The sequence below is a fragment of the Aquarana catesbeiana genome, linkage group LG01, assembly GCF_042186555.1.
Source record: "Aquarana catesbeiana isolate 2022-GZ linkage group LG01, ASM4218655v1, whole genome shotgun sequence".
Classification (NCBI taxonomy): Eukaryota; Metazoa; Chordata; class Amphibia; order Anura; family Ranidae; genus Aquarana; species Aquarana catesbeiana.
In genome coordinates, this window is record NC_133324.1 from 792,984,517 (window position 1) to 793,128,695 (window position 144,179).

Below are 144,179 nucleotides of genomic sequence, written 5' to 3' on the forward strand. Positions count from 1 at the left end.
GACTTGGGGCCCATTCACACCTTTGTGATGCATTATTGGGCTGGCAGTGCTCTAAAACATTAACAAAAATGAACACAACACAACACACAGTAGTGCGTTACTGTGCCTTGCAGGGTGCTACAATGCGTGTGCATTGGACAGAGCTGCTATTAGAAACCACAGGGCCCCATACAGCCAATGCTTCAGTTATGAATGAACACAGTAAGTGATCGCTGCCGATCACCCTCCCTGCCCACATCCAATTCACCCTGTTGCCTGGGCCCTCCTGCTGGCCCGGACCCCATAGAGGAGGATTGGTGGTACTCCCTCGGGCCCTAGCATTGGAGCTGCCTTGTGTTAGTACTTTAGGGTATCATGCAAGCTGAATGGAATTGCAGTGTGTATTAGAAGCTTCAGACAGAGTCCGATATCGGCCCTCTCATTTCTTGGCTGGAGGATGTCTAGCATTGTTTATCCCATTCCACCCCAGCCTAACTGTCCCTGGCCCACCCTTTTTTGTTCATTGGATTTCAGTTCTTTCAATCATAGGGTTCAGCAGCATACATGGTCATTGCCTAGGTTAGTCTGCATTCAAATACATTGTGTCTAGGAACTCTCACTCATCCATACCTCAAATCTCCCGTCAAGGTATTTTAATATTTTCATAACTTCTCAAGAGCATACATACTGCTTCTATCAGGGCTGAGGGCTGTTGAAAAGAGTACCGAGGCTGGGTGCTGTAATGTAGATAATAGGAAGATATGCACAGCACCCTTACCGGCCCCTCTACCCCAGCTATGTTATGCCTGCATTGCATAGAGAGGCAAAGAGACCAAATGATAAAGTATGTAATAAAAACAGAAATATTTTATTTAAAAATGTAATTAGCATGTTGATGCTGAACCAGGTAAGACAAAATATAAGTAGCTTAAACTTCAGCCTTAATAGATCCTGTTAGGTCACTAAAGATTACAAACCCCCATCCCTACAACAGAAGACCAACTATACTCACCTCATTGGCGGCCCATTTCTCCTACCCTTCCTCTAAAGTGGTGAAGCCTCTAAAAGCCTCTTTCAGGACTGTTAATGCCTGTGTCCCCCACTGCTGTCTGACATTCCTTCCCCTGAAGAACTTGGCAGCAATGTAGGGGTTGGGGGAAGGAACAACAGCAAAGAGGCTTCAGAGACTGCAGCAAGAGGTTAGCATACCTTTAAATCTTTGGAGATTTGACACATCTATTTAAAGTGTTGCTGCAACTTAAACACTTGTTTTGTATCTTATCCTGCTTCCTTACTCAGAGTACTTTGTGCTCTGATGGTATCACAGGATTAACTGGAAAGTTCACAGTTCATGCAGGGACCCTGACCCAGAAGATTTTGACAAACATTTGGTCTTCATCAAGTTGCACTTCCCTGTGTGGTTGGATTTTGGAACTGAATCGAACAAAGACAGTTATGGGTAGGCCTCACAAATGAAACCTTGATTTTTTTACACAATGAGAGATGTGATCCTGGGCTGGGTTGTTTATTGAAGCTGGGGTGTGGTGGGGGAGTTGTGGGGTAAGTGCAAAGGTATATTCATCATTTAACATGTATATGAGTAAGTTACAATTTTTTGTTTATAGTATGTGTTCTTAAAGCTGAACTCCAGGCAAACAATTACAAGCACAGATAAAATACATATAAGCTGCTTTTCCTAACAAAAGACTTGTATTTCTGTCCATCCAGTCCTGAGATATGCATAGCTGTCTAGTGGGGTAGGGGGACTGATCTTTTTCTGCACTTACAGTGAAAGTAGACATCTTGCATTCTTCCATTCTTCCTGTACTGCAATATACCTGTTTAGCTCCGCACTGTAAAAAATATTATGCTGGGTCTACTCAAAAAAATTGAGGCAACTATTTGCATCAGCTTTTTAAGTACTGTCGACTAAACTTATTTTTGTCTGACTCATTAGACATTTTATGTTTTAAACTTTGTTGTTTTAAGTAAAGCCAACTCAATTGTTTCAGTTTATAGACCATAGTGTTTTAAGTTAGGAATACATACATACTTGTCTGGAATTATAGTTTTAAGTAAACCCAACTCAATTTTTCCAGTTTCTAGACCATAGGTTTAAGTAAACCCAACTCAATTTTTCCAGTTTCTAGACCATAGGTTTAAGTAAAGCCAACTCAATTTTTCCAGTTTATAGACCATAGGTTTAAGTAAAGCCTACTCAATATTTTCAGTTTATAGCCCATGGGTTTAAGTTAGGAATACATACATTAACTTATTTGAAACCATAGGTTTAAGTAAATGCCTACTCAATTTTTTCAGTTTATAGACCATGTGTTTAAGTAAAGCCTAATCAATATTTTCAGTTTATAGGCCATAGGTTTAAGTAAAGCCTATTCAACTATTTCAGTTTATAGACCATAGGTTTAAGTTAGGAATACATTCATTAACTTGACTGGAACCATAGTTTTAAGTGATATTAACTTATTTTTTATCAAATGTATTTGATATATGTTTGTAGGTTTTTATATAGTAATAATAATAATATACATAATAATACAATAATGTTTTTTTTTCCAAATAATTTTTATTAATTACACAAAAAGCAATATATACATATATCCACTGTAGGTTTACAATTGAATGTACAGTAAGGCACTTACAGAACATCTAAAAGAATAAATTTCCAGCATTTTCTCGAGGAGGCTTAACTCACTGCTAACTTATTTAACGCGAGATCTGAGATATCTTTAGTACTTATTTTTACAATTTCAGTCAAAAATAAACAATCCGTAGTTTATATGTGTAAAAGTTTTACAACAAGCAATGACACATGTATACGCTATATCTATAACTTGAATAACTTGAATAAACAATGGGAATGGGAAGGGGTGCAGGAAGGGGGGGGGGGGGGAAATTATAGCCAATCAAAGATGCATAAAACTATAAAACTATGCATTTTTCTTTGCTTGGCTAAGGGAATTCCAGCTTGACCAATTGGAGTTATACTTAGTTCGTGAGCCATCTGTGTACGCCAAAATCTTTTTATATTCTGATATAATGTTAACTCTTGATATAAGTTCTCTTATGCTTGGTATTTCATTGGTTTTCCATTTGCACATCAACAGGGACCTGGCAGCAAAAATTATATGCATTGCTACTGATCTGACAGAGATTGGGTATTCTACCATGTTGATACTCAGGATAGCTTTTTCAATAGTAGGTTGTGTGATTACTCCTGAAAATCTGGGTATCAATTTGAATACTTCTTTCCAAAAGCTATGGAGGTGAGGGCACGCCCACACCATATGGACCAGATTTCCTACCTGACCACAGCCCCTCCAGCACAAATTTGAGTTGTTTTTCGAGAATTTGGCTACTATGTATGGGGTGAAGTGCCACCGTGCTGGAAACTTCACTGCCAGTTCCTCATAATTCGAGCACCTTGAGAATTGTCGGTTACACTTAATTGTCGAAAGCCATTGGGAGTTTGTGAAGTTCTTACCAATATCCTTTTCCCATTTGAGTAATGGATTGAGTTTAATAAATGCAAATTTGTCATTAATTAGGTCATATAGCAGAGAAATGCCTTTAGCCTTAGAATTATGGGAGTTTAAAAATCTCCATACTGGAGTTGGGATTGGAGTGCTTGATGTATTCAGTCGTTTATAAAGTGAAGCTATCTGCAGGTGAGTAAGAAATTCCGACGAGGGTATTTTGTATTTGGATTGTATGTCTTTAAAGGGCATTCGTTTATTCCCTTGCAGTAAATATTTCAATAGAAATATATCTCTGCTCAGCCAGTGATTTAGCGAGATATTTAGCGAGGAATTACCTACTGAAGTGCTTCCAATGGTATGGTGAATTGAGTGTATGAGCCGGACGCTTCTTGTAAATACGCCCAAGCATGTAGAGAGGATTGAATAGTTGGGTGTTCTATTGGTATTGTAGTTAGTTGTAGGTTGTGAGCTATTAGTAGGGATCTTATGCCGCGTACACACGGTCGGACTTTTTGACCGGACTTGTCCGACGGGCTTCACCGGACCTTCAGCGGACTTTTCCAGTCGCAAATCTGACGGACTATAGATTTGGAACTTGTTTCAAATCTTTACGTTGTAACTCCGCCAGACCCATAAATCCGCTCGTCTGTATGCTAGTTTGGCAGACAAAAAAAAAACGATGCATGCTCAGAATACTAAACGGAAGCACTCGGTCTAGTAAAACTAGTGTTCGTATTGTAGTAGCACATTCCTCACGCTGCAAATTCTGTGATCGTTGAATGCAGCGCATTAATTGTCTTCTTTAATAATGCTATAAGAACAAAGTTGTTTTGCTGTTGCTATTCACACAGAGTTCTCCCAAACTGATTTCTGGATTATTTCTCTTGATTTCATGAATGATATTGTATTTTTTTTTAAAGCCATATCTCCATACTAATGTTTACACATTTTTTTTTGGAGTCATCTTTTATTTTTTATTTCATCAAGATTTTTTTTTTTTATGATTATTGTCAAAATTATTTTATCTTTATCTCCATATATTTTTTTTGTTTGTAAAGTTACCACAAAGAACTATTTTTTTTGTAGTTCATAAATTTACCACAAATAAATATTTTATTTTTTTGTGTTTTTTTTGTAAAGTTACCACAAAGAACCATTACTTTTGTAAATTTTAATTTTTGTTTGTATATAAAGTTCCCACAAAGAAACTTTTTTGGTTATATATATTTTTTTTAATTTTGGTAAAGTTACCACAAGAACATTATATAATTTTTTAGTGTTTTTGCAACCTCAAGGAGGTTGTTGTCCCTTGTTAATTTGACATTGTCTCTAAATAAATGATGTTAATTAAAACACAGAGTCTTTTCATAAACTAAAATATCCATTTATTTATGTTAAAGAAAATAAAGAGGAAGTCAACGCTGGCAAAAGTCTGTGGAAAAGAAAATTGGGATCTTGAGGAGTCCATATAAGAGGGAGCACAATCTGGTCCAGGAATCCCAGAAATCAAGAACGTCAGCAGATGGCATAGATGTCCCCAGGCTGTGGTACTACACCAGCCTGCGTCTTCTGTCAGACCAGACTGAACCCAGGTCATCACTTTCTTCTCTTCGTTGCAGCCTTCCCTCCACGCTGCCCTGCACCCTTCCCTGCAGCCTTCCCTGCAGCCTTCCCTGTAGGCTGTGGCTCTGGTGGTTGAGTTGTGGCAGGAGGAGAAGGAGGAGGGGCTGCCTGATTTATTTGGGTGTTGGCAGTTAGCGCGCCCTTCAGCCCCTTGTGGATAGTGTCAGCAAAAAGTTTTTCACAAAGGAGGCGTTGGTCCCACTCCATTTGAAGCAGCCTGCTGGCTAAATAACAGCCATAGGCCTCTTCAGCTTCGGAGGGGCTCTTCAGAAAATTTGTTGCCTCTCTCATGAGGCGCAGTGATGCCTCCTGTGTCACCGTTCCCTTCCTGGCCCTTTTTGTAGGAAGGTGGAGGGGAGCCACTTGTGATTGTGTCACGCTCCTACTGGGCCCGGCCACCTCCTGGCTGACACTGGGCCCGGCCACCTCCTGGATGACACAGGGTTCGGCCTCCTCCTGGCTGTCCCTGGGCCCGGCCTCCTCCTGCCTGCCACTTTCCCCACTTTCCTCCTGGCTGACCTCATCCTGTGTATAGAAAAGGGACATAGTTTTAGTTTTTTGTTTTTGGTTCATCAATGACACACAATTTTCTTCTCATGACTTGCAAAATCAATGTTAATACATATACTAATAAGAGTAAAGAAATCTGACACCATCGTTTTTTAAAGCAGGTGACAAACATTTTTGGCCGCTACTGTCAATTGATATGTATACATCATTTTTAGGATAAAATTCTTAATCAATTATAACATGTAGTTAACATCATAAATATTTTTAAAATTAATTTACCTGACTCCAGATGATCACATTCGGTTCTTCCAGGATGGAAGACCCAGCTTGGTCCTCATCAGCCTCTGCTGGGGTGGAGGGAAGGGTGCGTGGAAGGGTGCATGGAAGGGTGGAGGAAAGGGTGGAGGGAAGGGTTGAAAGTGATGCCCTGGCTTCAGTCTGGTCATCAAGAAAACGTAGTTTATTGTAGTACCACAGCCTGGGTACATATACATCATCTGCTGATGCTCCTGATCTCAGGGAATTCTGGATCTTGTTATGCTCCCTCTTATACATATTTCTCAAGATCCCAATTTTCTGTAACAAAATCTCCATGGTTGCTTCTGGGATGAACGTCTGCACAAATGTCAGAAGTCTCTCCAGCGTTGACTTCCTTACGTGTTTTAGGTAATATTGAGGGTGTTTGACCTCCCACAGATTCCTCATCTCCCTGTACTTGTCAATAAATGCCGACAGAAATTCTGGCCCTTTAAATTTGGCATTCATGTTTTCTGTAAAAGATAAAGGCACAAGACAAAAACACGTATGTTTCAGCTAAACCCTCATCATCTTATCCCAACATAGGCCTCATCAATCTATAAGCCGTATAGGCTGCTTTCTACAAAGTAAAAAAAAAAATAATTAAAATTACCTTCGTTTATGGCATTCCGGTCCTCTATCATCTACGCACAGAACATACGTACGACACAATACGTAATAACGTTTTATACACTGCGCATGTGTGAAACTCCGCCTGCTTTGCCCGCCCCTGACGTTCTTTTTGTACGCATATTTTCAGCCCCCTTGTCTCTAAGCACAGAACGTACGTACGACACATGCGTAATAACTCTTTTTATACACTGTGCATGTGTGAAACTCCGCCTGCGTCGCCCGCTCCTGACTTTCTTTTTTACCGAATATTCTCCGCCCCTTCTCTCTACGGTGCGTAGTGGGAGGAACAATGGTGGAGACACATCAGGTGTGTACTACCTCAGGTAGAGACGAAAGCCCAGAGCCCAGAACGTCCTGATCTGGGAAGCAGAGATTTAAGGCCTCCAATATGGCCTTTAAAGGGATGGTGGAGATGGTGGCAATTTTGCGAAAAAATTACTATGATGGGAAGTATGAACCATACGCCCGGCCTAATTTTAGAAAAGCCAAAATAATGGCGAAAGTGGAGAAGACATTGCATCTTACTTTTGGTGTACGGCACTCGAAAGATCAGATTTGGAAAAGATGGTCCAACCTCAAACTCCGGGAGCCGGATCAGTACAGACGGATCCGTAAAGTGCTTAAAAAAAGTAAGTACTTGTCATGTGTTCATATTCTGTTTATTACATTGTATACTGCTCCATGTGCTTTTCTTTAACGTACGAGTTTAGATCGTTTTAAACGATCTTGCTAAACATTGTTACATATATATATATACACATACACACACCTATATCTCTATATAGATATATATATCTATCTAATATATATATATATATATATATATATATATATATATATATATATATATATATAGATATAGATATATAGATATAGATATATAGAGAGAGAGAGAGAGAATAAATATATATATATATATATATATATATATATATATATCGAGAGAGAGAGAATATATATATCCATATATATATATATATATATATATATATTTATAGAGAGAGAGAGAGAGAGAGAGAGAGAGAGAGAGAGAGAGACTAGATAGTTCAAAGTGAATTTTTATTATGTCTTCAACTAGTAACTCTGCCCAAACAGACAATTTGTACACCACTTCACTACAATGTTTCAGATTACTATTCCTGGACTCAAATATCTGTGTGCTAAGTATCTTGTTTCATTCACATAGGGGAGAAAAGACTCAGACAAGATGAACCCAGTGACCCCCGACCGCAACACCCGAATTGGAAAATCAGCCCAAGCCCCACAGAGGATGTTGAGGAAGGAGAGGTGGGTGACATGGGCACCCCACCAGGTGAGTGTCTGACACACCATCTTACGGTAATCTATGTATGGCTGCATATTTTTAAATACATTTTTTATCATCTATTTTAGGTGATCTGGTTGTGCAAGAATCAAGCACCAGCGCCACCCCCGAGGATGTTTACGAAGTGGGCGACATGGGCACCCCACCAGGTGAGTGTGTGACACACCAGCTTATGGTAGGGTAATCTATGTATGGCAGCATTTTTCTAAACACATCTTTTTTTCCTTCAATTTTAGGTCTGGTTGAACCTTTTAGCACAGACAGTGCACAACGCCTAATTGGACAGCTAATGGCCTGGAATGGGGGTATTGATTTAATGCGTAATCGGCTGGATAGTATGCAGCAGGAAATGAAGAACATGATCGATGTTTTGGGGAGAATCTAAATTCCCTTTTTCAACAAAAAAAACCATTGATCATGTTCTTCTTTTCCTTGTTTGCTGACCCCATTCTGGGCCATTTCTTTTATAGTATTAAAATGATATGCCTGTTTCCCAAAATTTAAATTAAAAAAAATGATGCCTGTTTATTTAAAAAAATAAATAAATAAAATATAGAGGCCTGTTTGTAAAAAAAAAAAAAAAAAATATAATATATATATATATATATATATATATATATATATATATATAGAGGCCTGTTTGTTTAAAAAAAAAATATTGAGGCCTGTTTGTTTAAAAAAAAAAAAATATTGAGGCCTGTTTGTATTAAAAAAAAAATATTAATATTTATTTATTTTTATTTATTTATTGAGGCCTGTTTGTTAAAACCAAAAAATATAAAATAATGTAAAAAAATAAAACATAATTATATTGTTACAAAATTAAAAATATATATATATTTTTGACAATCACCATTTTTTACAAACGCACAAGTGAATGTGCACAGATTAATAAAAAATCTGTTAGTAATGAACAAGATGTGTGGCTTCTTCTTTCAATGCTCAATATCAGTTTTGTAAGTTATTAGTTGTTTACAGTGACAATGGTGCTTAATTACTAAAGGAAAATCTACTTGGCACTACATGTGCTCTAGGATAACCTAGGAGAAAGCCAAAAAGAAAGGCAAGCAATAAATATAATTCAAGATTTGAACTGAGCAAGATTATTTATTTTAAAAATTAAATATTCTGTGGCATTGCAATGGCCCCCCTACCCATAAAATAATCTACATATTGATCCCAAACTTGACGGGCACTTTGGGGGCCAAGCCAGTACGGACAGTATCCAGACCCGTCAGAGGATTGTCACTAATAAGTCCGGCCTCAGGCCCAACTGATAAAATATAATTGTTGGAATGTTTTTTTTAAAAAGTTGTGCAGGATGCAGCACCCTAGAATAATGTAATCCAGTTTGTATTCCGCCATGTTTATAGCGGTCTGAAACAGGCGGAACCGGCTGGCCATAATCCCAAAAGCATTCTCCACAACTCTTCTCGCTCTGGCCAGCCGGAAATTAAAAACCCTCCTCTCCGGGGTGAGGGTCCTTTGGGGGAATGGCCTCATGAGGTGCTTGCTCAGACCGAAGGCTTCATCTGCTATGAAGACAAAGGGGAGTCCTTCCACGTTATCCGCATCAGGTGGCAATCCCAGGCCACCACTCTGGAGACGCTGGTAGAACTCCGTCTGGGCAAATACTCCTCCATCCAACATCCAGTCATTCTTCCCCACGTCCACATACAGAAAGTCATATTGTGCCGACACCACCGCCATTAAGACAATACTATGGAACCCCTTATAATTAAAATAGTATGACCCCGAATGGGGTGGTTGCACGATGTGGACGTGTTTCCCATCTATAGCCCCTCCACAGTTGGGAAAGTCCCAACGGGTGGCAAAATGGGATGCCACAGTCTGCCATTCCTGTGGCGTTGAAGGAAACTGGGGAATCAAACAAGAAACAAAAAAATCTTGAAAACAACATTGCAAGAACATTACACTTAAAACATTATTGCCCAGCATCAGTATAACATTAATAATTGAAATATTATTTAATAAATAATATCTAAAGGCCCACTTATCAGATTGCTCACCCCCTCTGATGGCACATTGTTAAATTTTAGGGGGGGGGGTGAAATTATAAATCAAGTTTAAAGACACGTAGGGTTTGATTTACTAAAGGCTACAAGACTGTGCACTTTGAAAAGTGCAGTTGTTGCACTCTGCAAGTGCAGTTGCTCCAGAGCTTAGTAAATGAGGTAAGGTAAAGGCTTCATGTTGCAAGGAGTACCCAATCACATGCAAGGGCAATTAATCCAAAAACTTTGTGGCTTGCACATGATTGGATGATGGAAATCAGCAGAGCTTCTGCTCATTTACTAAAGCCCTGGAGCAAATGACACACACACTATTTGGATGAATTGTAGGGGGGGGGGGGGGGGGATTGTAAATCGAGTTAATGACACACACATTATTTGGATGAATTGGGGGGGGATTGTAAATTGAGTTAATGACACACACACTATTTGGATGAATTGTAGGGGGGGGGATTGTAAATCGAGTTAATGACAAACACACTATTTGAATGAATTGTAGGGGGGGGAGGCGATTGTAAATCGAGTTAATGACACACACACTATTTGGATGAATTGTACAGGGAGGGGATTGTAAATCGAGTTAATGACAAACACACTATTTGGATGGATTTTAGGGGAAAATAACTACAATGCAGCTGACAAAATACATTCAAAGTGAGTAGACTAGGTGGATATGGGCCCAGCATTGCATTCTGGGGAGGTTAGTGAAGGCAAATATGCATGCAGGACAAAAAAGAGCATTAAAAGATTACAGCATGCATGAGGACAAAAAGGGGACATTCACACTATATTGCAATGATGGTAAGTAGTGTTTGAGTAAAGAAATACATTACATTAGCAAACATTAAATAAAATAACATGTGATGCTAATAAAGGATTACAATTCTTACCTTAATATAGTCCTTCTGCAGGACCTGAATGATGGCAGAACAGGTCTCCAGGATAATGATCCCCAGAGCCTGGGGGGAGATGCCTGTTGAGAACTTAAGGTCCTGCAGGCTTCTCCCCGTCGCCAAGTAATGCAACGTGGCGACTAGCCTCTGCTCCAGAGTGATGGCTTGCCTCATGCAGGTATCCTGCCTGCTGATATAAGGGATGAGCAAAGCCACAAATGGTCAAAAATGGGGTCTGTCATCCAGAGAAAGTTCCTGAAATCCTCAGGATTATTCTCAGGGATCTCACGGAGCAATGGCATGTGACAGAATTGGTCATGCTGGAGCAATCAATTCTTCATCCATGAACTCCTCCTCACCCTGTTCATGGACTGGTCTTGGGCTGAAGAATGAACTTCAGCACCAAGCACATACAATGCACGAGCTCTACGACGAGTACGTACATGTAACATGGCTTCAAAACGGTCGGCTGGTCAGAACGCACTTAACAGAACGCACTGAAGAACAGCAAGGCCTGTCAAGAGCGACCTGAAAATCAGCAACGAGCAGACAATAAAACACTGATTGCTCAATGAGAACTGACCACACACACTGAAAAGCAGATACAAACCTCACAAGCACAGTCTGAACAACAGTTAAAACTAACTAAAAAATATGAGTCAAGCGCGAATCATCTCTCACCAAACTTCTACTAACACGAGATAAACATGAGATTAGCAGAAGAAGCCCAAAGGGTGTCGTACGGGCTATTGAACTTCCGTTTTATAGTCTCGTCGGACTTGGTGTACGTCACCGCGTACTAGGCTGTCGGACTTTTGTGTGATCGTATGTAGGCAAGTCCGTTCGTTAGAAAGTCCGCCGCAAGTCCGCCAAAAGTCCATCGAAAGTCTGTCGGACGGGCTGTCGGACTTTTGTAGTTGTAAAGTCCGACCGTGTGTGCGCGGCATTAGGGGTTTAGGGTAAATCCAAGCTTGCTCTAGGTGGCACCATGGTTTGGTTATTTCCTGGTTGAACCAGCTTCTGGTCTGTTCTAAGATTACTGCTATGTAATAGTGCTTAAGTATCGGTATACCCAATCCACCTGCCACTTTTTGCTTCCCTTGCATTCGGGGAGGAAACCTCACCCTCTTTCCCTCCCAAACAAAATTATGGAAATGGAATTAGCTTATTAAGGGGTGGTAGCTGGCATGATATAGATTAGAAACAGATGACGTTAATTTAATGCCTAGATAAGGTATGGAATTGGGAGACCATGGATACGGGAAATCCCTATCAAGAGCTGCTTTGGTTGCTTTAGTAATTGCTATGCCTAAGATGCTGCATTTATATGCATTAACCTTGTAATAGGCCACTGTGCTAAAATGTAATAGGGTTTCATGGGCTTCCCCTAATGAGTCATAGGGGTCAGATAAGGTCAAGATGACGTCATCTGCAAAGAGTGAGATTTTATGACAACTGTCTTGGTTTGAAATACCCTGAATGAGGGGATGTGTTCTGATCTTTTCTGCTAACGGTTCCATTACCATGGCAAAAATTAGTGGTGATAATGGACACCCTTGCCTCGTTCCATTGGTTTTAGAAAAGTTCTTGGAGAACATACCCTCTATGAACACAAAGACAGAAGGGGATGAGTACAATGCCAATATGGCCTGTCGGATCGGACCTGTCAGTCCGAATTTTTCCAGAACCCTAGTCGGATATCCCCAGTGCACTCTATCAAAGGCCTTCTCTGCGTCCAAAGTTAGAAGCAGAGAAGGCCTTCCCTGTTTTTCAGTTAGCTAAAGAATGTCTATCATTCTTCTAGTCGCGTTGTTTGCCTGACGGCCTGTCACCCAATGCCATATGCCAATGTCATACCAATCCCACCTGATCGTGATTGATGAGTTTCGGCAATAAGGAGGACATTCTGCTGGCCAGTAATTTGGCATACAACTTTACATCCACATTTAAGAGGGATATTGGTCTAAAGTTTTGTGGAGCCGTTGGTTCTTTACCTTGTTTTGGCAGAGTTATAATGGTGGCTGTCAACATTTCTTTTGGAAATGAGGCAGTGGACATAGCAGCGTCAAAGACCCTTTTTAAGTACGGGGATTATTCAGTTTGGAGCATCTAATAGTACCCAGAGGAGTAACCATCTGGGCCCGGTGATTTGTTGTGTGGCATGCTTCTAATAGTCTTTTCAATTTTTGGAATAGTAAAAGGCCTATTAAGTGTGGATAAATCCTCCTGGGATACCTGATCTGATATAATTTCATCAGTGGGTTGCGCTGTCTTTGGGTCATCTTTGAGATTGTATAATGCTTCATAATAGTCGCTAAAAGTGTCAGCTATTTCTTTAGGGTTGGACACTATTTTTTTGGATTTGGGGTTTAGCATATGTTGGATTTTTTGTTTCGTTACTTTTTCCTTTAGTTGAGCTGCCAACAGTTTCCCCCGCTTTGTTGACACATCGGTAATTGTTAGCTTTCAGCTTGCGGAAGCGGTACTCCTGCTGGGAGATCAAGAGCGCACGTAATTCTTGTCTAGCATAAAAGAATGAGTCTCTAATTTTTTGCGTGGAAATACGTTTGTTGGATGTTTCTAAGTTTTGTATGGTAGTTAACAGGTCGTTAAGCCACTCTGTCCTCTGCCTTCTAAGTCTACTACTCATCTGTATGAGCAAGCCTCTGATAAAAACTTTCTGGGTGTTCCAGAGTGTGAAAGGGTCATCTACCGAGGGAGCATTGATTTAAAAAAATTCCTCCAGAACGTTCTTGATTGATTTTAAGTTTTCAGGTTGTGCAAGGGTGAAAAGGTCATTCCTCCACCTGTTTGCTCTTGTCTCGGCAGCACGATCCCCCACAACCATGGAGATGGGAGCATGATCAGACCAAGATATTACATGTATGTCAGATTTCACAATTTTTTGGAGCATAAATTTGTCTACCAAAAACAAATCTATACAAGAGTACGTATGGTGTACATTAGAAAAAAAAGTGAAGTCCTTTTCAGATGAATGTTGGCACCGCCACACATCAAAAAGGTTAGCGGATAGGAGAAATTGTGCCAGAGTTACCCTGCGGGATCTGTGGTGTGCGGGGCTGGAGACATCTATTTCCCTGTTTGGGACCGCGTTGAAGTCCCCACAAAGCACCACATATCCCTGTTTTTCAGATTCCATTTTCTTCCAAATTTTCTTTAGGAATTGTATTTGGTTTGTATTGGGTAGATACACATTAACCAATGTATATTGAACATTATAGATCTCACAGACCAAAATGATAAATCTTCCGGAGGTATCTAATTGAGTCTCAATGTCTTTGAAAGGGATGGAATCTCTTATGGCTATTCCCACTCTCCCTTTCTTTTTGGGGCCGTTGGCTATAAATACATGAGGGAACTTGCGATGATTAAAGGGAGGCGGATTGCTTGCAGAAAAATGAGTTTCCTGGAAACAAATAATGTCGCTCTTAAGCTTGTCTGCTTCTTTCCAGGCTATTTGGCACTTTTGTGGGCTATTCAAGCCTTTGACGTTCAAAGAAGATATGATGAATGTCATAATAGTAAGGTGTAATACACGTACCGTTTTGCTGTTGCTCTTTGGGTTGGAGAGGTGCGGTATTCCCAGGCTGTTTTGCTGACGATGATAGAAGTGATGTGCAATGTAGCAAGGGATTATGGATGAGGGTCGCAGGAATCTGTGCGGAAAACTACCGCTATATCTTGGGAGGTTAAAGAAAAAGATTGTGTGGTTGTCTCCTGGGCCATCCAGGGGATTAGTATTTTTGTAGCAGACCTGTAGGTTTTCAGCCTGTTTCCGTGTCAGAGCTGGCCCTGGTGGACGGAGGTGAGTGCTGTGGATCCTCGTCTGTTATATGGTTCCAAAATCCACCAAGCTTTCATAAGTCGAATACCTTCTTTGACAGTTGCAATCACATGAGATTTGCCATCCTTGATAATCAGCAACTTGGCCGGGTACAGCCATCTATACGGGATATGATGGTTGTTTAGTGGTTTGGTTATTGTAGCCAGCTGCCTACATTGCTGCATCGTAAAAGCAGAGAGATCTGCAAAGAAGGATAGATCCTGCAAGTCAGGATGTTGTTCATCACGTCGTCTAGTGGCCATCATGAACTGGTCTTTTATGTGATAGAAATGCACCCGAACTATGGTGTCCCTTGGAAGGTGATTTGGGATATTTTTGGGCCTTGGGAGGCGGTGTATCAGGTCCACAACCAACTCTTCTAATGGCGCTTCAGGAAGTGTGGCTTTCATTAGGTTGATGAAATAACCTTTCAATTCAGGTGTTTTGACCGATTCGGGGATTCCCCTTATTTTGACGTTGTTACGTCGAGATCTATCTTCCAAATCGGCCAATTTCTTTTTAATGTTCAACCATTTCATTGAAAGTGTTTGCAGACTTGGCCATTTTGCTTTCAATGTAGGAGACCCTGTTAGACACTGCTGTTACCTCTGTTTTAAATTGCTGAGTTATGGCCATTATGTCTGCATGAAGGGTGGAATGAAGGGACACCAGCATATCTTTAAGCGTAGTGTCCATGACCAGCTGGTTCAATGTTGGGAAGTCATTAATGGAGTCCTGCAGCTCCCTAGTGTCATCCAAGGATGAATTGTGACCGCTTACCTCCACAGTGTCAGACGGAGATGATGATGTCCTCTGCCTGCTTTTTGCTGGGCTGGAGGAAGCCGAGGGAGGAGGAGAGTAGGCGATCGTCTCCTGCTGCAGATCAGTATTATCTCGGCCGCCGCTTTGCTTCATGTTGAGGCCTTGCTGTGTGTTCGGGTCTCGTGTGTCTCTGCAGTGTCTGCCGGCGCCATCTTGGTCATGGCGAGGCTGGATGAGGAAATCTGTCATCTTCCCCGGTTTTGTGGGTCCTTTGCGTTTGCGGGATGACATCAGGGAGATGACCCGCTCCTCCAGCTAGCTTCAGTGGCTTTAAACGAGGCTTGTAGTCACTGTTTCCCCCCGTATAAGCCCAGACACCGACGGAGCTATTTCAATGTGCGACCATCCGCTCCGCTGGCTAGCCACGCCCCTCCATATGTTTTTTTTTAAATGAATAGTCTCATAAAACAGGCTTCGAAAACAATTAACATTTATTATTTATAGTGTTACAAATGTAATATTATTAAAGCAGCATCAAATGTAAATGTAAACATCTTTAAAAAAAAAAGCTCTTTTTCAGCCAACAAACCAAACTGAAACACACACATGTAGTATACAGTATATCTGTAAAGAACATAGAACACAGAATGTATTGACTTTTTTTTTAAGTCTTTTAGGAAAATCATTTGCACTTTAAAGTGTGAACTTTTGAAGATAGATTTCCCCACATCTAGCTCTAAAAAGATCTTCTGAAAGACCTCAAAGATATATATTTTAGGTTTTTAGGGTAGCTCAGGTTAAAAGCATAACCCAATTTACCACCTCATCTCACTTACACTCCAATTGTTTCTCACACTCTCATTTTTTTTTTTTTTTTATTTCACACATTTTTCATTTCACAATACAATTTTTCATTTGATTCCAGATATCTCCAATTTGCAGCATCACATACCCGTATTTTGGCACATGGAAACCCTCACAGGCACCCCTACATCTCCCCAAGCTAGTTGTGCACTATTACGCCGCCTCAGCTCCCGTGATGTGGTCTATGCTCCCGATTCGCCGTGTCTTGCTTGGCCCCTACTGCGCCCACTACTGTGGTTGGTGAGTGCACTGGGTTGAATTTCATAAATTTCAATTTACATTTTTCAATTTTCAACAGAGTATGTTTTACTTCAATTATTATACTTACAGGGATATGTCGCATCTGCTCCTGACGAGTGGAAATGAATCCACGAAACGCGTAGAGCTACATGATGCTACAGACACATTCATTATTGCCTATGATGTTACCCATATGAACCCAGCTATTTTTGATTTTTGTACCATGTGATCATCTATACAGGTGCCGGGCATGCTGTGTTTGGCTTGTTTAGGCCGTTTTGCTGTCGCATACTATCTATTTGATTGTTGTGAATTTATTTTATTCAGCCATGTTTTTTACACCTCTGTATTGTGCCCACATCTTGTACATATATGTAATAAACGTAATTTAATAATTTGATACCAATAAAACTTTATATTTATACCATTACCTCTGCATTTCAACCGCTTCAATTCAAAGTCCCACCTTCCTTTTGATGCATCCAAATATAGGGATGGAGGCACGTATGTGTACCTCATATAAAGTCCCACATTCCCCCCTTTTTTTCTCCAGTATATATAGGGATGGAAGCGGTTGAAAAGTTGGATTAGCAGTGTTCCCCTGCTATCCACGCATGAGATGTACTTTCAGATGTTTGTATTCCCCGCACAGGGATTTGCACTTTCTGGCCAGCCAAGCAACATTGGATACATTGGTGTATGCATTTGCCTTACCAGTGACAGCAATATTATGGCATTCCCGGCACAAATTTAATTGGTTTAAACCTTTTTCCACTCTTGTTTACGCTTATACAAGCTAATACTGTTTACGTTTATATAATTTCTGATTCTAACATCCATGTGTTCTTGCCGCACTGGCGGTGTGTGCGGGTTTGGGGTTCCTGAGCCTGTTCATGGTGTGTGTGGGGGGGGTTTCCACATTCGCGGGAGCTGCGATGCGCCTTGTGGGTCCTCCCCTTTCTCCCTGCACAGCCGTGTCTTGAGGATCGGGTGGACGCCCCTTCGCGCATCGGCGCCACGGTCCTCACGTCCAGCGCTAGGCGTCAGTCATGACGTCACCACGCTGCCGTTGAGAGCACCACCTGCGTGACGCATGTGGGGGCGTCTCGGCGCCAATCACCGAGCGTCCCGGCTTGGGTGCGGACGCTGTTTTTCGCCCCTCCCATGGGCACGCACGTGGCGTTGGCGGCGCATATACTCTGCACCTTCAGTCGGAGCCGGCTGTTCATCTGGCTGGTCTCCGCCTGGGGCCCCTGCACACCAGCCACTCCACCGCTTGGTGTTGCACGGTATGCTACTTGGGTAAGTGTCCCTTGAGTCAGGTCCACTGTTGTTCACTCCCATGTCCCTGCACGTTTGTGTTCACACATATTTCCACTACTACTTTCAGGTTTTTGTGTTTCATCCATGGTTTCAGTTTTTTCACAGTCACATTCACATCTAGGTCAGCTCACCTTATACACACACACAATCATTTTCATACACTTACCACACTCTTCTTGGCCACCACTTACACATGCGGACATATTGGGTGTATATATATATCACCCAATTTACCACCTCATCTCACTTACACTCCAATTGTTTCTCACACACTCATTTTTTTTTTTTTATTCCACACATTTTTCATTTCACAATACAATTTTTCATTTGATTCCAGATATCTCCAATTTGCAGCTTCACATACCCGTATTTTGGCACATGGAAACCCTCACAGGCACCCCTACATCTCCCCAAGCTAGTTGTGCACTATTACGCCGCCTCAGCTCCCGTGATGTGGTCTATGCTCCCGATTCGCCGTGTCTTGCTTGGCCCCTACTGCGCCCACTACTGTGGTTGGTGAGTGCACTGGGTTGAATTTCATAAATTTCAATTTACATTTTTCAATTTTCAACAGAGTATGGTTTACTTCAATTATTATACTTACAGGGATATGTCGCATCTGCTCCTGACGAGTGGAAATGAATCCACGAAACGCGTAGAGCTACATGATGCTACAGACACATTCATTATTGCCTATGATGTTACCCATATGAACCCAGCTATTTTTGATTTTGTACCATGTGATCATCTATACAGGTGCCGGGCATGCTGTGTTTGGCTTGTTTAGGCCGTTTTGCTGTCGCATACTATCTATTTGATTGTTGTGAATTTATTTTATTCAGCCATGTTTTTTACACCTCTGTATTATTGTGCCCACATCTTGTACATATATGTAATAAACGTAATTTAATAATTTGATACCAATAAAACTTTATATTTATACCATTACCTCTGCATTTCAACCGCTTCAATTCAAAGTCCCACCTTCCTTTTGATGCATCCAAATATAGGGATGGAGGCACGTATGTGTACCTCATATAAAGTCCCACATTCTCCCCTTTTTTTCTCCAATTTAATAGAATTATTTAATAAAATCCCAAAGTTAGTTAAATAAATAATCATGACATTCTTATAGCATATAATTTCTTTAATATATATTTATATATATAAATATTTAGCAAAATGCATTTCTAAGACATCCAATTCTGTGAATTCAGGGGGATTAAAATGCAGGGTACAACTGCCATTCCCAAAAGAAAGATTAAAAAAACTAGGGGAAATATTTATGTGATATGGTAATAAAAATATACCATTTCTTTGTGCTGCATTTGTGTTGAGTTGTGCCGCAAAAATGAACTTTTCTGATGGTTTTGAAATTTTTGCACATTCAATTTGATATTATGTGACCTCAAACCCCGCCCACTTTGCACCCCATGTTATTACATTTTAAAAACAAATATACAATTTGTGCTGTGTTTCTGCCACTAAAACATGTCGGTTTCATTTCAGATATTATAGTTGATAAAAACCCTGCCCACTTTGGACCCCATGTTATTAAATTTCAATAACAATTATACCATATGTTTCTGCTGAGTTTGTGCTTCAATAACTGGTATTGGCATAGTGTAAATCATGAGCCAGGGCATTGGTGCCCAAATAAATGCCTTATGACATGCTAACCATTTCTCCTACACACAGAATGAACAGCCCATAATCATTCATTCTGATCCAAAATGAGAGTGCTATGTGAAAAAATACACCATACCAATATGCTTGTTTTTGCTGCACAAATGCAGCACAAACTTATGATATATTTGTTTTTGAAATGTAATAACATAGTGCAAAGTGGGCGGGGCTTTAGGTTATATAATCTAAAGTTGAATGTCCAATATTTTAAAAACCAAACAAACAGAAAGTTTGCTTTGTGCTACAAATCATCACAAATGCAGCACAAACAAATGGTATTGTCACGATCAAGTGGTCAGGCTTGAAGACCAGTTGCTATAGCAGTGGAAGCTCACACAGAAACCTGCAGGATAGGAACACAGGCAGGTCACCCTGGCAGATGTCACAGGCTCACTTGAGGTGCAGAATCTAAATACTAACTGGTGTTCACCAGAGCTCCTGATGGTGGAAATGGATTTTGCTGCGTATTAGTACCAGGTCGTGGTCCTCAGGATCGCCCCACCAGGAGGTGAGAAAGCCAGGGCCCAGTAGCAGATATAGCAGATTGGGATAAAGCAGAAGGGTAGTCGAGGAACAAGCTATAGGTCAGTAATGAATAGTTGCGGGTTGGGATTAGGCAGAAGCGTAGTCAAGGAGCAAGCCAAATGTTGGTACCGAATAGTAGCGAAGATACAGACAGCAGCAGGAGAGACAAAAGTGAGATATTGGCTGTAGAAGGCACAATATTCTGGCAACCAGGAAGTGCAGAGACATGGCTTAAATCAGGAAGTTCATGGCAGGAGCAAAGAGTTCAAGGTTTAAGGCAAATAAGATTGCAGCAGGATCATTCAAGGAACTGTCCAGGGAACTGTCCAGCATTCCAGATGGCTCAGCAAGCAGAGTCATTGCCCAACACAGCTGAGGTCCCAGGTTTACTCCTATTCAATATTTTAGTCATTTGGTATTATTATTATTAATCATATTTTCTTGGCTTATGCTTTTTACATAATATATACAGTATACTGTGTAAGTAATGTTTTCATTTCTAATTTTTTCTGTTTCCTGACAGTTTTCTATCTTTCTTAGTTTTCATATTCCAGTTTCTATTATGTTGTATCTTTTTTGTGCATTTCTTTTTTAATTACATTTAGACAGGAAAGGTGGAGATGTGTTCTTTGGCCTTCAGTGCTGCTTCAGTGATGTGGGGTTTTAAGAATTGTTTGTCATTTGTGCAAATAATATAAATTAAGCTTATCTATGCATGATGCTTATGAACTTTTTTCAGGAAATTGTTAAAACTGGAACATAACCAGGAACCGAGGGTTAATCTTAGGGGTTAATGTAAGAAAGTCAGTCCAGTGATAGAGGGAATTATTCAAAAGATGGAGTCAGCCACTAAATTATGCTCATGTTCCAGATGGATTCAGCCCATCTTGAGTTGCATCTAATACTATAGGCTAGATTAGATGTGTGTCCTACTAAAGTTGTAATTAAAGTAAAATGTATTTAAAAAATAAAAACATTTACAATCACTTTAATTGCAACTTTAGTAGGACACACATCTAATGTAGCCTATAGTATGAGATGCAACTCAAAACAAGCTGAATCCATCTGGAACATGAGCATAATTTAGTGGCTGGCTCCATCTTTTAAATAATTCCCTGTATCCCTGGACTGACTTTGTTACATTAAACCCTAAGATTAACCCTCGGTTCCTGGTTATGTTCCAGGACTGTGTTAATATTACAACTAAGGGGAAATGCTGAACACAGAAGGTTTTTACCCTAATCCAGATAATGCATTCAGGCAAAAAAAAAATTACCTTTACAACCTTTTTAACCTCCCTGGCGGTATGATTATTTCGGATTTTAGGTGCTGAAAGCGGTACAATTATTTTGCATGGAAATTTGGCGTTTCATATTGTAGGTCTGTAATTCTTAACAATAACACACTTAAATCTGTCCAAACAAGAGTCTAGTAGATATCCCGGGTATGATAAAGTTTGAAACACAAAAACATAAATTATAATATAATAAAAACAAATAAATAATTAAAAAAAAATAAAAATAAATAGTAATAAAATTAATTTCCACACGATTCACTATCGCTCAATTCTGCAAGTGTTCTAATTTACTATCGGTGTTTTCTAGCTGGTCTAAAGCCATTTTTGACGTAAAGGGACACTTTTTGGTTGCTATGGACAATCTCCAGTTTCCAGGCAGAAAAAACAGTATATGCAATATAAAACTGCATGCAGGGCATGGGCCAAAGCACTGGGGACAAAGGGGATGTGAAATCATTTCATACAGTACTGTAATCTGTAAGATTACAGTACTGTATGTGTTTTGATTTTACACTTTTTTTGAATTTGCCGGCAGGCTCCGCCCCCGTGCGTCGCGCCGCTCGCAGGGAACGGAGCCTGGCACGGAGAGGCTTCGGAGGAGGACGGAGCCCGCAGACACAGTGGGGGACATCGCAGGATCCTGGGGACAAGGTAAGTAAGGAGGCACCAGGATCCTGCGATGTAATCCCGAGTGTGGCTCGGGGTTACCGCTAATGGTCCTGAATTTTAACCCCGAGCCACACTCGGGAAAACCGCCAGGGAGGCTACTATTGCAATAGGATAGGACCTAATTTACAACTGGGAATAAGAAAAAAATGAGTTGTTACCCAGTTAGATACTTGTCTTGATCTTTCAACCTGTACTAGAAAAAGAACAGCTAAAACCTATTGGGCAGCTTTTTTCCCTCTCGTTTTTAATAAAGCCCATCTTAATTCAAAAAATTCAGGTTTCACCCAAATTGGAACCAAACATTAATTTGTCTAGTGCTGACCCCACACATTCATTTTGTATCATGTTTTGTGATCAGATCCAAATATATAATTTTAGCTGCTTTATGGATATTTGGCATGTTTTATAGAAAAACATTTGATTGTACCACCCAGGCCAACCTGGCTTGTCATTCTCTCACTGCAAAAGCAATTGAAAATTGCGTACGCAATATGATACAGTTGCAATCTTAACACAGTCACATTACCTAATGATCAGACTATGGATTGGTTAGATTACAACTGACAAATATCGACAGAAAAATAGATCTGCAGAACTGGAATTTTTGAGATTTATAACTGTTGTATGTAAATAAACTAATATAGCAAGTTACAAGAATAATATGTGATTTAGGCAAAATTCAGCAAAGGCAGAGGAATAATACAGAGTAAATTACACATCTACTATGCATGTGTCTGGCAGTGTACTCTGGAGAGTAAATGATTTAATTAGTGTTAGCTGAGCAGTTTGCCAGCAGAACAGTGGCCAAATAAATGGCAGTTTTGCCTTTTGTCTGGGTCCAAGCAAGAAGACTAATGGTGACCATACACTAGACAAAAAATCATTTGAAAATCTGTCATTTGGACAGTTCGTTCATTTATCGTCCAGTTAATGGGCAGTTGGGCATGCATCGAAAATGGGTTGTGACATTTTTGAGCCGAAAAATCGATTTGAATCGTTTGAAAAACTTCAGCCGAATGGATGATAAATTGAAAGGTTAATGTGTTTCTCGCCCAAACAATTTGCACTGGGCTTATGTGACAAAACAAACAAAAAATTGAAAAAAAAAAAAGTTATGTCAGTTGAACGATTTTTTGATCAAATTTCGTCGATTTTTTGATAGGTATATGGCTAGCATAAGACCCCATACACACTATTAGATTTTTGTCTTCAAATTTACCGAAACCATGTAGTGCAAGGGCCTGCCGGATTGCATACAAATTGAAACTCTTATGCCGCGTACACACGGTCGGACTTTTCGTCTACAAAAGTCCAACGGACGCTGACGGACTAAAGCTGGCTGGTAATCCGATCGTGTGTGGGCTTCTCCGGACTTTCAACGGACTTTTTTAGCCTCAAATCCGACGGACTTTAGATTTGAAACATGCTTCAAATCTTTACGTCGTAAGTACGACGGACCCCGAAATCCGCTCGTCTGTGTGCTAGTCCGACGGACAAAAACCCATGCTAGGGCAGCTATTGGCTACTGGCTATGAACTTCCTTATTTTAGTCCGGTGTACGTCATCACGTACGAATCCGTCGGACTTTTGTGTGGTCGTGTGTAGGCAAGTCCGTTCGTAAGAAAGTCTGCCGCAAGTCCGCCGAAGGTACGTCGGAAGTCTGTCGGACAGGCTGTCGGACTTTTGTAGACGAAAAGTCCGACCGTGTGTACGCGGCATTAAGGTTTGACCTCATATTACATGGTTTTGGAAAATCTGAAGACAAAAATCTTCAGAAAATCTAATAGTGTGTATGAGGTCTTAGACACAATAAAGCTTATTCAGGTACTGCATGGTGCATGGAGCAGTGTCTAAATTCAATGTGCAATAACATTACCCATACCAATACAAATGATCGATTCACATGGTTGACACCACAGGTTTCATTCAGATGATGGTCAGTGTGTGCAAAGATCAGATCAGAGGTTTTAAAAATTAGATAGTTCATCATATCATCTGGATAAGTATAGAGCACTTTCACACTCATGCAGTATAATGCTCAAACGCTCATGACATGCATTTTTGTTCATTCGGTGGGGTTGATTTACCAAAGGAGTAGAGTACTTTCACTTTCAACGTGAATATACACTTTTTAAATAGATTTTAGTCATGGAGGTGAATTTGTGCTTACTTCAATTATCCAATCATGCGCAAGCAAAAATCCTGTTTTGTTAATTTTTCTTGCATATGTTTGGGTATTCTTTGCAATGTGACATTTCACCTTATTTACTAAGCTAAGGTCAAATCCACTTAGCGAGTACATTTGCTTTACTACTTTAGTATAGCAGGGTCATTATGTTGATTTTTTTTTTGGGTGGGGGGGATAAAGTGAGGAATGGGTATTGTTGTCCTTGTCCTCTCTTTGGTTAATTCCCCTTAATCCTGTTCCAGAGTTCCAGAAGGACGAGAAGTGAGCAGAAGTATCTTCACTGGCGACAGCGAAAACAACAAAACATTTCTTTCAGTTTTGAAGAAGGAATTTTTTATTGTTGTCTTCATGTCCCAGTGATCCTCATTTTCGTCCCAGTGTCCCAGGGATCAAATGGAATTATAGGCAGGTATAAAAACTTGAAAGAAATTCTAACTTTAGAATCAACAAAGATTTTTTATTTTAGCTACCTAAAAAAAAAAAAAAAAAAAAAAAGAAAAATGTTTGGGAATTATGTATGTCTTCTTTTTTCTTTTTATCATAGCATTTGCATTATGTTTATATTTTTCCTTTTTTTAATTAACATTTTAATGGGATTTAAAAATTACAATAAATGTAGAGAATGACAAAAGAGTGAGCAAGTCTTCACGGTATACAGCAATTATATTGAGGTACATTATTATACAAAGCACAGGGACATACTGTAGATCTACTTAAAGACTAGATACGCCACAGAATGACTTGGTCTCACGATATGAGCCAAACGCCGCAGGAATGTTTTTCGACAAGGTATTTTTCATATTCCATTTGCATAGCAGTAGAATTCCTTTTGACACACAATATATTTATGTTTGATGAACGATACTATATATACAGAGTCGAGGAGCGTCCATGGGGGCAACATTTTCTCCCTCCCTGGCGAACCTTTATATGGGCTGGTGGGAAGAATTATTTTTATTTACCCATAGTAATCCATTTAAAACCAACATTGCCTGGTATGGACGCTACATTGATGATCTGATTGTAGTATGGCATGGATCCGGTGATGCCATAGGTGAATTCATGAAATATCTAAACAACAATTCTTTAAATTTAGAGTTCATCTGTGTGCACCATCCGACCCAAGTAGACTATTTGGACTTGACTCTGATGGGGCCAGAAGGAACTGTTCGACAGAGGAGGATTTTCTGCAAGAATGTACAGTAATCCAAAAGCGACTCAGAGAAAGGGGCTATAGTATACAAACCATAGCTAGAAGCAAAAAAACAAAGTTACTTACTGGTAACGTTCTTTCCTGGAGTCTTTCAGGACAGCCACCTGAGAGACCTTGGCTCCTCCCCTCTGCAGGAAACACCACACTAGCCATCTTTAAATTTCCTCCTCTCCTACTGGTTCCTCAGTTTTCTTAGAGCACCCCCAGTCTGCTGAGGAGACACAAGAACATGTGATACACATAGTCAACAAAATACCACAGTTCCCGTTTCAGGAAATCTCAAGTAATTTATACATTCGGGTGGGTACCGATGCTGTCCTGAAAGATTCCAGGAAAGAACGTTACCAGTAAGTAACTTTGTTTTTCCCTTAATCGTCTTTCAGGACAGCCACCTGAGAGGATAAACGAGCACTTACCCCTAGCGCAGGACTACAGCTTGTAAGACCTTGCGTCCAAAGGCTTGAGCCTTTGTCTACAAAAGATCCTTTCTGTAGTGTTTGACAAAGGTATTGAAACTGGACCATGTTGCCACTTTGCAGATCTGCTCTGGCGTTGCTCCAGCCCTCTCTGCCTGTGACATTGCCGTTGACCTTGTCGAATGTGCCCTAATACCATCCGGGTCTGCATAGCTCCCAAAGTATAGGCCTGGCAATAACCTCTCTAAGCCACCTGGCTATAGTGCGTTTTGAGGCTCTCTGGCCTTTTTTAGCCCCTGAAAATAAAACAAAGATGGAATCTGACTTCCTGAAAGGCTTGGTTTCTTTAAATAATGGAGGACGCACCTCCTTACATCTAACATATGGAACCTAACCTCCTGTTCTCCAGAAGGATTTGTACAAAAGGAAGGTAAAATAATATCTTGGCCTCTATGGAATTTTGAGGCAACTTTGGGTAGAATACATTTTAAAACCTATACAATCCGGGGAAATGTGAAAAAAAGGAGGTCTGGTTGATAAGGCTTCTATTTTGCAAACTCTCCTGACGTTGTGACCGCCACCAAAAAACTGCTTTAATTGTCAGCAATTTTATTGAACAAGTTTCTTGTGGTTCAAATGGGTCTCCTGTCAGGGTTTGTAGCACCAAAGACAGGTCCCATTTGGAAAAAGGTGGTCTCTGTACTGGTCTGCTCAAGGCCTTAAAAAATCTAACTAACTATCCATGGACTGGAAGCTAGTTTATTTTCCTGATAAACAGAGATTGCCGATACTTGGCTTTTTAATGTGCTGAGGCTCAAGCCCTTGTCTGCTCTGCACTGTAGATATTCTAGGACCGCCTCTGAGCTCTGTGACTCACAGGAGTTCTCTGTACACCAGCTGTTGAACCGTGTCCATACTTTTTTATATATGGTGTGAGTCTCTAATTTTCTACCATTCAGCAGTGTATTGATCAGGCAGTTTCAGAAACCCTTAGCTTTCAACAACTGCTCCTCAGAAACCAAGCAGCGAGGTTCCACCTTCCTTTTTTTTTCTGGAAAAAAACAACTTTATTGCTATAAAGCACATTTTACAAGCCATTCGGGTACATATAGCCATAGAAGGTTAGTTACATATTATGACAGCGATATTAAATATGCAAGAATGTTACAGGGTGTGCATACACATTCACAGGTGCAGTGAATCAGGTGGCAATTTAATCCAACCTATAAACAAAGTGGTGTGCCACAGGTACAGGGGAACTCTGGGTATGGAACAATTATACACAGGTTTCCCCGTCCTCCAACCATCTGTCTCAGATCTTGGAATATTTTTGTGTACATCCCCTGTGTGCGTAGATCAGTTTCTTGAATGGCAGGGTGTCATTAACTGCTTTTTTTCCACAACTGTAGTGTGGGGGGGCAGGTTCTGTATCCATCTCTAAGTTATCACTTTACGTGCTAGGAATAATGTTTCAAAAATGAATATTGTGTGATATTTGTCCAGCTCTACGTCTGGCAGTAGCCCCAAAATACATAACTTAGGGTCCAGCACCACAGGGGATCCCATATTATCATGGAGGAAACGGACAACCTGCGTCCAATACGTCTGGACATGTGGGCAGCTCCATATGAGATGGTAAAACAAGCCTGGGTCATCCCTGCACAAGTGACACGTCGGATCTGGCGTGTGCTGGAACTTTGCCAATCTCACCGGCGTCAAGTAGGCTTTGTGTACTATATACAGTTGTGTCAGTCTATCGGACAGCTTGGGAGACACGGTCTTGGTTCCCTCTAAAACCACCTCCCAGTCAGGTCCTTCTATGGGTCCTGCAGCCTGTTCCCAAACCGTTTTGGCCTTATGTGAAATAGCAGCTGCACCCCATTGTCTGATTGTGTAATACAGGTGTGATATAAGCTTGGAGGGGTAATCTCCCGAAACTATATTCAGCACGGGGGGCTCCATCCCTACATCTAGGCCCGGTAGCTGGGTTCTAAGTGCATGACGGAGCTGCAGATATTTAAACGCTAGTTGGTGCGGGAGGGAAAACTCCTCTTTAAGGGTCTGGAACTGCATGAGCCCGGAGGTGGACAAGACCTGATGGAGATACAATATTCCAATATTCCATTAAGCCACAATGGGGTGTGAGAATGAAATTTCCCCACATTCTGCTTTTGAAGAGATATTTCCCATATCCTTTGGTGGTGTATCAACATGCCCGAGTTGTACCATGCAGTGGGACCTGGTGCTTTTTTTCCGCGAAGGATAGCCTGAACGGGTGTGTACGCCGGGTGTCCCGGTTTGTCACAAACCAAGGATCTGTAGCATTTCAACGTGTGGAAGTGGTACATGTGGGATAGTTGCGAGGCTAGGTAATAATCTTGTAGGTCCGGGAGGGATACACCCCCCATATCTGTGGGGTTTTTTAAGATATGCCAAGCTAGTTTGTGTCTACTATTACCCCAGACAAATGAATTTAAAATAGCTTCCATATGCTGAAAGAGTTTTAAGAGAATGTATAGGGGGGCATGCCACACCAGGTATAGAATCTTGGGCAGTATGTTCATTTTTATTAAATTTACGCGCCGCATCAACCGCAATGGCAATCTAGACCACGGCTGCATTTTGCTTTTTAGTAAGTCAAACAAAGGAGCTACATTCAGGGGTGTGTAGTCAACCAGGTCCCTAGTTACCTCCACACCCAAGTATTTAATCTTGGATACCCTAGCGAGTTGTAGCGGAGGGGTTGTGAAAGAGGGAGGAAACGCATCGATTGGAAGATTCTGGGACTTGTCCCAATTTATACGCAGGCCCGAGTAGCCCCCACTTGTTCATTAAGCCTTAACGCGGCTTGGAGTGATGGTCCCTGGTATAATATGGTGTCATCGGCATACATTCCTATTTTGTCGACTGTGGGGCCTCAGCGCAGACCCTGAATATCAGGGTGTGCTCTGATGGCCAGTGGCTCAGCAGCCAGCGCATACAGTAAGGGGGGAGTGGGAACACCCTTGTCTGGTACCCCTCTCTAATGGAAACTGCTCTGAGAGCCATCCATTCACAAAAATTCTTGCCCCGGGTGTCTGATATAGGAGCTGTACCCATTTTATGAAGCATGACCCAAAACCATAGTTATGCAGACATTCCCCCAAATATGGCCATTCTACGGAATCGAAGGCCTTAGCTGTATCTAACACCACCACCACCCTCGTTCCTGAGTTATCGTGTCTGGCTTGGATAGTCATCTACAGTGGCCTGATGTTCATGGCTGTGTTTTTCCCCGGCATAAAGCCTGTTTGGTCCGCATGAATTAAGATAGCAGTGTTTAACCTAGAGGCCAGGATTTTAGCTAAGATTTTGATATCTACCTGCAGAAGTGAGATAGGCCTGTAGGATTCAGGGTAGTACAGGTCTTTTCCCTTTTTGGGGAGAACTATAATTTGGGCTTCCTGCATAGACTCTAGGAGTGAGTTCTGATAAAAAATAGACTGGCATAAGGCTTTCAACTTGGGGACCAAAATATCTGAGTAAGTTGTATAAAATTCCAGAGGCAGTCCCGTCCATCCCTGGAGCTTTAGATTTGGCTAGCTGTGCGATCGCTTCTGCAATGTCATGTTCTGTAATGGGTGCATCAAGAAGCTCAACTTGCTCTCGATTCAGCTGGGGGAACTGTATGGAAGATAAATACGAGTGAATCTCCCTTCGCGTGTACGTGTTCTGGGAATTGTATAGGCTTCCATAGAATTGCCTAAATTGAGCTGCCACCAGTCCTGGGTCTGTTATACTACGTCCGTCTGAGTCAGTAAGTGATACCACGACTGGGGGTTTAATCGTCTATGTGAGCCAGAAAGGCCAACACTCTCCCAGCCCTTTCTCCCTGTTCATACACCCTTCGCTCGCAAAAATAAAAGAACACGATGTTTAGCCTTCTATGTGTGCAGTTGTGTGACTAGGCGGGTCTGCAGTTTCACTCTGTCCAGGTTTTCAAGGCTGGAACTATAGGCCTCTTCTAAGTCCCACAGTTTGTCCGATGTGAGTTGAAGTATAGTGGTAGACTCTCGTTTTAGCCTATTTATTCTGGAGGACAATATTTCCTTCCCTTACCCAGTGTGTGGTAAGGGCAGGGGGTTCCTGTATCCCTTCCAAAAAGAGGAGCAACTCCCTGCAATGGAGTCATGGTCCGTAACAGGGGATAGCCAGTGAGGGTTTAGTCGCCAACACCTGGTGGGAGAAGCTACCCACAAGGACGCCGTCAGCCAGCATAGAGAGTGGTCCGACAGGATCCTGGGAGCAAATCCTGAGCCCATGACCTTTGGTCCGACAGGATCCTGGGAGCAAATCCTGAGCCCGTGACCTTTGGCAGAAGGGCCCTGGAAACGAGTATGTAGTCTATCCTGGACATGGTATTATGGCTTACTGAGTGGCAAGTGTGTACTCTAGTAGTGGGGTTAGCATGTCTCCAGACGTCAATCAGGGCAAATTCAGTCAGTGTACGGTACAGCCTAGTATGCAGTGGTTCACCAAGTCTGGGTTCAGCCTGTGCTTGGCGGTCCAGGGATGAAGTCATCGTGTGATTAAAATTCCGCCTCCACACTACTGGTATGGACAGGTACAGCGCTATAAATGCAAGACCCTCTGCAACCACTTCCGACCTGTATGGAGGGGGATGTAACTAGCCAATATCAACAAGGGGTTTCCCCCCCACAATTGCATGCAGAAAGAGGCACCTACCCTGCCGATCCGATACCACAGAGACCAACTCAAAAGGTGTAGATTTCGCTATTAGCACCGTTACCCCTCTAGACATATTTGTGTGGGTACTGTGGTAGGCCCACCCCACCCAAGGACGCTTCAGGTCCGCCTCTAGGTGGCCTGTGACATGAGTTTCCGAGGTTCCACCTTTTTACTTGGGGACAACACACTGGGCCCTGAAAGAGGAGATCCTCTCATATTGGTAGTAACCATGGGGGTTCTACAGCAAGTTCTTTCAGAATAGAGAACCATGGTCTTCTGGGCCAGTGTGGTGTAAAAAGAATCAAGTTATTGTTAGAAACTATGAATCAGACTGAGACAGAAGTACAGTTAAATAATAAAAAGGTAAACAGAGTAAACATAGTCAAAACATAGCCAGAGTTCAGGAACCGGAATGGATAGTCAGACAAACCAAAAATGTCAGGTTGCCTCAGATGAGCGTAGTAGAACAGCAAGCAGGATCTGGAGCCAGAAGGAATGTCAGCCAAGCAAGTCTTTAACAGGAACACAAGAGAGTGTCTCTAGAGATGTGACTAAGACGAAGGCAGCGATCATCTGGACTGGACGGCTTAAGTAGGCAGGACTGATGAGCAGGATATCATCAACAGGTGAGTCACTGTGGAGAGAAAGGAGCTGCCAATTAGTCGACAGCTGAGCAGCCAGCTTTGAGAAGGAAGGCCCAGCCCTGAGCCCAGCCCTGACAGTACCCCCTCCTCAATGACCTCTTCCCCTTGGAGGACCACCAAGCTTGAGGGGAAAACATCTATGGAAATCAAAGAGAAGGACAGGGGCATGTATGTCCGAGGATGAGACCCAAGAGCGTTCCTCCGGATCGTACCCTTTCCAATGCACCAGGTACTGTATGCGCCCACGGAACCTACAGGAGTCAACAATGGACTGTACTTCATACTCCTCATGGTTCTCAACCTGTACAGGGTGAGGACGAGGCATGAGGTGGTAAAGCGGTTGCAGACCAAAGGTTTTAATAAGACATAAAATACATTCGAGATACGCATATTAGAAGGAAGGTCTAATGCGTAAGCCACTGGGTTAATCCTGCAAAGAATACAGAAAGCCCAATAAACCGAGGTGCGAACTTCAGAGAGGGAACACGAAGTCGGAAGTTGCGAGATGACAGCCAGACCCTGTTCCCAACCTAGTAGGAAGGCGCAGGCAGGCGTCTGCGGTCAGCATGGAGTCTGTACCTATCATTAGCATGTCGCAAAGCCTCCTGGACTTGTGCCCAAGTGGAACGAAGACCAGGGAGATGCTCCTCTAACTCAGGAATACTCTGCGGAACAAACGAGTCAGGCAACATGGAAGGTTGGAAACAATAGTTCGCCATAAACAGGGACAATCAGGAAGCAGAATTCAAGGCACTATACTGAGCAAACTCTACCCATGGTAAGAGGTCTGACCAGTTGTTATGATGGTCAGAAATATAGCAACGTAGGAATTGCCCCAAGGACTGATTGCCTCTTTCTGCGGCCCCATTAGACTGCGGATGATACGCAGAGGAGAAAGCAAGCTGAATTCCCAACTGTGCACAAAAGGCTCGCCAGAAACGAGGCACAAACTGACTACCCCTGTCCGAGACAATCACCTTGGATAGCCCATGTAAGCGAAAGATCTCCCGAGCAAAAATGGAAACCAGTTTCTTAGAAGAGGGCAACTTCTTAAGTGGAATACAATGGGACATTTTCGAGAACCGGTCAATCACCATAAGGATAACTGTGTTACGCTGGGAGTTGGGTAACTCCACAATGAAATCCATAGATGGGTGGGTCCAGGGCCTCTCTCCATTAGGTATGGGTTGTAGGAGGCCCACTGGAATGTGTTGTGGTGTCTTACTCTGAGCACACACGGAACAGGCAGCTATGAAGGTGGTTACATCAGCACGTAGACTAGGCCACCAGAATTGTTGGGAAATGGCCCAAAAGAGTTGATTCCTCCCAGGGTGGCCAGCAGCCTTGGAAGAATGGTAAGTCTGGAGCACGGCAGTACGGAGACTCTCTGGGACAAAGCAGTGGTCACAAGGTTTCTCAGGAGGAGCATGGACCTGAGCAGCAAGAATTTTGTCACCCAAATTTTGTCACCCAAAAGAGGAGTAAGACTGGTGCGAACTGTAGCCAGAATATGATCAGGAGGAATCACAGGAACCTGAATCTTGGAAGTGGAGGAAAATTGTTGTGACAAAGCGTCAGCCCTTACATTCTTAGTACCGGGTAAGAATGAGACAGTGTAGTTGAAACTAGACAAGAAAAGAGCCCATCGCGCCCTTTTGGGAGAGAGGCGTTTAGCCTTAGACAAGAATGTGAGATTTTTATGGTCAGTAAGATTGAGAACTGGCACAGTGGTACCTTCGAGGAGATGTCTCCATTCTTTCAGGGCTAAAATGATCGCCAACAGCTCTCTGTCTCATAATTGCACTCCGCAAGTGACAATTTCTTGGAAAACTAGCCACAAGGATGCCTAGCGCTCTCAGAGGTAGGACGTTGAGAGAGAAGGGTGCCAACTCCAGTCTCAGAAGCATCAGAAGCATCAACCTCAAGGATAAAACATAGGATCAGGATGTGCCAACACAGAAGCAGAACCAAAGGCAGCCTTGAGACTCTCAAAGGACTTAATGGACTCCAGGGACCAACTCTGTGGGTTACCGTCCTTTATGGTCATATCAGTCAGGGGCTTGACCACAGACGAGAAGTTACGAATAAACTTCCGATAGTATTTGGCAAAGCCAAGAAAACACTGCAGGGGATGTAAACGCATGGGTCGGGACCACTGTAGGATTGCTGAAAGTTTCTCTGGGTCCATCGAAAAACCAGCAGTGGAAATGACATAACCCAGGAATTTAACCTGTTCATGATGGAATTCGCACTTCTACAATTTACAATAGAGATTGTTCTCTCTTAGTTTCTGAAGCACATGACAGTAATCTGTGTGGTGGCTCTCCAGGAACTTGGAAAATAGGAGGATATCGTCGAGATAAACCACCACACATTACTGCAACAAATCTCGGAGAACATTGTTAATAAATTCCTGGAAAACTGCCGGGTCATTACAAAGGTCAAAAGGCATTATAAGGTACTCATAATGGCCTGTTCTGGTATTGAACACAGTTTTCCACTCGTTGCCCTCTTTAATACTCATTAGATTTGATGCCCCTCTCAAATAAAGCTTTGTGAAAAACGTTGCTCCCTTGAGGCGGTCAAATAACTCCGTAATCAGCGGAATTGGATAGACATTCTTAATCGTGAAATGATCGAGGCCCCTATAATCAATACAAGGTCTCAGTTCACCACTCTTCTTCTTCACAAAGCACGAGCGTCTGCAACATACTCCTCCATGGCCTTATCCTTCAAGACCGACAAAGGGTAAACCCTGCCACGAGGGGGTATGGCACCAGGTTGAAGGTCAATTGCGCAATCATACGACCGATGGAGGCAAACTACCGGCTTGACCTTTGTCAAAGACATTGCTAAAATCGCGGTACTCCTCCGGCAGGGAGGAGAGTGAAGAGTTGCACAGGACCTTGGCTACCTTCTGGAATCATGTCTTACTGCATTGTGGCAACCAGGATAGAACCTCAGCACGGGGCCAATCAAAAGAGGGATTGTGCCTCTGTAACCAAGAAAACCAATAAACCAGCGGAAACTTAGGTGAGGAAATAACTTGGAATTGGATTATCCCATGGTGAAGAGCTCCTACGGCCATGGATAACGGAACAGTCTCATGAGTCACATGGGCAGGCTGTAGAGGTCTTCCATCAAGATCCTCAATTGCAAGTGGAGCGTCACGCAGCTGCAGCGGAATCGAGTGCTTCAATACCAAGGCAGCATAAATGAACAGGCCTGCAGCCCCAGAGTCGATAAGAGCCTGTATCTCGACGGACGACTCAGCCCAAGAAAGTGTAACCGAAACCAGGGGCTTATCCTTCTGGATAACTGGGGACGAAACAAAGCCACCTAAGGTCTGTCTGTGACAGGACCTCAAGGTTCAGGCATTCCCTGGACGAGTAGGACAAGACTTCAAAAAGTGACCTACCTGGCCATAATAAAAGCGCAATCTCTCCCTCCTTCTAAGGGTTCTCTCATCCGCAGAGAGACGCGTGAAGCCCAAGTGTATGGGTTCATCTTCACAGACCGACTTGGTACCAGGAGGCATGGGAGGTGAGGGAGGCAAGGGTGGTACTGCAAAGTTCAGAGACAAATGTACAGGAGGCCTCCGCAAGCGCTCCTTAAGAGTCTTTCTCTGAGTCTGGAGTCAATGATGATGGCAAACGTGATCAACTTCTCCAGCTCAGTGGGTATATCTCGGGCTGCTATCTCATCCTTGAAGGTATCTGAGAGACCATGAGTAAAAGCAGCCATGAAGGCCTCATTGTTCCAAGCAACCTCTGCTGCCAGAGTACGGAATTCAATGGCATAGTCGGCAACAGTTCTCGTACTCTGTATGGACATGAGGCACTTAGCAGCAGAAGTGGAACGTGCGGGAGCATCAAATACCGTTTCAAAAGAAGCCACAAACTCAGGGTAACTCAAGACAACAGGTTTTTGCGTCTCCCATAGAGGGTTTGCCCAGACCAAGGCTCTCTCAGAAAGCAAAGATATCACAAAACCTACTTTGCTTTTGTCTGTGGGAAACGCCTGGGGCAGCATCTCATAGTATATCTCAACCTGGTTGAGAAACCCTCTGCATTGGACTGGATCGCCCCCAAATCACTGGGGAACCATACACTTATAGAGGTAATACTCTAGGCAGGTGCCTGCACAGAGACTGGAGCAGCATCAGGGACAGCCTGCAACACCGGTTGTACAGGATTCATAAGTTTCCCATAGTGTACTGTGAGGCACATCTAGGCATATATGTTTTTCTTTAAATAGTCATGAAGGGCTGATTCCAGTCCAATTTTAGAAGGCTCACACTAATGCCCTGTACACACAATAGGATTTTCCGACAACAAAATCCATGTTTTTTTTCCGACAGATGTTGGTTCAAACTTGTCTTGCATATACACGGTCACACAAAGTTGGTCGGAAATTCCGAACGTCAAGAACGCGGTGACGTACAACATGTATGACGAGCCAAGAAAAATGAAGTTCAATAGCGAGTGCGGCTCTTCTGCTTGATTCCGAGCATGCGTGGCACTTGTGTGTCGGAATTGTGTACACACGATCGGAATTTCTGACAACGGATTTTGTTGTCGAAAAATTTGAGAACCAGCTCTCAAATTTTGTGTGACGGAAATTTCTATGGAAAATATGTGATGAAGTCTACACGCGGTCGGAATTTCCGACAAAAAGGTCCTATCACACATTTTCTATGGGGAAATCCTATCGTGTGTACGGGGCATAACAGTGATTGTAAAGGTTTGTTTTTTTTGTAAAATAATAAACATATCATACTTACCTGGTCTGTGCAAGGGTTTTGCACAGAGCAGCCCCGATCCTCCTTTTCTGAGGTGTCCCTGCGGCACTCCCGGCTCCTCCTCTACGGCGGGTACCTCCACCTTCCATGGAGGACACATACGGGCGCGCTCCCGAGTCCTGCTGATGCATTCATTGACACAGATAGCAGGACTTGGCCCCGCCCGATACCCGTGTCACTGGATTTGAGCCAATGGCTCCCGCTGCTATCAGTCTATCCAATGAGGACCCGAGACAGCGGCTGGAGCTGATGGGCTCGTGCTCGTTGCTGGAACGATCGGGTTCATGGTAAGAAATAGAATGCATTAAGGTGAAAAACCTTGAGGTTTACAACTCCTTAAAAGTGGAGCAAATGCTGTTTTTTAATTAGTACCTACAGCGAATCCCATAATAAGGCTTACCTATTGTAGCTGGCCAGCTAAGACCTGTCCTAGGTTGCTAATGTGACTTACATGCATATACAGCTAGACCTGCTAATAACCTTAATACAGTTTATATGCTCACATGTGAGAGATAAAAGCAGAGTTATTTACTGTGACTTTATATATGGATGTCATATAACAGTTGTATATTGTGTTCACAGAAGCAAACCAGAAAGAATAGAGTTAAGCCTTTGTGACTCTCAGGAGTTTTGGCCAATCACAGCCAATCTCACACTGAGCAAGAGTTTTGGCCAATCACAGCCAGCCTTACACCTATTATTTTGTCTGGAAATTACCCAGCACATTGTTAGATCTCATTATATCAGAGAGTGGACCTGAACAGATTGCAGATCCAGTCAGAGTTCAGTTTTATGAAAGCAAGTGGCCAAAATAGGTATTTAATACAGTTATATATGTTACTATTGTTATATAATGTGATTAGAACTGTATACTGAACTAGTTATGTGTTCACTTGTAGTTCCACCAAACCAAACAAACGTTCAAACAGCATAGCAAACGTTTAAACCAAACAAACAAATGTTCAAAGAAGCGAGCAAACAGCAAATTGCAATATCAAACAAGTAAAACTATTTCTTAAGCCTCCGATATACCTCTCAGAGAGATCTGAGAGGTATTTTAAAGTGAAAGTACAGATACTGAAGAGAGAAATACATCTACCATTTTCTGTAAAATGACAAGATTGAACAGTTGAATCGCCATTTTGTTATACTTTATTCAACACATGTTTGTACATGCACTCCCTGCTGCTAAATTGTCAGTGTTATATATGAAGAAAAGCTGAAGTTAATAAAGAAGATATCATAGAGGTTTGGTGTGCTCTTTAAACCTACTGCTTCCATAGAACGGCGCTAGAGGAATTATAGCGTAAGAGATAGTCTTGTTTGGACTAAAAGGTCAGAAATTAAAATTCTTCTAATGCCACAGCGCATAAGGCACTTCATAGTGCTGCGCCTGCCACAGTGGAACTATTAGTTGCCATTGAGGGCAAGGCGATAGTGCTCCTCAACTTGCACAGAAAAGAGCGCATTTGAGCAGCGGAGCTACCATAGAGGCCATAAAACGTGTGTTTTAGTTAATCTGCAGCCGACTCTTAAAGTGGCAGAACGGCAAAGGCAAGAAAGAGTGCAAACCCTCCTGCGATCCCTAGAGAGAAAGAGACGCATGGTGGGAGACCAAAGTCCAGAGCTAGAACGCCTACATTGCTACGCACGAAGAGGTCACGTACTGCAGCCAGCTAGTTTCCCACCACTAGGTCCAAAGCCTGCAGCACAAAGCATCTCAAGTCAGCACAAAGCATCGCAAGTCAGCACAAAGCATCGCAAGTCAGCACAAAGCATCGCAAGTCAGAACAAAGCATCACAAGTCAGAACAAAGCATCACAAGTCAGAACAAAGCATCGCAAGTCAGCACAAAGCATCGCAATTCAGAATAGAGCATCAGATTAAGAAAGACAAGTCTCCTTTAAGACTATCCTGCTCTTCCGAATAAGGTCAGAACTTTCCTTTATTACTATCATTGCACATAGGCTTGACAAGAAAGAGACATTTTCGTGTTCAGAAATAAAAGGACTGTAAGTAAAAAAAAAAAAAAAAACAACAAGGGACAGTTTGTAGTGCAAGGACTCTAAAGTATTTAAAGTGAAAGTCATTTTACTGCCTGTACCTATTGCTATTGCATTTAAAGTGAAAGTCATTTTTTACTGCCTGCACCTATTGCTTTTGCATTTAAAGTGAAAGTCTTCTTAATAGTCGTATTGATTGTTATAGCACTTAAAGTAAAATGTCTAAGTCTAGTATTGTTATGCCATTGTTAGAGGATACAAAGATAGATGAGATAGAAGGTGAAGAGCAAGTGAACCTGTCTGAGGTAGAAGAGTCCGATGCAGCATTAGCCATGGCCCAAACAAATGTATCTCAAACAAATGAACTAAGATGCTCGGAATGTATCAGAAAACCGACCCTAAAGATGCTGGAAAATTTGGAGCAAGAAGCAGCATTAAAAGGAAAAAAAATCACCAGAATGTATGATAAGTGGAAATCTTACATTAAAGATGTTCGTAGAAAGCTAAAGCAAGAAAGTATAAAAGGAAACTTTAGTGACATTATAGAGACGGTAGAAGAATCTGAATCACACCTTATGGCAGCATATGTCAACCTGCTGTCATCTACGACACCTTCCCAGGATATTGTAAGGAACATGGACACATGTACTGCAGTCACTAAAGATTTAGTAAAGCTCATGAGAGAACTATCATCTGAAGCTAAATATGATGAAGTTAAGGCAAGAAAGAGAATGAACAAGCTTTTTATGAGAGACAATGCTAGGTCTTTAGGAGGAACCACAATCACAATTAGGACTTCTTCCACTAGCAGAAGTACCAGTAACATATCAGAGTCCTCAAGTACTTTAATAGCAAAAAGAAAGGAACTTGTTGAACAACTTGCTGTCAAGAAAGCAGACATTCGCAATCAAGGCGCAGCGTATACGAATAGCAGAAATGGAAAGGTTGAAGGAAGTTAAGATTATAGAAGCCAGACTCCGAGTACACGAAGAGGACATGAATAGTAATCATAAGTCCAAATCTGTACTAAGTGAAGATGCAGACTCCTACTTCCTTTCATACGCCCAGGAGAATGGAAGGAAATCACCAGTATGTAATGAAGAAAAAAGTAATTGCCCTTCCATTCCTGCTCAGAAAAACGAAAAGAGAGACACACCCAATTCAGAACTAAGTGAAAAAATAAAACAGGATAATTCTGTTCCTAGATGTCACTGCAATGATCAGGAGAATGTTGCGACTATTGTCCCAGCAAGACGACAGAGAACAGTCCCAGCAAGACTTCCTGTTCCAGAACCTACTGTATTTTCAGGAGACATACTGAAGTTCATAGAGTGGAAGGCAAGTTTTGAAATGATCATTGATCATTATTGCTCCAGGCCAATTGACAAGTTATTCTACCTTCAGAAATATGTTGGTGGAGAAGCAAAGAAAGTTCTCGAAGGTAACTTCTATAGAACAGACGAAGAAGCCTACAAGCAAGCTTGGGAAAAGTTAAATGCAAGATATGGTCATCCTTTCTTAGTACAAAGAGCCTTTAGGGAGAAATTGAATAACTGCCCTAAAATAGGTCCTAAAGAACATTTCAAACTCCAAGAGTATGGTGACTTCCTGCAAGCATGCAGCAATGCCATCCCACATGTACGAAGACTAGAAGTACTGAATGACTATCTAGAAAATCACAGGATGCTAACTAAACTACCTGAAGAAGTGGCTTCTAGATGGAATCGCTATGTGACTGAACAGTTAGATCTAAGTAAGAACTTGACAAGTTTTGAAAAGTTCTCTGAGTTCGTTAATAAGGAAGCACGGATAGCATGTAATCCAGTAACAGCATCTTACGCCCTAAAATCCTTAGAAGAAAGGCCTGAGAGAGATATAAGACATGCAAGAGCAACTAGCTTTACAACCAACACAACAGCTAAAGGTACCTACGATAGCAAGTTCAAAGTCACTACTGGGATCAGTAGAGAGACAGAACCGACAAATCCTCAGACTACCTTTAAGTGTATATTCTGTGGAGAGAGCCACTCTATACACAAGTGCCAACAATTGAAGGAGAAATCCCCAAATGAAAAGAAAAAGTTTGTACTTGATAACCAACTGTGTTTTGGGTGCCTAAGAAAAGGCCATATTACTAAGGAGTGTAAAAAAGGGCCACATGCAGCTTGTGCAAAGGACGCCATCCTACACCACTACATGAAGAACATCCAAAGAAGGATAAATCCTCAATACCTAAAGATGCTGAGGAAGAAAAGAAAGCATCGGTATTCTCTTGCAGAGTGAGGGAAAGCAACGGCACATTAATGGTTGTACCAGTGTGCATTTCAAATCCTAAAAGGAAGAATAAGAAGGTATACGCCTATGCACTACTGGATGCCCAAAGCGACGTCACCTTCATTGATCAAGAAATCTGCAAGAAATTACAAGCGGCTACAGAACCAGTGAAGCTCAAACTCACCACAATGACGGGGAGAGACACATTAGTGAACAGTCAAAGGGTCAAAAGATTGAGAGTTAGAAGACTTCATTCAAACCTCACATTGGATCTACCTGCAGCTTGTACGAAAGACGATATACCTCTAGATCGAGATCACATACCTACCTGTGAAACAGCCAATAAGTGGGAACACTTATCTGTTGTATCCCATGAAATGTCCCCGCTGAAGGAGTTTAGTGTTGGACTGTTGAAAGGTTATGATTGTCCCGAAGCTTTGGTGCCACGAAGGGTAATCACAGGAGGAAAGGCTGAACCCTACGCTGTTCAAACTGATCTAGGATGGGGCGTTGTTGGAGGAAAACAGCAGATTGCAAACTCAAGACAGGTGACAGGATTGTGTCATCGAATATCTGTCCAAGAGTTACCAGCTGTAAGTCCAGCGGCAGTAATCAAGATCCTTGAAGCTGAATTGCAGACATAAGTTCTAAAGAAAAGAGTGTATCCCAAGAAGACATAAAGTTTGTACACATTCTAGAAGAAAGTAACCCAGCAGATCATGCTTCAAGAGGCCTGAATGTAACAGAATTGAAAAATTCAAACTGGTTCACCGGTCCAGAGTTCCTTTGGGAAAAGGAAATCATACCCAGTAAAAGTCACACAGAGTTGTCTATGGGTGATCCAGAAGTAAAAATTGTACAAACATTGAGCACTGCCGCCAAGTGTCAAGATGACATACTTGAAAGACTAGCCAGATGTTCAAAATGGAATACAGTCATAAACGTAGTAGCTTGAATTCAACGTTTGGCAAAGGGAATCAGAAAGAAGGAATCATTGAATGTAGAGGAAAGGATGAAAGCCGAAGAAACAGTAATAAGACTCATTCAACAGAGATTCTATAGTGAAGAGTTAAAGAAACTTAGTCAAGAACCCAAAAGGCTTCCCAACAACCACCCATTGTACAAGCTTAATCTTGTTCTACAGGATGGTATACTGAAGGTGGGAGGGAGACTGGAAAATGCATCGTTACCCAGCAGAGTGAAGCATCCAGCAATTCTACCCAAAAATTCTACCTTCACAAGATTGATTATCGATCAGTACCACAACAAATCCTTGCATCAAGGAAGAAGCTTTACCCAGAACTGTTTGAGAGAAGGTGGTTACTGGATAGTAAAGGGAAGCAAAGTTATAGCAAAGTATATAAGTAAGTGCGTAACCTATAGAAAGGTACATAGACTTACCGAAGAACAAAGAATGGCAGATTTACCGGTAGATCGTGTAAATCCATCACCACGATTTCTTTATAGTGGAATGGATTGTTTCGGCCCATTCATCACCAAGCAAAACCGCAAGGAGTACAAGAGATATGGACTAATATTTACATGTCTAAGCTCCAGAGCAATTCATCTGGAAATGTTAGAAAATATGTCAACTGACGCATTCATTAATGCCTTGAGATGTTTCATATCCATTAGAGGTGCTGTCAAAAAGCTTAGATCTGACCAAGGATCTAATTTTGTCGGAGCAAAGAATGAATTGAAGAAAGCTCTAAAAGAGTTCAATAAAGAAAAGGTAACTGAGTATTTGTCACAGAATCAATGTGATTTTTATATGAATGCTCCGCATGCAAGCCACACAGGAGGAGTTTGGGAAAGACAAATCAGAACTGTAATGCCGCGTACACACGGTCGGACTTTTCGTCTACAAAAGTCCAACGGACGCTGACGGACTAAAGCTGGCTGGTAATCCGATCGTGTGTGGGCTTCTCCGGACTTTCAACTGACTTTTTTAGCCTCAAATCCGACGGACTTTAGATTTGAAACATGCTTCAAATCTTTACGTCGTAAGTACGACGGACCCCGAAATCCGCTCGTCTGTGTGCTAGTCCGACGGACAAAAACCCATGCTAGGGCAGCTATTGGCTACTGGCTATGAACTTCCTTATTTTAGTCCGGTGTACGTCATCACGTACGAATCCGTCGGACTTTTGTGTAGTCGTGTGTAGGCAAGTCCGTTCGTAAGAAAGTCTGCCGCAAGTCCGCCGAAGGTACGTCGGAAGTCTGTCGGACAGGCTGTCGGACTTTTGTAGACGAAAAGTCCGACCGTGTGTACGCGGCATAAGAAATGTGTTAAGTTCAGTGTTGAGAAAGAGCTCCGGAAGAATAGATGATGCTTCACTTAGGACCCTATTTTATGAAGTAATGTCTATGGTTAACAGTCGTCCACTTACAGTTGACAACATCAATGATCCAACAAGTTTGGAACCTTTAACTCCCAACCGTCTACTTCACCTTAAGTCTGATTACATCGAACCACCACCTGGCAAGTTTACCAAAGAGGATTTATATGCCAAAGAGAGATGGCGAAGAATTCAAAATCTATCAGAACAGTTTTGGAATAGATGGAGGAAAGAGTACTTAGCCAATCTTACGTTAAGAAATAAATGACAAACACCCAGAAGAAATGTACAGGTTGGTGACATAGTATTAGTGAAAGAAGAAGATTTACCTAGAAGTCAATGGAAATTGGTCAGAGTTCTAGAAGTTCAAAAGGATAAGGATAAACTAATAAGAAGAGCATTGTTACAAATAGAAGACTCAAAACTTGACAAAGAGGGAAAATGTCTCACTATTCCACTCAAGTTGGAACGTCCTATACAGAAGTTAGTTTTTCTACTTGAAAGTGATAAAAGACACTTGGAAGTTGAGAATCTGATGGAAAATTCTCTAAATTCATGTCTAAGATCTGTCCTAGGTTGCTAATGTGACTTATATGCATATACAGCTAGACCTGCTAATAACCTTAATACAGTTTCTATGCTCACATGTGGGAGATAAAAGCAGAGTTATTTACTGTGACTTTATATATGGATGTCATATAACAGTTGTATATTGTGTTCACAGAAGCAAACCAGAAAGAATAGAGTTAAGCCTTTGTGACTCTCAGGAGTTTTGGCCAATCACAGCTAATCTTACACTGAGAAAGAGTTTTGGCCAATCACAGCCAGCCTTACCAGCTATTTATTTTTTCTGGAAATTACCCAGCACATTGTTAGATCTCATTATATCAGAGAGTGGACTTGAACAGATTGCAGATCCAGTCAGAGTTCAGTTTTATGGAAGCAAGTGGCCAAAATAGGTATTTAATACAGTTATATATATGTTACTATTGTTATATAATGTGATTAGAACTGTATACTGAACTAGTTATGTGTTCACTTGTAGTTTCACCAAGCCAAACAAACGTTCAAACAGCATAGCAAACGTTCAAACCAAACAAACAAATGTTTAAAGAAGCGAGCAAACAGCAAATTGCAATATCAAACAAGTAAAACTATTTCTTAAGCCTCAGATATACCTCTCAGAGAGATCATAAAGTGTCTAAGGTATTTTAAAGTGAAAGTACAGATACTGAAGAGAGAAATACATCTACCATTTTCTGTAAAATGACAAGATTGAACAGTTGAATCGCCATTTTGTTATACTTTATTCAACACATGTTTGTACATGTACTCCCTGCTGCTAAATTGTCAGTGTTATATATGAAGAAAAGCTGAAGTTAATAAAGAAGATATCATAGAGGTTTGGTGTGCTCTTTAACCACTTCACATCCAGGCCATTTCTGACACTTCGCTCCTACATGTCAAAAATCATCATTTCTTTGCTATAAAATTAGATAGAACCCCCAAACATTATATATGTTTTTTTAGCAGAGACCCTAGAGAATACAATGGCGGTCATTGCAACTTTTTATCTTGCACGGTATTTGCGCAGCAATTTTTGAAACGCGTTTTTTTTGAAAAAAAAACAGTTTCATGCTTTAAAAAAAAACAAAACAGCAAAGTTAGCCAAATTTTTTTGCATTGTGTGAAAGATGAAGTTACGCCGAGTAAATAGATACCTAACATGTCACGCTTCAAAATTGCACACGCTCGTGGAATGGCGCCAAACTTTGGTACTTAAAAATCCCCATAGGCGACGCTTTAACATTTTTTACTGGTTACATGTTTTGAGTTACAGAGGAGGTCTAGGGCCAAAATTATTGCTCTCGCTCTAACGTTCGCGGCGATACCTCACATGTGTGGTTTGAACACCGTTTTCATATGTGGGCGGGACTTACGTATGCGTTCGCTTCTGCGTGCGAGCTCACGGGGACAGGGGCGCTTTAAAAATTTTTTTTTTTTTTTTTATTGTTAATTTTACTTAAAAATTTTTATTTTTACACTTTAAAAAAATTTTTTTTTTTTTGATCACTTTTATTCCTATTACAAGGAATGTAAACATCCCTTGTAATAGGAATATGAGACGATCAGTCCTCTTTACAGTGAGATATGGGGTCAATAAGACCCCACATCTCACCTCTAGGCTGGGAAGCCTAAAATCAAAAAAAAAAATAAAACGATCGCCGCTTCACAGCTGAAGCGGCGCCGTTTTTTTGAATGCAGAGGCCGGGCGTGACGTCATAACATCGCGCCCGGCCTCCGAACGATCATAGAGACTCCGGCGACCATCTGGTCCGCCGGAAATCTCTATGGTGAACATCCGGCGCCGGCGGATCCGCTATCCGACTCACCGATCGCTGAGGTGAGTCGGTAGTAGCACCGGAGGGCGGCGGGAGGGGGGGGACGTCCCCTCCCGCCGCCCGTAAGAACGATCAAGCGGCGGAACAGCCGCTATGATCATTCTTATGGTGTACGGAATCGCCAGCTGAAAATGCCGGTATCTGAATGATGTCTGTAGCCTCAGACATCATTCAGATATAAGCCCCGAAAGTCGAGGACGTCATACTGCTTCCATAGAACGGCGCTAGAGGAATTATAGAGTAAGAGATATGCCGCGTACACACGGTCGGACTTTTCAGCTACAAAAGTCCAACGGACGCTGACGGACTAAAGCTGGCTGGTAATCCGATCGTGTGTGGGCTTCTCCGGACTTTCAACGTACTTTTTTAGCCTCAAATCCGACGGACTTTAGATTTGAAACATGCTTCAAATCTTTACGTCGTAACTACGACGGACCCCGAAGTCCGCTCGTCTGTATGCTAGTCCTACGGACAAAAAAACGACGCATGCTCATAAGCAAAAACTAAACGGAAGCACTCGGTCTAGTAAAACTAGTGTTCGTATTGTAGGTAGCACATTCATCACGCTGCAAAATCTGTGATCGTTGAATGCAGCGCATTTTATTTCTTCTTTACGAATGCTCTAAAGAACGAAGGTGTTTTGCTGTTCATATTCAGAGTTCTCCCAAACTGATTTCTGGATTCTTTTTCTCTTTTTGATCTCATGAATGATATAGTATGCTTTTTAAAAACAATGTTTCCATACTAATAATACTTTTTACCTTTTATTTATTTATTTTTTTTAGGTTTGTAAAGTTACCACAAAGAACCCATTATTCTAGTTTTGTTTTTCTAGTGCTTATTTTTTAGTTTTTAGATAAAGTTAACCCAAAGCACCGTTTTTGGTTATGTAGATTTTTTTATTTTCAAGACTTACCACTTGAACATTATTAACATTAGTAATGTATTTTTGGTGTGTTTTTTCAAACTCAATGAGATTGTTGTCCCTTGTTAATTTAACATTGTGTGTAAAATCAATGATTTAAAAGAAAACACATAAAGTCTTTTGCTAAACTCAAAAAAGATCCATTTGTTCATGGTCAAAATAAAATAAAGAGGAAGTCAACGCTGGAAAAAGTCGGTGTACAAGAAAATTGGGATCTTGAGGAGTCCATATAAGAGGGAGCACAATCTGGTCCAAGAATCCCAGAGATCAACAGCACCAGCAGATGATCTAGATGTCCCCAGACTGTGGTCCTACAACAGCCTGCGTCTTCTGTCAGACCAGACTGAACCCAGGTCATCACTTTCTTCTCTTCCCTGCAGCCTTTCCTCCACGCTGCCCTGCAGCCTTCCCTGCAGCCTTCCCTGTAGCCTTCTTTGGAGGCTGTGGCTGTGGTGTTTCAGTTGTGGCAGGAGGAGGAGGAGGAGGAGGGGGGCTGCCTCATGTAGTTGTGTGTTTTGGGTTAGCGTGCCCTGCAGCCCCTTCTGGATAGTTTCCCCAAATAGGCGCTCGCAAATGAGACGCTGCTCCCAATCCATTTGAAGAAGCCTGCTGGCTAAGTAGCAGCCATAGGACTCTTCTGCTTCGGGGGGGCTTCTCAAAAAACGGGTGGCCTCTTGCATGAGGCGCAGGGATGCCTCCTGTGTGACCGTCCCCTTCCTGGCCCTTTTTTTGGGAAGGTGGAGGGGAAGCACTTGTGATTGGGTCATGCTCCTACTGGGCCCAGCCACCCCACTTGGCCCAGCCACGTCACTTGGCCCAGCCACCTCACTGGGACCAGCCACCTCCTGCCTGACACTGGGCCCAGCCTCCTCCAGGATGATGGAGAATCCGCCCTCCTCCAGGCTGTCCATGGGCCCGGTCTCCTCCTGCCTGCCACTTTCCACACATTCCTCCTGGATGGACTCATCCTGTGTATAAAAAAAGGACATAGTTTTATTTATTTATTTGGGGTTCATCAATGACACACAATTTGCTTCTCATGACTAGCAAATTCAATGTGAATACATCTCTTTAATAAAAGAGTCTAATCAGACACCCTAATTTTTTATAGCAGGTGCCAAACATATTTAGCCACTCCTGTCAATTGATATGTATACACAATTTTGAGGCCAAAATTATTTTAGACAATTATAACATCCAGTTAACATCATTAATATTAGTACAGTAAATATTTGTTAATATAATTTACCTGACTCCAGATGGTCATATCCGGTTCATCCAGGATGGAAGACTCAGCTTGCTCCTCATCAGCCTCTGCTGGGGTGGAGGGAAGGGTGGAGGGAAGGGTGGAGGGAAGGGTTGAAAGTGATGCCCTAGCTTCATTCTGGTCATCAAGAAAACAGAGTTGATTGTAGTACCACAGCCTGGGTACATAAACATCATCTGCTGATGCTCCTGATCTCATTGATTCCTGGATCTTCTTATGCTCCCTCTTATACATATTCCTCAAGACCCCAATTTTCTTGAGCAATGTCTCCATTGTTGCTTCCGGGATGGTCGCCTGGACAAAGGACAGAAGTCTCTCCAGCGTTGACTTCCTCACATGCTTTGCATAATACTGAGGGTGTTTCACCTCCCACAAATTCCTCATCTCTCGATATTTAGATATGAAAGCTGTAAGGAACTCTGGATCCTTAAATAGGGGATTCATTATATCTGGAAAAGATAAAGTCACAAGACAAAAAACACTTATTATTAGGTTTCTGCTAACCCCTCATCATCTTCTCCCTATGTAGGCCTCATCAATCTATCAAGCCATATAGGCCGCTTGCTACAAAGTCATGACCTAAAACCAAAAAAAAAAAATTATTTAAAATTACCTTCGTTTTGTAAGGTCCTGGTCCACTATCACCTACGCACAGAACGTACGTACGACACGTGCGCAAGGCCCCTCTTTATACACTACGCATGTGTGAAACTCCGCCTGCGTCGCCCGCCCCTGACGTTCGAAATTAACTCATGTTCTCCGCCCCCTAATTCGACGCACAGAACGTACGTACGACACGTGCGCAAGGCCCCTCTTTATACACTACGCATGTGTGAAACTCCGCCTGCGTCGCCCGCCCCTGACGTTCGATTTTAACTCATGTTCTCCGCCCATTTTTAGTTACGGCGCGTAGTGGGGTAAATAATGGCGGAGACACCTGACATGTTGACTACCTCAGGTAGCGAAAAAAGCCCGGAGGCTGGAACGTCAACCAGATCTGTGAGGCCTAGATTTAAGGCCTCCAATATGAGTTTTGAAGAGATGGTGGAGATGGTGGAGATGGTGGCCATTCTTCAAAAAAAGGACTATGATGGGAAGTATGGGCCGTACGCACGGCCAAATTTGCGCAAGGCCAAAATAATGGCAAAGGTGGTGGACACTTTACAGGCTTCTTTTGGGGTCCAGCGCTCCAAGGATCAACTTCGCAAAAGATGGTCTGACCTCAAGCTCAGGGAGTCGGATCAATACAGACGGATCCGTAAAGTGCTTAAAAAAAGTAAGTACTTGTCGTGTTTTTCTCTTGTGTTTATTACCTTGTATACTGCTCCATGTGCTTTTCCTTCCTATACGATTTTTTTGCTCATCGTTTCAAACGATCTTTTAATAAACCTCGTTACATATCTATAGATATATCTATCTATATATATGTGTGTATATATAGATAGATATATATATATATATATATATATATATATATATATATATAGAGAGAGAGAGAGAGAGAGAGAGAGAGAGAGAGAGAGAGAGAGAGAGAGAGAGAGAGAGAGAGAGAGAGAGAGAGAGAGAGATAGGTAGATAGATAGATAGATATAGAAATGTAAAACATTCTTTTGGAATATTTTAAGTTATCTTTTTTTTTTCTTTACATTTAGTTATATATTTAGATTTTGTTCCAGATATAGAGAGAGAGAGAGAGAGAGAGAGAGAGAGAGAGAGAGATCAAAAGATTATTAACTATATTTCAAGATATTGATATCTAGATATCTATCTATCCGATATGTCTTTATAATTTTAAATATTGAGGTAAAATAGGAACTCTACACAAACCACTTCACTCCAAATGTTTGAAAATTACTATGTACTAAAATATCTGTGTGCTAAGTAGATTACTAATTTTTTGTTTCACATAGGGGAAAATTCACTCAGCCAACAAGAAGACAGTCCACCCCAAGCCAAACAACATGATTGGGAAATCAGCCCAAGCCCCACTGAGGATGTGGAGGAAGGAGAGGTGGGCGACATGGGCACCCCACCAGGTGAGTGTCTGACACACCAGCTTACGGTAATCTATGCATGGCTGTCTTTTCTTTAATGTAATTTTTCTACTCTATTTTAGGGGATCTGGTTGTGCTTGATTCAAGCAACAGTGCCACCCCCGAGGATGTGGAGGAATTATGCTACATGGGCACCCCACCAGGTCAGTGTCTGAGACAACAGCTTTATTATGGTAAGGTAAACTATGTATGTGTGCATATTTCTAAACACATTTTTTGGTTTCATTCCACTTTAGGTACAAGAAGTGACTATTTCACCTCAGACAGTGCCCAACGGCTAATTGGTCAAATAATGGCCTGGAATAAGGAGATCGATGAAATGCGTAATCGGCTGGATCGTATGCAGCAGGAAATGAAGGACATGATTGATGTTTTGGGTAGAATCTAAATGCCCTTTTTGAAACCCCAAAACATCGATCATGTCCTTCATTTCCTGTTTTGCTGACCCCATTCTGGGCCTTCTCTTTTTTTTTTTGGCTGAACATATATGGCTGTTTAACATAATTTAAAAAAGGAGGGCTGTTTCTAGAAAATACATAAAAAATCCACAAAAAAAAAAAACTTGATTTAAAAAAACCAAAAAAAAAAAAAAAAACTTGATTTTCCAAAAAACCAAAAAAACCAAAAAAAAAAAAAACTTGATTTTATAAAAACCAAAAAAAAAATAAACTTGATTTAAAAAAACAAAACAAAAAAAAAAACTTGATTTAAAAAAACCAAAAAAAAAAACTTGATTTTCCAAAAAACCAAAAAAAAAAAAAAAAAAAAAAACTTGATTTTATAAAAACAAAAAAAAAAAAAAAACTTGATTTTATAAAAACCAAAAAAAAAAAAAACTTGATTTAAAAAAACAAAAAAAAAAAAAACTTGATTTTATAAAAACAAAAAAAAAAACTTGATTTAAAAAAACAAAAAAAAAAAAACTTGATTTTCCAAAAAACCAAAAAAAAAAAAAAAAAAAACTTGATTTTATAAAAACCAAAAAAAAAATAAACTTGATTTAAAAAAACAAAAAAAAACAAAAAACTTGATTTTATAAAAACAAAAAAAAACAAAAAACTTGATTTTATAAAAACCAAAAAAGAAAATATAACTTGATTTAAAAAAACAAAAAAATATAAATAAAAAAAAAGGATTTTAAAAAACCAAAAAAATAAACAAAAAAGGATTTCAAAAAAAAAAAAAAAGCCTGTTTGCGAAAATCAAAAAGGCAAAAAAAATTTTTTGAATAAATGTGTGGTTTGTTATTTCAATGCTCAGTATCAGTTTGGTTATAATTGTAAAAAAGTTGTTTACAGTGGCAATGGAGCTTATTTAGACATTTAAAAGGAAAATACAGTTGGCACTACAACTGCTCGACCATAACCTAGGAGAAAGCCCAAAAGAAAGGCAAGCAATAAATATAATTCCAGATTTCATCAATATTTTTTTTATTTAAAAAAATTAAATATCCTGGCCCATTGCAATGGCCCCCCTACCCATAAAATAATTAACATATTGCTGTCTAACTTGACGGGCACTTTGGGGGGCCAAGCCAGTACGGACAGTATCCAGGCCCGTAAGGTTGTCATCTATAAGTCCGGCCTCAGGCCCAACTGTTCCTATATAATTTAGAGAATGTTTGTGTAAAAAGTTGTGCAGAATGCAGCACGATAAAATGATAAAATTAAGTTTGTATTCCGCCAAATTAATGGATGTTTGAAACAGGCGGAACCGGCTGGCCAGAATTCCAAACGCATTCTCAACCACTCTTCTAGCTCTGGCCAGCCGGAAATTAAAAACCCTCCTCTCCGGGGTGAGGGTTCTTTGGGGGAATGGCCTCATGAGGTGCTTGCTCAGAGCGAAGGCTTCATCGGCAATGAAGACAAAGGGGAGTCCTTCCACGTTATCCGCATCAGGTGGCAATCCCAGGCCACCACTCTGGAGACGCTGGCAGAACTCCGTCTGGGCAAATACTCCTCCATCCGACATCCGGCCATTCTTCCCCACATCCACATATAAAAATTCATAGTGTGCCGACACCACCGCCATTAAAATAATACTGTGGAACCCCTTATAATTAAAATAGTATGACCCCGAATGGGGTGGTGGCACGATGTGGACATGTTTCCCATCTATAGCCCCTCCACAATTGGGAAAGTCCCAACGGCTGGCAAAATGGGATGCCACAGTCTGCCATTCCTGTGGCGTTGAAGGAAACTGGGGAATCAAACAAGAAAACCAAAATCAATTAATTTGGAAGCTAACATTGCAAGAAAATTATACAATTAAAAACATTATTCCCCAGCATCAGTATAACATTAAATAATTTAATTCTTCTGGAATAACTAATATGGAAAGGCACACTTATCAGATTGCTCACCCCCTCTGATGGAACATTGATTACATTTTAGGGGGTTGTGAAATCCCTAAAAAAGATTACTTTTAGGACACGCAGGAATTTAGGGACTAAAAAGGCTACAAGACTGCAGTTGTCGCACTCTGCAGGTGCAGTTGCTAACCAGCTTACAATAAATGAGGTAAGGTAAAAAGGCATTCATGTTGCAAGGAGTACACAATCACATGCAAGGGCAATTAATGAAAACACTTTGTGGCTTGCATATGATTTGATGATGGAAATCATCAGAGCTTCTGCTCATTTACTAAAGCACTGGAACAAATGCACTTGTAGAGTGCACATGCATTTTGCAAAGTGCAACATATATTTGCTTTAGACAAATCAACACCACAGAACATTCAAGCAAATTTTTACGAGGGTGGGGGGGGGGGGGGTTGGGAAATCAAGCTAATTGCTAATTATAAGCACACTAAATACACTCAAACAAAATACATTCAAAATGAGTAGACTAGGTGGATATGTTCCCATCATTGCATGCTGGGGAGGTTATTGAAGGAAAATATACATGCATGACAAAAAATAACAGGAAAAAAATCTAGCATGTGTGAGGATAAAAAGGGGACATTCACACTATATTGCAATGATGGTAAGTAGTGTTTGAAGCAAGAAATACATTACATTATCAAAGATTACATAAAAGAACATGTGATGCTAATAAAAGAAAAATATCTTACCTTAATATAGTCCTTCTGCAGGACCTGGATGATGGCAGAACAGGTCTCTGGGATAATGATCCCCAGAGCCTGCGGGGAGATGCCTGTCGAGAACTTGAGGTCCTGCAGGCTTCTCCCTGTCGCCAAGTACCGCAACGTGGCAACTAGCCTCTGCTCCGGAGTGATGGCTTGCCTCATGCAGGTATCCTGCCTGCTGATATAGGGGGTCAGCAAAGCCAACAAACGGTCAAAAACGGGGTCCGTCATCCGGAGAAAGTTCCTGAAATCCTCAGGATTATTCTCACGGATCTCACGGAGCAATGGCATGTGACAGAACTGGTCACGCTGGAGCAACCAATTCTTGGTCCATGAACTCCTGCTCGCCCTGTTCATGGACTGGTCTTGGTCTGAAGAATAAACTACAGCACCAAACACATACAATGCACGAGCTCGACGACGAGTACGTACAGGTAACATGGTTTCAAAACGGTCGGCTGGTCAGAACGCACTAAACAGAACGCACTGAAGAACAGCAAGGCCTGTGAAGAGCGACCTGAAAATCAGGAACGAGCGGACAATAAAACAAAGATTTCTCAATGCCAACTGACCAAACGCACTGAAAAGCAGATACAAACCTCACAAGCACAGACTGAACAACAGTTAAAACGAACTGAAAAATACGAGTCTCACAAGCACGAATCGTCTCTCACCAAACTTCTACTAACACGAGATAAACACGAGATTAGCAGAAGGAGCCCAAAGGGTGTCGTACGGGCTATTGAACTTCCGTTTTATAGTCTCGTCGGACTTGGTGTACGTCACCGCGTACTAGGCTGTCATACTTTTGTGTGGTCGTGTGTAGGCAAGTCTGTTCATTAGAAAGTCTGCCGCAAGTCCGCCGAAGGTACGCCGGAAGTATGTCGGACAGGCTGTCGGACTTTTGTAGCTGAAAAGTCCGGCCGTGTGTACGCGGCAATAGTCTTGTTTGGACTAAAAGGTCAGAAATTAAAATTCTTCTAATGCCACAGCGCATAAGGCACTTCATAGTGCTGCGCCTGCCACACCTATAGGTGCAGTGAATGTGATGTTTAAGAGCTATTCACACTTAAAAGCAGTGACAGCAGAGGGTTTTGTTTTAAGGTAAGTCTGTCGTAATGTGCTAGTATTCAGTGCTTATACTAGCACATTATAGCTTAAACCACCCAGGGGCCCACATATTTTTTTTTTCATCCAGCAGTTTACTACAGCTTTAAGCAAAAATTCATTCAGCTTCCAAGGCACATTTAAATATAGGGAACATTTCTTTTTATATGTGCAAGGCATACAATCAATATGCAACATTAGTCCATTGGCACCGGCTTTTAGGACCCATTCACACCAGCTTGGTCTGCTGTGGTGCGTTGTGTTAGGGCAATCTCCTCCTTTAAATAGGCCACAACATGCCTATTATCACAAACAATAGTGTGAATGGGCCCTTAGTCATTTGTCTAGTGCTTATTTACACTGACTTCAGTATATTGGCAGCAGCCATATAATTGGTAGGCTTGCTGAAATTGGATGCACCAGCTGTGGAAGTCTCACATTACAATACATTTATTGATATTCAGGTTTCGTGTGAGCAGAAATATTTTGTATCAACGTGGATTATAAATTCCTATTCCAGAACAGAACCATAGTGGAAGTCTGGATTACCTTTGTATAGGTCATTTTGAGATCCAGTATTGGTCTGGACTGTATTCATATTTGGATGGCCAAATATGGCCCGTACACACGATCCGAATATCGTACGAAAACGGTCATCCGAGGAAGGATCGTACGATTTTCGGAACGTGTGTACACTACTTTTGACAGCCGATCACGACCGTTCATCCGATCTTATTCGATCGGGCATGCACGAAAATTTTCCTCGTACGATTCCAGATTGGACGATTTTCGGTTAGTCAGTATAGTTGTCGTCCGAAAATTCAATACAAATACATTACAACACATGACATCACGTCCGATTTTTTTTTTCTGTCGTACAAGAATTTTTGTGACTTTATTTAGCTATTCAATTTCTACTTGTGACTATTAAGCAAAAACGATCGTACAATCAGTCGCACGATATTCGGATCGTGTGTATGGGCCATTAGATTGGGGATTTTTTACTAAAACGGGACAGTGCAAAATCTGCTGCAGCTGTGCACAGAAACCAATCAGCTTCCAAATTTGTTTGCCAAAGCTTAATTGAACAAGCTGAAGTTAGAAGCTGATTGGCCACCATGCACAGCTGCACCAGGTGTTGCACTCTCCAGTTTTAGTAAATCAACCCCATTGCGTTTGATACATAACTGTGAACATAAGATTAAGGAGTAATTTATGTAATTGGGTGGACCCAACAGATGCTAGGCTTTGTCTTTGTTATTTTTTTACAAATAAAGCATTAATATGTTGTGTAAATTAATTTATTGTATATATTGATGACCTAATCCAGTCAGTATATATAGACATATTATAATTGCCGGTTTTATTGGGACAGGTTATCTCTTTATATCTACCAAGGTGGATAGTACCAATTTAGTTTTTTGGATACATATTTTTTTTTTTTAATCCAATTTTTTCAGTAGATTCTGAATACAGCTGCTACTTTACAACACAAGTTCAGGGAAGGTGTGTATTATGACCAAGAACGAGAAAAAGGTGCTTCAGTAGAGTAGCAACAACTGTTGTGTATTTTAGTACAGGATGACTTTCTGAAGCTACATCATGATTAAATTATACTCACTTACGTATATGAAGAGGATTTGAGTTTCATGCTAGTAAGCATATGAATTGTTCTGGTAACAATTTGCAATGTTTGATTCAGTTTATTAAAGTATTCAGCACATTAGTTATGGTAGATATCTGATGTCTGAAGATAAGGCAGAACGAATGTGCAGTTTATTCACCTGGGCATTAGTGAGGTTTGCTTTGACTGGACCTTTGTGCTTAAAGTCAGCCTCCCCACATCTGACACCGACACGCTTAGTTCCAACTGTCTGTTAGTAATTTTGCAAATTACTTGTGCAAACTTTAACTCCAACTACATACCTACTTTACTTTAACTACATACCTTTGGCTGATACTCAAACTTTCTTACTCGTAAACACTGGGGCATATTAGAAACCAATAACATCCAACAAAAAAGTAAATTGAATCTGCACATTACAAGGCACATATAAAAAATGTACTGTAGACTTGACCCAACTTTCCCTGCATCTTCCTATTGAAAGATCCAATATTCATATTCCTGTGCTGCTTGGGTTGGGATATAATACATAAGGGAAGTAAACACATTAAGGGAGAGCCTACCCAAAACTGATTAACAATTTATAGCTGGTTTCTGATGGCTTTGATGGTGGATCAATCATCAGTTTGTTAAAAACTTAGTGGATTCCTGTGGAGAGATTTCCTGCTTTATTTTAACCTTCCACATTATAAACAGCAATATAATTCTGACAGAACCTCACAATCTTCTGCAATTCAAAAATTCTAAAACAAAGCCATACTTCCAAGGATAGTGGAACTTTACTCTCCCAATGAACTTTGATTATTTTTAATACTTGTGTTGCTAGCATTAATAAATAGATAGGAAAGTAGATCGTATTTACTTGTTTTAATCATTTTTTTTACATTACTTCAATTAGTTCCTGGTTTCCTGCCTAGGCACATGATGTCATACATCCCAAGAGTCTTCAGGAGGGAAGGAGAGGAGGAGGGTTTTTCTCAGCTAAGCACACATTCCTGCATGCATAATCGCGCTAAGGGCAGGAAGTAAATGCTACATGAATTATTTCCCCTTACTCAAGATGGCCACAGCCAGAAATGATAGGGGGAGATTTCTCACCAAAATAAAGCATGGAGACATGGTTGGATGGGGGATTATGCTTTGAATATTAAAAATGAATTAAATAGCGTTTTTTGGTTTGTGGTGCTCAGATGCAGTGAAGTTATGCTTTAAAGCTGAACTTAACTGTATCTGAGCACCACAAACCTTAAATGCTTTTTAAAGTGGAACTACACTGCATTTAGCACCACAATCCAAAACTTCTATTTGATTAATGTTTAATATTAAAAGCAAACTAACCCATACATCCATGTCTTCATGCTTTATTTTGCCGAGAAATCACTTTGAAAAACACCCCCTAGCATTTCTAGCTGTTGCCATCTTGAATAAAGGCATATGGTTCATGTAGCATTTACTTCCTGGAATCCATCTGCCCTTAATTCAGGCATTTAAGTAGGATGGTGTGCTTAGCTGCAAAAAACCCTCTTGAAGAGTCCTAGGATGTGTGACTAATTTTGCCTAGGTCTGGAAACTAGGTAACCGACAAAATGTAAAAAAAGATTTAAAACAAATAAATATGATATACATCCCTATCTAATTACGAATGCTAGTAGCATAAGGATTAAAAATAGTTAATATTGATTAAGAGAATAAAGTTCCGCTTTAGCTCATTTGTAATATTCAAAGCAAACTCGCCCATCCATCTGTGACTTCATGCTTCATTATATTGAGAAATCACTATGAAAACCCACTTTGAAAACATTCCCTAGCATTTCCAGCTATGGCCATCCTAAGTAGTGGCAGATGATTCATGTAGCATTGAGTTTCTGGAATCTATCTGCCTTTAGCTCAGACATGCAAGCAGAAAGGTGTGCTTAGCTAAGAAAGAGAAAAAATGTCCATTAAGACTACTGCAATGCATGACATCTTTTTGGTCTTGGTCAGTGACTAAAGAAACGTAAAAAACAAGTAAATATAATACAGCTTCCTATTTATTTACTAGGGCTACAAGCATAAGGACTAAAAATAGTTCATGTTTAATAAGAGAGTATAGTTCTGCTTTAAAGTAAAATGAACTGAACTACACTGTGTGAGTAACAAACTGCCTAATAATTACTTCCATCACATAATGTATTTATAATACGTAACTCATTTTTGTTTAACAGCTTCTTATATGGTATACTTTATTCAGTAACAAACATTACCAGGATCATTAAGTTAAAAAAAAGAAGCAATGTCACAATATCTATTCAAGTGCTTTAACTAAACATGCACTGTAGTTATGAAACCACATAAAAGTAATGTAATAGTCGAAAGAATGTGAGGGTGCAATTTCCCTGAAAAGACAGTTCTTGGAGAATAGCATGGACCAGTGAAATATTGTAGTTGCCAACGGAAAAACCATAGTTGCCAACGGCAATATAGCTTATATAAAGCTTAATTCCTGGGCAACATTGTGGCAACTTCCAATTTTTGGTTATACTGCTGTCAAATATATTGGCCACCAGTGACAGCCCCCCCCCCCCCCCCCCCCCCCTAGCTACTCATCAAAAAAATAAAAATAAAAATGTAAAAAAATAATCATGCCTTTACATGTTTGTGGGAAGCCGGACACACAGGTGTATGGGAAGCATGACGTGATGCAATCACTGAAAAAAAAAAAAATGGCCCTTTAGGAGTGTGCAGGCTGCCGGACACACACCTGCTATGGGAAACATGACGTGTTTGCAATCACGTGATTGCAAACAATAAGCTCTATTGGCTTCCGTTAGAAAGTCCTCAGGGCGCAAAGCTCTACTCCCAGAACATTCCTTCTATAGCATTGTTCCCTGCTGTGATTAGTGATTGGCGGGCCCCATGCTGTCACTTCCAGTTTCTCTGACTCATCCCGGCCGTTCCGAAGATGGATGGAAGGCGACTTGCTGTGAGAGCTGTGAGTACGAGGAAGGGGGGAGAGGGGAGACATCTGCTGCAAAGGAGGACTCTGATGGGGACATCTGATGTAAAGGGGGATTCTGATGGGGACATCTGATGTGAAGAATGACTCTGCTGGGGACATCTGATGTGAAGGAGGACTTTGATTGGGACATCTAATGTAAAGGAGGACTCTGATGGGGACATCTGATGTGAAGGAGGACTCTGATGGGGACATCTGATGTGAAGGAGGACTCTGATGGGGACATCTGATGTGAAGGAGGACTCTGATGGGGACATCTGATGTGAAGGAGGACTCTGATGGGGACATCTGATATAAAGAGAGATTCTGATGGGGACATCTGATGTAAAGCAGGACTTTGATTGGGACATCTAATGTAAAGGGGGACATCTGATTTAAAGGAGGACTCTGATGGGGACATCTGATTTGAAGGAGGACTCTGATGGGGACATCTGATGTGAAAGGGGACTCTGATGGGGACATCTAATGTAAAGGGGGACTCTGATGGGGACATCTAATGTAAGGGGGGACTCTGATGGGGACATCTAATGTAAAGGGGGACTCTGATGGGGACATCTAATGTAAAGGGGGACTCTGATGGGGACATCTAATGTAAAGGGGGACTCTGATGGGGACATCTAATGTAAAGGGGGACTCTGATGAAGACATCTAATGTAAAGGGGGACTCTGATGGGGACATCTAATGTAAAGGGGGACTCTGATGGGGACATCTGATATAAAGGGGGATTCTAATGGGGACATCTGATTTATATGGGGACTCTGATGGGGACATCTAATGTAAAGGGGGACTCTGATGGGGACATCTGATGTGAAGGAGGACTTTGATTGGGACATCTAATGTAAAGGGGGACTCTGATGGGGACATCTGATGTGAAGGAGGACTCTGATGGGGACATCTGATGTGAAGGAGGACTCTGATGGGGACATCTGATGTGAAGGAGGACTCTGATGGGGACATCTGATATAAAGGGGGATTCTAATGGGGACATCTGATTTATATGGGGACTCTGATGGGGACATCTAATGTAAAGGGGGACTCTGATGGGGACACCTGATGTGAAGGGGGACACCTGATGTGAAGGGGGACTCTGATGAGGACATCTAATGTAAAGAGGGACTCTGATGGAGACATCTAATGTAAAGGGGGACTCTGATGGGGACATCTAATGTAAAGGACTCTGACGGGGACATCTAATGTAAAGAGGGACTCTGATGGGGACATCTAATGTAAAGGGGGACTCTGATGGGGACATCTAATGTAAAGGGGGACTCTGATGGGGACATCTAATGTAAAGGGGGACTCTGATGGGGACATCTAATGTAAAGGACTCTGACGGGGACATCTAATGTAAAGAGGGACTCTGATGGGGACATCTAATGTAAAGGGGGACTCTGGTGGGGACATCTAATGTAAAAGTTGACTCTAAAGTGGACATCTGATGTGAAGGAGGACTCTGATGGTGACATCTAATGTAAAGGGGGATTCTAATGGGAACATCCGATGTGAAGGAGGACTTTGATTGGGACATCTAATGTAAACAGGGACTCTGATGGGGACATCTGATGTGAAGGAGGACTCTGATGGTGACATCCAATGTAAAGGGGGACTCTGATGGGGACATCTGATGTAAAGAGGGACTCTGATGGGGACATCTGATGTAAAGGGGGATTCTAATGGGGACATCTGATTTATATGGGGACTCTGATGGGGACAACTGATGTAAAGGGGGACTCTAATTGGGACATCTAATGTAAAGGGGGACTCTGATGGGGACATCTGATGTGAAGGAGGACTTTGATTGGGACATCTAATGTAAAGGGGTACTCTGATGGGGACATCTAATGTAAAGGGGGACTCTGATGGGGACATCTAATGTAAAGGGGGACTCTGATGGGGACATCTAATGTAAAGGGGGACTCTGATGGGGACATCTGATTTATATGGGGATGCTGATGGGGACACCTGTTGTAAAGGGGGACTCTGATGGGGACAACTGATGTAAAGGGGGACTCTGATGGGGACATCTGATGTAAAGGGGGACTCTGATGGGGACATCTGATGTAAAGGGGGACTCTGATGGGGACATCTGATGTCTAGTCTTTGGTTCACCTTGAAAAGCTTGCAAAACCCTTAACATCCCCTTTCTCCCAGCACCATGTATCAAACTCAGTTGGGGTCATCAGAAGAGGATGAATATACAATATAGTAAAACATTTGAAGAGGGTTCGGATAATATCAAATTATGGCTGCATCTCAGACACAGCCTGGTGATATTTTCAGTTTCCCCTGGCAATTGTTTTCATTGTTCAGTCATGAAAAGGTACAATCCTTTTAAAAAAATGGGGGGAATTTATAAAGAGTGTCATAGACACCCTTTAGAATTCTGTTGGGTCACTGCACTAAAATTGTTGGTGCTTGCTTGGGCCTATTTTGAATCTGTCGAAGACCACCACTGAGGGAGGAGTGCTCACACTGGGCATAAGAGACTAGTTGTTGTTGACTGACAGTGCACGGCATTGGCAGTATCCATCGATAGCCGCTATTCAGTCCAATGGAGGCTTTCCAACTATCATACTGCTGTGCACTGTCATTCAAATGCAAGATGTACCTGATGGGGTACTACTCTGATGGGAAAGTAGTAGACTAGTGCAGCCATGGGGACTAGTTCCTCATTAGGGCCGCCTCCCCCCTGAGCTTGTGATTTCCCATATCTGGGTAATGAAGTCACCACTCTCTCCAGCCAGCTCAGGTTGATCTCTCTACCCCTCGGCCTCCCCACGCATCACTAATTTACCAACAGACATATCAGCCTGGATGTCACATACCCTTCCTCAGACTCAATCTATCCAAAACCAAGCTCATAACTTTTCCTCCCCCACGGGCCACTTCCCCTGATTTATCAGTCAAGATCAGTAGTACTACTATCAGCCCATCCCCACGTGCCAGGTTCTAGGTGTAATCCTGGACTCTGAACTATCCTTTTGGACCCATGTCACCACAAAGCTCCTAGTTCATTCCCTAGTCATCTTATATACATATTTGATGTTCTATAAAGATTTACAGGGAGCTGTAAGATTGTTTAACATGTATAATTTAATTTGAATATCTCTTCTGAAACTGTTTTCCTATCCTCTCTCTACTTTCTTCACTTTTACTTTCTAACTTCTCATGCTCTCTGATTTGCTGTTTTGTGCATCTACCAGTTGCCTGTTTGCACTGCCTTCAGGATCTAGTCCAGATACACTAAAATATGTCTCTCACTGATGCCTATAATGTGAATGATTAAAGTGGTTGTAAAGTCAGAAGGTTTTTTATCTTAAAGCGGTGTTCCGCCCACTCCTGCACAAATTAAAAGCCAGCAGCTACACATACTGCAGCTGCTGGCTTTTAATAATAGGACACTTACCTGTCCAGAAATCCAGCAATGCCAGCACCGCAGCTAATGTTTCCATCAGCTGTCGGGTGCTGCCGCCGCCATTGCGAGTAAGGGAACCCAGCAGTGTAGCGTTACGGCTTCACGCCGTGAACCCTAGTGCGCATGCGGCTCCGCTCCTCTCTCCTACTGGCCCGGCGGCAGGGGGAGCTGAGCGGTGACATCATGGGCCGTGGCCTGGACTCCCGGAAGTGGGAACAGCATACCTGTATCCGATCCCCCCCGAAAGGTGCCAAATCTGGCACCAGAGGGGGGAGGAGACAAATCAGCGGAAGTGGAACTACGCTTTAATGCATTAAGATAAAAAGTATTCGGTGTGCAGCAGCCCCCCTCGCCCCCCCCCCCTAATAATTACCTGAGCCCCATCTCTGTCCAGGGATGTCCATGAGTGTCTCTGCCGTCCAAGACTTTCCATCCTGATTGGCTGAGACACAGCTCAACAGAGCTATTGGCTCCCGCTGCTGTCAATCAAAATCAGTTAGCCAATCAGGAGAGAGAGGGGGCAGGGCTGGGCCATGGCCCTGTGTCTGAATGGACACAGGGAGCTGTGACTCAGATTGGGTGCCCCCATAGCAAGCTGCTTGCTGTGGGGGCACTCGGCAGGAGGGAGGGGCCAGTATCACAGAAGAGGGACCCAAGAAGAGGAGGATCTGGGCTGCTCTGTGCAAATCCACTTCACAGAGCAGGTAAGTATAACATGTTTGTTATTTTTATAGAAAAAAAAAACACGAGACTTTGCAATCACTTTAAGGGTCCATGTACACACTCACTATGTTACGCAATTAACAAAGAGTCTGGACAAAATAATACCTGTAGATAATGAAAACATTAACTTCACTGGAAGCTTTATGAGTCTAAATATACTGCCCACTAAGGAAATTCAATGTCATTTGATTACACTAATTATATCAATGAAAGAAAGTGGGAGGAAGCACTGAACCATGTGTCCCCTGTACTCAGTGGCACTATATTCAGAAATAAAAAAAAAATAATAACCATTAAGGAAGCAAGTAAATGCATGTAAATAACCATTAATTAGACAACAAAATGTCTGAAATTTATGTCAAAAGAGTCATCTGACAAAACTGAACATTACCAAAATATGTATTTATATTAAATATAAGCAACACTTACATATGAAGAAACCGTCCCTCACACAGTTCAATATTTTGCAGTGAATGATATAATGCACTTTTTTATCCATGAATGCGTAAAAGAGGCCAACACATACATAGTTGGTAAGGTTGAAAAAAGACACAAGTCCATCAAGTCCAACCTGTTTGTGTGTGCGTGCTTTTATATCAATATTACAATGTATATCCCCATAGGTGTGCGCAGCCTCTTGCATTAGGGTGTGCACCCCAAAGCTCAAATACATATGCATGTGTATATGTACTGATGGTGTCAGTAGGGCAGTGGACAGTGTCAGTAGTTTTATTTTTATTCTTTTTAAAGTATTTTATTTTGTAACATTTTTTTAGGGATGAAATATCAGTGGTCTAAACAGGGGGGAATATGCACCACACAAGGCGATTAGGGTGTACCCAGGCACACCTGGCACACCCTGTGCGCACGCCTATGTATATCCCTGTATGTTGTGGTAGTTTAGGTGCCTATCTAATAGTTTTTTTTAATTATCTATGCTCCCTGCTGAAACCACTGCTTGTTGAAGAGAATTCCACATTCTTACGCTCTTACCGTAAAGAACCCTCTGCGCACTTTCCGTTTAAATCGATTTTCCTCCAATTTTAGTGAATGACTGCGTGTCTTTTTAAATTTCCTTTTGCAGAAAAGTTTTATCCCTATTGTGGGGTCACCAGAACCAAATTTGTACATTGAAATCATATCCCCTCTCAAGCGTCTCTTCTCCAGAGAGAATAAGTTCAGTGCTTGCAATCTTTCTTCATACAATAAATATTAAATCCTATATGTCAACACCTCGCACAATCCTCCTATAGACACACAGGATAAAATAAGAGGCGCTCTAAACATATATAGTGCCAAGGTTCCTCAGTGTAATCGATTCTCCTCTCCTTCAGTGTGGCTTCCAGCCCTTGGGGGCGTGGCTGTGATACGTGACGCATAGCGCTGGAAGCCACACTGAAGGAGAGGAGAATCGATTACACGGAGGAACGGAGGGCAGTCAAGGGAGGGGTGAGATTGGGAGCTCGGCACCAGCACAGCTCGGGTCCGCCGTGACCATTAGTTACATTTGGTATCCACTGAGTTTGAAGTTGATGTGAACTGCACTTGATTTTGGCTGGTTTTCATTTTTTAAAATGTGAGTGTATTGGCATAAGATTGCAGTGATTTTAAATAAATGTGTTATATTGGTTTACACTATTGGAGCACTTTATTTTTTTCATGTGGACCTCATTCACTGTGGGACATCGATTGATCCAATTACCCTGGAGTGTGGTAAAAAAGCAATTACTGCCTTGCATGAAAGTGCTGGCAATTTAAATCGGTGAGTGCATTTCTTGAGGGAGTGGATTCACTGATCACGGGGGTGAGGTGGAAGACACACGGAGTCTCCCTGTCTTGTTCATCAAGATTTCAAGCACATTTTTTTGGACACTATATTTATATTTTGTCACAAATTTTTGGACTGATTTTTTTGTCAAAATATATGGACTTACATTTTGCACTATGGAACTGTTTTTTTTACAGCATGGAGTGAAGTGATTGCACATACTATTATTTCACCAGATTAATATATCTCTTTGAGTTATTGGTTTGTGGTAACACCAGATCTTACGTTGGTGCACAGAGCACATCAAGAGGTTCACACCACTATTGTGTTAGGGACACCTTGGCACTATATATGTTTAGAGCGCCTCTTATTTTATCCTGTGTGTCTATAGGAGGATTGTGCGAGGTGTTGACATATAGGATTTAATATTTATTGCATGTATTATTTAATTAAAGGGGCGGCTCAGCACTGATTATTATAATATTAATTTACAGGTATTCAATTACACATTAGTCGTAATAGTTTTTAAATTTGTAGTTTTGGGGGGGCGCGGTGGAGGTATTTTTCTGTTTGAAGGGCGGTTTATCATTCGGGATACCTTAATATATTTATAATCTTTCTTCATAACTAAGATCCCTTAGTCCAGTGGCGGTGCGTCCATAAGGGCGCTCGTGCGCCACCCCCTCTCTCCAGTCACCCCCTCTATCACCAATAGATGGATTCATGCATTGCAAGAATCTATTCATGGCCACCAGTGCCACCCTCTATTCAGGCGCCTGGCCCCTCTACGGGCGATTGGAGCCTGAATTACAGCGGTGGGGGGTCTTTTTGAAGCACCTGATTAGAGCCATAGGCTCTAATAGGTGTCAAAAAAGGTAAACAGCGAGCGCCATGCTTGGCGCTCGCAGTTCACCAGGTGTGTTAGAAAAGCGAATGAATATTTGCTTTCCTAACACTGAACCGCCTCTCCGCCAATCAGGTGCTCGGGTCTGTTGCACGTCACCTAAATGGATGAAACGACAGGCATCCAATCATAGGAGAGGACGCGAGAAGACATCGAGGACATGGAGGAGCATGGAGGACACCTGAGACAGGGTAAGTGCCGAGCAGACGGAGGATGGGCGGGCACAGTGGCAGCATTCGATGGGCACAGTGGCTGCATTCGATGGGCACAGTGGCAGCGTTTGATGGGCACAGTGAGGCTGCAATTGATTGGGTTTTTTTCAAAATTTTTCAGTTTGTATGCGCCCACCCAAAAATCTTGAGCACTAGCCACCACTGCTCCAGTCCCTTTATTAGCTTTGTTGCCCTTCTCTGTACTCACTCCATTTCCAGCACATCCTTCCTGAGAACTGGAGCCTAGAACTGGATGACATACTCCAGGTGAGGCCGGACCAAAGTCTTGTAGAGTGGAAGAATTATCGTTTTATCTCTGGAGTTAATTCCCTTTTTAATGCATGCCAATATTCTATTGGCTTTGCTTGCAGCAGCTTGGCATTGCATGGTCCTTTTCCATCCTAGATTCCCCCAGAGGTTCTCCCCCTAGTGAGTAGATTGCATTCATGTTTTTGCCATCTAAATGCAATATTTTACATTTTTATACTTTGAACCTCATTTGCCATGTAGTTGCCCACCCCATTCATTTTTTCAGATCTTCTTGCAAGGTTTCCACATCCTGCGGAGAAGCTATTGCCCTGCTTAGCTTAGTATCATCCACAAATGCTGAGATTGAGCTGTTTATCCCATCCTCCAGATCATTTATGAATAAATTAAATAGGATTGGTCCCAGGACAGAACCCTGAGTGACCCCCACTTTCCACATTGGACCATTCCGAGTACTCCCCATTTATCACTACCCTCTGAACCCGCCCTTGTAGCCAGGTTTCAATCCAGGTACTCACCCTTTGGTCCATGCCGACAGACCTTAGCTTGTATAGTAAGCGTTTGTCGGGAACTGTATCAAATGCCTTTGCAAAATCCAGATACACTATGTCTACTGGCCTTCCTTCATCTAGATGGCAGCTCACCTCCTCATAGATGGTTAATAGATTTGTTTAGCAAGAACAATTTTTCATGAATCCATGATGATTACTGCTAATGATACCGTTTTCATTACTGAAATCTTGTATATAATCCCTTATCATCCCTTCCAAGAGCTTGTATGCTATTGATGTTAGGCTAAATGGTCTGTAGTTCCCAGTGATATATCTTGGTCCTTTTTTAAAGATTGGTGCTACATTGACTTTTCCCCAATCAGCTGGTATCATACCAGTCAGTGGACTGTTTTTATAAAAATTAGGAACAACGGTCTGGCAATTACTTGACTGAGCTCCTAAGGACCCTCGGGTGCAAGCCACCTGGTCCTGGTGACTTATTTATGTTTGTCATGGTTATGCAATAGGTTTTCTCTGTCAGCTTACCTGTCTCCATGTGTTCATCTCTAAAGACCAGCTGCCTCTCACCTGACTGGTTTTATAACCTCTCCTCTAAGCATGGCCCCACCCCAGGCCCTATCAGGGAACCCTATATCAACCTGTGCACTGCAAGCCAGCAGTGCTGATCAACTATTGTGTGTTAGCCTCCGTGTGTACTTGCTGTGTTTCCTACGTCTGGTTCCTGTTTCTGACTTTGGGCTGTTCTAGACTCTCCCTGTCTGCTTGTTACCCTGACCTTTGGCGTGTTATGTTTATCCTTGTCTGCTAGTCGCCCTAACCTTTGGCTTATCCCTTACTTCCCTGTCATTCCAGCCTGCTGCCTCCTTCCTCTTCTCCTGTAGTCTACCGTGAGCGTGAGCTGTGAGACCCTGGGGGCCACGACCTGGAGCCAGACTGCAGCACAGTCCATCCTCACCACTAGAGGCTCTAGTGAACACCCGCTGGATTAGACTCCACGCCCTGGGGAATCTATGCTCTAGCTCCCACTGGGATCCTTGTTAATTATCCTGTAGACCTGCTTCCTGAACCTTCCAGGGTTCAATCCGCAGCAGTCAGTCCTAGGGTCCACTACCTTAGCGGTGCACCTGTCACCTGGATACAGGTGACCTGACAATGTTAAGTTTTTCAAGTCTGTTTTCTGATTTTATCCTCTGTTAACCATGGAGGTGGTGGTGCTTCCTGTGATGTGTCATGAGGATAAACATTGCAGTTTTGGTTACTGAAGCCCCCGGTTCCCTTGTGAAGACTGAGGAGAAGAATATATTCAAAACCATACTTTACATAAGACCAGATACACAGTTTGTGGGCTTGCTGAGTAAGATGATATAAACAGGCCCAGATTTACTCCCTTTGCCTCCCAAAGGCCGGGTCCTTCAATGCCGCCGCCCCCCCCCCCCCCCTCCACACACACACACACACACACACACACACACACACACACACACACACCACCATTCTCGTCCTTTATCGATGACTGCTACAATAGATCAATTAAAAACATATCTCCACACATGAGAACACTGAAAATAACTGGCTTTAATTGTACAGACTGAAAATACTTCAGGGTAAGCGCGCAAGGGGTAAGGATTTTTTGCAGGCAGTTTTTCAAGGCAATGGCTGGTGTTAGTGCTTCAATCATCCCTGGCACCATGGTTGGTAAGGTATCAGGATGATTGAAACGCATTGTTTATATCATTACATTGTAATATAAAATTAAATGGTTTAACTCACCATAATGCAGAATCATTGGGAGCCCTGAGCCTGTCACTTGCCACCATCGCTTGTCACTTTCCACTATGCCTGCCACCAGATGGAGATGTCACTTGCCACTATGCCTGCCACCAGATGGGGATGTCACTTGCCACACTGCCTGCCACCAGATGGGGATGTCACTTGCCACGCTGCCTGCCACCAGATGGGGATGTCACTTACCACTATGCCTGCCACCAGATGGAGATGTCACTTGCCACTATGCCTGCCACCAGATGGAGATGTCACTTGCCACTATGCCTGCCACCAGATGGAGATGTCACTTGTCATGCTGCCTGCCATCAGATGGAAATGTCACTTGCCACGCTGCCTGCCACCACATGAGGATGTCACTTGCCACGCTGCCTGCCACTAGATGGGGATGTCACTTCCCACGCTGCCTGCCACCAGATGGGGATGTCCCTTGCTACTATGCCTGCCACCAGATGGAGATGTCACTTGCCACTATGCCTGCCACCACATGGGGATGTCACTTGCCACGCTGCCTGCCACCAGATGGAGGAGGACGGAACAGCGGTGTGGACAATAAGAGATGTCATCTCTCTCCCCCGCCGCCGCACCGCTGACATTACTTGTCTCCTCCGCGGCCCCGGCAGCAGAGGCGCCGCGGCCCACAGGTTGGAGACCTATTCTTGGTCTTTTAAAAAATGGCGCCGGGCGGCGCAATCACGCTTCTGCGCATGTGCCGCCCGGTCGAGCGCGTATGAGCTTTACCCAGCCCGGACAACTTCGGAATGGCGCATGCGCAGTTGCGTGGTCGGCTCGCAGCCATCTTTTCTACGGGCACCGGTGCCCCTAATGGACTTTAATGGGCAGCCCGAAAGGGGTAGGCGGCCGCGAAGTCGCCGCAGGAGCGGCGCCACCCCTGCCCCACTGCCACCCTGAGGCCTGGCCTCGGTGGCCTTGTGGCAAATCCGGCCCTGGATATAAACCACATTAATAAAGCACAAAGTGTAAGAGCCCAAAGCAACCTGTTAGTAGACATGTGCATTAGTTTTCGTCCGAATGCATTTTCGTCCGAAATTCAGGTATTTTCGTTATCGTTTTAACAAACGATAACGAAAGTGCAGAATCCGAAAAACGAAAGATCCGACATAAACAAATGCTTTATTTTCATTTTCGTTGCTACAACAGTTCGATATAGATAGGAGATTCGACATGATGCTGACAATAACAATCTTTGTCTATCGAACCTGTGGTCGAATGTGCCTAACCTTAGCTCTATTAGTCCAAGATTATTCTACACAGAGAGAAAAGATTCAACATAGGAGAGAAAAGATCGCTGCTGGAATTGGGTGGGGGAAGTAAAATAAAAATGATGATGAATGTTATTGGCTGATTGTAACCAAAGAGGAGGAGCAGTAAAATAGCTAGAACTAAGTACACACGTAGAGCCAACTTACTATTTGCTAGCAGAGAGAGACACATACACTGAATCATTTCAGAAGACAGTCAATCTTAGCTGGTCCGTTTGTCAGAGAACCTGAATTATTTAGCAATTAAGCATAAGCACAGCAGCAGAACAATAGTGAAGTAAGCTACAGTTCAACTTAACTTTTTCATAATAATCTGCTGCTATTGTGTTAGTGTTGTGAACTTGATAGTGATACTAGTGTTGCGATAGCCTCGGGGGGGGGGGGGGGGGGGGGGATTTATTATTATAGATTCTATATTATAGATTGAGATTCTATATAGATTCTATATACTCTATCTTGTTACCTGTCTGATCAGTGATCACTATCACCAGTCCATTTTCAGTTTGAACTATATACATTCAACATGAACGACGAAGATTCGACAAAGCAGCGAAAAACATACAAATGTTGAATCTTTGGCTTATGGTGTCTGTTGAAAGTTCTAAGAAGATTCAACGGAGCAGCTAAACTATACGGCATCGTACAGTTCCGTCGAATCTTCTTTGAACATTCGACAGACACCATAAGCCTTCAATGACAGATTCGACCTTAATTAATTTGGATTTTCAGACGAATGCAATTTTTAACGAAAAACAAAATAAATAAAAATTAATTTCAGGAGTAACTAAATAAATGTATTTTTCGGACGAAAACGAAATTCCGAAACAAAATATAACATGTTATACTTACGTGCTCTGTGCAGTGGTTTTGCACAGAGCAGCCTAAATCCTCCCCTTCTCATGTCCCTCCCTGGCGCTCCTGGCCCCTCCCTCCTGCTGAGTGCCCCACAGGAAGCAGCTTGCTGTGGGGGTACATGAACCGAGCTGCTGCTCTGTGTGTCCATTCAGCCATGGAGCCGCATCTTGGCCCTGCCCTCTCATTCTCCTCATTGGCTCACTGACTTTGATTGACAGCAGCGGAAGCCAATGGCGCCCACTGTGTGTCTAAGCCAATCAGGAGGAATAGTCCCAGACAGCCGAGTCTCTCGTGCAACATCGCTGGATCAAGAGGGGGCTCAGGTAGGTATTAGGGGTCTCGGGCACACAGAAGGTTTTTTTTTACTCTTAATGCATAGAATGCATTCAACTAAAAAAACACTTGCCTTATAGACACAGGGTGACTTACACATAGGAGGGCCCGAGGGAGCTTGAAAATGGGATTCCAGAGCTCTCCAAGGTAAGCAGGGTTCCACGAGCTCCCCGCCCACAGTGACTCCCATCACAGAAGAGTCAGCAGGAGCTTGTCCTTGCACCCGCCATCCGTTGATCGTGGATGTAATAGGGTGCTCACATGTCCCGGATTGCCCGGGACAATCCCGCAATTAGCAGGTCTGTCCCGGGTCCCGGGCACCCTCATTCTGGGTCAATACAGTGTCCCAGAATGAAATTGACAGAGCGAGCAAACCCCGCCATAGCACTGGCGCTCACTCTGCCTCCAGCTCCACCTGAGACTCTGGCCCCTGGTTGCTAGAGCCGCCTGACGGATAGCAACCAGTGACTTCACAGCCGCGACTCACTCTGCCCAGCATGCAAAGCGGAACTCACAGCCTCGACTCAATCTGCCCAGCATGCAAAGTGGAGCTCACAGCCATGACTCACTCTGCCCAGCATGCAAAGCGGAACTCACAGCCTCGACTCACTCTGCCCAGCATGCAAAGCGGAGTTCACAGCCACGACTCACTCTGCCCGCATGCAAAGCGGAACTCACAGCCTCGACTCACTCTACCCAGCATGCAAAGCAGAGAAGTTAACTTTCTCCTCCTCCGCGCCGAACGCTCTCCACCATGCTGGCGAGGCTGTCAGCAGGGGCAGCCCCAAAAACACTAATCCACCGGCACTGCAGTCTGGGTTAGGATCTCCATGGACAGTGATCAGGAAAAAGGTAAAAAGCCCCCCAGCACATTCCCGACCCCCACCTCTCTACTAGCACAAGTGGAAGGGGTCAGTAGTGGGGGGGTCTGCACTGAGGGAGGGGGGTCAGTACTGTGGGGGGTCTGTATGTAGTTGGGGGTCCATAGTGAAGGAGGGGGGGTCTATAATTAGTGGGGGGGTCTATTCTTAGTCAGGGGGGTCTAAACTGATGGAGGAGGGGTCTGTATTTAGTGGGGGGTCTATACTGAGGGGGGTCCGTACTGAGGGAGGGGGTCTATACTTAGTGGAGAGGGGGGTCCGTACTGAGGGAGGGGGTGTATACTTAGTGGAGAGGGGGGTCTGTACTGAGGGAGGGGGGTCTATACATAGTGGAGAAGGGGGGTCCGTACTGAGGGGGGTCCATACTCAGGAAGGGGATCTATACTTAGTGAAGAGGGGGGTCCGTACTGAGGGAGGGGGTCTATACTTAGTGGGGTCCTTTCTGAGGGAGGGGTTCTATACTTAGTGGAGGGGGGGTCTGTACTGAGGGAGGGGGGTCTATACATAGTGGAGACGGGGGTCCGTACTGAGGGAGGGGGTCTATACATAGTGAGGAGGGGGGTCCGTACAGAGGGAGGGGGTCTATACTTAGTGGAGGGGGGTCCGTACTGAGGGAGGGGGTCTATACTTAGTGGAGAAGGGGGGTCCGTACTGAGGGGGGGTCTATACTTAGTGGAGGGGGGTCCATACTCAGGGAGGGGGTCTATACTTTGTGGAGAGGGGGGTCCGTACTGAGGGAGGGGGTTTATACTTAGTGGAGAGGGGGGTCCTTACTGAGGGAGGGGTTCTATACTTAGTGGAGAGGGGGGTCCGTACTGAGGGAGGGGGGTCTGTACATAGTGGAGAGGGGGGTCCGTACTGAGGGAGTGGGTCTATACTTGGTGGAGAGGGGGGTCCGTACTGAGGGAGGGGGTCTATACTTAGTGGAGAGGGGGGTCCGTACTGAGGGAGGGGGTCTATACTTTGTGGAGAAGGGGGGTCCGTACTGAGGGAGGGGAGTCTGTACTAAGGGAGGGGGGTCTATTGTTACAATGTATATAATATTTGTATAATGATATAAGTGCTAAAACCAGCCATTAAACCAGTGGTTCTCAACCTGGGGGTCGGGACCCCCTCGGGGGTCGATTGCTGAATTGCCAGGGGTCACCGAATCCTGGGCTTTTACTGAAGCGTGCACTGCTCTCCCAGCCTTTGTTGCGGCCTCCCAGCAGGGCTGTTCCTGGAGCTTTTGGCCACCCAGCTGGGCTGTATCTGGAGCCTGCTGCTGCCCACTCAGCCTCTTCGCAGCCACCCATTCAGTTCACGGCATGGCTGGGGGGGCAGAGACTAGAGGTCAGCTGACTGGTGAGAAATGTGAAGTGAGAGGGGCTGGGGGAGACCCTGTCTCCCGATTTCGGCATAGGTGTCACTGCTACGAGACACCACAAAGTCGGAGACACAGTGAAACCGGAGACACAGTGAGTAACACTACCTGTGATTATAGTTGCCATTAAAAGTCCCCACTACAGTTCTCAGATCAGCAGATGACCTCAATGAGAGCACCTAAGTTGGCTGGTCAGAACTCCCCACCAGCACTGCCACTGATCCCATTCCCCCACCAAGGAGTAAGAGAAGGAATAAAAACAGAGAATACATGGAAGGAAGAGGAAAAGAAGGGGAGGAACAAAAAAAAGGGAGAGAAAGAATAAGAGAAAGAACAAGAAAGATAGCTAGAGAGAGGGATGGTAAGAAGAAATAAGAAATTAGGATAGAGAGGGATAAAAGGGAAAGAAAAAGAGAAAGCGATGTACATCCTAAAATATACCATAAGGGGTTTTAATACTGTACGAGTGGAAGGGACTGGGGGAGCACTAAATGTCCATGGGTTAGGGGCGCAAATTACTTGTCTTACCTTGGGTGCTGACAACCCACACTACAAAAATAATTTTACTGTTAGGGGTCCCCACAACTTGGGAAATTTTATCAAGGGGTCATGGCGCTAGAAAGGTTGAGAACCACTGCATTAAACAAATCATTCGCCGCCGAAATCCCGTCAACCCCGAGACTACATCCAGCCCCCCCCAGTCCTTGGCAAAATTGTCCCTGAATGGCAGTTTGGAAATGTGGTCACCCTAGGATGTAATGCTTTTCAGACCCCTGTGAAAAATAAAGGTCTAAGAGGATGAATTTAAGGTATATCTATGGTCAAAACGTAGAATCATATATTCATTTCCACACTGAAATTCAATTATCTCTAGCCTACTCCTGTTATTCTGAATGATCAAGTTTGAAATTTTACTTTTTGAAGAGTCCCAAGCATTTACATCGTTAGATTCCCTGGCACGCATTCATTATGCCCTGTGAGTAGCATGCAGGGAATTAAGGAAGTTCTCAATTAACAAAAGATTTCCCAGCACACTTAACAGTCAGCCTGGAAAACAACTGACCCTGTCTAACAATTTACATTAAAAACAGAGGGTTTTGTTTGCAAACATTTGCAAATATATGCACAAGTTGCAGTGCCCATGACTAGGGACCTCTGTATATACTGCGGTCCTAACTCAAAAATTTCCAGCTTATCCATAGTAGGAGCACATATAACAACAATGAATAGGTTAGGGGCAGGTGTGCCTGGAGGGTCCCCTCCCCTCCTTAAAGGCACAGGGATGCAAGTGAGGCCCAGCAAAAGCACAATGGCAGTGAAGGCATCCCATGGGTCTCTGTACCCAATTCAACCAACTGTACAAAGAAATAGCAACCACCCCAAACTATACCTGGCCTTTACAGCAAGGTGCAAATAGAAGGGCAACGCACATCACAAACAAAAGATTTCCCAGCACTCTTATCAGCCAGCCTGCAAAACAACCAAATTAACCCTGTTTATCAGTTCACATTACATGCTTTTGCTGGGCGTCACGTGTGTCCCTTCAACCACTCAGGGACCGCCCTTGTTATACGTCGGTATTTTGAAGAGGGATATCGTTGTTATGGCAGCAGCTAGCTGCCATAACCTCGGTATCCCCTTCTTCAGCGGGCGGTCCGCTTTCAGATAAAAGTGGTCTCTGTGGCGGATTCACTGCAAGATCACTTTATTGGCAGCGGGAGAGGGCCCCCCTCCCACCGCGCTCCGATGCTCTCCGCCGCTTGCTGGATCCATCGGTAGGGGTGGAGGCGATCAGGTCCTGGGTCCTGTTAGGTATGGAGACGAGTGAGAGAAGATGTCCCCCACCCGTCTCCATACCATTGCAGGGCAGAAGCGACATCAAAACGTCTCTTCCGCCCATAGTGGAGCCGACTGGCTCACGCAGATATGCTGCGGCAGAATGGCTCTCCTGGGCGAAATCCCGTATGGGTACATCCTTCCCCTTTTCGGCCACCAGAGGTCGCGCGGGCCTACTGCACGGCGGGGGACCCCATGCGCATGCCCGGCGATCGCCACCGGCCACGCGCGATCGCATGCACGAACGCCAGCAGGCTCTTAGAGGAGACATGTTGTTTGTTCCTAGTAAGTAGGAACAGCATTATGTCTCCTCTCTTACTCAGTCCTATCCCCATACAGTTAGAACACACTGAGGGAACACAAATTTAACACCTTGATCGCCCCCTAGTGTCAACCCCTTCCTTGCCAGTGACATTTACACAGTAATCAGTGCATTTTTATAGCACTGATCGCTGTATAATAGTCAATGGTCCCAAAAATGTGTTAAAAGTGTCCGATCTGTCTGTCGCAATGCCGTGATACTGCTAAATATCGCAGATCACCGCCATTACCAGTAAAACAAAATAAAAAAATAAAAATGCCATAAATCTTTCCCATTGTTTAGACACTATAACTTTTGTGCAACCCAATCAATATACGCTTATTGAGATTTTTTTTACAAAAATATGTAGAAGAATATATATCGGCCTAAACTGATGAAGAGATTTGTTTTTTAACAAAAATTTGGGGGATATTTATTATAGCAAAATGTAAAAAATATTGTTTTTTTTTTCAAAACTGTCGTTCTTTTTTTGTCTATAGCGCAAAAAAAAAAAAAGTGACAGCACTGAAAGCTGAAAATTGGCCTGGGCATGAAGGTGCGAAAGTGCCCTGTACTGAAGTGGTTAAGTGGTTAAGGAGGGGTGGGTTCCCTCCAGGCACACCTGCCCTTAACCTATCTATTGTTATATGTGCTCCTACTATGGAGACTGGAAATTTTAAAGTTAGGACCGCAGTATATACAGAGGTACCTTGTTGTGGGCAGTGCAGCTTACGCATATATTTGCAAATGTGTGCAAACAAAACCTTGTGTTTATAACGTAAACTATTAGACAGGGTCAATTTGGTTGTTTTGTAAGCTGGCTGGTAAGTGTGCTGGAAAATCTTTTGTTTGCGATGAGCGTTGCCTTTCCATGTGCAAATTTCTGTAAAGGCCAGTTATAGGTTGGGGTGGTTGCAATTTCTTTGAATCCAGGAAGTTGTTGAAAGAGATGGCCTGCAGACAGGCAGTACTCACGACATAAAAGGAGATTTATTACAGTGATCATGTTAAAAAAAAAATAAAGTGTATGCTGCCACTATAGTACTCCTTTAGGACTTTTAGGATGAGGTAAGTTAAAAAAAAACATTACAAGGTACATGCAGAGGGAGACAGAAGATGTATATGAACAAAATTCATGAATTTACAAGTTTTGCCGTATATGGGATAAATAAGTATACTGTACATAGCGCATAATATTGCTCCATCACTGACAAGATTTCAAATGCAAAGTAGGGTTTGGTGTAAAATTCCCATTTCAGTAATGGGCCGCATAAATTTAATGAAGATGGTCTGGATGCTGCAACTCTTATGCCCTGTACACACGATCGGACATTGATCGGACATTCCGACAACAAAATCCATCGGATTTTTTCCGACGGATGTTGGCTCAAACTTGTCTTGCATACACATGGTCACACAAAGTTGTCGGAATTTCCGAACGTTAAGAACGCGGTGACGTACAACACGTACGACAGGACTATAAAAGGGCAGTTCAATACCAAGCGTGCCACCCTTTAGACTCCTTTTGCTAATCTCGTGTTAGTAAAAGTTTGGTGAAAGACAATTCGCGCTTTTCAGACTCGTGGTTTTCAGATAATTTTTCTGCCCTTCAGTTTGTGCTTGTGGGTTTGTATCTGGTCTTCGGTGCGTGCAGTGAGTTTGTATTTGATCATCAGTGTGTTCTTGTCCGCTCGTTCCTGATTTTCAGGTCACTCTTCACAGGCCTTGTGATTCAGGAACTTTCTCAGGATGACAGACCCTGTTTTTCACCGTTTGTTGGCTTTGCTGACCCCTTATGTCAGCAGGCAGGATACCTGCATGCGGCAAGCCATCACTGCTGAGCAGAGGCTAGTCGCCACATTGCGGTACTTGGCGACGGGGAGAAGCCTGCAGGACCTCAAGTTCTCGACAGGCATCACCCCCCAGGCTCTGGGGATCATTATCCAAGAGACCTGTTCTGCCATCATTCAGGTCCTGCAGAAGGACTATATTAAGGTAAGATTTCTCTTTTAAAATCTCATTATATGTATTTAATGTTTGCTAATGTATTGTATTTCTTTCATCACTCCCTAATTACCATGATTGTAATATGCTGTGAATGTCCTCTTTATCCTCATGCATGCTGGAATTTTTTAAACTTTGTTTTTTGCCCTTCATGCAGATTTGCCTTCACTAACCTCCCCAGCATTCTATGCTGGGCCTATATCCACCTAGTCTAGTCTCTTAACAATGTATTTTGTCAGCTCCATAGTAGTGCTTTACCCTAAACACCCCCTAAAATGTGTACAAATGTTATTTGTGTCCTTAAATTCAGGCAGAGTGCCAGAGGCTTTTTTGGGGGTCCCAAAAACATTTGTAACCCCCCCAACCGCTAAGTCAACCGATACCAATCCTCTATCTGCTGACTTTGCCAAATCCATACACACTATATACCTACCTCTTTTGTGGTCAGGTTTGTGGATGAATTCCCCAAAGCATGTAGTGCAAGGGCCTGCCTGAATACTTTCAAATGGTACTGTTTAAAGTTTTTGTATCCTATTATTATCTTGATAGATAATTGCAGAATGTAAAAATGTGCTCCAATTTGGACAGTGTGTATTTATACATTTGTATTATGACACTTCTTACCTGTCCAGTGGGCTGCCAATAGTGTAAGTAAGGAGGAACTGGCCAAAGTAATACACATTATTTATGCATTCATCTCTCAATGAAGTGGAGAGGGTTACCTGTCCAAAACATCCCCCCCCCCCCCCCCCATAAAATTTTTACATATATACTTTTGTCTTTAACTACTCCCTACAATAAATGTTATAGTGATTTTGGCCAAGAATGTTTGTGTCTAATTTGCTTTCAATGTTTATGTGCAAAATTACAATTTTTTTTTCTTGTTTGACTCAACAGTTTCCTTCCACGCCACAGGAATGGCAGACTGTGGCCTCCCACTTTGCCACCCATTGGGATTTTCTCAACTGTGGAGGGGCAATTGATGGGAAACACGTCCACATCATCCCACCCCCCAACTCGGGGTCATACTATTACAACTACAAGGGGTTCAATAGTATTGTGATGTTGGCGTTGGTGTAGAATGGGGAAGAATGGCCAGATGTTGGATTGTGGAGTCATGTCCCAGACCGAGTTCTACAGGCATTTCCAGAATGGTAGCTTGGGCTTGCCACCTCCAGAAGACAATGCGGAAGGACTCCCATTCGCCTTCGTTGCGGATGAAGCTTTTGTGCTGGAGAACCATCTTATGCAGCCATTCCCTATGAGGACCCTCACCCCGGACCAGAGGGTTTTTAATTACCAGCTGGCCAGAGCCAGAAGAGTGGTGGAGAACACATTTGGAATAATGGCCAGCCAGTTCAGCCTCTTTCTTACACCTATACACATGGCGGAATATAAACTGAATCACATCATCCTGTCTTGCTGTGTTCTCCACAACTTTTTAAGGAGAAATTCTGTGAACTATGCTGCCTCAGTTGGGCCTGAGGCCGGAATTCATAATGAACCAACCCTGATGGCGCTGGAAACTGGCCGTCCTGGCTTGCCCCCCCAGAGTGCCCGCGAGGTCCGTTTAAGATACCTTGAATACTTTGCGGGTAGGGGGGCCATCGATATACCAGACAATGTCTGAGACATTTTTTAAATAAAAATATATTTGAAACTGAACAAATATTTGCTTTGATTTACTGCTTGGCTTTCTTGTAGCTGTCTCCTCGGTTATCTTTTAATGGTGTTATTTTTTGGGCCTTTTTCTTCAACACTGCAAACAAAATTTCTTTGACACATGAGGTGACAATCTCTTCATTGGCTAACTATTATTATTATGTTGTGGGTCTGCTACACACACACACACACACCTTGTTTTTGTTGTTAATGTATGTAATGCATTACTCACAAAAATATTCATCATTTTCAGCACCATGACCGAAATTTGGGGAGTCATGAAAATGGCGTGATTGTGTAAAATTATAAAGCACTGTTGGGTGTTATTTACTAAAGGCAAATCCACTTTGCACTACAAGTGCACTCGAGACTGCACTGAAACTGCACTTGTAGTGCAAAGTGGATTTGCCTTTAGTAAATAACACCCAACAAAACAACTTTACTCAAAAAAGTGCTTTTGAGCATTGAAAGAAGAAGCCACACATTGCTGATTAACAACATTTTTACTTAAAGCACAATCACGTGCATTTATAAAAGGGTTTTTGAACAAACCAACATGTTTGTTGTATAACATTTTTTAGGTCACATTAAGTAGAAATCGCCTTTTAGGTAAAACAGGCATGTTTAAAACCATAAAACAGTATACAACTCTGGAACTTACAAAGTTCAACTTTGATAAAGTGAAGGCAATATCAGACATGAGTATGTATAAACTGTGTTTGATATTGCCTTCATCAGATGAGGTGAAGTCACCCCTGTAAAAGCCAAATTTTGAAGATGCACACAAATTGGGATTCAAAATGGAGATTTCCCTCCTGATCCCATGCCTAATGTCAACATGTGCTAGCTCCCATCATGGGGGATCAATGGACGTGTTTTGGGGGTGCAACCCCTTCCTCTCAGCTACTTTATTATCGAGGAAGGGGTTGCACCCACAAAACGCGTACATTGATCTCCCGTGATGGCAGATAGCACATGTTGACACACTGTGTGCATCTTCAAAATTTGGCTTTTCAAATATGTAAAATATTAGTCATAAAAAGAAAAATAAACAAGCAAAAAGTTAGGGATTTCTGGATGTTTTAGATTCTCCCTAAAACATCAGTGATGTTCTTCATTTTGTTTTGAACATCATTGATGTTTTGCTTCAGGTTTTCTAAATCCCTATTGCACCCCATTATCTCCCCGATGAGGATCTGGGCACTTTTACTGGTGAAATGACCTTCTTCCACAACATCCCCATCACCTAAAAAACAAAAACACACCATGTATTATAAACATGCAGGCATCCATCTCTTACCTGAAGCTGTGGTCGCAGACACTCACCTGTTGTGGTGACAATTTCGCCAATTTCAACAACATCTCCCTCCTCCTCTAGTTGGGTTTGGGGGATTTCCCCTTCTTCCTGAGGTGGGGAGCCCCTGGTCTCCTCTGATGAGTGGTGTCCTCCGAGTCTTTTCTCCCCTATGTGAAAAAAAAATAGGTATACTTAGCACACAGATGTTTGAGGGCAGAAATAGGAATATGAAACATTGCTTGGAAGTGTCGTACAATTGTCTGTTTTGGCAGAGTTCCAAGCTGAAGAATTTATTTTTTTACCTTTGTAAATCTGTAATACTTACCTGTTTTGTGCAAGCTTCACAGATGGAGACATCCCTATAGTATCCACTGGAGCACCTGTGTGGGACACCCTAATAAAAAGTTTGTTCTTGTGTCCCACACTAGTGCTCCTGCATCCACATGTGTAAACAGCCAGAAAAAATGCATTGAACTGCATCTGGCCAAAACATATTTTAGGGGGCGAACGAACAATGTTTCCTACGAACGATTAATGTGCCCATGAACATGAAAGTTACCATTTTAAACTGTACAACAGTATAAGAAAAGCACATGGAGCAGCACGAACGTAGTAAAAAGAAAGAATAGGAACACAGGACAACTACTTACTTTTTTGCAGCATTCTCCTGATCCTTCTATACTGATCATGCTCCCTTAATTTGAGGTCCCACCACCATTTCCTCAGTTGATCCTTGGATCGTCGTACCCCAAAATTCCGGCGCAGACTCTTCACAACTTTAGCCATGATCTTGGCCTTTCTGACATTTGGCTTGAGGTAAGGTCCATACTTCCCATCATAATCGGCCTTTTTCAATATGTCCACCATCTCCACCATCTCTACAAAGGCCAATTTTAATTTGGGCCTATACTGCTTATAGATTGAGGCCTATATTGGAGATTAGGAGAGTTTAGCCTGACATTAGGGTTTGTCTTGTGTTGTATCTTGCAGAGAAAATGGATGGCTTCAATGATCACAACTTCCTCCCTCTGTTCATAGACAAATACAGGGAGCTGTCCCATCTGTGGCAGGTCAAACACCCACATTATAATCATAAACAAAAGAGGCAGGCAGCACTGGAGAAACTGCTGGAGTTGGTGAAGCCAGTGGTCCCCATGGCAACCATCCCCTATTTAAAAGCCAAAATTGGTGGCCTGAGGAGCACTTATCTTAGGGAGCGCAAGAAGGTTCAGGATTCCCAGAGATCAGGAGCTGCAGCAGATGACGTTTATGTCCCCAGGCTGTGGTACTATGAGAGACTTTGTTTTCTGTCAGACCAGACTGAAGTCAGGGAATCCCTCTCAACCCTACCTTCCACTCTTCCTTCCACCCCAGCTGAGGCTTCCGATGTCCAACCTGGGACTTCCAGCCAGGAAGAAGTGGAGGAGCCCAGCTTGAGTCAGGTATAGCATTGTTCAACATATTTCGGGTCAAAAAATAAATGATGTTTACTAGATGTTATTATTGATCACTAATTGCTGATTTAATAAAGGAGTTTACATATCAATAGACAGTAGTGACCAAAAATTATTAGGACAATAATGAAAAATGCTGGGCTCAGAATGATAGTCTTTTCTATTTATTAACATTCAATTTGCAACAGTCATGAGCTGAAAATTGTGTATGATTGATGAACATAAAACTAAAACTATGTCCCTTTTTCATACACAGGAAGACCTCAGGCAGGAGGAGGCTGTGGGATGTGGCAGCCAGGAGGAGGCAGGGTTTAGTGGCAGCCAGGAGGAGGCCGGGGTTAGTGGCAGCCAGGAGGAGGCCGGGGTTAGTGTTAGCCAGGAGGAGGCCGGGCCCAGTAGGAGCCTCACAGAATCGCAGATGCCTCCCCTCCGCCTTCCAACCAAAAGACCCAGGAAGGGGAGTAACGTGGAGGAGTCATCGCTCAGGCTGATTCAGGAGGCTTCTGCGACCCTCAGAACCACCCCCACTCGTGAAGAGGCCTTTGCCTCCATGGCTGCCACAAAACTGCAGGACATGGAGGAGGGGCAACGCCTCATGTGTGAGGTAATCATTTTTAAAACATTAAATTTTATCTACCTCTTAGATGAATTCCTCATAAAGAAAACATGCCTCTCATAGGAAATGCATCTATTCAGATCAAATATCCAATCAGATATAGTCGGAGGGCGAGGGGAAGTCCACCTAAAGGCAATTTGTCTCCGAGCCACAAAAAGCGCTCGTGTAACAGTAAACCACCTTGGTGGCGGACTGAGCTATGAAGATAGCCCATTAAACACATTAAAGGATCCACTGAAAGATTAAACTCTAAAATCCCATTAAGTTTTCCTACAACCTCTGCCCAGTACCTCCCTGGAGTTTTGGGCATCACCATAGTAAATGTATCAATGACCATGGATTGCCACATCTGGAGCATGCCGAGTCAGTTGTTTAGCCAATATTAACAAAAATTCTGGGGTCCTATATGCCCTATGCAATATATGAAATTGTGTTAATCTAAATGAGGGTGAAAGAGATACAAGGGGAAGAGCCCGAAGAATCCTTTCCCAGACATGGTCAGATATAGATAAATGAAGGTGTGGGGTGAGTGGCGCTCCCTATACTAATGGGAATGTGCTCCCTATCCAGACACAAAAAGGTGTTACCACCTAGGTGTATATAATATGTGAGTAACTCTCTCAACCACCTAAAGTATAATCAATGGATAAATAAATATAAATGTGTAATATAAAAAATATATATATATCTCAGAAAGTGAGTGTTAATATATAGCACAGTGACCGTATAACGGTTAGTGTTGTGTAAAATATAATAATAAACATCCAATATAGCACTAGTAATGCAGTGTGTTCAATATTCCCACTGACAGCCAAAAATGGGGATAGCATCCAAAAATCCCTGCTGTCAGCAGAGATAGTAACATTCAAATATGAGACCAATGTGTCATAAAAAACACAAAAAACCGTGTGAAAAATGTCCAAAAAATGTGTAAAAGTATATAAACCGATATCAGATAAAAAATAATAATACTGAAGGTGAGGCTCTAAAATTGCAAAGTCCAGTGACTTTTCTGTGCTCCCCCTTAAGGGTCCCCACTCACCAGCTCCTGGTACCCCTACAGAGGTAATAGACATGTGTAGATAAAAGTGGATGACCTCTTGTCTTGGACCAGACCGTCCACACAAATCATCTGCTCACCACAGCCTCCAACTCCATATCCAGGAAATGGTTCACCGGCTTCTTATGATCAAGTGCTCATAGGAAAAGACATATGGATTCACCATATGGATTGGAGTTAGGACAGGGGTCGTCAACCCCCAGGCCGCGGCCCACTATCGGGCCGTAGCGTCTTCGCAGCCGGGCCGCGGCAGGCGGCATGACATTTTAAGGCACCAGTGGTTCAGTGAGGAAAGCGGGCAGGCGAATGAGAGAAGCGGCTGGCGAGCAGAGATGACATCTCTCTCTGTCCACCTAGCATCACCGCTCTTCCGCCCTCACAGCATGAGGAATGTCGGCGGTGCAGCGGGGAGCAGAGAGATGACATCATCTCTCCCTGCCCGCCTAGCATTACCACTCTTCTGCCCTCACAGCATACAGAATGCCCTCACTCAAGAACGATCACTGAACCAGTGTCACGAATGCAGTGAAAATCCTCATCTGGTGGCACTGGCAGGTGATGTGGTAAATGGCATTCCTCATCTGGTGGCACAGGCAGGTGACATGGCAAGTGGCATTCCTCATTTGATGGCAGGTGATGTGGCAAGTGGCGTTCCTCATCTGGTGGCACAGGCAGGTGACGTGGCAAATGGCATTCCTCATTTGGTGGCAGGCAGCGTGGCAAGTGGCATTCCTCATCTGGTGGCACAGGCAGGTGATGTGGCAAGTGGCATTCCTCAACTGGTGGCAAGCAAGCATGGCAAGTGGCATTCCTCAACTGGTGGCAGGTAAGCATGGCAAGTGGCATTCCTCATCTGGTGGCAGGCAGCGCGGCAAGTGGCATTCCCCATTTGGAGGCAGGCAGCGTGGCAAGTGGCATTCCTCATCTGGTGGCACAGGCAGGTGACGTGGCAAGTGGCATTCTTCATCTGGTGGCAGGCAGCGCGGCAAGTGGCATTCCTCATCTGGTGGCAAGCGACGTGGAAAGTGACACACTCAGAGCTCCAACTGATTCTGCATTATGGTGAGTTGAACTATTTCATTTATATTACAATGCGCTTCATTCATTCTGACACCATACCAACCATGGTGCCATGATGATTGAAGTACCAACAGCAGAACACCAGCTATTGCCCTGATAAATTGCCCGCAAAATCCCCCCCCCCCCCCTCGCGTGGGAGTAATCCCCCCCCTTGCCGGGCCTTGGCACAATTTTCTTCCACGCTGCCGGTCCCCGGTGCCAAAAAGGTTGGGGACCACTGAGTTAGGAGATATGACTGCCACAATATAGACGTATAGGAAGAAAATAATTTGTATTTATAGGATAAAAGGACTGTGTACTGATTTGACAATGGAAGGAGAGGGAAAAGGGGTGGGTTAAAATTTTTGTGGCTTTGTGTATGTTTTTGTGATGTTATGAATATTTGTGCTTTGATTTCAATGTTTTTTTTTGTTGTTGTTTTTTGTGTAAGTAATGTTGTGGTATAAAAAAAATGAAAATAAAATCTGATTTAAAAAAGTATACAGTACATTGAAGTCCCTAATTATAAAAACATTACAAAGAACCTTTTTATTTGGTATTTCTTATATTCAATTTAGAAACTAGTAGTATAAAAATACAGTGTTACCACTAAAATACTGGGTTGACATAAAATAATTAAAGTGATTATAAACGATAGGCATTGAATTACAAGGTAGAATTACATTTTGCAAAGCATCACTTTCCAAGGAGAATGAAGTCAGCACATTGTTCTCAAGCAGGTAATTAGTAAGCTGCTGCCGTAGACTTTGGAAATTATGTATGCTAACTATGCAACTGCCTATAGTGGCAAGGTTAAACACGGTGCATTTACGTTTCATGCGGTAAACGAATATCATGGTTGTGATGGCTTTCCACCAATCAAACTTATTAAAGTGGAAATTGTATCTGAGCACTTCAAACTGAAAATGCTATTTAATTTATTTTTGATATTCAAAACAAACTCACCCACACATCCCCAATGCTTTATTTTCTGCCCTGTAGCTGACAGCCCCCAGGAACAAGAGACTTCTGTTCTAGGCCCCAGGCTATTTATAACCCTTTCAGCCCCCTGCTGGTCACTCTCCTGATCAGGGATTGGATAAGGCTGTATTAATATTCAGGCCAGGGTCTGCATCTCCCACCCACTATATTCCAGAACGCAGTAGAATGCAGAGGAAGTAGCTGAACCTGCCCCAGCAAAACCGAGAACAGCCAAACGCAATTGAGTACTGCTCCCCTGCTACAGGGAAGCCAAAAACTAAATTTACCTCAACTTTAGCAACCTAACTAGGAGGGTGCTACATAAATGATTGTAGTTTCAATGTCAACAGGCTTAACCATCATCACTAAATAATATGTGCCTTTACTGGTCTGAAAACATGCACAAAAGAAAATGTAGAGGATACGAGATGGACAGGATATACTGTATTTGTTGAAATTATGTGAAGGAATGCACTCTGGCATGTGTTTAAATGTGCTTGCTCTGTGCCAGCTACATCTGAGCTAGTCCATGAAGCACATATATTTAAAGAGATGTCGGGGATATTTACGCTGATAAAACTATATACAAAGAGCCATGTGTCTGCATTTAACCTTATTAGAAAGCATGATGAATCTAAAATATCATACAATAGGCATACTATTGCTAACCTCAGTACAATTGTAAAAGGACACCAAAAGGAGTTATTAAAGGGGCTAACAGAGCTAAGTAATTCCATTCTGGGTGGAAAGGGGCATACATTTTTAGCCCAGCAGTCTTTTTAAGTGGCACTGAACTCAAAAAGTTTAGATATGCTATGTTATAGGGACATAAAAAATTTACCTTAAATGCATTAAATAAGAAACCTTCCAGTTGCTGTTCCTCCCCCTCCCTAATACTGTATTGATCCTGCGCTGTGTCTGACTCAGTGGTGGCCCATCCATAGAGGGTGCATGGGCGCTGCCTCCCATCCATGCATCCGGCTCCCTGATCTACATATCAGGGTGCCAGACTATGGATTCCAATGGGGAGGGGGGGGGGGGGGTTTAAGCACGTGATTAGAGCCAGGGGCTCTAATAGGCTTCAAAAAATGTTGTGTGACAATAGCAAATACATTTTTGCTATTTTAACACTAAAGTTCCTCCGTTCCAATCAGGAGGCAGGTCATGAGACCTGTTTCTCAATTGGCCAAAGCGTCAGGCGATCCTATTGGATGCCGAGCACCCAGGTGGAAGAGAGAAGAGACACACAGTGGAGGAAGCCACTGGAGGAGCAGAAACCGGAGCCACTGCCCGCACCTGGCCGCCCGCATGGCGTGCAGGCCATGCTGAAGGACACCACAGCCCACCACCTAGATCAGGTAAGTGCCAGACCGCTGACCACTCTGGGTGGGGGGGGGGTGGTAGTGCCGCACCGTCGGGCTCCCGGGGTGGGGGGTGATAGTGCCGCACTATCGGCCGCCCAGGGGGGTGGTAGTGCCGTGCCGCCGGCTGCCTGGGGGGGGGGTGGTGGTTTGCTGCCGCCCCCTCCAAAAGAAAAACCCACCAGCTGCCACTGGTCCAACTGCAGTTATTCTCTCCTCTCTCTCTGCTCTCATAAGCTTGGCTGAGAGCAGTGGGAGGCATTGGCTCCTGTTACTGTCAAAGCCTGTGGGGCGGGGGTGGGGCCAAGCCAGACTGTATGTGTCTATGGATACAAACAGCCTGGCTCGGGAGCATGCCTGCATGTGTTCCCCCATAGGGACCCAAAAAGAGGAGGTTTGGGCCGTTATGTGCAATGCCCTTACACAGAGCAGGTACGTATAACATCGTTTGTATTTTAGTTTAAAGAAAAAAGACTTTACAACTGCTTAATTGTGCTAAGTAGTGTCATGAAAAATGTACAGTACCTTTTGTCTGGAAATCCTCCTGAAAAATGTAATTTCATAATATGCAACTGTGCCTTGACACTCCTGTGCCTACCGTTAGACAGGGTCGATTGGTTTGTTACAGGTTGGCTGGTAAGTGAGCTGTAAAATTTTGTTTTTTGACATACATCGCTCTTCCATGTGCTTCTTGCTGCAAAGGCTAGTTATAGGTTGGGGTGGTTCCCATTTGTTTGTACTCCTGTGCCTACAGCCTCATATCTGTACTGTATATCTGCAGTGTGAGATCTAAAGCACTGCTGCCTCTGGCTGCTAATCTCAGGAGATTTGGGCTAGGATTTTGTGATGTCACTATGGTGCTGCTCACTGTTCTTGCTGGAGACACCAAGCCATGCCTATACCTGGATTGCCACTTTCACAAAGGGACACAGTGCAAAACAAGGCATGGTAAGTCAGTACGGATCTGAATGGAAAAATCAACTGCAGGGAGACCACAGCCGATTGGTACTAGTCCTCGGCTTCCAGAGTCCATGTCCACTTAAGGATTCTCTGGATCAATAATCCTGAAAGAAGAGCTCTAATGTTATATTCTCTATTAGTTGGTGTTGGAAAACAATGTGTATTTTGCCAACACCCTGTCAGAAAGCTCCAAACTTACATGTAGCACTACCACCTGTGAGAGCCGCTTAAATAATTTGTACCCCACTGGTTGCCCTGACCTTGCAAGTCCTCTGACACCTCTGATACCCTGGGTTCAGACATTCTTGTGATGACCAAAGGCAATTAGAGATACACACACACACAAATAAGTGAAACAGTTGAATCTTATTTACTGAGGTGTGAAGAACATTAAGATTCAGTAGCATAAACTTGCCACTTACTGAAAGTTTACTATGATAAATAACACTGGTAGAAAACAGTCAAAAAGAAACAGCAAGTAAACTATATTGACGAATTAGATATTAAAAATAGAAAGTTTTATTACAAACATTATACAGATTAAAAACAGTCCACATGGATACTGAGAATATATAAAGAGAATACAATACGACTCTATCCCAGTCCTCGAGGTGCCCTTGTTGGTGGACATCGTGCTGCGAAGAGACCCCAAAAAGCTAATCTCCTACATCTACACGTACCTCATAACACCTCCAGCCACCACTACCGCCCACCAACTTAAAACCAAATGGGAGACTGACCTGGGCACAGTGTCGGAGGAGGACTGGGACGAAGCCCTCGCCAACTGCAAATCTGTATCTCCAAAGCTCTGACTGCTCTGACCGCCTTACCCATTTATATATTCTCCACAGATCATATCTTACACCACACCGCATCTCTAAATACAGACCAGGACAGGACCCCAAATGCCCAAGATGTAGCCACCCTGAGGCCTCCTTTTTTCACTTGTTATGGACTTGCCCCTCTATAGAGGGATTCTGGACCCAAGTGGTTCAATTCCTCCACAACCGAATGGGCTCCCCACTTTCCCTATGCCCTCGCCAATGTGTGCTGGGACTCTTCTCACTTCCAGAAGGCGAGAAGTACCTCAACACATTTCTACAAGAGACATTGTTCCTTGCTAGGCTGCAGATAGCCAGGAAATGGATGAGGGAATCTCCCCCCACACTACAGCAGTGGATCAGGGAGGTTAACAATACCCTCCCATATAAAAAATTACTCTATATCCACAGGAACTGTCCCAATAAATATCATAAGGTCTGGGACCGATGGGTGGAGGACTCAAACACATGTACAGCGGAGGATTAGGTGCACATCTCTGTGATGATACCACTGACCCCATTCGGATCCCCCAGGACCCACCCCCATCACCCGCACAGTGCATTGCTACCCACTAGAAAATTTTACAAATGCTCCCCTAATAATGTACATTATGCTCATATGTAAATCAATTGGATTGATTTGTATTTGTAGTGCCTGTTGCACTGTCTACACATATGTTCAAATATTTTATATGCTCAATAAACGCCGTTTTGATTTAAAAAAATACAATACTTGAAAAAAGAGAAATTGGATTCCTCTAGACGGTTTCTACACCCCCACCAAGGGAGCCACCTCTATCAAAGAAGCCATTCGAGGAGTAGTGTGGGTGTGGGCTGTCAGGTTCTCAACATGTTTCGCAGTTAACCAGCTTCTTCAGAAGATTAAAGAAGTCCTTTGACGGTACCATGAAAATCAGTAAGAAAATCAGCTGCAGAGTGTCCCTGGTAAGGCAGGCAATATTAGCCAGCTCCTGGTTACATCCATGTATGTATACTGAGCAAAATTATAAACGCAACACTTTTGTATTGCCCCTATTCATCATGAGCTGAACGCAAAGATCTATGACTTATTCTATGTACACAAAAGGCCTATTTCTCCCAATTATTGTTTACAAATCTAAATCTGTGTTAGTGAGCACTTCTCCTTTGCCGAGGTAATCCATCCAACTCACAGGTGTGGCATATCAAGATGCTGATTATACAGCATGATTATTGCACAGGTGTGCCTTAGGCTAGCCACAATAAAAGGCCACTCCAAAATGTGCAGTCTTACTGTATTGGGGGGGGGGGGGTCCAAAAACCAGTCAGTATCTAGTGCCATCACCATTTGCCTCACACAGTGCAGCACATCTGCTTTGCATAGAGTTGATTAAGTTGTTGGTTGTGGCCTGTGGAATCTTGGTTCATTCCTCTTCAATGGTTGTGCGAAGTTGCTGGATATTGACAGGAACTGGAACAGGCTATCATATACGCCAATCCAGAGCATCCCAAACAAGCTGGTCATGCAAGAACTGGGATATTTTCAGCTTCCAGGAATTGTGTACAGATCCTGGAAGCAACCTGATCAACTCTATGCAAAAGAGATGTGCTGCACTGCGTGAGGCAAATGGTGGTCGCACTAGATACTGACTAGTTTTCGGACACCCGACCTCCCCAATACAGTACAGTAAAACTGCACATTTTAGAGTGGCCTTTTATTGTGGCCAGCCTAAGGCACACCTGTGCAATAATCATGCTGTCTAATCAGCATCTTGATATGCCACACCTGTGAGGTGGATGGATTATCTCGGTAAAGGAGAAGTGCTCACTAACACAGATTTAGACAGATTTGCGAATAATATTTGAGAGAAATAGGCCTTTTCTGTATATAGTAGTAGATCTTTGAGTTCAGCTCATGATAAATAGGGGCAAACACAAAAGTGTTGCATTTATAATTTTGCTCGGTGTATTATTACTAGTAGATGACTTTAAGGTGTACATTGAAAAAATATTTCTCAAATTTTCTGATTGTGGTTGGACAGATCCAGTTTAAGTCCATACTTTTTGCAAAAGTAACATCATTTCAGATAGCCTCCTCTCTATTTCCTATTACCTGGTATCAAAGTAAAAATGTACTGATCTGTACTTTTGATTATTCACACTTACATTGCTGAAAGATAAATTAGCTTTAAAAGCATCAGGTATACACCTTTACAAAATTTCCAGACCTGTCTGAATAGCTCTCTTTGGTACATGTATTGTTCACAATTGTAATGCAGGTCAAGCATCTTCTATGCATCAGTGCAGGCCTAATGAGGTATAGATCTGTCAGGAAATTAAAAGATAACTGAAATTCCTCTAAAGTCTGAAATTACAGACATATCCTATGTGTGGCTGAACCATTGGCTGATACATGGTTTTCACATTACTTATGCTTTAACTTCCCTTAATAACCTTCCATTTTAAAAAGCTCAGCATAGCATCATCAAAAAATAATTAAGAACGTGACCAGGGATGGCCGCTTGTCCTCAGTAACAATACATACTTTGAGAACATGGTGACAGAGGATATAATTGTATAAAAAAGAGTAAGGGGGAGGTAAATTTTCTAAATTCCTTCTGTAGCTTTCTGTGATCTATACCTTCCTAGACAGGTCGCCTATATACTTGTTAAATTATTTATTTAAAGGCTATTAAAGAGAGTACACTTTATTGTGTGCATAGCCAATACACAATGCTTAAATTTTTGTTTATCTAGTTGTTGCTAAGATGGCCTCACGCATATTAAGGTTATTTCTCATTGTTTTCACCCAAGATTCACACAATGTTACCCCAGTATTCTCACATTTTTCCAGACAAATTACAAATAAATCATGTAAAATGGGTAAAATCTTGTGTGAATCTTGGGTGAACACATTTAAATGAGACCCCTATAGGGATGGGGAAACTGAACAAAATTGCTAGACATTCACCAAACCCAGTAGGGAGTCCTCAACCCCCAAACATAATGTAGCACCCTCTAGTGTGCTGGAAGTGATAGTGTTGTTTTGTTGGTAAAGTTGGTAAATTTCCAGGCTTGGCTGGCAGCCAAGCCTGGGTGTGTTTTGATCTGGGTTGGGAGTAACTCAGAGCAGAGCTGGTGACTCACTGGCAGCATCACCAAGACCTCCCGCTTCTTTCCAGAATATTCTAGTATCTTCTGAAAAGGAAGGAGGAGAGGAAAGGTGGAGCTGTCTGGGGTATTTTGAGGAGCCCTAACCAATCCCCAACTTTAATTGGCAGGTGCCATTCCTCCTTAAATACCCAGGGTCAGCCCAGCAGGGGAGGAATTGTTCAGGTGGAAGCTGGAGATGGAGTGCCAGGCCGTCGTGGCTTTCGAGGGAGCTCTCCAGTCTGGAGGGGGTGACCTTGGGCCTGGGGCTCGGGTGCGGACAGGACCCTTTCTCACGACACACAGAGGTGTCCTAGACAGGTGGCATGGGAGCAAGGAGAGGACAGAAGGAGAGCACTGCCAAGCAAAGTCTCCAGGGAGGAACAACAGGTCGCAGCCATGAGGGGTAGTGAGTAACACACAGTCAGGAGAGGAGTGGGGAAGCACGCCTGAGAGGACTGGGAGACTGCAGTCTGGGATGAGTGCAGTGGCGTCACTAAGGTGGGGCCACAGGGGGTCCTGACCCCCCCAACATCATACTGCAACCCCCCATGTGCCCCCCAATTAAAACAATCGGCACAACAATTACAGAGTGATTCTCTGTAGGCTCTCAGCTGCTGGAGGGAGAGACACACAGAAGGCATCGCTATGTAATTGCCATGCGGATTATCCTCCGTGTCCTATTGAGTAAGCTTTGCAGTCCGGGTCTCCTGCTTGTCATAATGACAGAAGGCAGAGCCAGCTCCAGCAGCAGCGGTTCCACCTCTAAGCCCGCCCCTGTGTGCAAAACAACATCTCCAACCTGTAATGTGTGGAGAAGTGCACACAGCAGTAAGGTGCAGGGCTGCATGATGTCAGTGTCCACTCCCGACCATCAAAGGGAGGGGGATATTCCATCTCATCTCGTTAGCCAATAATGCTTTGTCCGTGCTGCAGCCCCTCCCTCTTCCCCTCCTGCCCTCCACATTTCGACTTCAGTTCCAGGAAGAAGCCAGAATCAGTCCTCAGCTTGCCAGCACCCATGTGAGTTTTTTTTTCTTTATGTTTACTTCAGGGAGGGGGAGAAGGAGGGTCTGCAGCAGCAGGGACAGCCATAGATTCATACTTTTAGCACAGGTGATGGAGGAAGAGGGGAACAGGACCAGCATTCTCTTATCTATTCATGTAGTCATGTATTTACTCTGGCACTATTACCTAACCTGGCACTGCCACCCTAACCTGGCACTACCACCTAACCTGGCACTATACCACCCTAACCTGGCACTATACCACCTAGCCTGCCACTACCCCCTCACCTGGCACTATACCACCCTAACCTGGCACTACCAAATAACCTTGCACTACCACCTAGCCTGCCACTACCACTTAACCTGCCACTACCACCTAGCCTGGCACTACCACCTAGCCTGGCACTACCACCTAACCTGGCACTACCACCTAGCCTGCCACTACCACCTAGCCTGCCACTACCGCCTAGCCTGGCACTACCGCCTAACCTGCCACTACCTCCTAGCCTGCCACTACCACCTAACCTGACACTACCACCTAACCTGGCACTACCACCTAGCCTGGCACTACCACCTAACCTGGCACTACCACCTAGCCTGCCACTACCCCCTCACCTGGCACTATACCACCCTAACCTGACACCCTAACCTGGCACTACCAAATAACCTGGAACAGAACCAGCATTCTCTTATCTATTCATGTAGTCATGTATTTACTCTGGCACTATTACCTAACCTGGCACTACCACCCTAACCTGGTACTATACCACCCTAACCTGGCACTACCACCTAACCTGCCACTATACCACCCTAACCTGGCACTACCACCTAGCCTGCCACTACCCCCTCACCTGGCACTATACCACCCTAACCTGGCACTACCAAATAACCTGGCACTACCACCTAGCCTGGCACTACCACCTAGCTTGCCACTACCACCTAACCTGGCACTACCAAATAAACTGGCACTACCAGCTAGCCTGCCACTACCACCTAGCCTGCCATTACCAACTAGCCTGCCACTACCAACTAGCCTGCCACTACCACCTAACCTGGCACTACCACCTAGCCTGCCACTACCACCTAACCTGCCACTACCACCTAGCCTGCCACTACCTCCTAGCCTGCCACTACCGCCTAACCTGGCACTATCGCCTAACCTGCCACTACCTCCTAGCCTGCCACTACCTCCTAGCCTGCCACTACCACCTAGCCTGGCACTACCACCTAGCCTGGCACTACCACCTAACCTGCCACTACCACCTAGCCTGCCACTACCACCTAACCTGGCACTAACACCTAGCCTGCCACTACCACCTAACCTGGCACTACCACCTAGCCTGCCACTACCTCCTAGCCTGCCACTACCACCTAACCTGGCACTACCACCTAACCTGGCACTATCGCCTAACCTGCCACTACCTCCTAGCCTGCCACTACCACCTAGCCTGGCACTACCAACTAACCTGCCACTACCACCTAGCCTGCCACTACCACCTAGCCTGCCACTACCACCTAACCTGGCACTAACACCTAGCCTGCCACTACCACCTAACCTGGCACTACCACCTAGCCTGCCACTACCACCTAACCTGGCACTACCACCTAGCCTGCCACTACCACCTAACCTGGCATTATACCACCCTAGCCTGGCACTACCACCTAGCCTGCCACTACCACCTAACCTGCCACTACCACCTAACCTGCCACTATACCACCCTAACCTGGCACTACCACCTAGCCTGCCACTACCCCCTCACCTGGCACTATACCACCCTAACCTGGCACCCTAACCTGGCACTACCAAATAACCTGAAACAGGACCAGCATTCTCTTATCTATTCAAGTAGTCATATATTTACTCTGGCACTATTACCTAACTTGGCACTACCACCCTAACCTGGCACTACTACCTAACCTAGCACTATACCACCCTAACCTGGCACTATACCACCCTAACCTGGCACTATACCACCTAGCCTGCCACTACCACCTAGCCTGGCATTAGACCACCTAACCTGCCACTATACCACCCTAACCTGGCACTACCACCTAGTCTGCCACTACCACCTATCCTGCCACTACCACCTAACCTGGCACTATACCACCCTAACCTGGCACTACCAAATAAACGAGCACTACCACCTAGCCTGCCACTACCTCTTAGCCTGCCACTACCACCTAACCTGGCACTACCACCTAGCCTGCCACTACCTCCTAGCCGGGCACTACCTCCTAGCCGGGCACTACCACCTCGTCTGCCACTACTACCTAACCTGACACTGTATATCACCTAACTTGGCACTATAACTTACCACCTAGCCTGCCACTACCTCCTAGCCTGCCACTACCACCTAACCTGGCACTACCAGCTAGCACTACCTCCTAGCCTGCCACTATCACCTAGCATGCCACTACCACCTAAAATGTCACTACTACCTAGCCTGCCACTACCACCTAACCTGGCACTACCACTTAACCTGCCACAACCTCCTAGCTTGCCACTACCACCTAACCTGGCACTACCACCTAGCCTGCCACTATCACCTAAAATGTCACTACCACCTTGTCTGCCACTACCACCTAACCTGGCACTACTGTATATCACCTAACTTGGCACTATAACCTAAGCTGACACTACTGTATATCATCTAACCTGGAACTACTGTATATCGCCTAACCTGGCTCTATATCACCCTAACTTGGCACTATATCACCCTACCTTGGCACTATATCCCCCTAACCTGGCACTATATCACCTAACCTGGTACTATATCACCTAACCTGGCACTATATCATCTAAATAATGCAAAAAGTGGGGAGTTAAGTACAGCGCTGCGCTAAAAAAAAAGAGGGGCTTAGTAACTTCCTGAGGACGGACAATCTGATAGGCCGAAATGCATAGAGGTTGAGTCACGTGATTGTGACAACTTCCGCCCATACCCAGAAATCGAGCCCTTCACTGCATGATCTGATCAGACAGATTTCACGGGTGGTATTTTTACCTGCTGTTCACTCCGGGTGCCAGGATATCAGGGACTCATGCATGCATATGAATACCCGTTTGGCTTATACCGGAATGCCTATGGATGTGGAAGTTGTGTTGTCACTCCCCTCTTCTGCTGTATGCTGACGACATCTGAAGAGATGCATTGTCCAGACCGGTTGGTCAATAAGCCTTTCTGACTTGTATGACGTATGTCTTTTTAAGTCATTAAGTTCCGGTAAGCCTCTTGATGTCTCCGGTGATGGCCCCGGCACCACTTTAGATCCTCTGTCCACTTGTGGTTCTTCCATAGCTCACTTACCCGCCAGATCCGGTTAATTCTGTCTACCTGTGAACCTAGGAGTTACAAATCTACCACTCTTAGCGTTTAACCTCTATAGACTTTTGGTGGCGTTTTTTTTCTTCACGTTTTTTCTACAACCAATATTGTGGACTTTTTATGTTTCAGGACACTTTTTCACATAATTTTATGGTGTTAGATTTGTTGGACCTTCATGGTCTTCCAATTATATTTTATTAATGTTTACATTTGTCAATGAAGACTTACTATATAGTTTTTCACTTTATACTGTTTTGATATATAACACAGTGTCACTTTATTGTGCAATCCATATTTATGGCTATTTAAGGTGATGATAGGTTTTCATATACTGTTCATATGCACTTATTGATTGTGGTTTTGACCTATATGTCTATACAATATATTAGGTTTTGACAAAAAAATTTTTGGGATTTATAGCGCTACACTTTTTATTTCACTATATCATCTAACCTGGCACTATATCACCTAACCTGGCACTATATCATCTGCCAGTATACTACCCTAACATTACTTGATGTGACATCCTGCCTGTCCACCTGGGGAGGGGTGCTAGATATAGGATCCGCCCTGGGTGCAAATTTTGAAAACCATTTATCATTTTCCTTCCTTTTCACAATTATGTGCCATTTTGTGTTGGTCTATCACATAAAATCCCAATAAAATACATTTACGTTTTTGGTTGTAACATGACAAACATGTCACACTTAAAGGGTAACTCCGCTTTCGTGGGGAAAAAAAATAGCAAATAAAGAGAAAATAATATAGCATGTACAACTGCGATACAAGTCATATTGTAATTGGATGTTATTAAAAATTACCTTTCCTTTTCAATCTGCAGCCGCTGTAATTTTATACAAATGCAATGCAATATGGCTACCTGGAGTTGTTCTGTACACAGAATGTGTACTGACCACTCCCCAGAAACATCATTCCCTGCTTGTGTGATTGGCTCACCAATTTTCCCAGAAGTCTGCCTAAGATACAAGTCAGATTTTAGGCTTCCCCTGCAACAAAAATGTCATTTTTGGTGAGATACTTTCAATAGGAACTTGTCCTATTGGCTGACTGATAATTATGAAACCACTCTCATTAGACCCACGAGGCACAGAGGAACATACAGGGATTTCTTCAGAATAACAAAAGGTAGGAATCTGCAACAAAGGTTGTTTTAATCCTTGCAATATACATAGATCACCCAGGAGGGAATGTTTTTTTCTCCTCAACAAAAGTGGAGTTACGCTTTAACATTGAGAAGCCTCCACCTCTGCAAGGCACATTATTCTAAAGTTGATTTTGGACAAGGGCCTCATCCCCACATCCCTCGCCCAGTAAATGTTAGGGACTGCAGGAGGGAGTTATTGGAATTTGGAACCACCCTTAAAGGGGTTGTAAACCTTTGAGGTTTTTCACCTCAATGCATTCTATGCATTGAGGTGAAAAACCTCCTGTAATGCTGCAGCCCCCCCTGAGCCCCCGTTTTACTTACCTGTACCCCCACTATTTCGTCTCGGGGACGAGCAGACCAGCGAAAGCAGGTGTCTCTGGTCCTGATTGTATGGATTGATAGCAGCACAGCCATTGGCTCCCGCTGCTGTCAATCAAATCCAATGACCCAGGCGCCGGGGCCAAGTCATACATTCGGCTTCTATGGATGCCGAATGAATGACTTGGGAGCGCGCCCGCAAGGTAACCCCCCGGGAGAGCGCTTCTCCCAGGGGGTTATCTAATGTGGGGAGGAGCCGCAAGAGCCGCAGAGGGACCCCAGAAGAGGATGTTTGGGGCCATTCTGTGCAAAACGACCTACACAGTGGAGGTAAGTATGACATGTTTGTCATTAAAAAAAAAAAAAAACTAAGCTTTAGTGTCACTTTCAAAATAACTCATACCATGGAGTATATTGTCGTTATATTCTAGAAAATTTGAATGTACTGTATACCTATATGAAATCTCTATACAATTTCTATGTTGTACTTTATATACTGCAACTTCTTTATGAAAGCTAATAAAAAACGAATAAACCTAAAAGCGACATAGATCCAACTTAAATCATGATGAATGACACCCTGAATACCCGACAACCCACGCCATGACGATAATTGGTTAATTAAATAACACAAAGAGAAAAAAAATTCCCAGCACACAGAACAAATTGACCCTGTCTAATGCACACATTTGCAAATATATGTGGTAGCCACAGAAGGTTCAAGGTTCCTCTGTGTATTGTGGTCCTAATTTTTTAGAGACCCCAAATTGGAGCATATACAGTAGTGGATAAATTAGGGCAGATTTGACTGGAGGGAGCCCACAGGTACATATTGAATGCCCACCAAGAGCACATCGGTAGCTGGAGGCATCAAATGCGTCTCCACGCCAAATCCAGCAAATAAGCATGGCAACCACACCAATTCAGCCACAGGCATCTGGAGGCTGGAGGCATCAAATGCGTCTCCACGCCAAATCCAGCAAATAAGCATGGCAACCACACCAATGAGCCTTTGCAGTAAGGTTCACATGGAAAAGCAACGCACAACACAGACAAATTATTCCCAGAACACTTACCAGCTGGCCTGCAAAAAAAAAACAAACTGACTCTGTCTAAGAATTTACGTTAAAAACCAAAGGCTTTAGTTGCACACATATGCAAATATATGTGGAAGCCACAGTGCCTACGTCAAGGTTCCATGCAATGTCTCTTCTACAAAAAAAATACACCTACCTGCCTGGTTGCATCATTCTACAAAACGTAAACTGATCTGCACATGTGCAACCCAACTTACATCGCCAGCACAGACCTAGTGTGGCAGGATGACTGACCCCTGTGCATAAGCAAGACTGATGTTATCCCACTCTGGCCAATGAAGATGGCTGAAGACCAGGACACCCAGCAAAAGATGCCGGTGAGGGATGGTGACAGTTGAAGGAAAGGCGTATGCGCACTGTGATCTGAATGGACTGCACAGTTGAGTATGCTGTCCATTGAGAGGGCCGTGCTGCAACCGTGACTCCCATGCACATGCATGGAAATGACGTTATTGCAGCATGCCCATTCAAACGGCCAGAGAGCGTGCACCCACAAGAAAGACCGGGTGAGGTCTGGACTCAGTTGATCACAGATCGGGGTTAAGGGCCAATCACAGCAGCCTTTACCATGTGATCAGCTGTGTTCAATGACAGCTGATTACGGAAGCAAACACAAGCCGGTTATTAGCTTTTTCTTTTCTCACGCTGACAGCGCGAGGAGAGAAAAAGAGAGACGATAACCGGCTTGTGTTAAAGGGACATTGGCACTGATAATCAGGGCACTGATTATCAGTGAAGTCCCAACAGTGCCCACCAGTGCTGCCAATCAGTGCCTTCTCATCTGTGTCACCTATTAGTGCTGCCAATCAGTGCCCATCAGTGCTGCCTACCAGTGCCAATCAGTGCCACCTATCAGTGCCACCTATCAGTGCCGCCTCATCAGTGCCTCCTCATCAGTGCCCACCAGTGCTGCCTCATCAGTGCCCATCTGTGGCAATTAGTGCCCATCAGTGCCGCCTTATCAGTGCCCATCAGTGCTGCCCTATCAGTTCCTCATAAGCGCATGTCAGTGAAGGAGAAAAATTACCTGTTTGAAAAATTTTATAACAAACTATGAAAAATGTTTTAGTTTTTTTCAACATTTTCAGTCTTTTTTCATTTGTTTAGCAAAAAAATGAAAACTCAGTGATGATTAACCCCTTGCCGACCGCCTCACGACGATGTACGTCGGCAGAATGGCACGGGCAGGCAGAATCACGTACCTGTAGTGCCCAAGGTGGTCGGCATTTGTCCCCCGGCGATCGGAGGTGAGGGGGAGGCCATCCATTCGTGGCCCCCCCTCCCGATCGCTCCCAGCCAATGGGATCATTTCCCTGCCTCTGTATAGTACACAGAGGCAGAGGAAATGATATCTCTCCTCGGCTCAGTATTTTCCATTCCGGCGCCAAGGAGAGAAGACTAATGTGAGTGCACCAACACACACACAGTAGAACATGCCAGGCACACATTACACCCCCGATCCCCCCCTAATCACCCCCCCCCCCCCCCCGTCACACTGACACCAAACAGTTTTTTTTTTTTTGATTACTGCATTGGTGTCAGTTTGTGACCGTTAGTGTGGTAGGGCAGTTAGTGTTAGCTCCCTTTAGGTCTAGGGTACCCCCCTAACCCCCCCTAATAAAGTTTTAACCCCTTGATCACCCGTCCGTCGCCAGTGTCACTAAGCGATCATTTTTCTGATCGCTGTATTAGTGTCACTGGTTACACTAGTTAGGGAGGTAAATATTTAGGTTCGCCGTCAGCGTTTTATAGCGTCAGGGACCCCCATATACTACCTAATAAATGTTTTAACCCCTTGATTGCCCCCTAGTTAACCCTTTCACCAGTGATCACCGTATAACCGTTACGGGTGACGCTGGTTAGTTCGTTTATTTTTTATAGTGTCAGGGCACCCGCCGTTTATTACCAAATAAAGGTTTAGCCCCCTGATCGCCCAGCGGTGATATGCGTCGCCCCAGGCAGCGTCAGGTTAGTGCCAGTAGCGATAACACCCACGCACGCAGCATACGCCTCCCTTAGTGGTATAGTATCTGAACGGATCAATATCTGATCCAATCAGATCTATACTAGCGTCCCCAGCAGTTTAGGGTTCCCAAAAACGCAATGTTAGCGGGATCAGCCCAGATATCTGCTGTAATGGAACATTGTAAGTTCTGTATATAATTGTATTGTATTTTGTATGTATTGCACATTGCCCTCACTGTGCACACAGCACTAATGTTTTCAGTAAATGTTTACATTCTTTCGAGTCCTGATTAGAATAAGCCTGCCTATGCAACGCCCCTTGTTACGATAAACCTACAATTGTAATATTAATGTGATACCTACGTAATCATGTGCATAAAAACCTTCAATTGCGTCATAATAAAGCAGAACAGTTATTTGGAAAGATGCTGAGCGTATCTTTTGTGTCTGTTCCCTACTGCAGTAGTTATTATTAATTTGGAACCACTAATCAATATGAGGATAGGAGTTGCCTATCATCAATTTAACCAAGTCAGCATGGCGAGCTTTGCCTTAGGAGGGGATTCCAGGTGACCCTGAGTATCCGAAACGAGGAGCTTGAGACGATCCGGGAATTTCTGATAATCAGCCGGCTGAGGTAAGCCTTTTGCTTACATTTGAGTTATCAGACTTCCTTGATCGGTAAGGCATTTTCGGGACAAAAGGGTACCTATTTTACTTCCCTTAATCGAACTGTATTGATTGGTGGTTATATGTTATGTTGTCCCTGTCTATTGTCCATTGGAGTGTTATAGATAAGAAAGGGAAGAATAGTGCTGTTCACAGGTATATGTAGTAAATCTGCTAGATAAAGTAGTTTAGAGGCAAGAGGGTATAGGCACAAGTAGAGAAAAGAGAAGACTGGCCAGTCATTATGGGCATTAAATTAAGTAAGGGAATGAAGGGTAAGAGACCCTCAAAAATGCCCAGCGCAAGAGGAGCGCTACATATGAACCAAAGGTGCGGTTCCGCCTATACTGAGCCCCTAGATTAATAGTTAGAGTGGACAGGGATCCACAATGGGTAACTGGGTTACCAAAGGCCATAGGGACTAAGAATCATGCAGAGTAAACAGCTAGAGAAACAGCTATCTATGTGAGCAGGATGGATCAAGGGTGACATTAACACTAGACAGAAAGGGACATTTTCATGTTTAGTTGTGGGATGAATTTGGGGTCAGGCACTACAACTATGAGAGTTAAAACAGAATACTTTATATGTTGTCAAGAAAGGGAAGATGGGATGAGCACTATGGCTCCCCGTCTGATCATAGAAGCTACATATAAAGGATATCTGAACAAAATAAGGAATGCAGAATTTAAGGCAGGGAAATATTAAAGAGTTAAAAGAAAGTGAGAGAATGATATGCATGTGTGAATGCTGGGACCTTTAGTTCTATTGCTTGTGTGTGTCATGTATGCAGATATGACCCCCTCCTTTGTGCTCTCCTGAAAGAAATGTGGCTAGGATGAGAGGTCAGTGATAAGCTGGAAGGACACCATGCCAATTCCATTTTTTTTAGACAAAACATTTATAACAAAATGTGCTGAGTTAACAAATCTAATGGTAAACAATGTGATCACAATTATTTTGAATCTGTTTTCCAAACATGGTAAAATGAAGGTTACATTTAACTGTGTATTGCACAAATTGAATACCCTTTGATAGTGGAAACAGCGCATTTAAAAAAGGGAAATTAAGTAAAATTAAGTAATAATGAGTATTCATTTCTAATATGAGTTTAACAATTTTATTAATAATATAGATATATTGAAACTGGTTAAGATAACCTTTGGTTGGAAATGAAATCCAGGTTATTGGGGAAATTTGTAAAAATGGGATTAGTTTAGATTAAGATAACAATTTTGTAATTTTACATTTATTCAATAAGCCCTTAGGCTCCATTCACACTAGCGCGTTTTTTGATGCATTTTGCATTTTGCAGAAATGCATGGGAATTTTTTTACATGGGTTCCTATGGGACATGTTCACATCAATGCTTTTTTGTATCTCTGCGTTTTTGGAAAGGGTCGGGGACTTTTTTTCATGCAAAAAGCAGCGTTTTGCATGTAATGGATTTCAATGGACAAGCATCAAAAACGCAAGTGCACCGTTTTTGCAGCGTTTTTGCAGCGTTTTTGGTGCGTTTTTGGTGCGTTTTTGCCGGGTTTTTTTTATTTTTTTTTTTTTTGTAATTTTTTTTTAAGACTGTAAAAAAAAATGAAAAAAAAAAAACGCAAAACGCAAATCGCGGCAAAAACGCCGCAAAAACGCTACAAAAACGCTGCTCAAAAACGTGCCAAGCATGAAAAAAAAACCTCCAAAAACGCTCAAAAGCAACATGCATAGGTGTGAATCGAGCCTTATTGAGAGAAAAAAGATTAAGGTGAGGTTGTTATTTGGAATACAGCTGCCATAATATTTAACAAAGCCAAGATGGATGGGATACATGAGAAGTTTTTCTACAAAAATGAAATTTTAAGGTTCTTGATAATAACTTGATGTGCGGTCCATGATGTGAGAGTAATAATAAATACAATTTAAATATAACAGACCCATCACATCAAGTCCACACACCCTGTTAGGATAGATGCCACCTGCAGCCAGTTGTTTTATAGTTTTTGATGCTTTCTGGTCCATCATACAGATTGTTGATCCTTTTGTTTTATTTATTTTTATTTTTGAAATCCAAAGCAGAATGTATGGATTGTGAAATGATGTGCCCCTTTTTCTTGTAAGTACAGTGGTATAAGCAGAAGAATATTTTGGATTTATGGGCATCTCTGCATGACCGCAGGGTATTGTTATCATTTATTATAATATTGCCAGGAAAAAGTTGTCTTTTGAAACATGAAACTGGAGTTCTTACACAAACAGCGTGATATAAAACAAGCCATTGTAATATATTTATGGAAGCTGGACCCAGTAATGAAGGGTTCACCCCGATATATCAGAGCTGTAGCTTTTATGCAAAGGTGCTATTAGACAAAGTTAGATATTGTTTTGGTCAAACATTTAATTTTTAATGGTCCAACATTCTGTGCAGCAAATATACAGCTAACTAAATGTTTGTCTAATGAAAGGTTTAAAATATGAGTTTGTTTATTTACAAATCTAACAATGAAAAATGTATACATTTGAATCCATCCACCTTATTGCCTCTATTGGAGGAGGCTGGAGACAAAGGAAGACACGTGTGTTAAATTGATGGTGTAGGAATCAGCTGCTGTGAGCCCAGTGCAGGACACACTCCCTGAAGACCCAGATATTACATTTTTTGTAGATTTGAGTATGCAGTTTATCACCCAGAAGGATACTCTGTATTCAAAGTCATTGGATCCTTTTTGCCCAGCTCAAGAAGCAGAGCTCCATGTTTTAGCAAAGCCTGTGAGCTATAAAAAGAGTGTATATTTATATAGATAGTCGAGATATAGAGAGCTTATGGTTCCATTTAAAGGGCCAGAAGTTTGTTTTTACTTCGGCAGGTAAACCAACCAAGCATGCCAAGTTAATTTGATTGGCTGTTTTCAGCCTTCCAGGTTCTTGCTGAGGTAGCCATATTAACTTTCACACATGGAAGCAGACCAGGTGACTAAGGATGCTGCATTTACAGCCCCGGACACTTGATGGGTCTGTGCAACTCACAGATTCCACCCTAGTTCTGGCCCAGTATAGCTGGGATTAATAATTAAACTTTAAGGACCCCAGAACAAGAAGAACAAGTGGTCCACAGGGGGCAACTTCTTATGAAATAGGTGGAAAAAGTGATCATTTATATCTGCCAGCCATTCTTTTCCCTCCAGCTTGACACATGGACCGTGTCATCAGTCACAAGAAGTTATGGCTGCCTTAGTAAATGAGCGTGGGATAGAGCCAGGGTTCACCACAGTTGTTTTTATAACATACCACTTCTTGTTTTACCTGTTACCAAAGGTGTTACCAAAAGCTGAACATCCCTCCCAGAGATTACAAAAAAGATATATCCAGATGCCCAAGTTAGGATCTTACGAGTATGCATTTTGTCTGTATGGACATGTTTTTTGGATGTCCAGTGGCAAATGCTACTGCAAAGGCCACAGTAAAAAGTGTTATCAGAAGTAGTTTGTAAATATAGAGTGCAGAAAGTACATAGAGTAACAGAGGAAATCATTTTTTATAGGAGAGTCCTTAATAGAAGTTTTGAGGTTTTATTTTTACACCCCTTACTGTCTACAATGTAGCGGACAAAGTAGAGTAAGAAGCTAGAAAACTTTTGCCTGAATGTTTTCTTATATTTTATCAAGCCCCTAAAGGAGATGTTGGACTCTCTCCCTATGGGATTTGGTTTGGGAGTGTGTTACTCACTTGCTTATATTTTGTCTCAGCAGCTGAAGTCCTCCATTCGGATCTCACAGAGAATGTTGCTGATCTTTTAAGGTTTTTTGACAAACTCATTTATGTGTTTTCTCCCCAATTCCAGATCCTAAAAGTTTGGAAGGATCTAAAACTAAAGCCAGGTGACTTGTGGATTGTTGAGACATTTATATATAAGGAAAAGTTTGGAGACTCAATACAGCATCTATTTCATGTACAGTTTTTGCAAAACGTGAAGAAAAAGTCACCTGGATCCACACCAGACACTGCAAAAATGACCAAATTAAAGAAATCTCTGAGTTTGATTTGTTTCCCTCTTGTGATCACAGTCTAGGGTACTTTTTTATTAAATTACTTTAATTGTAAGGGATATATATATTTGAAAAGTAGTTTAGCCATGTTGAAGTCATATTTTGTCTTTTGTACGTCTTCCATTTTATGTAGAATTGTCTGTGTTCACATATGCTGATAAGTCAGCATGCTCACAATTAAGCTAGAAGGCCATTCTGGCCACAGGAGTGTACAGCCAGTACTCTGTAAATATGTCTTAGCAATCATTTGTTTTTCACAATGAAAAGTCATTTTGTAATGAAAAAGTTGCTCAGCTATTATTTTCTCCACAATGGAGTTTTTTGCCTCTTTGGACTACCTCTACCTAAGCGTGTGGAGGTTCCAGGTTAAAGGTGATAGCAGGTATGGTTAGTGATCAAAATATTGATCAAAAGAGGGGAGACTGTAATGGAAATTTGTAAGTTCTGTATATTATTGCATTGTATTTTGTATGTATTGCACACTGCCCTCACTGTGTACACAGCACTAATAATGTTTTCAGTAAATGTTTACATTCTTTCGAGTCCAGATTAGAATAAGCCTGCCTATGTAACACCCCTTGTTACAATAAACCTACAATTGTAATATTAATGTGATACCTACGTAATCATGTGCATAAAAACCTTCAATTGCGTCATAATAAAGCAGAACAGTTATTTGGAAAGATGCTGAGCGTATCTTTTGTGTCTGTTCCCTACTGCAGTAGTTATTATTAATTTGGAACCACTAATCAATATGAGGATAGGAGATGCCTATCATCAATTTAACCAAGTCACTGCTAACACCTGCGTTTTGCCCCTCTGCCCGGCCCAGCCCAGCCCACCCAAGTGCAGTATCGATCGATCACTGTCACTTACAAAACACTAAACGCATAACTGCAGCGTTCGCAGAGTCAGGCCTGATCCCTGCGATCGCTAACATTTTTTTTGGTAGCATTTTGGTGAACTGGCAAGCACCAGCCCCAGGCAGTGTCAGGTTAGCGCCAGTACCGCTAACACCCACGCACGCACCGTACACCTCCCTTAGTGGTATAGTATCTGAACGTATCAATATCTGATCCGATCAGATCTATACTAGCGTCCCCAGCAGTTTAGGGTTCCCAAAAACGCAGTGTTAGCGGGATCAGCCCAGATACCTGCTAGCACCTGCGTTTTGCCCCTCCGCCCGGCCCAGCCCACCCAAGTGCAGCATCGATCGATCACTGTCACTTACAAAACACTAAACACATAACTGCAGCGTTCGCAGAGTCAGGCCTGATCCCTGCGATCGCTAACAGTTTTTTTGGTAGCGTTTTGGTGAATTGGCAAGCACCAGCGGCCTAGTTCCCCCCTGGTCGTAGTCAAACCAGCACTGCAGTAACACTTGGTGACATGGCGAGTCCCATAAGTGCAGTTCGAGCTGGTGAGGTGGGAAGCACAACTAGTGTCCCGCTGCCAACAAGAAGAAGACAAACACAGGCCCGTCGTGCCCATAATGCCCTTCCTGCTGCATTCGCCAATCGTAATTGGGAACCCACCACTTCTGCAGCACCCGTACTTCCCCCATTCACATCCCCAACCAAATGCAGTCGGCTGCATGAGAGGCATTTTCTTTAAGTCCTCCCGTGTACCCCTACCCAACGAACCCCCCAAAAAAAGATGTCGTGTCTGCAGCAAGCGCGGATATAGGCGTGACACCAGCTATTATTGTCCCTCCTGTCCTGACAATCCTGGTCTTTGCCATAGGTGTGCGCAGCCTCTTGCATTAGGGTGTGCACCCCAAAGCTCAAATACATATGCATGTGTATATGTACTGATGGTGTCAGTAGGGCAGTGGACAGTGTCAGTAGTTTTATTTTTATTCTTTTTAAAGTATTTTATTTTGTAACTTTTTTTTTTTGTGATGAAATATTAGTGGTCTAAACAGGGGGGAACATGCACCACACAAGGCGATTAGGGTGTGCCCAGGCACACCTGGCACACCCTGTGCGCACGCCTATGGTCTTTGCATTGGTGAATGTTTTGAACGCTACCATTCACTAGTTGAGTATTAGCGTAGGGTACAGCATTGCACAGACTAGGCACACTTTCACAGGGTCTCCCAAGATGCCATCGCATTTTGAGAGACCCGAACCTAGAACCGGTTACAGTTATAAAAGTTAGTTACAAAAAAAAAAGTGTAAAAAAAAAAATATATATAAAATAAAAAAAAATAGTTGTCGTTTTATTGTTCTCTCTCTCTAGTATCTCTCTATCGTTCTGCTCTTTTTTACTGTATTCTATTCTGCAATGTTTTATTGTTATTATGTTTTATCATGTTTACTTTTCAGGTATGCAATTTTTTATACTTTACCGCTTACTGTGTTTTATTGTTAACCATTTTTTTTGTCTTCGGGTACGCCATTCACGACTTCGAGTGGTTATACCAGAATGATGCCTGCAGGATTAGGTATCATCTTGGTATCATTCTTTTCAGACAGCGGTCGGCTTTCATGTAAAAGTAATCCTAGTGGCTAATTAGCCTCTAGACTGCTTTTACAAGTAGTGGGAGGGAATGCCCGCCCCACCGTCTTCCGTGTTTTTCTCTGGCTCTCCTGTCTCAACAGGGAACCTGAGAATGCAGCCGGTGATTCAGCCAGCTGGCCATAGAGCTGATCAGAGACCAGAGTGGCTCCAAACATCTCTATGGCCTAAGAAACCGGAAGCTACGAGCATTTCATGACTTAGATTTCGCCGGATGTAAACAGCGCCATTGGGAAATTGGGAAAGCATTTTATCACACCAATCTTGGTGTGGTCAGATGCTTTGAGGGAAGAGGAGAGATCTAGGGTCTAATAGACCCCAATTTTTTCAAAAAAGAGTACCTGTCACTACCTATTGCTATCATAGGGGATATTTACATTCCCTGAGATAACAATAAAAATGATTAAAAAAAAAAAAAATTAAAAGGAACAGTTTAAAAATAAGATAAAAAAGCAAAAAAATAATAAAGAAAAAAAAAAAAGCACCCGTGTCCCCCAAGCGTCGGTCTGGCGTCAAATGTAAACAGCAATTGCACCATGCATGTGAGGTATCACCGCGAAGGTCAGATCGAGGGCAGTAATTTTAGCAGTAGACCTCCTCTGTAAATCTAAAGTGGTAACCTGTAAAGGCTTTTAAAGGCTTTTATAAATGTATTTAGTTTGTTGCCACTGCACGTTTGTGCGCAATTTTAAAGCATGTCATGTTTGGTATCCATGTACTCGGCCTAAGATCATCTTTTTTATTCCATCAAACATTTGGGCAATATAGTGTGTTTTAGTGCATTACAATTTTTTAAAAGTGTGTTTTTTCCCAAAAAAATGCGTTTGAAAAATCGCTGCGCAAATACTGTGTGAAAAAAAAAAATGAAACACCCACCATTTTAATCTGTAGGGCATTTGCTTTAAAAAATATATATATAATGTTTGGGGGTTCAAAGTAATTTTCTTGCCAAAAAAAATAATTTTTTCATATAAACAAAAAGTGTCAGAAAGGGCTTTGTCTTCAAGTGGTTAGAAGAGTGGGTGATGTGTGACATAAGCTTCTAAATGTTGTGCATAAAATGCCAGGACAGTTCAAAACCCCCCCCAAATGACCCCATTTTGGAAAGTAGACACCCCAAGCTATTTGCTGAGAGGCATGTCGAGTCCATGGAATATTTTATATTGTGACACAAAATGCGGGAAAGAGAATTTTTTTTTTTTTTTGCACAAAGTTGTCACTAAATGATATATTGCTCAAACATGCCATGGGAATATGTGAAATTACATCCCAAAATACATTCTGTTGCTTCTCCTGAGTACGGGGATACCACATGTGTGAGACTTTTTGGGAGCCTAGCCGCGTACGGGACCCCGAAAACCAAGCACCGCCTTCAAGCTTTCTAAGGGCGTAAATTTTTGATTTCACTCTTCACTGCCTATCACAGTTTCGGAGGCCATGGAATGCCCAGGTGGCACAAACCCCCCCCCCCCCCAAATGACCCTATTTTGGAAAGTAGACACCCCAAGCTATTTGCTGAGAGGTATAGTGAGTATTTTGCAGACCTCACTTTTTGTCACAAAGTTTTGAAAATTGAAAAAAATAATGTTTTTTCTTGTCTTTCTTCATTTTCAAAAACAAATGAGAGCTGCAAAATACTCACCATGCCTCTCAGCAAATAGCTTGGGGTGTCTACTTTCCAAAATGGGGTCATTTGGGGGTGTGTGTGTGCCACCTGGGCATTCCATGGCCTCCGAAACTGTGATAGGCAGTGAAGAGTGAAATCAAAAATTTTCACCCTTAGAAATCCTGAAGGCGGTGATTGGTTTTCGGGGCCCCGTACGCGGCTAGGCTCCCAAAAAGTCCCACACATGTGATATCCCCGTACTCAGGAGAAGCAGCTAAATGTATTTTGGGGTGCAATTCCACATATGCCCATGGCCTGTGTAAGCAATATATAATTTAGTGACAACTTTGTGCAAAAAAAAAAAAATTGTCACTTTCCCGCAGCTTGTGTCAAAATATAAAATATTCCATGGACTCATAGTGACAACTTTTTGTAATTTTTTTTTTTTTTTTGTCATTATTCAATCACTTGGGACAAAAAAATTAATATTCAATGGGCTCAACATGCCTCTCAGCAATTTCCTTGGGGTGTCTACTTTCCAAAATGGGGTCATTGGGGAGGGGGGGGTTTGTACTGCCCTGCCATTTTAGCAGCTCAAGAAATGACATAGTCAGTCATAAACTAAAAGCTGTGTAAATTCCAGAAAATGTACCCTAGCTTGTAGACGCTATAACTTTTGCGCAAACCAATAAATATATGCTTATTGACATTTTTTTTACCAAAGACATGTGGCCGAATACATTTTGGCCTAAATGTATGACTAAAATTGAGTTTATTGGATTTTTTTTATAACAAAAAGTAGAAAATATCATTTTTTTTCAAAATTTTCGTTTTTTTTCCGTTTATAGCGCAAAAAATAAAAACCGCAGAGGTGATCAAATACCATCAAAAGAAAGCTCTATTTGTGGGAAGAAAAGGACACAAATTTTGTTTGGGTACAGCATTGCATGACCGCGCAATTAAGCAGTTAAAGCGACGCAGTGCCAAATTGTAAAAAGTGCTCTGGTCAGGAAGGGGGTAAATCCTTCCGGGGCTGAAGTGGTTAAATACCACCATAAGAAAGCTCTATTTGTGTGGGAAAAAAAAAAAGTCATAAGGGTACAGCGTTTGCATGACCACGCAAGTGCCCAGTAGGCAAGTGGTTAAAGACCAACTCCAAACTGGACAGTACCACCCCCATTCCCAGTACTTTTTTGCATACCTACCTTTATTCAACTGTCTTATGGCTAGTCAAGGGAACACCTGGGGTGCTTTTATTTCTTTTATGATGTCAGAGCTGTCCTCTGCAGTACTGTACTGTGAACCCAGGCTGAAGTGATGAGACCTGCCATGAATGCCTAGGCTCATAGGAAGTGAACTAAATGGTGCTGGGATTAATTCAACCAAAGTAAAGGACGAGCAGTGTTCGAGTGGGAAAAGCTGAATTCACCTGTAAGACCTGTACCTAGTGCTAAAGACAAATAATTAATGTAAATACACAGGTTCAAAGTATTCTTAGTAAATTCTGCAAGCTGAGCTGTTTGCCGATGTTTTAGGTGCATCAACAAATACACCTGTACACCTTAGAATGCTGACTGTATGAAGTCAATGCCTTCTGACCACAGATGACAACCATGCATACTTACATGAATTTTCACAGACAGTACTAGATTTTGAAAACTAGAACAATTACCGGTATATGAAAATATCATAAATACAGACAATGTGGCTGAAAATGTGTGAGCTCAATCAATGGCAAACAGAGAGTGTGCTTTGTTGCCCTCTTGTGGAATAATACTAAAATGTCATGTTAAATAAAAAAGCCATGTTGTAAATCAGTAGTTCTCAACCTCAGCCCTCAAGTACCCCCAACAGGCCATGATTTGGGAAGTTCTCTTATGCCCCGTACACATGGACGGATTTTCCAACAGAAAATGTGCGATCGGAGCGTGTTGTCCGAAATTCCGACCGTGTGTGGGCTCCATCGGACATTTTCCATCAGATTTTCCGACACACAAAGTTTGAGAGCAGGCTATAAAATTTTCCGACAACAAAATCCGATCGCGTCAATTCCGACCGCGTGTGGACAATTCCGACGCACAAAGTGCCACGCATGCTCAGAAGAAATTCCGAGACGGAACAGCTCGGTCTGGTAAAATTAGCGTTCGGAATGGATATAGCACTTTCGTCACGCTGCAATGTTTTAAATTGTTTAATGCAGCGCACTCTCTTCTTCTTTACAATGTGAGAAGAATGAAGTTGTTTTGCTGCTCATAGTCACATAGAGTTCTTACAAACTTCTTTCTTTATTATTTATCATGATTTCATCAATATATTTTGATTTGTCACATCTGACAAAAAAGCAATATGTTTATATTTTTGGGTTTGTATTTTTTTCAAGCCTGATCGTGTTTTTTTTTTTTTATTTATTTATTTTTTACTCCAGAATATTTTTCGGTGTGTTTTCTGTGTCAATTTACCACAACCATTGTTACCATTATTATCTTGTATTATTTAATCTCAAGGAGATTGCTTGGTGTTGGTGTCTCTTGTTAATTTCACATTGTATTTTTGAAATGTACCTGCCTCCTCACAAACTGTCCTTTTTGAAGGAAAACACACATAGGTAATTATAATTGAAACAAAAATTCCTTTATTAAGGGATCAGAAACAAAGAGGAAGGCAACGCTGGAGAAACAGCAGAAATCGGCGAAGCCTTTGGCCCCCAGGGCACACATTAATTATTTTACTGCAAAATTGGTGGCCTGAGGAGTCCCTATATAAAGGAGTGCAGTCTGGTCCAGAAGTCCAAGAGATCCTGAACAGCAACAGATGACATGTATGTCCCCGGGCTGTGGTCATACAAGAGCCTGCATCTTTTGTCAGACCAGACTGAACCCAGGCCATCACTCTCTGGTCTTCCTTCCATGCTTCCTTCCACGCTGTGGCTCTGGTGGTGGAGTTGTGGCAGGAGGAGGAGGAGGAGGATGGTCCAATTCACACAGGTGGGTTTTGGGTGTGATTTCGCCCCTCACCCCCTTAGTTACGACTTTATAAAGAAGGTCCTCACACATGAGGCGTTGGCCCTCCTGCATGCCCTGCAGTTTTGTGCCAGCCATGCAGGCAAAGGCCTCTTCAGGAGTGGGTAAGGCTCTGAGGGACGCAGAAGCCTCCTTAATCAGCCTGAGCGCTGAATCCTGCACGTGACTCCCCTTCCTGGGTCTTTTGATTAGAAGGCGGAGGGGAGGAACCTGCGATTCGGTCAGGCTCCTACTGGGTCTGGCCTTCTCCTGGCTGCCACTTAGGTCCGCCTCCTCCTGGCTGCCACTTACCCCCACCTCCTCCTGTGTGCCACATTCCAGAGCCTTGTCCTGGCTGAGGTCTTCCTGTGTATGAAAAAGGGACATAGTTTTAGTTTTTTCTTCATCATTCACACACAATTTTCATCTCATGACTGTTGCTAATTGAAAGCTAACAAATATAACAGACTATCATTCTGAGCCCAGCATTTTTAATTCTTGTCCCAATTATTTTTGCCCACTGCTGTCTATTGATATGTAAAACACTTTATGAAATCAGCAATTAGTGATCAAAAATAACATCTAATAAACATCATTTATTTATTGACTCGAAATCTGTAGATCAATGCTATACCTGGCTCCAGCTGGGCTCCTCCATTTCTTCCTGGCTGGAAGTCCCAGGTTGGATATCGGAAGCCTCAGCTGGGGTGGAAGATAGGGTGGAAGGAAGAGTGGAAGGAAGGGTTGAGAGGTATTCCCTGACTCCAGTCTGGTCTGACAGAAAATGAAGTCTCTCATAGTACCACAGCCTGGGGACATAAACGTCATCTGCTGCAGCTCCGGATGTCTGGGAATCCGTGACCTTCTTGCGCTCCCTAAGATAAGTGCTCCTCAGGTCACCAATTTTGGCTTTTAAATAGGGGATGGTTGCCGTGGGGACCACTGGCTTCACCAACTCCAGCAGTTTCTCCAGCGCTGCCTGCCTCTTTTGTTTATTGTTGTATTGGTGTTGTTTTATCTGCCATAGACAGGGCAGCTGCTTGTATTTGTCTATGAACAGGGGAGGAAGTTGTGGTCATTGAAGCCATCCATTTTATCTGCAAGACACAACACAAGACAAACCCTAATGTCATGCGAAACTCTCCTAATCTTGTTACAATATAGGCCTCAATCTAGAAGCAGTATAGGCCCAAGTTTAGATCTTACCTTCGTTATCACGATCGGCGCCTCCGATACTCCTTCCTCCGCTCACAGATCGTACGTACTACGCACGTGTGTTATATATATATATATATATATATATATATATACACTGCGCATGCGGAAACTCCGCCTGCCCCTGACGTTCTTTCTAGTCTATTCCCCGCCCCTTCACGTTCGACGTAGTGGGGGAAGAACACATGGCGGAGACACAACAGGTGCGTTCTAATTACAGCAACGAGGAGGAGGAGGAGGAAAGCCCGGAGCCTGAAAATGTCACGATCCCAGAGGAGACGATTTAAGGCATCGAATATGTCCTTTGGGGAGCTGTTGGAGATGGTCGACATCCTGAAGAGGGCCGACTATGACTATGACTAGTATGGACCTTACCCCAACCCCAATGTCAGAAAGGCCAAGATCATAGCAAAAGTAGTCAAGAGTCTGCACCGGAATTTTGGAGTACGACGATCGAAAGATCAACTGAGGAAGCAGTGGTCGGACCTCGAATTAAGGGAGCATGAGCAGTACAGAAGGATCAGGAGAGTGCTGCAAAAAAGTAAGTACTTGTCCTGTGTTCCCATTCTTTATTTTTATAACGTTCGTGCTGCTCCATGTGCTTTTCTTTACTGTTGTACAGTTTAAAATGGCAACTTTCATGTTAATGGGCACATTGTTTGTTCGTAGGAAACATTTTTCGTTCGGCATAGAAAACCCCATTGCTTTGGCCATATGCATTTGAATACCTTTTTTCTGGCCTACTTCTCTTAAAATAATTTTGGAGTCTAGATGGGTTTGTAACTAGAATGTAATGCAAACTAGATTCTGTGTAAGGAAAGAACACTCAGCAGCAGTTTACACATCTGGACTCTGGAGCACTAGTGTGGGACACAAGAACACCCTTTTCATTAGGGGGCCCACACAGGTGCTCCAGTGTATACTATAGGGGTGACTCCATCTGTGAAGCTTGTACAAAACAGGTAAGTATTCAAGGTAAGTATTTAAGCTTGACAAAGGAAAACAATATTTCTTCATCTTGTAACTCTGACCAAACAGACAATTGTACCCCACTTCCAAGCAATGTTTCATAATCCTATTTCTGGCATCAAATATCTGTGTGCTAAGTATACCTATTTTTTTTTGGACATAGGGGAGAAAAGACTCGGAGGACACCCCTCATCAGAGGAGACCACAGACCCCCCACCTCTGGAAGAAAGGGAAATCCCTCAAAGCCAAGCAGAGCAGGAGGAGGAAGACGTGGTGGAACTAGTCACCACAACAGGTGAGTGTCTGCGACCACAGGCTCAGATAAGAGATGGATGCCGGCAAATTTATAATACATGTTTTTTTTTTTTTTTTCATTTATTTTTGTAGGTGATGGTGATGTTGTGGATCCAGGTCATTTCACCAGTGAGAGTGCCCAGATCCTGATCTGGGAGATAATGGGGTGTAATAGGGACTTGGAAAACATCCAGAAAAACATCAATGAGGTTAAAAACAAAATGAACATCATTGATGTTTTAGGGAGAGTTTAAAAGACCTCCAAATCCCTGACTTTTTGGTGGTATTTGTAATGGAAGAATTTGTTACATTTTTTGACATTTTATAGAAAAGTCAAATTTTGAAGATGCACACAGTGTGTCAACATGTGCTATCTGCCATCACGGGAGATCAATGTAGGCGTTTTGGGGATGAAACCCCTTCCTCAATAATAAAGTAGCTGTGAGGAAGGGGTTGCACCCCCAAAACATGTCCCTTGATCCCCCGTGATGGCAGCTAGCACATGTTGACATTCTGCAATTTGTGTGCATCTTCAAAATTTGGCTTTTCCAGGGATGACTTCACCCCATCTGAATGCAATATCAAACACAGTTTCAAAATACTCATGTCTGATATTGCCTTCAATTTCTACAAAAGTTGAACTTTGTAAGTTCCAGATTTGTGTATTTCTTGTTGGTTTAAAACATGCCTGTTTTACCTTAAATGGACATTTCTACTTTTATTAATGTGACCCAAAAAAATTGTTATACAAATGCCTCAAGAATGTGTGGATTATTGTTTCAATGCTCCTTAAATTTTGTGGTGGTAAAATTGTGGTTTTCAGTGACAATGGTGGTTATTTCCTAAGGGCAAATCCACTTTGCACTACAAGTGCAGTTTCAGTGCAGTCTCAAGTGCACTTGTAGTGCAAAGTGGATTTTCCTTTAGTAAATAAAACCCAACAGTGCTTTTTTATGTTACACAATCACACCATTTTCAGGACTTCCCACATTTCTGTCAGGGTCAGCTAAAAGAAGCACAAGCAGTAAATGTCACCAAAGATTTTAGTAGTTAAAATGCTTTTTTAATTAGAAAAATGTATCATACATTGTCTGGCATATTGATGGCCCCCCTACCCGCAAAGTATTCAAGGTAGCTAAGACGAACCTCGCGGGCACTCAGGGGGGGTAAGCCAGGACAGCCAGCCTCAAGCGCCTTCAGGGTTGTTTCAGTTCTAGGAATTCCGGCCTCAGGCCCAACTGAGGCAGCATAGTTGGCAGAATTTTGCCTTATAAAGTTGTGGAGAACACAGCACGCCAGGATGATATGATTCAGTTTATACTCCACCATGTGTATGGGTGTAAGAAATAGGCGGAACCGGCTGGCCATGATTCCAAAGGTGTTCTGCACCACTCTTCTGGCTTTGTGTCAGGCTAGAGCATATAACAGGTAACAGTTCAGGTGTTCTGATTATGCAAAGAGTTCAAAGAACAAGAGCACATACCATGAGCAGGTCTGAGCAGAGCAGGTCAGCTGGGACTTGTAGTTCACCGCTGTAGATGTAGGTAGATGTTTGCTGGACCTTGTAGTTCACCGCTGCAGATGAGGATTGATGGTGTCTGGTGTTTGTAGTTCACCGCTGCAGGTGGAGGATAGATGTCTGGTGCTTGTAGTTCACCGCTGCAGATGTCGGTACTAGTGGTATCAGGCAAAAACGTAGTCTAGGCAAGCTGGGTCATACACAGGAAGATCAGAGTCCAAACGGTACCGAATCAGAAGCAAGCAAACAGGGTCAAACGAGCCGGGTCATACACGAAATACACAGAGCAGATATCAACTGGATCAAACACAAGGTAAACTCTAACACGAGCAATGATTGAATGCTGATGCAAGTTATTTAAAGGTGAGCTGGCCAATCATTGTTGTTTCCCAGGTAAAGGCTGTGTCAGGGGTCCTAGTACTGACAGTACCCCCCCTTTCTCGAGGGGTTGCTCCTGCACCCCCAGGCTTACTTGGATAACGAAGATGAAACTTCTTCTTAAGTCGGTCAGCATGAAGATCACGAGCTGGGACCCAAGATCGATCCTCTGGGCCGAAACCTTTCCAATGAACGAGATATTGTAAGGAATTGCGCACTCGTCTGGAATCAAGAATAAATGCCACTTCATATTCCTGACTGTCCAACACATCCACAGGTTCTGGTTCATTTACTTGGAGGCTGGAATGAACAGGTTTCAACAATGAAACATGAAAGACATTTGGAATGCGCATGGATGGGGGGAGTTTTAATCTATAGGATACAGGATTAACAATCTCCGAAATTTCATAGGGCCCGATGAATTTTGGGCCAAGTTTTTTAGATGGAACATGCAGGGACAGATTCCTGGATGATAGCCACACTTTGTCACCAACTTTATATCCTGGTGCCTTTGAGCGCCTCTTGTCCGCCATTTTCTTAAAAGCCAGCACAGAGCGAGAAATAGCATGATTAACATCGGACCAGATTTTGGAGAAATTTTCTATTGTGGTGTTGGCATCTGGCACATCAGAGGGTGGAAGATCAAAGGAGCACACACGAGGATGCAACCCGTAAACACAGAAGAAAGGAGAGGTCCCTGTAGATGTGCTGGCACAGTTATCAAAGGCAAACTCTGCCCATGGCAGGACATTGACCCACTCCACCTCATCATTGGCCATCAGACAACGTACCATCTTCTCTAGAGTCTGATTAGTCCTTTCTGTTTGGCCGTTTGTCTCAGGATGATATGCTGAAGAATATGATAACTTAATCCCCAGCTGAGAGCAAAGGGCCTTCCAAAACTGGGCTATAAACTGAGAGCCACGGTCTGAGACAATGTTGATTGGTGCCCCATGGAGCCTGAAAACATGTTTAATGAATAAAGATGCCAGTTCTTTAGCAGATGGAAGTTTCGGAAGCGGAACAAAGTGGGCCATTTTACTGAACCTGTCTACCACTACCCAGATCGTGGAACATCCCTGGGACGGAGGCAAGTCAGTGATAAAGTCCATAGATAAATGGGTCCAGGGACAGGTAGGTATTGGTAGAGGACATAGGAGACCAGGCGGCTTAGAGGTACTGCTCTTGCTTCTGGCACAAACTTCACAGGCCTGGACGAAGGATAACACATCCTGCCTAATCGATGGCCACCAGAGGTTGCGAGAGATAATCTCAAAAGTTTGTCTAAACCCCGGATGTGCTGCAGGTTTTGATGCATGTACCTGCTGCAATACCTGCAAACGAAGAGCCAGGGGCACAAAAAGCATACCGGAGGGAGTGGAGGGAGGGGCTTCAGCCTGTGCAGGTAACAAGGCCTCAGAGATGTCAGTCTGGGTGAAAGCCAAAATCCTATCCTCAGAGATAATGGGTTGTGGAGGAAGCGGAGGAGGAGACTCTGAAAGAAAGCTGCGAGACAAGGCGTCAGCCTTAATGTTTCTTGGTCCTGGTAAATATGAAATTGTGAAGTCAAATCTGGAGAAGAACAATGACCACCTGGCTTGACGTGAGTTCAGTCTTTTAGCAGAACGGATGTATTCAAGGTTTTTGTGGTCAGTCAGAACTATGAATGGATAGCGAGCTCCCTCCAGCCAATGTCTCCATTCCTCCAAAGCGAGCTTTATGGCTAGAAGTTCTCTGTTGCCTATATCATAATTGCGCTCTGCTGGGGAATATTTCCGAGACAAGAAGGCACAGGGGTGGATGGCGGCATTTACAGGATCCTTTTGTGACAAAAGCGCCCCCACCCCTACTTCAGATGCATCTACCTCCACAATAAAAGGTAGCTCAGGAACAGGATGGCGTAGGATTGGTGCAGAGGTAAAGGCTTTCTTTAACTGAGTGAAGGCTGCCTGGGCTTCAGTAGTCCATTTAAAGGTAGTTGGAGTCTTCCTGGTGAGAGAGGTGATGGGATGTGCAATGGTGGCAAAGTTCTTAATGAATTTTCGATAGAAATTTGCAAAGCCCAGGAAGCGCTGAACTGCCTTCAGGTCTGAAGGTGGTGCCCAGTCTAAAATGGCTTGAATCTTGGCTGGATCCATGGTGAGGCCTGTGTCAGAAATTAGGTAGCCTAGGAAAGGTACTTGTTTAACATGGAATGAACATTTCTCAGGCTTTACAAAAAGGAAGTGAGTCTTTAATCGGGCCAATACTGAGCAGACATGTTTCTGATGTGTTTCAAGATTGGGAGAATATATCAAAATTTCGTCTAAATATACAAGCATGAAGCGACCCAACATGTCACGGAAAATGTCATTCATAAAGTTCTGAAAGACAGCTGGTGCATTTCTGAGACCGAAAGGCATGACAAGACATTCCACTCGTCGCCTGCACGTATGCGCACCAGATTATAGGCTCCCCTTAAGTCCAGTTTGGAGAAGATTTTGGCTCCCTGGATTTGAGAGAACAATTCTGTGATGAGAGGAAGAGGATACCGATTGGGAACAGTTATTTTATTTAGACCTCTGTAATCAACACAAAGTCTCAGTCCCCCATCCTTCTTTGGGACAAAGAAGCATCCTGCTCCTGCGGGAGAAGTGGAGGGACGGATGAAACCCTTAGCTAGGTTTTCCTGGATGTATTCTTGCAAGGCAAGATTCTCTGGCTCAGACAGTGGAAAGACTCTTCCTCGAGGAGGTGTAGTGTCAGGCAAGAGGTCAATGGGACAATCATAACTGCGATGAGGTGGTAAAGTGTCAGCAATCCCTTTAGAAAACACATCCCAAAAGTCCTTATAACAAAGTGGAATCTGTTCCATTCCCACTTGACAGGTAGCCAGTCGAACAGGGTGCTGGATGCAGTTCTTTTTACACTGATTGGACCAAGCCAGAATATTTCCTGTTCGCCAGTCAATTACAGGATTGTGCTTCTGAAGCCAAGGAAGGCCTAGGATCAAAGGAGTGGATGGAGAGTCAATGACAAGACATGAAGTCTTCTCCCAATGCAAAGCCCCCAATTGTACCTGGAAAGGCTTGGTGGGTTGGAGCACTAGATCTTGTGAGAGAGGACGATTATCCATGGAAATCAGGCGGACTGGGCAATCTAGAGCATGAGTTTCCAAGGACAAAGAGGTAATCAGAGTCTTATCAATAAAATTCTCAGCGGCTCCAGAATCTACCAAGGCCAGCAGTTCATGAGCCCCTGTCCCAAAGTGAATGACAGCGGGTAAAAGAATACGATTGTCCCCCTGGGGAGATGAGAGCAGACCTAAGGTAACCTCCCCGCAATTACCTAGGTCCTGGAGTTTCCCGGACGTGTAGGGCACGAACGGAGCATATGACCCTTGAGGCCACAATACAAGCAGAGTCCCATGTTACGCCGGCGCGTGTGTTCCTGGGCAGATAACCGGGTGGAGCCTAACTGCATGGGTTCTTCCTCAGATTTGGCACTGGAGGTGGAATAGTCAGGCGGCAAGGGAGGTATATAGTTTGCCACAGCTGTAGTTTGTTCTCGTCTCCTCTCTCGCTGGCGGCGGTCAATTCTAATGGCTAGACTCATAGCCTCCTCCAGTGAGGCTGGGTAGGAGAAGTTGACCATATAAGGGGGTCAGCAAAGCCAACAAACGGTGAAATACAGGGTCCATCATCCTGAGAAAGTTCCTGAAATCATCAGGATTATTCTCACGGATCTCACGGAGCAAACGCATGTGACAGAACTGGTCACGCTGGAGCAACCAATTCTTGGTCCATGAACTCCTCCCCACCCTGTTCATGGACTGGACTTGTGTCAAGGTCAGGACCCCAACACCAAGCCCCCGTACAACTCTACGAGGAGTACGTATATGCAACATGGCTAGAAAACGGTCGGCTGCTCAGAACGAAGTAACAGAACGCACTGAAGAACAGCAAGGCCTTTGAAGAGCGACCTGAAAAACAGTAACGAACGAACAAGAACACAATGACAGAGTCACGCGTAACTCGCTGCACGCACTGACGACCAGATATAAACCCACAAGCGCAAACTGAACAGCAGAAAACAATCTAAAAACCACGAGTTTGAATCATCTCTCACCAAACTTTTACTAACACGAGATTAGCAAAAGGAGACCAAAGGGTGCCGCGCTTGGTTCTGAATTGCCCTTTTATAGTCTCGTCGTACGTGGACTTCTTGGCGATCGGAAATTCCGATAACTTTGTGCAACCGTGTGTATGCAAAACAAGTTTGAGCCAACATCCGTCAGAAAAAATCTGTCGGAATGTCCGATCAATGTCCGACCGTGTGTACGGGGCATTAAATAAAATAGCTGTCCATAATACCAAGCCATTGACTCTGATTTGAAGCATCTGTGCAAGATAAAGGAAAACCTGCAAACATGGCCTGTTGGGGTACTTGAGGATTGAGGTTGAGAACTACTGTTGTAAATGAAACACACAGCTAGTTTAACTGAAAATTCTTCTTCTTATTATTATTATTAAAATATAATCGCAACTTCCTAGTAATCAGCTAAAATGAAAGAGAATGACTAAATTGTTTCTTATTTTTCCAAGCAACTGGCATGTTCAGAAGGATGTCAGCATTGGTAACTTTTTTTTCATGATAGGTGAATTTAAAGTCTAACTTCAACCTTATACAGCTTTTAGGTTTTGGAGTTGAGAAATGGTATGTAGTGCTTCCCCTGTAGAAGCCGCTTGAGTTTGTTCAGTCCGTTACTCTGCCCTTCAACCCCAAGAATCATCTCAGCCCCTACTGGTACACCTAGCAATATGGTTAATGGAATAGCACAGTAATGACACACAGAGACAATTCAAACTATTTAAGCTTTCTCAGATTTACTTAGTCAAGAGACAAGACTTAAAAGCAACAACAAGTAACTATTACCAATGTATACAGTAATAAATGACAATCAGTAAATGAATTATTCAAGAAGACTATTGGTTGCTGCCAGGGCTTTTTTTCAGCGGGAACGTGGGGTAACACAGTTCTGGCACCTCCTGCACTGAATGTATGTAATGGCAAAGGGTGCTGGGTAAGGATGAGCTTTGGCGTGTTCGCAAGCTGCACGTGCCGAGCCTGCCAGGAAGTCGGCATTGCACAGCACTAATTACATGGAGTGAGACATTTCCCGATGTGCGGCTGCAGAAATTGGGCAATGTCTCACTGCCTGTGATTAGCGTAGCGTAGTGCCAACTTCCTGGCAGGCTCGGCACGTGCAGCTTGTGAACACGCCAGAGCTCATCCTTAGTGCTGGGGTGAGCTGGAGGCTGGGAGATCTACTGTTGATGGGAAGTCTTTTGTTGTTGGCTACTGGAGGGTCCATTGATGCTGGCTGATGGGGGATCTATCGTTGCTGGGGGCCAGTTGTTGGTGGGAGGGATCTACTGTTGAGAGAGAGGTTTATTGTTGCTGGCTGCTGGAGGATGTGTTGATGCTGGCTTCTGGGAGATCTGTTGTTGCTTACAGGGGTCTATTGTTGCTGGGGTGGAGCTGTTGTTACTAGGGTGGATCTTTTGTTACCGAAGGGTCATTTTGTTAAGGTCTATTGTTGAAAGAAGAGTGTATATCCTAATGCTTATTAATAAAATCTATACAAATTACTTAGCACCACAAAATGATACTTGGTTCTGTATTCTCTAAAAAGGTCCATACTGGAAGGTGGGTAGAGGATGGAACCAAGGGGCAGTGCTCAGAGGTGGATAGGGGGCGAAGACAAGGCGTGACTTGAAAAGGGGAGTTCCTGAGACTATTCTCTGAGAAAAAAAAGCCCTGGTTGCTGTAGGTATTACCACTACTAAAAGGGGAACCCCAGGCTTGCCTATAGTACCTTAAAACTCAATGAGGGATAAAATAATATAGATATCAGTAACCTGTCCCCTTTAAGAGCAATAACAATGATGTTCTAAAAGCAAGGCCTTGCACTATCTTCACTGCCAAATTGGAGCTCATAAACAAGAATTCCTTAACCACTTGCCGACCACCTGCCACAGTTATACTGTGGCAAGGTGGCTCGGCTGCGCGATTACCCATACCGGTACGGCGATTCCTGCACTAGATTCTGTGGGCAGACACACACACGCGCCAATTGCCCAGCGGGGGAGCCAGTCAGCAGGTCCGACGGAGTTAATGCCCGCCGGCCGTCCGCGATCGTTCCCCACAGAGACAGAACGGAGATCTGCCAAAGTAAACAAGGCAGATCTCCGTTCTGACAGGGTATTACACTGAGATCCTGTCTTTCCGCTATGCAGGAATACGGATCTCTGAGTTGTCCCAGGCAGTCCATCCCCCATACAGTTAGTAAAACAGACCCAGGGAACATAATTAACCCCTTTATTGACCCTGATGTTATCTCCTTCCCTGGCAGTGTCATTAGTACAATGTCAGTGCATATTTTTTAGCACAGATCACTGTAATAATGCCACTGATTCCCAAAAAAGTGTAAAAAATGTCAGTTAGATGTCCGCCGCAATGTCGCAGTCCCGCTAAAAATCACCGATAGCCACCATTACTAGTAAAAGAAAAAATTAATAATAAAAATGTCATAAATATGTAGCAGAATACATATTGGCCTAAATTGATGAAGAAATTCGCTTTTTAAAAAAATGTTATTGGGTGTTTTATAGCAGAAAATAAAAAATATTGTTTTGTTTTTTTCAAAATTGACAGTCTTTTTTTGTTTATACAGCAAAAAATAAAAACCGCAGAGGTGATCAAATACTACCAAAAGAAAGCTCTATTTGTGGGGGAAAATGGACATCAATTTTATTTAGGTACAGTGCCGCATGACCCCGCAATTGTCAGCTAAAGTAACACAGTGCCGTATCGCAAAAAAATGCCCTGGTCTTTAAGAGGGTAAAACCTTCCGTGGCTGAAGTGGTTAATGTGGTAAAGTGATGATGAACAAGCCAAGATAACTGATTCTGTCTTATAGCAATCCTCTGTGTGATCCAGGTACAAGTTGTCTGTGCACAGTGTTCAGAGTGCGATATGTATGAAATTCAATAGAATCTGTGGAGAAAGGCCCCTCACCAATTCTGACAGCGTTTGGCAGTTCCCGCGGGGGAGCGATCAAACGATTCTCCTTGCTGTAGACTGTCCTTCAGGAAGCGGGCTATGTCTGGACCCTCTAGGGCTGGAGCTGTAGGCTGTGTTCAGTGGCGTCTCCAGCTTTCAAATTTAGGGGGGGCAACTCTAAAATGCATATATATATATCCTGGGGCCCTTTACTATGACCCCACAACGGGCCCTTTCACATGTTCTGCAGTGAGCTCCCTTCCTACTGTCTTGGGGTCCCCCAGGGTGGCAGAAAACAAGAGATATATGTCACCAGCATATCAAGAAAATATAAGGATCCAAAGCAGTGGGAGAACTATCAGGGTTGCAAAGGTTGTCTTGCCTCCGGGCTCTGGTGTTCTGCCACTGTGGGGTTCCCCAGCCTCCCCTTGCTGTCCTGCCCCTGCTATTGACAGCTCTGGTCTGGCATCTCTTGGAATTTACAGGCTGGTCCTCCTGTCCTAAGGACGGGAGAAATCAGTCTGTTTTTTCAGTAACTGAAAGTCCTGGTGGAGTCCTTCCTGCAACTCGCTCTTCTCCCTGCCAATGAGGATGCAGGTGAAGGAGCAGATCAGGCGGCCGTGGTTGTGTGAACGCTCGCATTATGCAGTGTCAGCGAGCAGGGGAGGGGGGAGGAATCACCCACAGGAGCTGACTGGGGGGTACATGGTGGGGCACAGCATAATGTTGGGGGGGTCAGGGCCCCCTCTGGCCCCCCCCTAGGGTCGCCATTGGCTGTGTTTCACGTGGTAGGCTGCGATCCCCTCACACAGAGGCAAGATAGTGCTCACACGATGGGATCCAGGAAGCAAGAGGGCTTGGACCTGTTCTCCAGACCACTTTATAGTCTCTTCCATAATTCTCCCCTCTCTTTGCAGTGCAGGCTGGGTTTTGTATGCCTGCCTCTTTAAGAGTCAGTGGAGTCACTTTGTGATGGGACTTTTAGTCCTGCTGCTGCTGTTTGATGATTGGCTCTCTCTCCCTGGCATTAGAGAGACAGGAGAGAGAGCAGGTGGATGCCTGTGTGTGAGAGAAGAGGGAGGGGGTGAATCCACCTCACAGGCACTGACAGGCACATTCTCCCTCTCTGCCTGTATGTGTATTCAATCCGGCAGCAGCCAGCTTGGTAAGGCACCCGCTACAGGTAAAATTTCTGTTGTGGTTTATTTTTTACTTGTTACTCCATTAGGGAGATTTCCCTCACTTCCCATCCCTGTCTACAAGAAATAGGGAAGCTGTTGTCTCTGGGACAGGAGGCTACAGACAGCAATAAAAAAAAAATTGTAAGAAGACCTAAATCTTCCTCATGCTACTAAAAAAATGTGTTTTTATTTATGTCACTCCTGGAAAAGATTTCCCATCACTTTCTACCTTTGCAAGAAGTAATGTCAATTTTTACCAGCAAAGCCCCAATATAAATGGGCTTGTTGAATCCCCCAGGGGGCCCCAGTGTACATAGAACTTGTTCCCATTAAAATTTATACAAGGGTTACTGAGCAGCGTGGTCATATAGTGCAACCCCCCACTGCTATCTCACCATGCAAGGAGACATACTTCTAATGCCGCGTACACACGACCGGACTTTTCGGCATCAAAGGTCCGACGGAACGAATCTGTCGGACAATTCGATCGTGTGTGGGTTTCATCTGACCTTTTCTGTCTAAAAATCTGATGGACCTTAGAAATAGAACAAGTTTCAAATCTTTCAGACAGACTCGATTCCTATCGAAAAATTTGTTCGTCTGTATGCTAGTCCGACGGACCAAAAACGACGCAAGGGCAGCTATTGGCTACTGGCTATGAACTTCCTTATTCTAGTCCGGTCGTACGTCATCACGTTCGAAATGATCGGACTTTGGTGTGATCGTGTGTAGGCAAGTCCGTTTCGTTGGAACTCTGTCGAAAAGTCCTTCGGAGTTCAGTCCGACGAGAAGTCCGCTCGTGTGTACGAGGCATAAGTGACAGTGCACAGAGGAGTCCTTGCTGTTTAGCCCTGTCCTTCCTCTGCTCCCTTTGTTCTATGAAAAGACTGAGCTGCTGCCTATTGCCAACTAGTTCTGAGATTACTACAGTAGTAACTGGTAGCATGTGTTTTGAATGATGACAGATGGGGAATAGTGTTGTCATTCACGAAGACACAAGCCAACGGCAACAGCTTTTACACTGGTCTCTCTCAGACAAATACAGTAGCTGTCAGCTTGTGTTTGTTGTTGGATTGTGTTTTTGTAAATGATGGCACTCCTCCCAAGCTGCCATCATTCAAAACACAAGCTACAGTAATAGCTGGTGAATTGTTTTGTGAATGGCATTGGCTGGGGAGAAGCAATGTTATTCAAAAAGGCACAAGCCAACAGCAACACAAGCCAGCAGCTACTACATTTGTTCAAGAGAGACTAATGTAATAGCTGCCAGTTTCTGTTGTTGTCGTCTAGTGTTTTTGTGAACGATAGCACTTCTCTAGCCAGCATCAATCACAACACAAGCTACCAGCTACTACTGTAGTAATCTCCTTCAAAGCTGGTGGCTGCAGTAGATTGTGGGCTCAGTCTTTTACACTACAAAGGTAACAGAGGAGGAACAGAGCTAAATGGAAGGAGAGATGCAAATGTATATAGGAGGCAGGGGCTGTTGCTTCAGTATTGCCTGTACCTCCCTCATAGGAATGCCCATAATTTTGGCTTCTGCCAGGGGTAAAGCTATAAGCATCACTGACAGAAATAAAACATTTTATTTCTAAACTACAGCACAGATTTTACCGGGAATGCATGGTATGTGCACTGGGTCCCCTGGAAGATTTATCAAGGCTTTAACTTCCGGTGAGAATTCTTCTTTAACTGAATTGTGAGAGAGAGGTGGATGGAGCATGAGTGGGCACACAGCTCATGCTGACCGATTATCCCAGTACGCAGGGGGAAAAAATAATGATTAGGCAAGGCATTCAGACCTGTCTAAACACTCTTTGCACCCCCCCCCCCGCCCAAAGAGGTTGGCCAGTGGTTTGCTGACATACAACTTTTCAAAAACTTATCCACACTGGGGTCCTAAATAAAAACAGAGCAGGGAATTTATCAAAACTGGAGCAGACAGATTCTGAAGCAGCTGTGCATGGCAACCAATTAGCTTCTAACTTCAGCTTAAACAGTTCTCATTAATATAAAGTGGTTGTAAAGTCTCAAAGTTTTTCAGAAAAGGGAGGTGAAGAAGGTGAAAAACCTTCTGTGCTGCAGCGCCCCTCCCCCGCCCGCTTCTAACCTGAGCCTGATCCAATCCAGCAAAGTGCACATGCACAGCAGCTCCAGCTGCTGTTTTTCTTCTCATTGGTCAGATTGATAGCAGCAGGAGCCATTGGCTCCCGCTGCTGTCCATCAAATCCTGTGACAAGGGAGCCGGGGTCTGGGCTGTGTCAGGCTGTCTGTATCAATGGACGCAGCAGCGGGACTCGAAGTGAGCCCGTACGGGTACCACGCAAGGAAAGGGGAGGAGCCTGGAGAGCCATGGGGGTTCCCAAAAGAAGATGATCAGGGCTGCTCTGTGCAAAAGCATTGCATTTGGAAGATAAGTATAGATATGTTTGTTATTTTCATACAAAAAAAAGCTTTACAACCACTTTAAATTATAAAAAAAAAAACACTATGAGTTCCTCTTTTGTCTCTCCCTTTTGCTGAGCCCACTGTTGAATACCCTGGTTGTATGGTAACCAATCCTGGAATCTTGTCTCCTGATATCCATCCATCCCATGGTGATACTGGGGTAAAGTACAGCCAGATCCCCATCTTGGGGTCAGAGTAGCTGGGCCTTTTCCTTCGAGGGAGGATTCATATTGAGGTCATATATGTGCCCGGTTTGCCTACTACCCACCACGGTACATAGAGGGATGCCTTACTGCTAACTGCCTACCCGGTCTTTGGTCTACCTACATATTTGCTGTGCGTGCAATCTGGTAAGCGTGTATTCTAGGTGGTGGAAGATCACTGTGAGGGGTGTTTTCATTTCCTACCTTTCCACACTGGCCCCTATGAAGAGCTATCAGGGGACTCTTCCCATCCCCCTTGAAGATTCTCTGATTTTCTGACCTATGGACTCTGCTATATAATAGCAATACTTATATTCACATTTGATGTTTTTTCACCATTTTATTTTTTTGGCACTAATTGATTTATATGCACTTATTATTATTCAGAAAATTCTTTGAATTTCTGACCTATGGACTTGGCTATATAATCTCAACGTATATATTCATTTTTGATGTTTTCTCACATTCTTCGAATGTGCACGAATTGTTTTTCTTGCTCTTATTATTATTCATGGTATAGCGCAGTTTTTTTCTTTGTTCACTTTAAATTATATTAAACACACATTTTTTAAGCACTTTCAGCAGTGGATTTAATCACTTACTGAGTATGCATCTTCTTCATCTCTTAATCCTTGCTTATTTTCATATTTAAGCTGGTGCCATGCCACTGCCCCAGGTTTCCTGTTTCAGGGTGGCTCCCTTCTCTTGCAGAATCCTAGGAGCTACCCTTGCATGCAGGCACTAGGGCTGTATCTCCTTATGTAGTGTGCATCAATAGAAACACACAGCCCTGTTACCTGATGGTAAGGCACTCAATTGCTCCTCCCACTCCCTCCCTTCTCCAATCTAAAAGACTGACTGGAGACTGCACTATCCACTGGTAACTCTTTGTGTTGCTATTATATAGATTGAATAACAGAGCTATTATAACAAGACTTGATTGAAGTCTCCAAGTCTCTCTTGTGGATTACTTGAGTCAAATGCCAGACAGAAAAGAGCATGAATAAAAGGCTGAATAGAGAGGGAAGACCATGCTAGGGTAAAGTAAAAACTCACCTCTGGGAAAATAGTCTCTGAAACATGCATCCTCTGCTTCTGCTCACACCATCACTGTGCCACCCACTGCCTAGCAATGGTATTCATTGCTGTGGTGCTATGCCTAAGACTCATTGCAAACAGGGTGTCTAGTAGGGATGAGCCGAACACCCCCCGGTTCGGTTCGCACCAGAACCCGCGAACGGACCGAAAGTTCGCACGAACGTTAGAACCCCATTGACGTCTATGGGACTCGAACGTTCGAAATCAAAAGTGCTCATTTTAAAGGCTAATTTGCATGGTATTGTCCTAAAAAGGGTTTGGGGACCCGGGTCCTACCCCAGGGGACATGTATCAATGCAAAAAAAACTTTTAAAAACGGCCGTTTTTTCGGGAGCAGTGATTTTAATGATGCTTAAAGTAAAAAAAAAAAAGTGAAATATTCCTTTAAATATCGTACCTGGGGGGTGTCTATAGTATGCCTGTAAAGTGACGCGTGTTTCCCATGTTTAGAACAGTCCCTGCACCAAATGTCATTTTTAAAGGAAAAAATCTCATTTAAAACTGCTTGCGGGTTTAATGTCATGTCGGGTCATGGCAATATGGATGAAAATCAGTGAGACAAACGGCATGGGTACCCCCCAGTCCATTACCAGGCCCTTTGGGTCTTGTATGGATATTAAGGGGAACCCCGCACCCAAATTAAAATAAGGAAAGGTGTGGGGCCACCAGGCCCTATATACTCTGAACAGCAGTATACAGGCGGTGCAAACAAGACAGGGACTGTAGGTTTGTTGTTAAGTAGAATCTGTTTGTAATTTTGAACATTTTTAACGTGTTTAGCTCCAGCCAAAAAATCTTTTCTAAGCTTTTTGGAAAACATAGGGAAGGGTTATCACCCCTGTGACATTTGTTTTGCTGTCTTTCCTCCTCTTCAGAAGATTTCACCTCACTTTTTTGTCCCAATGAAAAATGTTTTTTGAAAATTTGGGTTTTTTTGTGGAACAAGGATTGGAAAGCATCAGTGGAAAGGAGAAATTGTTTTCCCATATTAACTCTTACAGGAGAGAATTTCCCTTCCTAGGGGTAGATTTCATCTCACTTCCTGTTGTCTCCTTCCGTTTGCAAGTAGGAGTCGTTTGTAAGTTAGATGTTTGAAAGTAGGGTCCTGCCCTATATACTCAGCAGAAATTTGGGCCTTAGGTGTTGCTGTGGCCACAACACTGTAAGCCCTCACAGGGCCCTGCTGTGAAATATTAGATCAAGAATTGTAATTACATGCCCCTGTTGAACAGGAGCTGAAAAATTAGGCCTTAGGCACTGGTGCTGGTGCCACAACACTGCAACCCCTCACAGACACTCTAGTTGGAACGCAGGAACGAGCCCTGCTGCAAATTATTGCTTCAAAAATTGTAATTACACGCCCCTGTTAGACAGGGGCAGAAAAATTGGGCCTTAGGCACTGGTGCTGGTGCCACAACACTGCAACCCCTCACAGACACTCTAGTTGGAACGCAGGAACGAGCCCTGCTGCAAAGTATTGCATCAAAAATTGTAATTACACGCCCCTGTTAGACAGGGGCAGAAAAATTGGGCCCTAGGCACTGGTGCTGGTGCCACAACACTGCAACCCCTCACAGACACTCTAGTTGGAATGCAGGAACGAGCCCTGCTGCAAAGTATTACATCAAAAATTGTAATTACACGCCCCTGTTAAACAGGGGCTGAAAAATTGTGCCTTAGGCACTGGTGGTGGCGCCCAGAACCAAAAATGTTCTTACAAGCTATCAGCGTGATGATTGAGGAGGAAGAGGATAATTACTCAGGGATAGTCACTCAGCATCAGCATAGGCAGTCTTTGAAGGGATCTGAGATTTCAAAAAAAATTATTCGGTTACATCAGCATCAGGTGCTTGGTAGCTGGTGGTGATCCAAGACTCATTCATTTTTATGAAGGTCAGCCGATCGACCGAGTCGGTGGACAGACGCACCCTGTGATCGGTTACCACGCCTCCAGCAGCACTGAATGTGCGTTCCGAAAGAACGCTGGATGCAGGACAGGCCAGTAGCTCAATTGCATACTGTGCAAGCTCTGGCCAGTGATCCATCCTCAAGACCCAGTAACCCAGAGGATTTTCGGTGGGAAAGGTGTCCAAGTCTGATCTTGCCCCTAGGTATTCCTGCACCATGTAAAACAGACGCTGGCGATGGTTGCTGGAACCGATCATACCTTGGGGCTGCGGACCAAAAAATTGTCTGAACGCATCGGTCAGACGGCCACCTTCTCCACCGCTCCTTCTTTGACTGACCGAAGCCTCAGCAACACGTTGTCCAGAAACAGGAGTTTGTAACCTCCCAGTCTCTGGGAACGCGTTGCACAGACCTTTCTGCAAGGCCTCCCGAAGATGTTTCATCCTCTGCTCCCTCTGCGATGGCAAGATAAGGTCCGCAACCTTACCCTTGTAACGTGGATCAAGGAGGGTTGCCAGCCAGTATTGGTCCTTCTCCTTGATACCACGAATACGAGGATCCTTACGCAGGCTTTGCAGGATCAGGGAGGCCATGCAGCGTAGGTTTGCTGAGGCATTCGGTCCGGAGTCCTCTGGGTCACTAAGAACGACATGGTCCGCAGCCACCTCCTCCCAGCCACGTACAAGTCCATGTGTTTCTTGGGACTGATCCCTTAAAGACTGCTGCTGATGCTGAGTGCCAGGCTCCACCTCCATACTGACACAATCTTCCTCCTCCTCCTCTTCCTCCTCGTCCTCTTCCTGTGTGATCGGCGGGCACGCAGGAACACTGTCTGGATAAAGGGGGCCTTGAGAGCTAAGGAAGTCCTCCTCTTCCTGCCTCTGTTCTGCCTCAAGTGCCCTGTCCATTATTCCACGCAGCGTGTGCTCCAACAGGTGGACAAGGGGGACAGTGTCACTGATGCATGCACTGTCACTGCTCACCATCCTCGTGGCCTCCTCGAATGGTGACAGGACAGTGCATGCATCCCTGATCATGGCCCACTGGCGTGGGGAAAAAAAACCAAGCTCCCCTGACCCTGTCCTGGTGCCATAGTCGCACAGGTACTCATTGATGGCCCTCTGCTGCGTGTGCAGCCGCTGCAGCATGGCCAACGTTGAGTTCCACCTGGTGGGCATGTCACAGATTAGGCGGTTCTTGGGCAGGTTAAACTCCTTTTGGAGGTCCGTCAGCCGAGCACTGGCATTATATGACCGGCGGAAATGCACACAGACTTTCCTGGCCTGCCTCAGGACATCCTGTAAGCCCGGGTACCTGCCCAAGAACCGCTGCACCACCAAGTTAAGGACGTGAGCCAAACAGGGCACATGGGTCATTTGTCCCTGTCGGAGGGCAGAGAGGAGGTTGGTGCCATTGTCGCAAACCACCATTCCTGCCTTAAGTTGGCGTGGCGTCAACCACCTCTGAACCTGCCCCTGCAGAGCTGACAGAACCTCTGCCCCAGTGTGGCTCCTGTCCCCCAAGCACACCAGCTCAAGCACCGCATGGCATCTTTTGGCCTGCGTACTTGCGTAGCCCCTTGAACGCCTACGGAGCACCGCTGGTTCCGAGGAAGAGGCCATGGAGGAAGAAGAAGAGGAGGGGGTGGAGGAGAGAGGTGTGTCACAATCAGCATTTTGGAGGCGTGGTGGCGGAACAACCTCCAACACTACTGCACCTTGTCCTGCATCCTTCCCAGCTGCCAGCAGAGTCACCCAATGCGCCGTGAAACTTAGGTAACGTCCCTGTCCATGCCTGCTGGACCATGAGTCAGCGGTAATATGCACCTTACCGCTGACCGCCCTGTCCAGCGAGGCATGGACATTGCCTTCCACATGCCGGTAGAGAGCCGGAATCGCCTTCCGTGAGAAAAAGTGGCGTTTGGGTACCTGCCACTGAGGAACCGCACATTCCACAAACTCACGGAAGGGGGCAGAGTCTACCAACTGAAAAGGCAGCAGTTGAAGTGCTAGCAATTTTGCCAAGCTAGCATTCAACCGCTGGGCATGTGGATGGCTGGGAGCAAACTTCTTTCGGCGGTGCAGCAGCTGGGGCAGGGAAATTTGCCTGGTACAATCTGACGTCGGTGTACCAAAAGCAGATTGCCCACAAGTACTTGGCTGTGACACACCTAATTCTACACCTTCATTCCTCTCACTGCAGGTCTCAGAGAGGACTGAAGGTCTAGTGGGGTTGGAAATCTCAGCTGATGAGGAGCAAGGAGAGATCCTCTTTGTTCTTTGGTGTGGGTCTTTTAGATACGCTTGCCAACGAACTGCATGGCAGGTCAACATATGTCTGGTCAAGCATGTGGTACCCAAGCGGGAGATATTTTGGCCACGCGAGATACGCTTGAGACATATGTTGCAAATAGCAGCGGTGCGATCTGATGCACTCGTCTCAAAAAAGGCCCACACCAAAGAACTTTTTGAATAACGCGCAGAGACTGCAGCGCCCTGCACATGTGGAGCTTTGGGGTGTGATGCAGTCAATGTGCTGCCCTTAGGCTGGCCCCTGGAGGGCATCCTGCCTCGTTGGTGATGTGCTGCCGCCTCCTCCTCCTCCTCCTCCTCCTCCTCCTCCTCCTCTCTCCTATCAGGCACCCACGTTGAGTCAGTGACCTCATCATCCCCTCCCTCCTCATCACTGGAGCAAACCTGGCAGTATGCTGCAGCAGGGGGAGCATGACTGCCAGATTGCTGTCCTTCTTGGGCACCCCCTCTGTCCGCGCTCATGTTACTGCCTTCATCGAGCTCAGTATCGTCATCAGAGCCTTCCAAACGCTGGGCATCCTCCTGGAGCATGTACCCAACACTGTGGTCAAACAGTTCGAGGGAATCCTCATGAGGACATGGTGGAGCTAGGGAAGGAGTCACTGATGACATTGAGCTGAGGGAAGAGGCCGCTGCTTTGCCAGACAAAGCACCCTGGGCATGGGTGAGAGAGGATGAGGAGGATGAGGACGGCTTGGTCATCCACTCGACCAAGTCTTCCGCATGTTGCGGCTCAACATGGCCAGCTGCCGAAAAAAAGGCCAAGCGTGTCCCATGGCCACGTGCTGATGAGGATGCACCGTCTCCACGACCAGCACTAGACACAGAGCCTGCTTGCCCTCTCTTATTGGCTTGTGACTGTCTGCCTCTCCTTCTTGGCCTTCCAGACATACTAATGGCCTGTAGCTGCACTAAGCTGGGATAGAACACCTGTAATTTTCTTCAAGTAGCTTTATATACTGTAACCAGACAAGCCTGCCTGTCAGTAGGAAGATAACAGGAACGGATCTAGCTGAACACTGTGAGCAGGACGCACTGTACTAAATGTAAATAGTCTAGCTGCCTGACCGTGGTACTAATAGGATCAAATAGAACACCTGTAATTTTCTTCAGGTAGCTTTATATACTGTAACCAGACAAGCCTGCCTGTCAGTAGGAAGATAACAGGAACGGATCTAGCTGTACACTGTGAGCAGGACGCACTGTACTAAATGTAAATAGTCTAGCTGCCTGACCGTGGTACTAATAGGATCAAATAGAACACCTGTAATTTTCTTCAGGTAGCTTTATATACTGTAACCAGACAAGCCTGCCTGTCAGTAGGAAGATAACAGGAACGGATCTAGCTGAACACTGTGAGCAGGACGCACTGTACTAAATGTAAATAGTCTAGCTGCCTGACCGTGGTACTAATAGGATCAAATAGAACACCTGTAATTTTCTTCAGGTAGCTTTATATACTGTAACCAGACAAGCCTGCCGGTCAGTAGGAATTTAACAGGAACGGATCTAGCTGAACACTGTGAGCAGGACGCACTGCACTAAATGTAAATAGCAGGAACGGATCTAGCTGAACACTGTGAGCAGGACGCACTGCACTAAATGTAAATAGCAGGAACGGATCTAGCTGAACACTGTGAGCAGGACGCACTGCACTAAATGTAAATAGCAGGAACGGATCTAGCTGAACACTGTGAGCAGGACGCACTGCACTAAATGTAAATAGCAGGAACGGATCTAGCTGAACACTGTGAGCAGGACGCACTGCACTAAATGTAAATTGCAGGAACGGATCTAGCTGAACACTGTGAGCAGGACGCACTGCACTAAATGTAAATAGTCTAGAAGATAACAGGAACGGATCTAGCTGAACACTGTGAGCAGGACGCACTGCACTAAATGTAAATAGCAGGAACGGATCTAGCTGAACACTGTGAGCAGGACGCACTGCACTAAATGTAAATAGCAGGAACGGATCTAGCTGAACACTGTGAGCAGGACGCACTGCACTAAATGTAAATTGCAGGAACGGATCTAGCTGAACACTGTGAGCAGGACGCACTGCACTAAATGTAAATAGTCTAGAAGATAACAGGAACGGATCTAGCTGAACACTGTGAGCAGGACGCACTGCACTAAATGTAAATAGCAGGAACGGATCTAGCTGAACACTGTGAGCAGGACGCACTGCATTAAATGTAAATAGTCTAGATAGAAGATAACAGGAACGGATCTAGCTAAACTGAATACAGTGTATATATATATATGCAACACCTGGGATGCATATATATACACAATACACTGTAAGTGCAGCTAACTGACTGACTGTTCTGCCTAATCTATCTAACTCAAATCAAATGACACTGTCTCTCTCTCTCTCTATCTCTCAGCACACCGGAACACACACTACACAGGGCCGCCGTGCAGGCGGCCTTATATAGTGTGGGGTGTGTACTAAATCCCCTGAGCCATAATTGGCCAAAGCCACCCTGGCTTTGGCCAATTACAGCTCTCTCTACTGACGGCGCTGTGATTGGCCAAGCATGCGGGTCATAGTGCATGCTTGGCCAATCATCAGCCAGCAATGCACTGCGATGCCGCAGTGAATTATGGGCCGTGACGCGCCACACGAATTTAGCGCGAACGGCCCATAACGTTCGCAATTCGGCGAACGATCGAACAGCCGATGTTCGAGTCGAACATGGGTTCGACTCGAACACGAAGCTCATCCCTAGTGTCTAGCAGCACAGTGTGCATCCTGTCATTTTAGTGCACCCGGAAAGCACAGATTTAGGGTCCAGCCTTTTCAAAGTCTATGGTAGGCTGCGACTGGACATGGCAGAACGCTGTACTGAGTGGTACTATTATTTAGAGCCCTATTTGTTCATGGAGGAATCAGCATCCCAGTACCAGGTACCCATGTCATTGGCAATCTCTCTCACTGGTGAATTCAGACTATGAATTATTTCCCAAAGTATTGTTTTCTCATTAGAGCTATCACTTCTATAGCCATGTACAGGGCTGCTGATAAGACAGTACCGGCCAGCCCTCCTGTACTGGGTCCGGGCCTCATCAGTTAAAAAGGGGGGCCCAGGCACCTGCTGAGTAGGAGGGCCAGCTGTACTATCTTATTGCAGACACCGATCCTCTTCTGTCCCCTGCAGTGCTGCCAGCTTCTCCTCCTCTTTCTCTCCCTGGCTGCAATGCAATGGGATTGGTTCCAGCACATGCGCCCCTTCCCTGCTGCGGGCACACAGGGGGATGTTTCTGGATGAATAGCAGGGCAAGGGATCGGTAAAGATGTCATGTACTGGCTCCTTCCTTCCCTAAATGAACACAGTGAGCAATCGGTACCAATCACCCCTGTGTCCATTGATTACTGAAGCGTAGTAAACCGTTTACTATGCTTCAGTTTGTGAATTAGCAGGCGGATGATTTCTAACAGCAGCCCTGGCCATGTATCCATCTTCTAACTCTGAGACTGCTGGAAACACTAACACTAGGTTTTTAGTGTGTTTTGCAGTTTGCAGAAACGCACTACAGTCCATTAAATACGGCTTCCTATGGTACACATTTACATCTATGTGTTTTTCAGCTGGTGCGTTTTTGGAAAGGGTTTCTAAATGCGTTTTGCGTTTTTTTCCCCTCCATAACAAACTGCGTATAGCTAGTTTTTAAAGCTGTTGTAAACCGCGGCTGTTGTAAAAAAAAAAAAAAAAAAAATGTGCTAGTATGCATCGCCGGCCGCCGCGTCCTTGCTAACACGATGGCTCTCAGCAGGGTTCCCCAGCTTCAATTTAAAACTGGGTACAAGAAGAAATATATTACTACTAGCTCCGTGGTTCCTAGCAAATTTTAAAATCTGAGGCTCAGTGCCCCAAGACAGGTTCTGGGGCCCATCAGGGATCTGATGATTAAACCTGTGAACAAGGGAGGGAATATAGTGATCATGTTTAGGAACGGGTGTTTAGAGGAACCGATACACTAGCTAAGTGATAGATTGTTATATCAACCAATAAAAGCGGATCCAACTTTACAAAATTCTCAATATGTTTTAATAATGCAAAGGAGAGAAGTTTAGAAAGGTTATCTATCTAAAAAATTAGAAGTGCTTTTTCCACAGTTACCATGTAAACCAGCCTTGTATTTTTTTTAATCAAAATTTCATAAAGATCCAGAACACTCCTGGGATTACCGACAGAGGCGGCTCTAGGCTTTGTGAGGCCTTAGGCAAAACTTTGACATGAGGCCCCATTCATGCCCATAATGGGAAAAATAAGCTCCAGAGCTCCAGAAGTCTTAGGTTACACAAGAGGTGAGTGTGACAGGGTTCTTAACGCTACCTGCGCACAGCAGCGTTACAGTGTCCTGTCACCTCTAAAATAAAGTCACGCTACAGAGGCGTAACTAGAACCTTCAGGCCCCAGTGCAAAAAACCATGAAGCGCCCCCCGACCTGAGCCTGCTTGGGGCCCTTTACTCCTATTGTGGGGCCCTCTATTATGATCCCGCAGTGGAACCCTTTCACATGTTCTGCAGCGGTCTCCCTCCTTGCCCTTTCATTAGATCCGCCTTACATCAGAGTTCCCAGTATTCCCAGAGCCCCCTTTACATTAGAGATACCCTTTGCAGTACATCAGAGTCCGCAGGGTTTGCCTTACGGTGCAAGGGGGAACTCTGTGGACCCTGATGTTAAGGGGAATGTTGCAGACTCTGGTGTAAGAGGTTCTCTGATCAACAGAGCCCCCCCCCCCCCCACATCAGAGTTTGCAGAGTTCCTCCTTACCTCAGAGTCTGCAGAGTTCCCCTTGCACTGTAATGTGCAGTTCTGGAGCCAGCCGATTAGTAATCAGCTGAGTTCGACTTGGGCTTGACAGGAATTAGCTTGAGCGGGGGTTCCGCTGGTAAGGTGAGCAAGGGGTGCACGGGGGGAGAAGAAGCTCGGAAACAAGCAGCGTTAGGGTCTCCTGTCCCTCAAAACTAGGGTGTTAAGCTAATTAGGCAGCCTGAGGCTCTTGTGAGTGTGAGGCCTTTGCCCAATTAAAGAGCCACCTCTGATGACCAATTACATTGGTGGTGGGGTCATGTACGGATCCAATGTTCAGGTACCCTGACCACATTCTGAGGCATTTTTTAGCTCACAGTTTGTTGTACTTACAGGATGCTAGAGATGCTTTAAGGAGACAGGAACATTTTGTCCCATGAAAGATGATGAACTAGCCACAACTAATGTGTGAGTTTGTATAGTTAAATTCCTCATGCGATAGGGATTATGGCCATTAAGGTATTGGTCAGTATAGGATTTGTTTGGGATCATGTGGCACTTGTGGGTGAGTGTTTAATCAGTAGACATGTGCATGACGAAAAAATATTTGTTTTGTTTTGTTAGCCTAGTTGTTTAGTTTAGTTAAATTTGGTTGATTCTTTGAATTCGTATTTAGGATTTTTATTCGGAATTCGTATTCTGAATTTGTTTTTTGAAATATCTTTGAATTTACTGAATTTTTCGATTCAAAATGTTCGAATTAATGAATTTTGAATCAGCCAAATCGACAACTTTAGATTTTTTTTTCGCTTCGAATGTGGCAAAGTGAACAAACAAAAGAAAAATCTTCATCAAATGATTACAATGGCTCTTTAAATCACCTTTGGCTTAACTAAAACAGCATTATTTTGAAATAGTACTCTAATAACACACACAGTCTTTGACATCCGCAGTCTCTGATTATCTCCTTTAATCCGTCCGCAGTCTCTGATTATCTCCTGTAATCCGTCTGCAGTCTCTCCCCAACAGCCCTTAAGCCCCTCCCACAATATTTTTTGGCCACACCCACTTGTTTGTAGTTCTCTCCTTGGCATACCCCTCATTTTCAAGTTCAAAGGTTTAGAGGTATGTTTTGTATGTATGGATTTCTCTTGTGTGGTATACTGGGTTAAAATCAGTGAGTGTGCTGCCTTCCACAAGATGGTGCCCCTTTGCACCTGCCCAGTAAGACTGGCTATTACAGTGCACCATCCTGTGATAGCTACTCCATTGGTTGAGAGCACTGACAGCTGTGTTCTGGTGGGGGGGCATCCTCCTGTCAGAATACAATAGCAGAGTGGGGAAGATCGCTGTACTAATACTGCATGTGTTAGTACAGTGATCTGTCTGGCTGAACGAAAAAAAAGCTGACAGTGTGTACCAGGCTTTAGACTGGATCTTAACCAACCTCACTGCAATGTTCATAAAAACTGGAAGAAGGCAAAACTGATATCAGGTTCATTTTTCAAGAGGATCTGAGAAAATAGAATTAAGGATGTGATTGCTTACTATAAGCAACACATTGTTTTTCCTTTTTCCAGTCTTTATGAGTGCAGTTTTATTACAAATGACTTTTGTACCTGCTACTGAACCCCCACCAGAACAAAAAATTATCTATGGCCCTGCCTATAGTAGAAATGTAACAATTGCTCTGGCCCAAAAGAATATACAGGTGTAAAAGCTGAAGTTTCTAAAATCGTGCTTACCATTCATTCATTCAAGTTATCAGTGAGTAGAAGGAGCTGCAGTTGGGACGTCAGTGGCCCCAGCATATTCTAATTTATTTCTGGAAATCTGGGGAAAAGGACAAATATAGATTATGTGCAAAATCCTTATATGAATTGTATAAAATGAGGTCAGAGTACATCGATAAAGCTCTAATAGTATGGCCAGGTGGTCATAAGACATTTAGTAGCATTGATCCCAACAGGCCTTACCATTAGAGCATGGCGGTATAAAAGCTGCATTTGTAATTACTATTGAAAATAAAGCCATAATAAAAAGGTTTCTAAAAAAAAAAAAAAAAACTGCTTCAGACTCACTCCTACATCATGGGAGTTTTCATCCCGATCATGTTAAAAGATCTGTTTCATACAGTCACTTTGAGCATGTGGTAGACTACACAAGGCAGGCAACAGATTTATAAACTCAATTTAAAGTGAGAGGTTACAAGGCGGGAGACGTATAAAAAAGCACAAAGAAAAGCCCATAGCCAAGAAAGAGATCAGGACAACTAGTTTATCCAAAATGAAAAGAATAAAGAAAATGCAAATAGGTTTATCTCTTAGATATTGACCAACGACAACCAAGATTCAGGAAGTAATTTGTGATAACTGGCATATACTGCAACAGAATTAAAATATGAAAAAAAAGTAAAAAAACTTCCTATAATAACTTTCTCAAAAATGTGAAACAATTAAAGTGGTTCTAAAGGCTCAAGGTTTTTTACCTTAATGCATTCTATGCATTAAGGTTAAAACCTTCTGAGTGCAGCTTCTCTGTAGCTCCCCCTAACACTTACCTGATACCCATCTCGATCCAGCAATGTGTATGAGTACAGCAGCTCTCTCTCTCCTCATTGGCGCATGCAGCAGCCATTGGCACCTGCTGGTGTCAATGACAGCCAGTGAGCTAATGAGGAGATAGCAGGGGGCAGGGCCAAGCCATGCTCTGTGTGTGAATAGACACACAGAGCATGGCTCGGGAGCGAGCTTGCTTGAGTGGCCCCATAGTAAGAGGCTTGCATTTGGGGGCACTCGGCAGGGAGGAGGAGCCAGGACTACCGGCGGGGGACCCAAACTGGATCGGGGCTACTCTGTGCAAAACCATTGCACAGAGCAGGTAAGTATAACACGTTTGTTTGTATATTTTTGTTTTTAATTATTTCCTTTAGAATCCCCAGGATCGCCGCTGATCACAGCCCATAAACAGTTTATGAAACAGAGATAATCGGGGGAGAAGTGTTTGAACAGTGTAACCATGTCCCCCTGTCATATTTATGTGTATATATATATATATATAGAAATGTAATGTAGGGGGACTCGTTATTTTATTAACAGTAACCACGCCGTTCATCACTGCTTAACCACTTCAGCCCTGGAAGAATTGACCCCATTCCTGACCAGAGCATTTTTTGCGATTCGGCACTGCGTCGCTTTAACTGGCAATTGCGCGGTCGTGCGACATGGCTCCCAAACAAAATTGACGTCCTTTTTTTCCCCACAAATAGAGCTTTCTTTTGGTGGTATTTGATCACCTCTGCGGTTTTTCTTTTTTGCGCTATAAACAAAAAAATAGTGACAATTTTGAAAAAAAAACGCATTTTTTTTTACTTTTTGCTATAATAAAATATCCCCAAAAAATATTTAAAAAAACATTTTTTTTCCTCGGTTTAGGCCAATACATATTCTTCTACATATTTTTGGTAAAAAAAAAAACAAAAACCACAATAAGCGTTTATTGATTGGTTTGCGCAAAAGTTATAGCGTTTACAAAATAGGGGATAGTTTTATGGCATTTTTATTAATACAGTATTTATCGGCGTATAACATGCACCCCAAGTTTAGGAGGGAATTTTAAGGAAAAAAACTTTTAGGAGTAAAGTTTAAGGAAGAAAAACTTACATTAAAATGCCCATCAATGCAGCGTTATCGGTGTCCATCTGCAGCCTTTTCAGTGTCAGTGCAGCCTTGCTCCAGTGTCTATTGCAGCCTTGTCAGTGCAGCTTTGCCCCAGTGCAGAATTGTCAGTGCAGCCTTGTCAGTGCAGCTTTGCCCCAGTGCAGAATTGTCAGTGCAGCCTTGCCCCAGTGTCCATTGTAGCCTTGCGCCAGTGCAGCCATGTCAGTGCAGCCTTTCTCCAGTGCAGCCTTGCCCCCGTGCAGCTTTGTGGGATCGCCGCGATCCCTGCCGACATACACAGCGTATGTGTAAATTCAAATATGGCGCCGAGACTGCAGGGACTCGGCGGAGCCGAGATACACATACCCGAGAGTCCTCGGCTTTTCTCGGCGCCGCTTACAGTCCCGCCCTGGGCGGGACTGTAAGCGGCGCCGAGAAAAGCCGAGGACTCTCGGGTATGTGTATCTCGGCTCCGCCGAGTCCCTGCAGTCTCGGCGCCATATTTGAATTTACACATGGCTGTGTATATCGGCGGCGATCGCAGCAATCGCCGCGATCGCTCCGATCATACAAAATTGGGGGGGATCGGCCTATAACACGCACCCACGATTTTCCCCTGACTTTCAGGGGAAAAAAGTGCGTGTTATATGCCGATAAATACGGTAATTTTTTTTTACTAGTAATGGCGGTGATCAGCGATTTTTATTGTGACTGCGACATTATGGCAGACACATCGGACATTTTTGACACATTTTTGGGACCATTGTCATTTATACAGCAATCAGTGCTATAAAAATGCACTGATTCCTGTGTAAATGACACTGGCAGTAAAGGGGTTAACCACTAGGGAGCGGGGAGGGGTTAAGTCAGTAATAGGGAGTGTTTTCTTACTGTAGGGGGGGATGGGCTAGCTGTGACACGTCACTGATCTCTGCTCCCGATGACAGGGAGCAGAGATCAGTGACACTGTCACTAGGCAGAACGGGGAGATGCTGTTTACATCAGCATCTCTCCGGTCGTCCTCTCCGTGAGGCAATCGTGGGAACCCCCACAGCGATCGAATCCGTGGGACCCACGACCCGACTCACGGAGTTCCCGACCGGCGGCGCGCACGCAATGGCACAGGGGGAAATTCAAAGGGACGTACCTGTACGCCCATTTGCCTAGCCGTGCCATTCTGCTGACGTACATCAGCGTGCGCCGGTCAGGAAGTGGTTAATAAACTGACATCTCGGTGTTTCTGTGAATTTCTGGTACTGTAATCTCGTAAAGTCTCACGAGATTCCAGTATCGGGGGTGTTCTCCAGTGTTGGAAGCGTTTGTAGATCGCTTCACTCCTCCAAAGGTGAAGCGATCTACTCTGCTTCATAAACAGACACACAGAGGAGAAAGATCTCCTTTGTGAATGCCGGAGAATGAAGCAGTGAATAGATTTCACTGCTTCATAAACGGACACCTAAATGTGATTCATCTTATAAATGTCCCCATATGAGTTTTGCATTTAGGAAAACATACGGTACATTAGTTTGAATACTTGTAGGACAAAATTTGTTGCCTACAAATAATGTGCCCTTGTGGGTTTTATTACATCAGATGATGCAGGAACATTTTATATCAGTCACTTCAAGGATAGGCGCTCCAAGATTTAAAGTATGTTAGGGAGGGAAAACATGAGGGAAACATGGAGCAAGGTAGAAGAGTTAGGCCAAAATGACCTTTTGTGGACCGACTGCAACCAGACCTGTTAGAATAAATTATAAAAACAAGCTAGTCTGTTTTCCATAAAAGTGTGTTAATTGCAGAATATACAAGGTATTACATGAGTAATATTTTATTAATAAACAATTGCAGTGCTATAGCTGTAACTGGAATATAAAAGTGTAACAATTGCTGTATAATTTATAAGCATACCCTCCAATTGTACCTATTTTCTCTGCACAGTATGGGTTTTTAAATATGTCTCTTTCCACAGCATGCATCAGTCTGTACTGGTGTAACAAAAGGTAATATTTCTGATTGCAGAACTCTTTTTCTTCCACAAGATGGCAGGAACAAGTGTGCTTTGTTTAGCTTATGACTGACTTTAACCACTTGACCTCCGGAAGGCTTTACCCGCTTCATGACCAGGGCATTTTTTTGCTATTCAGCACTGCAGTATTCAACTGACCATTGCGCAGTCATGTAACACTGATGAATAGAAATTTTTATCATTTTTGTTTACACAAATAGAGCTTTATTTTGGTGGTATTTGATCACCAATGGGTTTTTCTGTTTTTGCGCTGTAAATGGAAAAAGACTGAGGCTGGGTACACATATGCAAATTGGATGCAGGATTCTCCGCATCCAATTCGCGTAGCAGGAGAATGTGACCGGCTCTCTATGGAGCCGGCTCACACATCTCCGGGGTGGCTGCAGAGCGCACTGCACAGCGCGTCTTTGGCTCAATTTCAGGGTCGAATTCAGGCAAAGATTTGGCCCTGATTCGTCCCTGAAACTGAGAATCAGGGCCTGTGTAATCTGCGGCTGGTTTAGGTGTGAAGCGAGCCTGAAAGTAAAAAGAAGAATTTAAAAAAAGAAGAAAAAACATAAAAAAATCTAATTTCTTCATAAATTTAGGCCAAAATGTATTCTGCTAGATATCTTTGGTAAAAGAAAAACAATGAGTCTATATTAATTGGTTTGTGCAAAAGTTATAGTGTCTACAAACTATGGTATATACAGTATACTGGAATTACGCAGCTATAGATGCTATACTGTAATGGGGGTAATCAGCAAATTATAGTGTGACTGTGATAGGATAGCAGGCAATCTGGCGCTAAATGACACTATTTGGGAGAGTCACTGAGACTGACATCGCTAATGACTCTAATTAATACAGTGATAAAACTGTACACTGACACTGGCTGGGAAAGGGTTAATATCTAGGGGCAATGAAGGGGTTAATTGTGTGCCTAACACTGTATAATGTGTGCTGCTTTTACTTAACTATCTAACTGTTTTTAAGAGACAGCCAGATCACTGTTCACAATACACAGAGTTCCCACAAACACAAACCCCAACTGGAGGAAAACCAGTGCTACAATTCCAGGATAGATAGTCTGCAGCTGAATTGTGCAAGGAGACTGGACTAATATCAATATGAACAACACACACAATTTTCAAAAAACCTATACCCGATGATCTCTAACGGCCTGGTGAGGGCCAATTGTGTGTGGGTGAGATCACAATGTTCCTTGAAACAATGATAATCACAGGTCCATAGGTGGTAAAATTTTAGTCAATCAATCCATTGGTATATGGTGTGTGGCCCTATGGGATGCCCAAAGTGCCATCTGTGTGAAAGATGACACAGTCACAATTTTGTGTATGAACTGATAGAAAGGAAACCTTGTGATCTACAAGCATTGTTTATTTCAAGGCAAAATTGGCCAAGCATAAAAAACTGCTAAAAACAAATAGTCCATAAAAATATAAACAAGGTAATGTTTGAGGCAAGACAACACAGTTGTAAAAAGTGGAGTGAGACAGACCTGGATGGCTTGATCCCTCTGTCACCTCCTGGCCAGGGATGT

The 144,179-nt window shown here is 43.5% G+C and overlaps 1 protein-coding gene across 2 annotated transcripts; it reads left to right on the forward strand.

Annotated features, from left to right (window-relative positions):
- The first annotated feature begins 36,692 nt into the window (after positions 1–36,692).
- LOC141113668 (uncharacterized) lies at positions 36,693–114,157 on the forward strand. 2 transcript variants are annotated; one of them, XM_073606920.1, is made up of 3 exons: positions 36,693–36,804; positions 36,889–43,564; positions 113,963–114,157. In XM_073606920.1, exon 2 carries the CDS (start codon positions 38,929–38,931, stop codon positions 40,273–40,275), a length of 1,347 nt encoding a protein of 448 aa, XP_073463021.1. In that variant the 5' UTR covers positions 36,693–36,804; positions 36,889–38,928; the 3' UTR covers positions 40,276–43,564; positions 113,963–114,157. The 2 variants fall into 2 exon arrangements, with proteins under 2 accessions (XP_073463021.1, XP_073463012.1); XM_073606911.1 differs by lacking the exon at positions 113,963–114,157 and adding an exon at positions 104,286–105,175.
- Positions 114,158–144,179: the final 30,022 nt, after the last annotated feature.

Bases quoted from the DNA above. Each gene is read 5' to 3' on its own strand.
- LOC141113668 (XM_073606920.1), top strand. From the start codon at position 38,929: ATGGAAAGGTTGAAGGAAGTTAAGATTATAGAAGCCAGACTCCGAGTA.